The sequence below is a fragment of the Anomalospiza imberbis genome, chromosome 4 (genome assembly GCF_031753505.1).
Source record: "Anomalospiza imberbis isolate Cuckoo-Finch-1a 21T00152 chromosome 4, ASM3175350v1, whole genome shotgun sequence".
Lineage (NCBI taxonomy): Eukaryota > Metazoa > Chordata > Aves > Passeriformes > Viduidae > Anomalospiza > Anomalospiza imberbis.
Window position 1 is genome coordinate 3450308 of NC_089684.1, and position 144179 is coordinate 3594486.

General features: G+C 39.5%; 2 protein-coding genes across 9 annotated transcripts; one reads left to right on the forward strand and one right to left on the reverse strand.

The window, feature by feature from the left end:
• Positions 1–3555: 3555 nt before the first annotated feature.
• Positions 3556–23800, forward strand: PDGFRL (platelet derived growth factor receptor like). Of its 2 annotated transcripts, none has more exons than XM_068186827.1 (6): positions 3556–3675; positions 11509–11803; positions 18010–18161; positions 19431–19724; positions 20015–20154; positions 23474–23800. In XM_068186827.1, the coding sequence occupies exons 1-6, from the start codon at positions 3621–3623 to the stop codon at positions 23660–23662; spliced, it is 1125 nt and encodes a 374-aa protein (XP_068042928.1). In that variant the 5' UTR covers positions 3556–3620; the 3' UTR covers positions 23663–23800. The 2 variants fall into 2 exon arrangements, with proteins under 2 accessions (XP_068042928.1, XP_068042929.1); XM_068186828.1 differs by lacking the exon at positions 23474–23800 and adding an exon at positions 22246–22378.
• Positions 23801–27474: 3674 nt separating this feature from the next.
• MTUS1 (microtubule associated scaffold protein 1) lies at positions 27475–117265 on the reverse strand. Of its 7 annotated transcripts, XM_068186829.1 has the most exons (16): positions 117178–117265; positions 110843–112993; positions 108489–108684; positions 96709–96891; positions 92831–92962; positions 90825–90914; positions 89543–89590; positions 56893–57110; positions 44279–44345; positions 36325–36539; positions 35694–35799; positions 34628–34701; positions 34427–34522; positions 31796–31912; positions 30495–30592; positions 27475–29688 (listed from the first exon to the last, which is right to left on the reverse strand). In XM_068186829.1, the coding sequence occupies exons 2-16, from the start codon at positions 112808–112810 to the stop codon at positions 29472–29474; spliced, it is 3825 nt and encodes a 1274-aa protein (XP_068042930.1). In that variant the 5' UTR covers positions 112811–112993; positions 117178–117265; the 3' UTR covers positions 27475–29471. The 7 variants fall into 7 exon arrangements, with proteins under 7 accessions (XP_068042930.1, XP_068042931.1, XP_068042934.1 ...); XM_068186830.1 differs by lacking the exons at positions 96709–96891; positions 117178–117265 and having other exon boundaries at positions 110843–110972; XM_068186833.1 differs by lacking the exons at positions 96709–96891; positions 108489–108684; positions 110843–112993; positions 117178–117265 and adding exons at positions 95164–95259; positions 95408–95429.
• Positions 117266–144179: the final 26914 nt, after the last annotated feature.

Sequence of the window (144179 nt, forward strand, 5' to 3'; positions counted from 1 at the left end):
ATCTTTAAAAACAGTTATGTGTGAATCATTTTAAAAAACATTAGCATTCATACCCATCTTTTCTTTTTGTTTGTATGTACATTTTAGTCATTATTTCTGTATCGTGTGCTGCTGAGCATTCAAAGTGTAGATAGTATGATTATGATGCAATTTAAACTGCCAATTTGTATTTTTGAAGTGCTCTACCAGAATGAAAAGTCTTGAATTTTTATGAATGTAAAATTGCTTGTATTTAAGAATATGGTGCTTTTTTCCCACTTTACAACAGAATTGTTACCAGTGACATTTTTAGTTACCTTAGTTCCAAATTCTAATGGAAATTACATTGCTCTTCATTTACTGTAAAACATGCTTTGTGGGATAACAATAGTGCATTTGTTCCATATTTTTAAATAAAGTTGAATATCACTTGTATGTCCTTCATACAGCAGCTGTAACTTTAACCACTACAATAGCTTTAGTTAACACTAAAATAATATAGTAACTTAACATCATGAGTATGCCAGATATCTAATGTCATGACATTACACAAATCATAATACATTTAAAATAAATAACATGATAATATTTTATGCACTGTATAGAGGGAACAGAGAATAACAGCCTTTGATTTGGGCATTTTGTGTTACACTGCCAAACCAGAGATGATATTAGGTTTGATTTCCAGAGTGGGTGAGTAGCCCTCAGCTTCAAGCACCAAGCCTTGTCCTGGTATTCACCCAACCACAGAGTTGGATGAATAAACTCATTGTTGTCTCCTTGTTCCCTTTTTGTGAAAAAAAAACCCAAACCAAATCAACTAACCACAACACTAACAACAACCACCCCATCCCAATCCTACAAAAACTCCCTCCAAACCCCTAAAAGACCCCAAACAAACCAACCCCAAAACCTTCCTCAATTTTGAATAGTACTGTGAGTGTAGCAAGAGAATAAAAGCCTGTATCTAGGCAATGGATGCCAATAGTCTGGACACAGAACCCAAATGACAGAGCAAGATGATCATCTGGCGCTGTTTGCAAAGACATTTGAGTAATCATCTTTTTTCACAGACTTAAAAGTGGCTATGACAGTATTTTTTCCTGAGGTAAATTCTTTCTAAGGAATTTATAATAGTATTCAAGTTAGTAATAATCACCTTACTGTACATACAGATACACTAAGACTGGTCTTGAAAATCTTGGTCCCATGAAGCAGTGGAATAGGGCCCCTGATTTAAATGAGGACAAGTCATCCTGCAAGCATGTCATCACATTTAAAATATTACTTGAAAAGATGTATTTAATCTGTCAGCTTACTCATGTGGAGGACTGGGGTCCTCACATGAAGGTTTATATTAGGTTTTTCTGATGGCTATAAATGAAAATATCTTTCATGCATATCCATTGTAAAGTAGGACATGCAAAATTCATAAAATAACATTCTTCATCGTACACATTGTACACATAGGAAAAAAGAATATGTTAGTTTAAATAGGTCTTAAAATTAATGCAGTTTGAGTGTTACTTCCATGTGCTATTACCATCTTTTCCATAATACACTAATACTTGAAGCTCAGACACCATTAGATCATTGACCTACTCTGTGTGTGAAAGCAAAAGGGACATTTCACCTAGGAAGGCACTTAAGGATTGCAGCCAGTAGTTTTGCAGATGACAGGAGGAAAAAAAGCCCACTCTTCATCATAAGCAGGAGTTGTGAGTATTTCCACTGCAAATTTGCAGTTTATACTCTACAACTTTTCTGAGTTCTGAGATTTCATTTACCTTGAACCGAAGACTGATAACCTTTTGAGATATACTTGGTATTCTAATTGTTTCAAGGGGGAAACACTTTTTAAATATCTTGTAGCAACAAAAATATCGGTTTTTAAAAATTTGTTACAGGTAATGGATGACATGTTTGTGATACACTGATAATAGTATAAAAGAGATCATGAAATTTCATCATCCTACTCCACTCCTGGGCCCTACTGGTTTCTTTATGCTAACCAGGTGCCCCTGGGTGAAGTCTCAGAGCAGGGTCAGGCAAGCAAGTCTCCAAACTCTGCATGTGCGTGTATTTATGACCGTGGGGGAGCATTGTGCATGGACCTTCTAACTTTTTGTGTGGATGAGATGAAGCCCAGGCTTCCTTTAAATAATCTGTAAATACTCTGCTCTCATATCTGCTGTGGCCTTGGAGCTGTCGTCAGGGACACAATTTTTATTTATTTTCATTCCCATCGGACTGCGGTTGTGTCTGCTTTGGGGTCTGCCTTTGATGGGACAGCCATTACTTCCCCCCCAGTTCAAGTCCAACCTTGCCTTGCACCCACCTTTGTGGCCCCTCCAGCCATACAAGGAAACCGTACAAGGGTTTCTCCCGTGTTATAAACGCCAATCACTTGGTTTTTTTTAAATTTTAAAAGTTTAATAATAATAAAATGGTTATAAAAATAGTAATACAATTAAAGTAATGAAAATTTAGAGTTAGGACAATTACAAGACAATGAAAAGCAAAGAATTACGGACGTCCGGATGCTCTCGGGCACTTAAGCCCGATAAGCATGCCTTGTGAACAAAGGAATAATCTTTAAAAGCAGTAGCCTGTTGCATATTCATACATCTCATACATGATGCATAAATTCCTTGCAAATTAAGAACTTTTCTGGTTTTTGTCAACTTCTTCCCCTTAATGCTGGTGGTTCCATAAAGACGGAGAGAAGGTGGAAGAATGTTTGTCTTTTCCGATAAGGAGGCAGTAATTCTTTATGGGCTCCCATCATTGTCATCTCTGTGTGAAGAGTTTCTTCATTATCTCATCTCTTGCTTGAGCTAGTAAAAAAAAAACCCACATACATAGGTTCTATTTTAACTACAAAACTACATTTACCATACTATTAAAATGTTAATACAGCACTTCTAATCAATATAACATAACACATATAGTATTCAATTTAATATTTGCGAAAAGCCAATCGTAAAATATGCATTTTTCACATCCCGCAAGGAAACGCTCAGATTTCAAGGAATGGCTTTTCACAGCTCACTGTGAGCAGAACCACACACGGCGGCAGACATCAAGTTTGCCGTCTTCGTCTCTCTGCGAGCAGCAGAGACACGTGCGCCGTCTCAGCGTGCTTCCCCCGCGTCCAGAGAGGGACTGCCTCTCTCTCCCACTGTGAGCCAGCTTTCGGTGTGGCACGCCGGTACGAGCGCAGCACTTTGACGCGAAAAAGATGCTTTTGCTGTCAGCGGCCAGCGCTGCTCAGTGCCCTACCCCCGGGGGCACCGGCGATACAGCCCGTGCGGCTCCCGCTGCTCCGCCGAGCAACAAACAGCCGGGCGGCTGCAGAGCCCCGTACGCCGCGGGGCAGCTGGCAGCGACCAGCTGCTCCAACAACAGCCGTCCCCGAGCGTACTGCGGCAGCAGCTCCGCTCCGCACACGCGGTCTCCAGCGAGGAAGGGCGGGCGCTGGCGGGAGCGCCCCGGCCCCGGCCCCGGCCCCGGCCCCGGCCCCGGCCCCGGCCCCGGCCCCGGCCCCTCCCCGCCGAGGCGCCCCGGGGCCGGCCCGCGCCGCGCCCGCCCCGCCGCCGCCGCCGCCGCCGCGCCCGGGCCGCTCCCGGGCCTGTCCCGCCATGCGGCTCTGGGTGCTCCTCAGCCTGCTGCTGCTGCAGGAAGCGCTGCCTCACGGTGAGCCGCCGCCCCGACGGGCCCCCCCGCTTCGCGAGGCGCCGCCGGCAAAGCCGCCGCCGGCTTCCCTCTTCCCAGCCGTACCCGCCAGCCCGACCGTGCCCGGGACGGGAGCGGGAACCATCACGGGAGGGGGCGGCGGCGGTGGGGCTCCCGTCCCGCCGGGCAGAGGCGAAGGCGAGGCGGGTTGCTGGCGTCGTGTGCGGCCAGCCGGTCGCCGAAGCCTTCAGGCGAAAAGGTGGTTCGGGTTCTGGGGAGAGGCGTTCGCGGCGGCCCCGGCGGCTCCTGCCCCCGCTCTCCCGGGGTAGAACGCTTCAGTCCGCGTCCGGTCCCACGTGGCGCCCGAGGAGGTGGCACTGCTGGACGTAGCACAGCATTGGACGTGGCGCCCGGATTTAGAAAACAGCCAAAAAAAAATTTAGTATTTCTGCATCGTTGTTTGATTGAGAGCATCGAACTTTACTCGTAACTTGAGTAAAGTCATGAGAAAAGTTCTCGTGACTTTTTTCTCACAGCCGCTTCAGGCTGTGAGAAAGTCGTGGTGGGGAAGGGACATTGGTAACTAATTCTTGACTTAAGTGGACTTTTAACTAAGAGGGAGGCTCTTTCCCATTGCAAAATGTCAATTAACTTATTAATACTTCTTCGGAAGAAACAACAAAAAAGTAATTCCATTGTTTTTCACCGTGGACAGGCTTGGGAATCAAGGCCTGTATAGCCCATGGGAGGGTTTGTAAAGAAATAGGAGGCGGGCTCTTAGGTGAGAGGCAGTTACCACAAGTACTTCAGTAGGTCATAAGGAAAACATTCTCATAAGAACCTAAAAAATCCTCCACCCTAAGAGCTGTTAAACATAGAGCGAATTTGTAGAGGAGGCTCTAGAGTCTCCAGCCTCTGGGAAAGTCAGAGCTCAACTGGACATGGCTCAGAGCAGCTGAACAGAGATGGGAAAGGAATTGCAGAAGCCTTTTCCAGCCTAGTTTTTCTCACAGCTACATGCAGAGGAATTGCACTTTGGATCAGAGTGGTGTGGGAAAGGATTTCTACTGAAAGATCTGGTCTGTGGGTATGCCACATCAAGAAAAGCGTTTTCTATTTGAGAGGCAGACAATAAAAACACAGAATAAGAAATGAGTTCCAGCTCTGCCATCCAGAAGCTTAGCAATGGGAGAAAGTAATGGGAGAAAGTAATAAAAGCTTCTTGTCTAAAGCTAAATGTAGAAATCCTAATGTAGGAATTGTAATTTCAAAATAGTCTTCCTAATTTATCTTGTATTAATTTATGAACTAATGAAATATGTCCCTCCAGATTGGCTCTGTGTTTGGATGATTAACTTTCTGTTCGAACTATCACAAATGATGAGATGCGCCCAACTTGTTCTGCTACATTACTTGTAATCACTTAAGACTCTTTCCTCATATAGTAATCCTGCTGGTTAATTATACTTTATGTTAATCTCACACTTGAATTATTTTTTATTTGTATTTTTTAATTTATTTTTTAAATGTATGGTAACCTCACACTTAATTTATTTCCACCTCAAGGAAGAATTAATCAGTATAAATTGAGAGAGTTTTCGGTCTCTGATGGTACCAAGATGTAGCATGGGGGCTGCCTTGTTGGATGGGTGTGTCAGGTGGACAGGCAGCATGACTCCTTTGTGCTTGTGGGCGACCAGGCTCACACACTGCTTCCCAGGTTCCCCAGGCTGACGCTTGGAGACAGGGGCCTTCTGGAGTCATCGCCTGCGCAGCTGTGCGATCAGTGGAATGCGCATGTGCATATACGCGGCTGCTCTTTACTTTTGTCTGCCCCGGTCAGCTCCCGAATGCCCGGCTTGGGCTTCTCAGCTTTTCGTCGGGGCCGGTGCTCGCCGCAGTTTCCGGGCGCTTTTGCTGTCGCGCTCCGGGGTGGGCTGTTGGCCGCGCTTTGCCGTCGGCGCGAGGGAAGAAACAAAGAGGCAGGGAATTCGTCCAAATCCGTCCGCGTGGCGGCTGGATGCTTTATTGGCTGCGAGAGCTGCGATGGAAAGGCTGCAGCCGCTCCCAGCTTCGCACGGACACAAATGGCCTCGAGCATGCCGAGGAGTGGGATCAAATAGGGAAGGGACAGGGCGGACGGGGAGCCCTCCCGCCCAGTGGGTACAGACATCGCGGTGATGACGTGTACTACAGCGACCAGTGGGAACACGGCAGGGGCGGACACGAGACTTTGGGGTGAGTGGGACCGCGAGAACGGGGAGACGGGCACGGAAACCACAGGAGTAGGGGAAAACCCGGGGGATGGACGAGGGTACAAAGAACTGGAAAACTAACAAAGAAAAAACCTATTATGTGAACCCAAACCTGGGATGCAACACATATAGGTGGTGTTTCAAATAAAAAGCAAATGCTGTTTAGGATTATATAACTAACACCCATTTTGAAATTGTGTGTCTGACATTTGTGAGAACAAGGGGCAGACATTAAAGGATGGGGGAAGACAAATACTGTGAACCAAGACCGAAAGGGCTGCATGATATATTTCTGTGGCGTAGGGATGCGTAGTCTCCTACTTTGGCATGATGAGTTACTGGGGACCCCGAATGTACTGTTGCAACTGAAATTAGTGCAGTGCCTCTTAGAACTGACTTTAGGAGCTGATTAGTGATAGGAATGAGGCATTTTCTCAATTAATATTTTTCTAAGTCTTAATTTTATTATATTTTTATATATAATAAGAAATGCCGTTGCACTAAAGCAGTGCAACATTAGGCAGTGCAATGTTATTAAAACAGTGAGGGCTCAGTGCATAATTCTAGTGAGACAGTGAAATATCCCAAACGTGGCATATTCATGTGCTTACATAAATGGGCTAGTTGACGTTGATCCCTTTCTTGGAAAAGTCTTGCAGATTGAGTAAGGAAATGGAGGATTTTGGTGATGGTTTCTGTGTTCCTGGAGGGATTTGACTGTGTGTCCTCTTTACCTTGGGTGGTACTGTAGCAGTTAATTTCCTTACCTGGCATAGAAAGACTTAATTCAGCTAAGACAGGAGACAGGATTGTGAGGTGCAGAAGTGGTGCTGTCAGTAGATAATCTGGGCAGACTCACAAGGAAGTGTTGGGAAGGAGCATGGACACAGCTTGCTTGGAAACTCACCTTTCTGAGGTGCAGCAGAGGCAGAGCCAGGTTTTCAGTGCAGGAAGATAAAAGCTCATCTGATGTGTTTCCTGAAATGCCCCTGCTGTCACCTGCAGGGAAATACAAGGTCAGGCAGACAAGGCTCTCACTGAGCAGCTGGGAGCGTGGTGTAGGAGGAAAGTGTTCAGACTCGCTGAGCTGCAGAAACATGAAACAGAGGGAGCTTGTGTGGAGAGAAGAAACTTAATCTTGAGAAAATCAAAACCAGGCTTCTGGCACTTAAAATTGAAAAGCTTTCATAGTGGAGTCTGTAACAGTTTCTTAAAGGCAGAGTCTCAGATGTGGCAGAGCACACAGTGTGGGATGAAGCATTTCCTAGGGGTGAGGTTGCAGGGTCCACGTGCCTTTGAAATAATGTCAGGATCAAGATTGGCAAAAAGTAGAGGAAATGTCAAAGAGTAGTTTGAACAAATTTCAGTAGGGTTTGATGGGGGGGGAAAAAAAAAGAAAAAGGATGACGGAACCCAAACTTGTGTGCTGCTACAGAGTAATCTGGAAAGTTCAACACGGAACTGGAATGGCCAATTTGAAATGGGAATGCTTATTCAAAAGGCATGTGAGGCCTGTCAGAGGAACCTCCCCGAACTAGGGCACAGTAGTGTGACGGAATTCCACTAAGATGGAATAGCTTACCCAAGGGCGAAGTGGCGGTATGTGTTGAAGAAAGCTTCAGTGTTAAATCTGTTCCCTGGTGGGTTTTGATGGTAAAAGTCATCGGGACTGAAATACCAGCCCTGTGGAGAAGAACCAACCCGGTAACTGACCACCCAATGTGTAATAACTGCTCTGCTACGGAAAATCAGAGGGGCAGCAAGGACTGGATAGAAAAGCAAAAGGAAGAGTAACTTCCTCTCACATGGGCTGGGTCGCACACATTGAGGTGTGGTGCAGAATGCAATTGTTTAGATGCCACAAATAATGACTTAGAGCTGCTATGCAGAGAGCCCCTCAGAAAAGCAGCAATTCTTGACTCGCTCTGGAGCAGTACTCAAGTAATTGGATTCAGATGTTGTTGTGGAAGGGCCAGACTGTAGTTCTGATATTCTTGCTGGAATACTAAAAGACAAAGAAACCACTGATGTGTTTTATTTTGGAAGGGGGAATTACATAAGAGAAGGAGGCTCCTAATTCACATGTGGGTTAAATATAAAAACCAGAATAAAGCAGACAAAAAGAGTTTGAGAAACAGCTTACAAAAGGATAAAATCAGCCATCAATCCTTTTACTTCTTCTGATGTAAGTGGTGATGATGGTGCCATGATGGGGCGGGGAGACGTGGCTGCAGAATTTTTATGGCTGGTAGGAATGGGGGATAAGAAAGAGTATCTATAGAAAGTGAAATAGAAAAATTTATCTGTAAACACCCATGTTCACTGTGGAGCTGCTTAGAGAGGTTTTAATAGCAAATGGTGACATGCTAAGCATAGAAGAAACTTAGAGTGCAGTATCCTACGAAGCACTGAAAGAGCAGACTCTGAGTTTTTCTCTATGCGGAGAATCATTAGAGGACGTCTCATTAAAATGCCAGAAGAATCAGTGAGAGAGAAAATTAGCAACAGAAACTGTTTAAGTGCCAAGATTTTATGATATACACCTGAGGTGTAAAAGAAATTTGAATCTGAAATTGGTGAAGCCTTAACCTAGGTGCATAACTTGTCATAACTTTACATCTTCTTCCAGGGAAGGGCAATGAAGCTGGTGAAGGGTCTGGAGGGTAGGTCCTATGAGGAGTGGCTGAGGGAGCTGGGGTTGTTTAGCCTGGAGAAAAGGAGGCTCAGTGATGACTTTGTCACTCTCTACAACTACCTGAAAAAAAGCGGTAGCAAGGTGGAGTTTGGCGTGTTCTCCCAGACAGCAAGTGACAGGACGAGAGGACAGAGCCTCAGACTGGGCCAAGGGAGGTTCGGGTTGGACATCAGGAGAAACTTCTTCACAGCAGATGTGATTAGACACTGGGATGAACTGCCAGTGGAGGTGATGGAATCACTGTCCCTGAAGGTGTTTAAGGACATTCTGGATGGCATTTAGTGCCATGGCCTAATAGACATTGTGGGTTTTGGTCAGAGGTTGGACTCAATGATCTCAGAGGTCTTTTCCAACTGAATTGATTGTGATATCACTACATATCACTATATCAGATCATATAACTATACCTTTCCAGGGAAATGGAATATCCCAGTATGTTACAATATTTGGAGGAGGTAGAGGCACAAGCCAGATGTCTGTGTTCTGTAAACGGAACTAATTAATTGCTGAAAAGTCAGTACGGCTTTGGCATTAATTTTTTTTTTTTTCCATGAGAAGTTTTGTTTTTCAGATCTGCTGAGGTTCTCTGAGGACGTTTTGTAAGACTGGCCATGGATGAATTGGTTGATGTACTTGGATTCCCAAAGGCTTTTATTAAGCCTGTTGTAAAAGATTCCTTGGGAACTGATGTGCTGTGAGACAAGGGAAGACCTCTCATGGAACAATAACTAGTAGGAGATAAAAAGTAGGAATTAGTCTTTTTGCCGTATGGATAGAATTGCTTTTATCCAGTTGAATTTAACAGGGATCTTGTAAGGCACATGCTTTTCAGCATGTTTAAGTATCTGTTAAAAGAAAAGAAAACTGTCAGTAAAGAGTTGTAGAATGATCTTTCAATTTTGAAAGACTGGGCAGGGAAAATAGGACTTCAGATTTCATGTTGGTGGCTGCTAAATAACACAAACTGTTCGAATTTCATGTATGCCTTGTTGGGTTTCTACTTACGAATTTTTAACCAGTAGTTCTTAGGAAAGTGATCTTGGAATTACACTTGATTATTTTTAAAAAAAGTCAGCTCCTAATATTGCTATCTTGAAAAGTAATGAAGGAAAGAAGATATCATTAATATTTACAACTAGATCTGAGCATACCTTGAACCTGGTGTACAGTCTGCTTTTGTGTTCTTGCCATCAAACGAATGTGGTGTAGCTGAACTGTTCTAAGAGGCATATTCTTTACAGGAACAATTAGAGTAGGACTTGTCAGTCTGGAAAGAAAATGAGTCAAAAATGCTCAAGTTTTGTAAAAGTATATGTGTTGGAGAAACATGGATATTTATTTATTTAATACAAAAACTAGAAGATGTCTGGTATTTATGTGTAATTTGTGTAATTTTCAAAACGGACCAGACAAATCAGTGAAGGAAAACATCCAAGGACAATATAATTTAAAAAGCCCCAAAGAGCCCCAGGACCAAACAAAAACAAAACTAGCCAAGCACAATAAAATGATGATAACTGTGGTTCACAGGCTTCTTGAGCTAAAGGTTCTTGGAAGCTTAGGAGAGTAGTATCAAAGGAGCAGAGATGGTTGCCTGCTTCCCTGACTGGCATCTGACATTAGGTGGTGTCAGTGCAAATTATTTTGGTCTGACCCACTGTAGCCTTTTTAATGTAATGCAAGGAAAAAATGCTACAAATTTGTTTTTTTAAATTTGTGCTCACAAGGCACTGTGTTGTTGAAAAGAAATGTGTTGTACATCAGCCTGGGCTTGGAGAAGTCACAGCTGACGCAGTGCAAGGTGTCCAGCTGGGGTTTGAGGAGTGTCACAGGAGCCATCCGTGGCAGGAATCTGGAAGTCCTGCTGTTTGAACTGGCAGCTTGTACCAGTTTTAATTATGCTGAGTATATGTGCATGCTGAGTTTTTCATTGCAGAGGGAGCTTGTTGATTGATTTGTACAATGAAATACCCGAGCGTTTCCATGTGGAAAACAAGAATTAGCTGTCAGGTGCAGTTAGTGGTGTTTCTGGTGTCTGGCAAAAGTAGTTTTAGGTTTGTTTCACAAAAGGACTGTGCTTCCTGATGTCAGTTAAAGTTGTAATGTTTTATTTTATTTTTCAATATTTGAGACACCTCACTTTTTCTTTCTGTTTCCTTTGTTTGTTAAGGCAACTGGGCATCCCCGTTGTCTCTAGGAGGTAATGAAATCTCTTATTTTTTGTCTCTAAATAAGATTCTGTCCTCATCTGGACTGTCAAAATAAATGGTTGTTATGGACAAGTGACAACTTAAGGAAGTCACCTTCAAGTGACTGAAGTATCACTTGCATTTCAATAATTACCATAAACTAAGAAACCTGCATCACCATTAGTATTTTACGAATTGTCATGAAGTTCTACACTTGTGAGTTTTTCATGTGTCCCTTATGGAAGTGTGGTGTGAGAAGAGGTCATGCAGAAGTGATGGGCACATGACATGAACGTGGAGAGCTTTTGTAGCATTCAGTGCTGCATGGCAGTGCCAGGAGGTGGAAATGACAAAAGTGGCTGCAGATAGAAGTGCTGTATTTCTTTCCCTTATCATTTGTAATGTTTTCATACCTTGCATACCTCTGTTTATGTAAGTATAGATTTTCTGTGTGTTTTGGAAATCTCTTTGGTTTTTTTGGTGGTTTTTTTTTTTTTTTTGTTGTTTTTTGTTTTGTTTTGTTTTGTTTTGTTTTTCCCCAGGAAAATGGGCCGTGGCAGACTTCAGAAACTTAAGGAAATTAACTCTTACTAAGTTTTATGCATCTTTTCTAGGAAGAACAAAACTTCAGTTATTCTCTGGGATAATAAAGAAGATTTCCCCCCCCCAAAAAGACTATATAAAGGCAGTAACATTGCCTTCTTTATTTTACCAGTTATTGGACAGCCTGCGAAAAGTAAGCGTCCCAAAGAACCTGGAGAAAACAAAATTAAGCCTGTTAACAAGAAAGTGAAACCTAAGAATCCCAAAATGAAGGAGAGAGAGTCTGTGGATTCCTCTTTGAAGTCCCAGTCCATACTGACACAGGTGATGGATAAAGGACACTTTCAGAAACTAGCTGCCACCTTAAGCCTGGCTGCAGGACAAAGCCTAGAGCTGCGATGTAAGGGGAGTAATGTTACTTGGAGCTATCCTTCTTATTTAGACACCTTTAAAGACTCCAGACTCAGGTAAGCTATTTTTCATTTTTTACAGGAAAAATCCAGAACTGTTTTTTCTGTGTTCAGCACCGCTGGTGTTTTTGTTTGTTTACATTTTTACGGTCACGATGTTCTATCTAACAGTTTTTAGTGTCTGCAAAAAAGATGAGAAACTTCTAGTCATCAGCAGTTACTGACTGGTGATGTGCACTGTGGGATAGTCTTACAGCATGTGAGCTCTTTTTCCTTCAGACGAATGTAAAATGAAGATGATGTTCACCATTGTGCTCCAGCCACAAACAGGGAACCATGTTAGGGTTGGTCCAAAATAAAACTCTCAAAATATGTGTGTGGATGTCAGGTGCTCACTACCAACTCTGTTGCTCTGAGAGCTTAAGGATGGCATTCTGAGGAGTGTTTGTTTTCACCGGCTGTTTTATGGAGACCATGAAGCACTGTGAGTGATACTCAAAGAAAGAACTGTTAGGAGCTTTTCTTGGATTATTAGATGAGAAGGGCACGGAGGTAGGAGTCAAGATGTCAGCTCTTGTGCTATTGTTCCTAAATTAAGTACAAGTGTGTGTGCTCTCTCTGAGTAACTCAGGTTATCTGAATCTCAGTGATCTATTCACTTATTTACAGGTGTGCTGTTACCTTAAAATCACTCCCAGTTTATTAGTTTGGCAGATACATTCTTCTTCTTTCCACTTCTCTTTTCCAAGGGGAGTCTTGATGAGTGGCAGTTACCCACTGGGATCTCTTGCACATCCTCCAGTAATTCATGAGCCAGTTCTCTGTGCACTGATTTGCTTGTCCCTTGCTGGCTGAGGGGCTCAAGGATGACCCTGAGAGCGAAGCTTCTGCCACAGTAAGTTACAGCAGTGAGCTGGTTCCTGCTGTGGGCTTATCACAGCAGTATCTGTGGCCTCTTTAACCTGCTACTGCTCATTCTTTTTCAAGGAATGCTGTTCTACCCAGCTTGCTTTCAGCAGGTGGCGTTTATATGCTGCAGTACAGACCTGGCCTCCCAGCAAGCCAGAGCTGAATGAGCAAACCAACAGGGAGAGTGTCTTTATGTGGTGGTGGTGGTGGTCATTCTCGAGTCTATCTTAATGTTTTGTGCATTTGCAAATCGGTTGCTGGTGTGGTTTGGTCCTGTAGAGTGTCAGAATCTGGCATTGAAGAGGGCAGGGCAAGCAGTCAGGGTTTTTGTAGAGGAATTTGAATACTTCTTAATTGGTTGTTTGGCAGTCTATTCCTCTCGTGCAAAACTAGGTGTTCTCTGTTGATGCATGCGGGGCAAAATACAAGAAATTGAGATAGTTTGGGAAAACATAAAAAAGATATGTATGTCATGATTGTGTAATTTTCTGTTTTACTGTTTGAAGTAGTTTGGGATCCTGTTGCCTCAGCAATTTACATTTCTGTACTCGGTCAAGTTCACAGTAGTAATTTAACCATACAACAAAAGTTAGTTACGCCACACAAAATAAGTGCTTTAAAACATTTTGACTGGCTGGATGTAACTTGCCTAAGTATTTATTTTCTTTTAGATGTATGTAAGGCATATACTTAAGGATCTGTATTAAAAAATAATGGTCATTGCTTTTGAAATTAGTTGTTCAAGCAGTGAGGTTGTGTTTGACTAAATCATCAGTTTTGAATGCAAGCAGAAGATCCTCAAATTAAATAGAGAAATTGAAAACATAGATTGGAAGCAGATTTCAGTCACAGACTAGTAATAATTTATGGAGACATTGACCACAGAATCCTGTGCAGTTACATTTTCATCAAGTTTTTAGCATGGCTTTGGTAATTATCTCAAGGTCTTTGCTGTAGTGCTAATAGGTGCCTATGAAACAAAGTCTTCTCTGTAGAATGTGCAATTAGAAATTTGTGCTGTGTGGTTTCAGAAAGGTTGGCTGGAGTTTGCCTGGAAGTACCATAGAGGTGCCATGTTACTTAGCTCAGCTGGCACCAGAAAAGGTCAGCAAAGCTATGATCTTTCAAGAGGTGCTTAGATCTTCCTCATGGCATATGCAAGACCATGCACCAAGCATCAACTGCAACAGGCAATTTAAAAATTTTTGTTAATACATTACCTTCATTGTTTTAAAACAAAATGATGAATGTAGGGCAGAGGGAGGAGATTCAGAAAAAATTATTAGCAATTAATAGCCTACAGCAGAAATTGTTTAATCATCTAGGTAGATATATGTCCAGTATCTTCTAACATTTTTTGAGTACTTAAAGACCAAGAATAAGATAAGCCCCTCATTACCAGTTAGTGAGGTGTGGGGCAAAACCCAAGCTAATTAACTGAGCTGGGCCTTTTTTACTTTAGATTTCCATGTGGGTCTTGCTGGAGTTTGGGGCACATGCAGAATTGATGGCAGCAGCAGGGGCACGTGATGGGGCCCAGAGGAGGTAATGGAAAATGGAGTGGGTTGGTATGCCAGAGGAAAAGTGAAAAGGAAGAGAGACACTGGTGATGAGATCCCTGCAGTTGCTGGGCACTAATGACTACAGTTTTTCTGTTCATAGCAACAGATGCTCAGGCATCCAGTTCTTTTCCCTTAAATAATAGAATGTGCAAATTCAACTACTCTGGCATTTTGGCTTGCAACTAGTTAAATTTAGCATCAATGTCATGCATTTTCTAGGGGTGGTTGCAAAAAGAAGTAGACATAAAAACCAGATGTTTTACCTCCATGCTATGCTTACTGCATTTTTAACTCACCCATATGGTAAGGAAGGAGAATGCAGTAACCTGAGGGACAATGTGCCTTTTCTAAAGAGGAAGATTTTAATTAGGAAAGCCATTTCTGTAGTATTAGTGGCTGTGATTTTATTGAATTTGTCCTTGTAGTTGTACTCTACAACCTGGTAAATAAAATAGTTTACTTGCTGTCCTAGAGAGTCTGGGTTTTTAATAGGTCTGGGGCTGTTACGTGTGCTAAAATTATCATATCTGAGAGAGTGAGAGATGCCGAGTGAAAGGAGGAGGAGGAGGACTCTTTGGCTGCTTCTTGCTGAGATGGAACAGAAATTCTGCCTTTCCACTGCTCTAAATGGAGTACACAACAGTGCACACTGAAACAATTCAGTTCTCTTTAGAGACTGTCATACACTGACAGAAAGCTCAAATCATGCAAACGTGGTTCCCAGCTTAAGGACACACAAGCTTGCTTCAGGACTAGCCTGTTGTCTGCAATGCTCTCTTGCTTTGTGCAGCACTTAAATGCTTTTTGTCTGAAAATTTTGTGCTCTGGCCAACTGGACAAAAACATTGGTGGTGTTAACAGTCAGAGGAGTATGGAAGGGCTGGAATGCTGTTTTGTAAGACTGTGAATAACAAATTAATGACTGGAGGCTCACCCAGAAACTGGATCTACAGCATAAGAGAGGGATGAAAATAAAAATAAGGGCAGGTGCATTTTCCCTTTACTAAAGCTTTATAGCAGAAACTGCTCTGACTTCACACAGTGTCTGTGCTGCCTGGGAGCGTGGGTCTCCCCTGCTGAAGACTAGCTGCATTTGACTTCATCTGATAAGTAAAGTGACATGAAATGGGGCTGCTCTGATGGAAGAAGCTGGGGCAAACAGCTGGACATGCATCATGTGTACATTTGTGTGAGAGGAGGGTGTCTGGACAGGAGCACTCTCAAATATTGAGGAAACTGGGTGTGGTGGGGGCCAGAATTAGACTGAAATTAGACTGCTTTCACTGAACGCAGTGATTGCATCCCGCAGGCTTAGTGGGATGTCAGTTGTGCTCATGTGTATCACTGAATTTGACTTTGCTGCTTGTGCTTTGAAGTTTGAAAGCTAAGGGGTTTTTTCTTGTGTAAAACAGCGAGATGTTATGTTCCTGTCCTAGTGAGTGTGTATTTGAGATAAGCTGTCTTTTGTCCGTATGAATGCAGCTACTTGAGAGGAGTTTGGTAGGTGCTCTTTGAGTGATGCTATTTACATTCTCTTTATATATTTTTCTTTATATAAATATATATTTTAGCTTCTAAATGTGGCATAATTTTCTGGCAAAAATCTTCTGAACTTTAAATAAAGTTTAATAAGATGAATGTATGGAATAAGATTTTGGGCTAAGTTTCTAGTTTCTTTAAACAGTCTGGTAATGTTTGTATATACAACATTTTTACTTTGTGACGTCTACAATACAACAGAGTTTTGGCTTCTGGGTCAGATTTTCCAGCATCTAAAATACTAATGAAACACTAATGAAATTGTAAGTTACCCTGGAAATATTGGTTAGCTGCAGGATTTACCATTTATACTTTATTTTATATGGCTGGTTTTGTCTGCTTAATATGGTCATGTCTCAAGTTTCACCACTTGCACTCTCAGATGCCAGGTTTTGTTATTGCATGTTTGTGGATGACTACCTTGCTAGGTTATTACTGAATAGCTTGTTCACAGTTAAGAACACACTGTGCAATAATTAATTAACTCTGACCTTATTTTGCTATCTGTTGGGATTTCAAGCTATAGCTCAGTGTCTGCATGAATGATTGGAGGCCAAAGAATTCTGGCATAATGATTTCTCTGTATTGTAGACATTTAGTACTTGTCTCTGTTTGAGGTGTGGTTTGGTGTGCTTTTCATCTCTAAGCTGCTGGCCTGGCTGGATATTGGGTTGTGTGAACTGCTGCTTGTGACTGCTGGCAATTGTGCAAACTGCTAGCAGAGCATCTGGGGAGCCAGAACTTCTGGGAAGCACATGCAGCTGAAGTGGTGGCCTCTGTTTAAACAGTTCTTCTGCCTGCAATGGAGAGTTAAGCAAAACTCTTAAAAAAGGATAAAAATTTCTTCAAATATGCTAATCCCAGAAAGAAATTATTCAGTCGGGTATGTGCCTTACAGAATAACTGCCACATTAGTAAAAATTAGGAGGGTAATGAATATTAAAAAAACCCATGGTTGAATGAGTATGAGAGCTGTTCAGACTTCATGCAACCTGTGTATTTGTCCAAATCCCTTTTAAAACAGTAGAAAGAAATTCATTATCAAATACCTGAACTTGGAAAAATCATTCCTGACTTGACTTGTAACTCAGTGTCTTGCAAAGGAAAGAGGGAATCTTTCATGACCTAGATCCACTGCCATGAGAGGCAGCAAGTTGAAAAGAAGATTTTAAAGGTCTGGAGCAGCAGCAGAGTCATGTGGCTCTGCTAACAGGATTCCCTGAGAACTGGTACTTTTGGGCCATTGCTTTTGCAATCCATCAAAAGTCAACCCAGCAGACTGCCAACCATACCACCATCTGTCTGCCAGAAAGAGCCAGGAAAATAAGCCTTAAAATATATTAAAAAAGAACAAGATGAGACTGTAGCTTCTGTATTTCATAAGGCAGGACCTTTGCCTCTTAGAATAATTGTATCTATGTACATGTGTACATATTTATAAATACTTGCATATTTACAAATGTCAATCTACTGAGAGAGATGCCTGGGAAATTCAGGAGAAGGAAAAAAATAAAAGCACATCAAGTCTGAAATAATCACACAGGCTGAATTTTGTGTAGTTATGTGATGGCACTGCCAGTACATCTCCAGTAGTTCTCAGGGTCGTGCTCTAAAATAGCCAAGGCATGTGGAAGAAACTCCAGTGAGGTGACTTAGACCACAGGAGAAGCTGATGGAAAATGACTTCAATTGCAGGACATATGCAAGCTGAGGCAGCAGCTCTTTGCAAGTGGAAACTTGGACCGGTATGTTAAAAATTGGTAAAGCATTCACACTGAAAGAGGCAGAAATTATTAAACAAACTCTCAGTAGAATACCTGCTACTAACTTCTTGTCAATCAGTTATATTTGTTAGATTTTATTGAAGCAGTGGTACAGTATTGAAAAAGGACTGAGATGCATGTGGGTTGACTTGTAGAATGAAGGAAAGAGCGATACTTGGACAAACTAGGACAAAACATAGATGAACATATGGCCTAGAACAGTCACAGCCCAGTTTCAAAACGGAGACTTGAAGGAATCCAGCAATGAGCTGTACAAGACAAAAGCTTGCAAGCTCTTGTATGTAGTTAAAATCAGTAAAAGTGCTCATGTAAACAGTCTCTGCTGGAGCAAAAGGTGAAGTTACAACAGAGGTCAGAAAGTAAAATTTCAGAGGAGGAATAAAAAAATCAAAAGTGGAAATGAGCTGACAGAAATATACAAGGAAATACATCTGTGCTTGTCTTTGTCTTTTGTTTTTATTTTGTACAGCATAAAGCAGCTTGACAGGTATAGTCAGCTGGTCCTCGCAAACTCCACTGCAGCAGACACAGGTGAATACAGCTGCTGGCTTCAGCTGTGCAGTGGTAACAAATGCAGGAAGGATGAGACTAAAACAGGGTCAACATACATCTTTTTCACAGGTAATTAACGCACTGGGGGATTATTAATGGAAATGTATTTGCTGGTAAGACTGGAATAAAGCTAAATCAGTAATTTCACTGTTGAGATTTTACTGCCACAAGTTTTCATTTATTTTTAGTGGATGTTAAGGAAGACTGTGCTGGTGAGCAGAAAATTACTTGCTTAGTGTGATTTTTGAGTCCATTTTCCTTATAGATTATGCAAAATACCCAAAGAAATGGATAATGCATTATCCAAAAGCACATACCTTACAACACACTTTCTGAGGATTTTCTACAAAATGAATAAAAAATGTTTTCATTCTTAAAAATGTGTCTTGATAAAGAAAATAAATCTGTGTAGAAGATTCATTTTGTCATGGCATTCAGATGACCCCATGGACTCTCCCCCTCTGCCACTTTATTCCAGTTTCTTGCACTGCCTTAAAAAACTCAGTAAGGCCACAGTTTCTCTGAGGAGTCATTATAGCATCTTGAGAGGCAAAACTCTTCAAGTGCATGTGATGTCCCCCAGAGCCTGTGCACAGTTTACGGCTGCTTGGTGCAACAGAGCTGAAATCAAGTTCATTTTTTCTTCTGGAAACCGTTCTGAACAGTAAAACAACCTTTGATGCTTCATTAGAGCTAAAGCATTCATAGCTAGAAAATGTTTAAGTACAGAATGTTAAGATAGGATTGTTTGCAATACATTTTGGAGTTAAATTGGACCATGAGAAAGAAGAGCTTAATGTTTTTAGGATACATTCCTTAGAAAGGCTGGAATAAACTTTTCAGTCAAATTATTATGTAAATGCTTGTGTTGCTAGAAAGAGGAGTTTCAGATTTAGATTTCCAAGAAGCATGCCAGTTATGGAAATACTCCTTAACTGTGATTCTGAGGGCACTAAATATTTCTTCTACTTAGGTCAGTAAATAAAACATATTGACTAGAAGCATAGATATAAAAAGTCTGTAGCTTCAAAAAGTATCTTTTTCTAGTAGTCCTTATCTTACCAGTAGTGAGGGGATCCAGATAAGTATTTGGAAGCTTACTAAAAGACATTCCAAAGATTTTCTAAAGATTAAAAAAATACTTCATTTTTTATTTTCAATTTAATGTTTTTTAATGTAAGCAATGTTCTTTTTTCTTTTGTGTGTGCATATTAAAATTAAGCCAAAGTTTTTTGTTTTAAATGTTGCTTACAGCTATTTTCTCTTTTCCAATGTACTTTTCTTTCTGTTAAACAAAGATGTAATTATTTCTGTAATTATGTCAACTCTTCTGCACAGACAAAGAGGAACTTTTTGTACCTACTCCCAGTTATTTTGAGATTGTCTACCTGAACCCAGATAAACCTGCAGTCATCCCATGCCGTGTTACTACTCCTTCAGCAAAAGTGACTCTTCACAGGGAATTTCCAGCAGAAGAAATTGAAACAGATGGAACTGATATTATTTATGATGCAAAGAAGGGTTTTGTCTTCCCGCACCCTACTTCTGATCATAAAGGTATTGTCTACTGCAAAGCAGAGTCACAGGGAGCACCTCAGATTTCCATCAAATATCACCTACTATATGTGGAAGGTACAGTGCAGTTTTCTCTGTGCTTAAAATGACTCTTCTGCTGACACTAAGAAAGTAATTTCTAGAAAGTAAAAGAAGTAGTGTAATGAGAGTTTTAAAATCTTGATCAAAAGTATATGTGATAAAACATTTATCAGGTTTAAGTTCTAGCAAGTTTCCTAGTTTGGAGGGGAAAGTTGCAGGTGTAAAACACCTGTTGTATTAAGCAAACTGGGTCAAAAACTGACTTTCAGTTTTATCAGTGTCTTTAAGTTTAGCAGCTAATTTTCCGTTTCTAAACACTGTCTCAGTTCCCAAGGGCCCACCCTCAACCACAATGGCAGTGTCATCCAGTCGAGCCAGCCTCGGTGACAGAGTTCGTGTGGTCTGCGCAGTCCTCGGGGAGCCAGATGTGGAAGTGAACTTCAGGTGGCAGTATCCAGGGCAAGAGGTAGGAGGGGTATGCCCTGCCTGGAACGGGTTGCTCTTCACGAAGGCAGCGTTCTGAATGCTCTTGCCACTTCAGGCATGCTGGCAGGAGGAGGCAGCGTATCCCCTTTCAACTTCAGCCTGTCTTTCCCTGAGAATCTCCCTGAGAAGTCACACAGGGATGAAGCTGGAGAGCCCTGTTAGTAAAAATCAAATTGAGCAAAGCTCACTCCTCCTTCAGATTTCTATTCCAGAGATACTTGGCCTCTGGCAGCATTTCCAAAGAAAGCCTCAGACGGTGTCAAAGCCAACCAGCATCAGGAGGCTGTTCTAGGGCAAGCCACAAGGCCCACTCATGCCTCTGCATTTGATATCCCTTCTTTCTCCATGGCTTGGGTGCATGAATTATCCCAGCACAGAATTTTTAAGTTTGCTCATCCTGAAGCGGAATCTGCTTCTGCCCAGCCTCATTTGAAAGAATCCACAGGAAACACAATGTGAATCTCTGGTCTCTTTTCTTGCACAAAATAAGATGTATCTGATTAGCATCACCGAAGGTCCCCTCTCTTTTCCCTCGAACCACCCTCAGGAGCTCATTTCTTAATCATTCTAGACCCAGACTGGCTTTCCAAAACCGTGTCTGGTTAGTTATCTAGTTTTGCATCTTTCCCAGGCTGCCCCCAGCCCGTTTTTTTGGCTGTTACTGGCCCAGCTGCTCCCAGTGGTTTTACTGCACCTGATGCATGCTGGCATGTGCATGTTTACACCTCTCTAGAGATTGAATGTGAACAGCTAAAGCATGCAGGTTATTTCCCCTGTTTGCTATGAATACTGGACCTGCAGCACAGGGCACACGGACTGTCAACAGAGGACTACACCCTCTCACTGCCCCCACCTCGGGGGTGAGAGAGGCTTTGGCCTGTGGCCTGCCTCGGTGCTTATCCACTAGGGTAAACCATCTCAGCTCCAGCTGTGCCTGGGGGTAGGGAGGGGAGAGCTGTGTTTGGGTTTCTGCCCCAGCAAAAGGATCGAGTAAATGTCAGAGTAGAAGCACTGCATGCTTGTTGGAGACTTACCATTTATTGGGAATGTTCACATATTGCAAAGCAAAAAGGTGTGATGGGAGGAGAAGAGACAGGACCATCAGTGTTGCTGCTCATATAGACCTTTTATGCAAGAAAAAGGACTGATGTTGTCTTAAGACTCACTGGATGTTTCCATTCATGCTTCTGCTTTCAGAGCTGGGAGCTCAGTGATGGTTTTGTAGCAGCCCACAGCACCCAGCAGCTGGGCTCTCACCTGCTGCCCAATTCCTGAGCAGAAACATTCAGCGCTGGGAGCTCAGTGATGGTTTTGTAGCAGCCCACACCAGCCAGCAGCTGGGCTCTCACCTGCTGCCCAATTCCTGAGCAGAAACATTCAGTGCTGGGAGCTCAGTGATGGTTTTGTAGCAGCCCACACCAGCCAGCAGCTGGGCTCTCACCTGCTGCCCAATTCCTGAGCAGAAACATTCAGTGCTGGGAGCTCAGTGATGGTTTTGTAGCAGCCCACACCACCCAGCAGCTGGGTCTCACCTGCTGCCCAATTCCTGAGCAGAAACAGCACAGCAATCCCTGCTTGTCCCTAGGTATGGTGCATTGTGGGGACCTTCCTTTTATCTCTGTAGTCACTACCCCTCCCTCTGCTTCTTTTTCCACTCAGTTTTTTTTTCTTGTTTCCCCTTGCCACTCCCTGACAATTGCATTTGCTCATTCACCTGCTGTGAATGCATACGGATCCACCCTTAATCTGATTCTGTGCAACAGGCTTCAAAGCAGGCAGTTAGTTTGAGGAAAAATGGACAAGCAAGAGCCTAACCAGGCAAACAGGGTCCACCTTGCACAGCTTTTACCTTCACTTTCTGTAGGATCAAGGAAGTTCCACTTGCTATATTTGAGAAGCAACTTAGACTTGAATTAAGTGTGCAGTATTACTGGATTGTAGATTGTAGGTAGCACTTAATTTTCAGGCTTGGAAAAGGAGGTAGTGCTTTGCTAAGTGGCTTAACTACTTTTAAAGGTTTAAGAATTTCTATTACATTTGTAACTGCCAGGATTTTTTTTTTTTCCTAAAGCTGGTAATGCCTACAACTTCCTAGACATTCCCTGACTGCACTGTGACTCATCTCTAAGTTTCAGGAAGACTGGGAGTTGCCTTGGTACTGGTCATTTTGTGGATGTGAGATTGTAGCTCTGACTCTGCATAAGTGTCTAACATCGCTACATTTAGCTTAAGCCTTGTAGCATTCATATTGGTAAATGGTTAATCCATTAATTAATGAGGCAGGGGAAGATGGTTTCCACACAGAAACCTCTCTTGAATTTTTATCCCAGTTATTGGTATAGCAGAAACCAGTGTGCTTAAAGCTGCTGACCAGCAGCTGCTGGATTTTGGAAGAGAATAGACTGCCTTAGTCTATTACTGGGCCAGTTTCTCTTATCCAGTATTTTGTGACCTCCTGAGGTGCCAGGCGGTGTGACCTCATAACCAGCCCATTAGAGAACTCCTTTATAGAATTTAAAATAAAAAAAAAAAACTTTTATTTAATAACTAAAACAAAACAAAGCAAAAACCCAAACAAAACAAACAAACAAAAAAACCAACAAAAAATCCACCCCAAAACAACAAAAAAACCCCACGAAAAGCATTTTTTACATAAACGTGGGGAAGTTGTATTTTTGGCTTTGAAGTTACATACACATTTTGGAAAGCAGAGTGTAAAGATTAACTCAGAAGTATTTGAGAATTGTTATTGTTTGTTTTTATGTTACCTGATGTAGTGTTTTCTAAAACTAGAGGAGGAATTAATTTTCAACACGTGACTTACAGCTATTCACTGTGCTAAAAGAGAATGAAAACTCAGTCAGCTACCTCATGCCACTGCTGCCCTCTTTTTGAGACATACTTGAAGTCTGAAAATGAGCTCACACATCTATATTGACACCTCCCCCAGGACACCTCACCTATTTGATCAAGTACCCAAATGCAGCTTTAGGAAGTGGCCTGAAACTGAGCTCAGGCACAGGCTCCAGGCAGAGCTTTGGCAAGCCCAGTACCTGTTCTTGGAGTGGAAGAGGCATTGCATTATCCTTATTTGGCATAGCTTATTGGTACATCACTATTTAGTGCAGCAATGTTGCTGCTGCTGCCAGACACCTTCAGTTCTCTCACTTAGCGCTGACTTCTGGATACAGGCTTGTACTCTCCAGCCTCTTGCTTCAAGGTGATGGGGTGGTGTCACTAAATACACTCAGTGGAATCACCTGTTTTATGTGGGTGGGTTGTTTTTGTTTTGTTAACAGTCCGAGAGGCCTGTGATTATTCAAAACTTCTGGAGACTGATAAACAGAGGAATTGGCCATACTACAAGAATCTCAAAGAGTGTTCTTCTTGTGGAGGATTTTGAAGACACAGATGTGGGAAACTATGTTTGTATAGCTCAGAACCTACAAGGAGAAACAGCAGTAGCTACCAAAGTTGAACTAAAGTGATAGAAAAGACTTTTGGTTGTGGACTGACCTGTACGTTATTTGACATTATAGCCATTCATTTTCTTTAATGATGTTTAAATGTAGCTTCTCTCTCACTGTTTCTTTTATATGTCAATGCATTTTATTTTGACCAGCTCGACAGGCATAACAGAGTTCACTCTGTCCAGCCGTAGCGAGTTGTGAGTTAATGAAACTACGATGAAGCATTAAAGTGTAAGTCTGAACATGCGTAGGGCGTGGGCATATTTAGAAACAGGTGCTCTCTGGGCTCTCCTTTGCATATGGTCTTTCCCTCAGACTCTTGCATGAGGTCAACCCACCTTGTGGAACATGCAATTTTAACATTAAGAGTACTGTACGTGTTTAAAACAACAGCAACAAAAAAGCAGACTAAAAAAACCTTGTAACAAAGTTAGCCAATAGCAGTTGTTTATTTTGCAAGAATAATTAAATTTCTGAACATTATGAAAACATAAATGTGTGTGTGCTCATTTTCATATGTGTGTAAAGACAAACACAACCTTTTCTCCCCTGGTGAAGATTAATACCCTCTAGGACCTTAATATATATTTAATATGTCCAGAGACTTGTAAGCAGTTGGGCATGCTGGATTTTCCTTATGTTGTTACATTCTTACAGCCTTACAATATGTAGCTTACTTAACAGTTCACTCCTCTTTAGATGTCGGGTGTTATGTTTAGTAAATTTTTGTAGCAAATTATGGTTGCTAAAAGCAAAACTTACATTTATTTATATATTAACATTTACAGAACAAAAAAAAAAAGGCAAAAAAGCAAACATTAGAATAATGTTCAGTTTTACAGCAGAATTTCTTCTTAGGTTAATAACAAGTTCAACTTCATTGTATTAATTTACTTAGGAGAAAAGGAAAGATATTTTCATTTACACAGAACTATACCTGGATAAAAAAGCCACTGCTTCTCTCACCCTGGGTTCAGTTACCAGTACAAAGAAAGAAGTTGCCAGAGGAGAAGGTAAGAACTTGATAACGACATTGTTGGACATTTTGGCAGTGTTTCGGGTTTTTTTCTTAGTCTCAAGCACCAACTTTATGTAGGCTAGAACTTTAAATACAAATCTACTCCTTAGTAGTGAAATGACAAAAAAAAAAAAAAGAATGCAAGCGATTTTATTTACAAGGCAGGTGAAAATCAGCTTATTCTGAACACACAAGGAAGCAAAGCAGGAACTGGTCCCTTGGTTGCACACTTCCCTCTGTTTCAGCGTGCATTTGACTGGGATTCCTAAAACTTCTGCTGAAGGCCTGAGGTAGCCCTGTGCTCCCGCTAGTTCAGACCTTTAGCAGATGTGTACAGCCCTGTTTGCAACAGTGACAGCTCTAAGTGCTGACGTAAAAATGGCAGCTTCCCAATGAAATCAGTGATCTGATCAGTAGTGTAGCTAATGAAAACATTAAAGAAGCTTGCTGAATGCTTTTTCTTCAGCATGCAGGAACCTAAAGCAATTTAACTGATAAGAGAAATGCCCGTGGTAAAGACTGAAATGGTTCCATGCAGGTCTCATGTAATAGGCTACATGGAGAGCATCCCCCAGGAACTTTTTTCATCTCTGGCCTTTGAAAATAAGATATCTAAAAGAAAATTTAAAACAGTAGAACTAACTTTGAAGGAGTAAAAGGCAAGGTTAATCTGTTAAAACGTATCAAGAACATTACATTGTAATCCAAAGGACTAAGCAGATTATATAATTTCATAGTAATACCTAAAAAAAGGTCTTTGGACCATTTTTTTTAGGGAAAAAATGTCCTTGTATCATGTGTTTTTTGTTTTTATTCTGACCAAATTAACTTTAACAATCCTTGAGCTTCTAGATGAGGCTGTGCAATGTGATAATTCCTTTTTAGCATTTTCATTCCTCACAACAATATCTTTCCCTTTGAACTAAAGGAGTTGTTCCAGCTTTTTGAATTTCAAAGTGCATTTTAGCCTGCAATTCAACATTTTTTTTCCTTCTTAAAGTATCTGGGAAGTGGGAGATCATGTCACCTACCCACCCTTGTTCAACAGCACAGTGGAGGCATCATTTCCTTGATGACAGTTTGGCGGGAGAGGAAGAGATGGTGTAAATCCATTGCTTGAGTATTCCCCTGGGGTGTAATGATTATGCGTAACCATCGCTTGCAGGTCTCAAGACTGATACAGAAGCAGTGCCTCTAAGGAAGAGTTTTGGTGGGTGTCACGTCCTGTCCATCCTTTTTGTCCTTGTCCTCCCATCAAGCATCAAAATGATTCTTTCAATTGAAAACTATGAGAATTCTTGTACTGTGTATTTTACAGTTTTTATTTTAGCAAAAGCCTCTTGGGCAGAGCTGATGCTATGTTGATGCAGTTAATTGCACATTTCCACCTAAATGAACAGTGACAGGGTAAGAGAATGAAGCCCGGGAAATGAAATTTAAGTGACTTGTCAAAGTTACATGCCTAAAGCTGCCAGTGCTGTTATTTCCATTTCCATACCTGTGTCATTGCTCTTCTAAGGCAAGGCAGCAACAGTGGTCAGAAGGTATTTTTTTCTTTAGGGTTCAGTGGTTATCCCAACTTTTGATGACCTTTTTAGCTGCAGCTCAGCCCTAAATGATTTCCTGGCTGTTGGACAAGATCAGTGGTTGGTTACTGTCTAGAAGGAATTTCGTGCATGAATTGCATGCTTCCACTTTACATGGAAATGTCTTTGGTGTTAGTAATGAGAAACATCAAGTCTTTAGTTAGCTCAAGGAAATGATTCACCTCAAATTCTATAAAAAATACAGTGCAACTCATACAATGACCTTTAGAGAAAAGCATTGAAGGTGAACCATACTATGAATAGTTTGAATGGCAACAAACCAGATGGTACAGCTGTTAAATGTCACTGTAGCATCCTCTAAAACTTATCATTAGAGTTGGAACTGAGAGTAAAGTTGAGTATCGGAAGAAAATCACTTGTTCAATTGCTTGACCTTTGGCTTATGATGATGAGGAGGTTTCTAGCTTTTCCTGAGGGAAACCTTATGCTAAAAAACCCAAAATATGTAAAAGTTACTGGTTTGAACAGTCTTTACTAACACATGGTACTTAAGTTAAAGCTTGAAATACTAAGAGAAAAACATTGGAACAGTATTTACAGATTAGCAGAATTATTTAATTCCTTGAGACCAACAGGACAAACACTAAACAGGTATTTCTGTAATCTGATCTCTACATACAAGCAGTCTTCATTTCTTCATAAAAGCATTAAAGACTCTACTTGCAAGCAGTTTAGACATGAAGAGTCACCTGTACTGCGGAGGTAAATTTTCAACAAATTAACGGTCTTTGTCTTATCTACTATACCATACTTACTTTTCTGTACAGTAGCCTGGAAAAGCTTTCTCTGCTCTTGCTACAGGAAGGGCTATGCCATATTTAACCTTCTAACATTTGTGTGCACTCTGCTTGCATGTTTTATTCGAGGCATTACACTGTAACTAAAGTAATAAAGTTCTTACCGGTGGCTAGGTAAGTGTCTTGTGACAGGACTTGTTACACTGCTAACCTCTAACTGGGGCTTTTCTCACATGCAGAATGTTCTGAAGAATCACAAGCAAGCTCCATCTATCTTCTACCTACAAGTGGAGTAACAAGGGGAAAATTTTCTAAGGAGTAGCTGAACACTAATAATTTGTGCCGTGAAGCTTCACCATTGCTGTTTTGCTGTGCTGAGGAGATACCAAGAGTTTTTAGTAACTGGAAAAATGTTCCTCCTTAGATTAAAGATCCTTTGACTAACACAAGCAGAAGAAAAATCCTTCAGTCGGTAAAAAATATTTATTGTAAAGCATTCAGCTCAAATACATGCAATCAAATCTCTTTGACCATAGAAAGTGAGAATGTTCTGAGACGTACTTAAAGCCAAGTTGTAGCCAACATAGGATTTTCATAGTTAAATTTGAACCTCCTAGTAAACATTTTAAGTACTGACACCACTAGTAAGTGGTATGTACAGTGCCCTAAAAAGGATTAAAAGAAAGCATAATGTTCCATAGAAATGGCCCCCTTAACTCGTACATTATGAGAGGTTTAAGTAAATTTAATGATGAAACAGTCAATCACAAGTTTAAATATATTACAAATTTACTTATTGTATGAGCACTGTTAACAGTGTTGTTTCTATGTCTGTGTTCCTCATTACTAGCCAAGATTTTGCAAGTCTTAGGTAAAATACTTTGAAGTGGTTCTCCAGTTGAGTTCCCTAAATGCTTTCCCATGCCCTTGATTCCTGTCCCCAAGCTACTGAAAAAGACAGGGAAACCCAGCCAGCTACCAGCATTAGCTAACCAGCAGTGTAACAACATCCTGGCCCTACTGTGAAGCCCAAACTACTATAAGCATTAGTAGTGTTTTCTAAGAGTAATCTGAAGCTGAACCTGTTTTAGTAGGTACAGAGCAGTCATCTCAAACAGGTCTGATCAAGGGTGGAGCAAGGCTATCCAATTACCCTGTTGAAGCCGAAACTCGGCACGTGATATTTCCAGAAATGCTGACATCCTCATCCTCCAGTTCCAGCAGCCAGGACACCTTTTTCCCCTACTCTACAGAATCTCTTGTACAGATTTTTCACCTGATGAACTGTCAAAACACCAATATCCTGCAGTCTAAGAGGGAAAGTATGGCAGAATTAGCAAGATAAAATACCACCTCATCCTCAGGTGAATTTAGCCAACCCTGAGGAAAGTTAATACAAATGCTAATGCTTAAAAAGGCAAAATGTGTCACCAGCTACGTTGGAATTCACAAATTACTTAGTCTTCTTGAGAACTGAATTAAGAATGCACCTAGTTACAATTATTGCATTTCTCTTTGGCTTTCAAATCTACATCTTGTTTATCCTCAGGAACAGACATGCTGTTTTGGGGAAATCAGTGCTTCCTTTTCAGCAAGTAGGATGCTAGGTCCAGGCTTCTAAACTTACAACTCAGCTAAGAACTTCTGACTTTGAGGGCTACTGGGGTTCTGACTACAACCCTATTGACTTGAAATCCAAAACCCACTGCACCCTGCAAAAAAAGTTCTCCTCATAAATGGCAGAGTTGTGCAAGGACATAAAACCAAGCACCCATGCAAAATATGGCTGCAATTCAATTGGTTTTTAAAATTAATTCAAAGTTGCATACTCAGGTTGGCCAAGACAATAATGAGTCAGTTGACAAAGTTCTTCATGCCATTTTTTTTACCACCCAGAACGATGAAGGAAACTCTCCTACAGTACCAGTGGCAGTTTTTCCTCATTCCCAGGCAAGGGCACTCTGTTAAGCATGCATACTGAGAGCAGTATCAAGGAAATACATGTCAATGTATAGTCTTCAGCTTTTATCCTTTATTACATACACAGCAAAGAAGGCAGCATTAGACACACGCACAGTGTGTTACACCCATTCCATCCACGGCACACGCACACACACAGCCTTAAAAAAGTGTCGGTGATAAGGAACATATTATAAAGGTTGTGTTCTTTATCTCTAAGCCCCTGAGCTTCTTCTTATGGTTAGGTGAAAAGGCAACAAACAAGTCTTTTCTTGCTCTATAAGTGCTTTGTGCAACGATGTCCATAGAGGTCATAAGTCTTTTTGGGAGGAGTGAAGGTCTTACTCCCATATTCACAGTCTCCTATCGCTGTTTTGCACCAAATGGTTTCCAGTTATGTTTAGTTGTCATAGGCGGCTAATATAGCTCTTGCTCCTGTGATTAAAGTTAGGAAAGGTTCTGCAGATCAGAAATGAAATGCAGGCCCCTCTTTCTCTCAAGAGATGTCATCTCGGTGACACTGCAGGACTAGAGAAGTTACCAGAATTTCGTGGGGACTGAAGAGGCACAGATGAAGAACTGGGAGACAGTTTTCGTGGGCTGCATAGGTCACCATTGTGCAACTTCCACAAAAGTTCTTCATTTTCCATTGACAGGCGTTTGTTTACTTTTGATTCTTTTTCTAGCGACTCCTGTAAAACAGCTTGCTCTGTAGAAAGTTGCCTGCAAATGGAAGATTTACATCAGAACACGTAACTCAACTTGGAGGCTGCAGTATTAAAGACAGGTTTGAAAGTGCATAAACCTTTGCTTGGCTCACAACTGAATTCCAGCTCTAATAGGAGGTCTGAGCATGTTCTCATCCTAGCCATATTTAAACTGGTAGCTTGCAGAAAGCAAGAGGAAGTCTCAGTAAGAAACATCCCTAAGGACCAGAAAAAGCATCTGAAAAGTGAGGCTTGTCCTGCTTAAAACAACACACACTTTTAAATGGCTGCAATGGAGCCTTTGGGTCTTGTTGCAGGCTCAGCTCAACATAGAAGCTACAGATTCCTTCACACTGGAAGAGTCTGGCCATCCATTTAAGCAACCGTTAGGAGGAGCTCAGACTGGTTTTATTCATGTTAAATATTACCGTTATTGCTAAATAAACCACATTAATCTAAACTGGGGACAAATCACACACTGAAGTGGTTATAAGTATGACCCAAGTCTACCTTACAAGCCAGCAGTACTTAAAAAAGGACAATCTTTGCATGATGGTATTTCTGAGTTGCTGTTTCTTCCCTAAAATACTGGATTACTGAAGAACACATGAAACCTTTATCCTCTTTCGAAATATTCCTGCTTTTTAACTGTATAAAGGAATGCACATTTTATAGAGATACAAGTGGGGAAGAAATGGATGTGTTCTTTCACAGAGCACTAAAAAATTGCATTCACCAATACTTCAAGAGAATTTACTTTCCTGTCGCAGGAACCCATTCCCCTTGATTAAGGGCATCTAAATGTCCAGAGATATTTTTCACCTTGAAAGCTCCATGTGTTTGTCCATCCGAGCTTTTAATTCTTCATTTTCTTGCTGAACCTTCTTTAATTTATCCATTAAGATTGTGTTGTTCTCCACCTTGGAAAGAAGGTCACAATTTGAAATAAAACCCTTACATGCACTCATCAAGATTCTGACTCAGCTATACAGACATTGGCAATCTGGAGTTTGCAGAGCTTGTAAGAGTACCTACAAAAACACCCTATTTACCTTATCCTTGCATAACACTGCCACTTGGCCACTTGTGCTGATTAGATGCCAACAAGGAGGACTGGGTAAGGGATCTACTGTTTACCAGCACATTCCAGTAATTTCTGTCAGTGATGGACAGCAGTTTTAGACACTGTAGCACCTTTCTAGACAGAAGACTGTCTAGAAATAACAACAAATTCAAGAGTTCCCCTGAGTAAACAGCTTTTCCTATTGCTCTTCTGATTCCACATCATTGCTGGAGGACTTTGTCAAAAATAAAAGTGATTAACCATGCTCCAAGACCTTCTACACTGTGGCCAAAGTCTGTTGGAAAATATGCAGGTTTGCTAGCAAATTGCTAGTAATTGTAGACTAGGGTAACACACAGTGCTGCACAATACTGAACAGCTGACATCAATGTGTTCCTTTGTATCCAAACCTCTTTCTATACATCCTCATTGAAGTCTTGCTAAAACAAGTATTACAACAGTGCTCAAAGGCCCCACCCAGGAGAAGGACCCTGTCCTGTCACAAATAAAAAGCATCTAAGTGATTACAAGTTCTGCTTCCAAAACTGACTTTTCATGTGGAATCACACACGGGTCAGGAAGACAGCCATGCAGCTGAACAAAGAAGCTTAGCAGCTAAAATGATTGGCCTAAGCTAATCAACGCTTAATCCATTTCAAATGTGATCCCTTCTGGTTAAATTAGGATCATTTCCTTGTTAATGGTTTCCTGACACTGCAATCTATCTTCCATACCACTTGAGCAATGTAGCAGGTAAGGATTTTGTTCTTTAGGGGAAGAGGCTCCCAGATAATCTGTACTAACAGAGCAATAGTTTATGCACACCAGTAGTTGTCTTAAGATGTTAAAAGGTCATTTAGAGCGTCGGGTCATTCTTTTCACCTGTTGACAGGTATCTCAAAGCTGTACCTGCAGTGTGAGCATGTCCCATCATGAATTCCTGTTTCCTTTTAAACAAAAAAGATTAATTCTTGCACATAAGTCCGTCCAGCCCAAGTTCGTTACAGGAACACAAGTCAGAGACACAGCCCCAGCCTGCCAGACCCCAAGGAATGCTCACCAGCTTTTCCATCTTCATTAGCTTAATATCCTGCTGATGGAGTTTCTCATTCTTGATCTCCAGCACTGCTTTCAAACTTTCCAGCTCCTGTTCCAGGTACATAATCTGTGGGTTTTTCTGAAAGATTGCCAGACAGTTTGCTTAGTACCCTGAATTTCAGGAATAATTCAGACATTTCTCTGTTATTTAGAAAAAAATAAGGAAATAATTGCAGTAATGAGTTACTTGTTCTAAGTGAAATCCAGTCAAACACTAGAATAAATAACAAGATCAGATAACACTTTCTCCCCCTTGGTTTTTGTTTGTCCTTCAGCATAGGTGGACAGTTGCAGTTGCTTCATTAGAAGTTGTTCAGAAAACACTTAATGCACAGACATGAAAAACTCCAGTGAATCAAAGGAAGGCATGAATATGCTGTCACAGCAAAACTTGTTTCGCAGGAGTGCCCAAAGGCCTTAAGGCTAGGAGTTCCAAAATTTATTTCCTATTACTCATAACCCATCCCAAGAGATAATTAAACATTTGAAGAGTTTCCAGGCACTGGAATAGTTCAAGAAAGCACCAGAAATTTAAGTTCTGAACTTGACTGTAGCTTATCTTCCCTGGTTTGAGTCTGAAGGTAGCTGGCTCATAATCAGAAATTGAAAGTTCTTCTGAAGCCTGAAAATGCAATTATACATACAAATCTTGCACTGGTGCACATCCATAACTTATTTACAATATAGCAAGTTAGGACTTTTTTATTTTTCCTCTCTGTATTGTTTTCTGGGAGGTGGAAGGGAGAGCAGGAGGAGGCCGGAGCAGGGTAAGTAAGATGTGGTTGCCTCAAGGACCTGTTTTCCAGAGTAAAAAACCATTGAAACACTGCAGAGTAAAACACATTGTCTGCATTTCAAGGCAGTCACAGCCAAAAAAAGGGAAAATAAAGCAAGTCTTAGTCCATTTCCAGGTAGTGAGAATGGAACATGAGCTGAACTCAATCAATGATTAAGCATATTGTGTAACAAAATTTATCTTCAAAATCAAACAAAACTTGTTTTAGTGCATTTGGGTAAGAACACAGGTGCACCGCACTGAGAACAGCTTCACTGCCACACCAGGAACCTCGGACAGGAGGGCAATGCCTGCAGTCTTGGGTGTGGCCCCACTAGGACAAAGCCAGGACATGTCACAAGAAATAGGGGCTTCATCACCTACACAGTTCATTCTCCTGCTTGTTTTTAAGGCCTGTTACAGTAGTGGTTCTTATTTAATTTCTTTTGAGAAGTCTGTGCGAGGGTGAAGCATGCTGTGCTGCCTCAGTGAAGGCAGCAGATGATCTGTTCCTGTTTTGTGACTTTAACATGGAATCTAGGAGCTAACAAGAAAAGCAATCCTGAAAAGCTTAAATGTTATGGTATGATCAATATTCAATTTATTTTCTTTCCCTCCTCAAGTCCAGTGGTCTTAAAATGTGCTTTTAAAGTTAAGTCTGAGCCCCCACATTAGCTACTCCGAGGAGAACACACAGACAAATAAAAAGACTGAAAGGCCTACATAAGTTTTTAGCAAAAAACCTGGGAATATCGAGTGATGCTATCTAAATTATACCAGAGAGGTGGAAATACCTCTCTATTCAATTCTCTCTAATTTCTCTATTCAAAGGGCTATTGGGAATTCTGATACTGCAGAATTTGTGTTTAGCACAGAAGAGTATGCTGAGTCAAACTGATGCTTTTCCAAAGAGAAGTCTCGAGCTTATCATGCATCTTATGCTGCCAGGAAAGCACAAAGCGCATCTGCAGCTATGTAAAGGCACTTGACTATTGCTCCTTTAATTTAAGCAACATCTGAGCGTGCCTGTGGAATTACAATTCAAACTCCCACTGCCACAGCAAAATTTTGTGGTTGCAGCTTCTTCTTGTGGGAGCTGTGTCCTGCCACTAGAATAAGCAATAAGAGAAAACAAAACAGAACAAATTCCAGTGAAAACTAAGGCAACTTCCACTAGAGGCATCCTAAGTGAGTCTTTAAGCATGGAATTTCTCTTTGTGGAATAAACAATACTGTTGGTATTCCACTTACTTCTGGGTAACCAGGAAGATAAACATGTTTGTGTCTAACCCCCCCACCACCTGATGCATAAATAAACCCTCTCTCAGAACACATTTCTATCCCAGGAGCATCACAGGCAACAGCAGCCTTGGGAGGAAAGGCAGGACAAAATAAAAGTTTCTTTGAAGGATAAATCAGCAAAAAGTATGAGTCAACGTTTGAATAAATGCATTAGAAATGAGCTTTGCGAGTAGTGATGCAAGCCCACACTGATCATAGCACCAGTACAACAGTTACCGACTGTCCAGAAAAATGCTGTGGTACAACTCCTGTGCACACATGGCTCTTCAGTGTAGCTGAGGCCATTATTTACACCCCTGACTTAGATACTCAACAGCTTTATAGAATTATAATGGTAAAGTTAATACACAGCATCACCGAGCTTGCAAAAACTTCTGGCAGATGAGCCATTTACAAAAAAATATTACTAAGTATGAGACCCCTATCAAGCTTCATTGCAATTTTTTTGCATTATGCAATAAAATAAACTCAGGCAAGATCTGTTCATCCACATTACTTTGGAAGATCAAGACTTACAAGATTGGCTTTTTCTTTGGCTATTTGTTTTTGTTCTTCTAATTTCAGCTTCTCACTCAGAGAGTTGTTTTCACTTTTTAGTTCATCGATTTTTTTCTGAAATGTAAATATATTGTATCATTAGGCCAAGAATTCAGTGCACATCTCCAAAATGCTTTTCAAGTTTTAAACTGTTGCAATGAACCCAGCCCTTTAACAAACCTCTAGCAACTCCTGCTTCTCTTTAAAGGAATCTTCAAGTGACTTCCTTTCAGATTCATGGGTACTCTTGAGCTCTAAAACAAATTATTTTTGCAGATTTTTAATACCATATAAGACATGAAAATTCTTTTTGAAAATAAACAGCCTGAAGAGCCAGCCTGCAAATATTGCATAGATACAGTTGATGGCAACACAGAGCATTTATCATTAACTGATGCAAAGAATTTATGAAGTATCAGATTTATTCCCACTTCAGATTTGCTGACTGTACCCTCCCATATCCATTTCATTAGTGGACAGCCTGTGAGTTTTGAGAGCATTCATCTGCATGCAACAAATGGACTTACTAAGCATAGGTCACATCTGACAAAAGTTGAGTTTGTGGAAGGAAACATAGCAAAAATTAAAATTGTGTCTTCCACAAACTTCCTAAAAAACATTTATTTTCCTACTTCAGATGCCATGCAGAGGAGTTTGCTCTTTGAAAGCAATGGAAGCATGACCAGTCTTCAAGACAAAAAAGTATCACTGCAAACTTAGCTATCAAGTGGAGCTGGAAGGAGGATGGAAATCATCATCCCTTAAATCAATGAGATGCAATGTCATTTAAACCTAAGTGTCACCACCCCGTCCCTGAAAAACACCTCTGCCACAGTGTACAGTACACAGTGTATAGTATTTCTTAAAATTTCCATGTCATTATGGAAAACACACGACCCTACTTATCCTCATTTTCAGTTTTGATGTGCTCCTTACAGAACTAGGGGGTGGGAGGAATTATTCAGTCACTTGAGATTTTGAGGGCAATTCAGGTGTCTTTTACTGCAAGAAAAAGTCACTTTCACTCAAACTGTTTATAAAGCTTCATTCAGCTACAATGAGATCATGGTTTTTGCTGTTATGTAAAATAAGACTTGTCAGTTCCAAAGAAAGGAATTCAGCCAATGTTTTTAAAGATAGCTTGCCACAAAGAACAGTGAAGTGGACAGAATGATCAAAAAGCCTGAATATTATTGTTTGTGACTAGCATTACTACAGCATACATATTTAAATACAAAATACTTGCCTGAAAAAGAGGATTCATACTCCTTTTTCAGCTCCTCTACTTTTTCTGAGTGTCTGTTTTCGAGTTCCAGCTTAAAGCTTTCATGTGTGGTATTTAAATTGTCCACCTGCAATATGACAACATGATATTTCTCCGCTTACGTGTATCAACTTAACCCTTGTTTAAAGCAATTTTTTAAACAAAGCTTCATGCACTATGTCAAGTACATTTAAAATGGTCTAGCAGGATTGAAAAGTAGAAGCTAAGCCATGTACAAGACTTAATAAATGAGAATGATGCCTTACAGTTTACCACTACCAACAGCAAAATGTGTGCATCTCTCACACACGTGGAGCTGCAAAGCAAGGTCAGAGGGCTGGTGTGTTTCTAGAAATCTTAAAACTCAAGCTGGCTCAAATATCCCATGGAGCTCTAGAAATAATTTAAGCTGGCAGAACACAACCAATCTCCACCACATTTAAACATAAGCCTAACATCTGTACAGCTAAGTGTGGAAGTATTTTTTTATTGCTGCAATGAAGTGGAATTTCACATTAAATAGCTGTTATTAGCAAACCCCAGGATTCTCTGAAGGCTCATTTGTAGCAGAAAGCGGTTGCTAGAGAACTTTTCTACTTTGAGTGTTACAAACCTGCTCCTGGAGTTGGGCTTTGTACTTTTCAGCTTCCTCAATGCAGATACTTCGGAGTTTCTCACATTCCGCAGTGTAAAACTGTTTAAGCTTCTCCTCCACCTCAGCTAAGTCATCATTATGTTTCTGGTTTAACTTCTGCAAATACCCTTCATAAGCAACTTGCAGTTCATTCCTGTCTCTTTCCAATTTCTCGCAAGCTGCAGAAGTGGTTACTGAAGATGGCAAAAGAAAACAAAAAAAGAAAAACTGGATCAAGTTCAATACAAAAGCCACATCTTCATTTACAGGTATGAAAAACAGTGAACACATTACACAGGAACATGGTTATATACCAAGACAAATATGATTTATCCATTAAATTTATGCCTCTAAGGGCACATGAAAATATCTTCACAAAAATATCAACTTCCATGTTTCTTAGGCTGAGAATTAATTGAACCCAGTTAAGCCAGGAGCCCACATAAAAAGCACAAATGTGACAGATTGACATGACATGGAAGGAGGAATGTCTCGTGAGAGACACTGAAGAGCTCCAAGAAAAAAAATAACTGCATTTGCTACTTTATTTCATTTGATCCCATTCAGTAGAATGTTTGTCAGACTACTTCACTTTTTGACATATAAACCACTTAGCTAGATTTGAAAGTCTTTTTTTCCTGAAAACTATGTTTAATGACACCCACACTCAGATATACAGCAAAGAAGCAATTCTAGCCTGACACGGACCTGATACAGATCTGCCAATCTGAAAGGTACTCTCATGTGTTTATGCCTGAGATATTTAAATATGCAAGACAGAGAATGGTTTTAGGCAAAAAGTGCAGAGTATTAAGAAAACAGAAATGCTGTGCAATTCTCTTTACATCTGCATTAACACAGGTCTGCTAGGAAGGCTGCCTAGGTTTGTCTCTCCATATTTGCAACTGCTTGAAAGGCAAAACAGAAGTTAGCAACTTGCATTTTTGAGTTTGAAATTTAGCATTCCCAAGTCCAGCCAGCCAGGCCTGAATAGGAGGGGTCATGCTGCTACTGTTAATATGACTGCAGCAAATGCCTTATGCAGTTCCAGCTGCACCCAAAGCCTGGAAGCAAGGTGAAACAGCATCTCTAACGCAAGTGTGTGGTCACTGACCTTGTGCAAAACTGGTTCTATACAGACTCTAGTACTGTGGTTTAAAATAAATCAGTCAGACAAGTGGCTGTTTAAAAGAAAAATCAACTAAAATGTTAACTTGATCTTCAAAGGCAGGAGAAGTCATGCATGCATGCACTTCCCAGCAGACTGGCACACTGCCCAAACAGTGTAAATATAAACTCTATGTAAAAGCATGGGAAGAGGCAAGGATTTCTGTACAGGCAGTACAGGAAATTCTTACCACAACAGTGTTTGAGCCTTAAGATAAATAAATTACAGTATCCTCAAGGACTGTTTCCCAAAGTAGTAATGGGTCAGCTGAAGGGAAAGCAGCCTGCCCCAGCAGAGTGCCTCAAGTTACACGTGTCTTACTCTTCTTTGCTCATTAAAAGCATGTGAGTAACTTGATGGATGATACTTCCACCCTCTTTTAAGGGAACTATAAAGACTCCTGGCCCTGCTACTATCACTTGGAACCTGTGGTGGAACTAGAAAGTGTTAAGAGAGCAAGTTGTACTGCATGGAAATCAATCTACATGTGTGTCTACCTGAATTAGGCTTAACAGCAAGCTTAGCTATGCCGGGTCTGTGCAAAAGATGTGCTGATCTGGACAGATTTAGGCCAAGCTCTTCATTCTCTGACTGGAAATGATGCAACAGAGGCTCAACTGAAACCTACCACAACATTCTCTGCAACTCAAGCAGATTTCACAGTTTTTGCTAATTTCTGCAGCAGCACCAAAAGAAGTTTTTGCTCCCCTATCTTTATTTGTTTCACAAACTTCTCTTAAAACTGCTCCCTTAGGGAAAGGGAAAAAAAAAAAAAGAGCTTTCACACTTCTACCACATCGCAGGGGCATGAAGTTAGTGAATATATATATATTTTATATATATATATGTATATATATATAAAAATAGATATATACCCTGCATTGCCACGTTTTTGGAGAAGAGGTAACATGATTGTTAGGGGACATTATATTACAATGCCAAGAACTAGGCAGCAAGCCAAATGGAGGTATTACACAGCCAACCACATGCAGATGGAGCTGACCTTCTATAGCAGAGTAAGGGCATAGCTGAGAGGCAGGTGACTTGCATGGCTTAGTTGAGGTAACTGCAGCAAAATGCTTCAAATGACCCACTTCATTTAAAACTAACAGAGGAAGAAGCATCAAATTCCTTATTTGCAAGGCCAGAGCTATTCATTTGCCTCCAGTTAGCCAGAAGAATGCGCTGCCTATCGTTGCCTTATCTTTAAATGTCAGCACGCAGAACTTCAGATGATGCAAAGCACTTCAGAAAAAAAAGCAAATAGCAAACCACGCCTTTGTCAAAGAAAACAGACCCATCACTTCCCCTTCAGGCACTCTGCAATTCAGATTTATGAGAAGACTAACGTTACAAAGGCAAACAAAACACTTTTGAAACTTGCACTAGCTGTTGAAGTTGTTATCGTAAAGGTAACTCTGGCCTCCACAAAGCTGGAGGCTGCAGTGCTTCCTTGCACATCACAAGCCTGACTTACATCCCTGCCATCCAAACAAGAAGCAGAATTACTACACAACCAGTGAGCTCCCAGTATCATGGTGGTGCAAGAAACTGACCGTGGTTTTTCCTGACTTCAGGAAAAACACTAACTAAAGAATTGTAAATCTGAAATGAGATGTCCCATAAACCAATGTTTGTCTAAATACTTGAAAATGTAATGTGTGCAGCAAGTATTTTCTATAGTCCTATCCATCTGCAGACTGAATCATGTATTTTACAATGGCTCAGCTTTTTTTAAAAAAAGTTGCCTTTTGCATAATTTGCCCCAAATTCCTTAATTTGGTCATTTAGCCACTGACTAGCCAAACTTGATGGCTGCTCAAGTGAAGAGTATTCTCACTGAACTCATGCTAAACTTCAAAAAAAAAAAAAACTTTTAGCTGGAACATGTGCTCTTCCGGTAGCAAACACACAAATCTATTTCAACTTCTCATCCACTCCAGTGATACCTGAAGTGCATACTTCAGAGTTTTTGTACACTACTACTCTGCTTCCTTTCCCTTCTTGAAGCACTTTGCTCCACAATTCCACATCTTTAGACCACAAATCTTGAGCAAAAAAAAAAAAAACAAAAAAAAAAACAAAAAAAAAACCAAGAGGAAACAAATGAAACAGGATTTCAGGGAAAAATCAAGCCACAGAGATGAAAAAATGCACTATTTGTTTGTCTGCCTCGTGTTACATTTTACCTGTAACGCTAAACAGTTTTAAGGATAGTGTATATGGAATGCTATACTTGGCAGCCAGAAGCCATCTTTACTTCTTTATTCATATAGTAGAGCCACTAATATATTTTTTTCCTCCAAATATTAATATTTTCCCTACACTTGGTTGTCCCAGCCTCTCTTCCCAATCATACAGCTGTCTCTCCCTGTATCAGTACAGCATGAAGCAAGATTAATCTGTGGTTTTAGGCTTCTTAACACCTTTAATTATAAATTAAGAGCCCAGTTCTTTTGGGCCCGACAAAAGAAATCATGGAAAGTTTCTGAGATTTGGTAACAGCAAATCTTCAGAGCAGAAATGCTGGTTTTGACATGATAAATTACCCCTTATTTGTAGTAGTTAACATCACCAACTTGTATCTTGGGTATTTCACTACAAAGCTTTTCAAGTACTAAAATCATAAAACAAATGCCTGCAAGAGCACCATGGAGAACCAGGCACATGGCAACTCCCTTCATAATGCCAACAGCAGCACATCCAAACCACAGCAACAGTTGCTGCAGCTGAAGGAGAGGACTACAAAAGCTGCCTTTGTATCTCCAAGAAAGCTATTTTGTATTTTCACTAAAAGTAGCCAAGAGATAAGACCTTACATTTGTGCAGCATCTCCTTTCACTTTTTCTTGTTCTAACCATCATCCAAATTCAGCCCTTATGGCTAAACTGCTTAGATGAAACATTTTTCAAATTACATTCCCCTAAAAGGTACCATAACCATAGCTCTAAGAAAAATGCAATGGATTTTTTGGAACCCTGAATTAAATGGTTTGCAAACAGTAGTTATTATCTTCATAAAATTGTCCAAGTCACTCACTGGCCTAGTTATGATTTATGAAAAGGCATTAGACTGTCTGAAATACTAAACCAGAGTTCACTAGGACAGTAAACTGTCAGGATTTAAACAGGTGTGGGGAATGTGAAATGGGGATAATTACCACAAAAAAAAGCTCAAGTATTTAGTACTACATGATACTACACTAACATTGAATTGCACACTGCAAGCTGTATGTTCACTTGACCAGTAAGTTTGCTATTGACAGGCTCATTTCCTTCTCTATACAACACATATTTTTATATCTAGATAGTAATTAATTCATGGTATTGGCAGATTCTCAATATTGAAAATTCTTCTACCCAAACATGCTTTCAAGTTTATGACCAGGTTTCTCTTGGTGTTACTTCCATAATGAGACTAATTGTACAGGACATTAAACCACATCTCATATTTTTGTTCTTGGACAAGTCAGACAAGGCAGGTAGCCAAAAAAGCCTGCTTTAAGCAACATTTAAGCAGGTATGATTGAATAAATAACATGAAGCACTCAATTCTCTTCTGGGAAGTAAATTCACATCCCCTATGCTGCAAACACTACAAGTGACAGACTGTTCAAGCAGGCAGACAAAGTCTATGAAGTGTGGCAAGTCAGGCCCTATCTCAAATAAGTGAAAGAAACATCTACCTATTACTAAGTATTTTTAAGGATCACCTTAACCTGAAAACCAAATCACACACATTCACTGTAAAACACAACGGTCTCTTCTATCTGAACTTCCAAAGCATCTTGAAGATAATTTAGTAATAAAAACGAACATGAAGGTATTCTGAAGGAAATACAGTTTTTCAATTGCCATGCAGCAGCTGGAGGTGAGAGAGAGGGGTTTGGCATTTGGCTGCCTGTCCAGGGTACACACAGGCCTCTCCAAGCCACTGAGAAGGGCTCATGAATGGAAATGTTCAAAGGGCCAAGGTTGAGTCAACTTTGCACCTGGTATTTTGTAGCAGCACTCAGCTGGATCACATCCAGCATGGTTGCAAGGAGGCTCTGAAACAAGCTGGAGTGCAACTGATTTAGAGGAATACTTTCACACCTCTCAAGAAATATGCAGCCCTTGCAATTTCTACTTACATAATTAAACAAGTAACTAGAAGTTTACGCACTAGCTTGCATTTTAAGAAGAGAAACAGTTGACAAGCAGAACATCCTTAGCTGTTCCAGGCTCCCAGAACTATGGTGTTTTCATTCAAACCAGTATTTGTAGCTGGAGATTTTAAGGAAGTCCAAGTTCAGAACCCAACTGTTCCTGAATTTGAACTCCCTTTGGAAAAGCCCATCCCCAAACACTTATCACTGATAATCCTTGCACGTGTTTCCAGTTACTGAGAGCAGAAAGCATTGTCTGGTAACCATCACCCCCCTGGCTGGTGCAGACACATTCTGGGACAGAAATGCATATATAAAATTAAACAAAAAGGTATTTTGGTAGAAATGGTAACACACAATAATCCAGCAAAACAGACCATCTGACAGCAAGTCAATTTGGTCTTGCAAGGTAAATCAAGGAGCCTGGGAATGTGCACAGTTAAACTTCAGAGCAAGAAACTGAGAAGTCTAAACTGTATAAGCTTCAGGAGACTCTCAAACTCAGCAGTATGCAGGGAACAGACTCCACTGGGCTGTGCACACCCAGTTCCTCTTCTCAGACTGCCTGTCCCCAAACTACAAACCAACAGTCATTAAAAACATGGCAGCTGTGACTCCACAAAACATCTACATGGCCAAATAAGACTCAAATTGCACTTAATTTTCCCAGCAAACATATGCTTAGATTGTACTGTGAATGAAAATCCACAGTACTTACGTCAGAACAGTCTATGGAAATCTTAAGTTCACCTCTATCCATTTAACAGTGTCAATAGAAAGCTGATTAGCAGGTATGTATTTAAGCAGATTATTTTCAGCTAAAGCTACTGTTTTACGAATGCCTTTCTCACACCTTGTCAACAAATTATTAATTTAACTTCAAAAAAAACCCAAACCAAGTTATTTTTAAAGCTAGATAGAATTGAAGACCTGGATAGTTTTTCATTTCTGTAATTAAATCCACTCCCTTTACATGCTGAGGAGAGCAGTGCAGACAGGCTAGACGTGTGACGTGGTTAGGACAAAGGAGCTGCATGAAGATAAATAAATGCTTCATGAAACCATGGTCTGGAAACCTTACAAAGGGAAGTGAGCCCCAGGCTGCCACTCAGATACTCCTGCAGAACTAAGCCAGGAAGGTTAGCTCCATGAGGGGAACAGCTGACGATGTCATCCAGCAGCACATCAGCCAGCATCCCTGTCTGAGAGCTCTGGGCACTCGGGTGTCACAGATCCATCAGGCACAGCTGCATTTGAAGTTTTTTCTAGTTATCAACCTACTGAATGGCACATGCTTGCAATGGGAGTCTCATTTATGAGCTCAGCAGGCTGCTAATCAAAGCAAGAAGATAACAAGTTTATGGAAAGCTCATTTAAGCATGAGGCATCCTTACAAAGAGCTAAGCATTAAAAAAAAACTCGAACCCCACCAAAACCCTCAAATGTGGAAATGGGCAAAAGTGTTGGCCAGCTTTTGGTCTACCCATCTAAGCAGAATTTTTCCTTTCTAGATATGTGATAAACATAGTACCTAGGTTGATAAAGGAAAAATAATATTAAAGATGCAAGCCTAGAGAAGGAAAGAGACTTTTTTGCTCTGACAGCAATCCTTCTGAAGTCATTTTCTTGAGATAAGCAAATGGGGTTGCTCAGAGAATCACATTAAGTACATAAAATAAAAAGAAATCTGGTTTATAACACAACTTTTTAGTGATGCAAGAAGGCCATTTCCACATTAAAACTCTAGTCCTGTTGTCACTTTAGGGTAATAGAAACATCAGTTGCACCTGATGGGGGACACGACCCTGTACCCTGCAACTCCTTCCGCATTCTCCGCTCCAGTCCCAGTGTTCCTTCAGTCACATACTGAAGTCAGGCCAGGCAGCTTTGGCAAAACAGCACTACCAGCCAATAGTTCCAGCTGGTTTACTGCATCAGTGGGGGCATGGCTGCCCCTGCAGCAATGCTGGCACAAGGAGGACAGAGGGATGCAAAGGCAGGGGAAGGCCAGGCTCTTTCAAAGCCAGCCCGGAACATCTGCTAAGTTCAAATACATTAAATGGAGCTACCACTAGATGCAGTTACATCAAGCTTCAAAGTTGGCAAAATCAGCCCCTGCACATAATAGCTCAATTTCATGTTATAGCCATCCACTAAGATGAGTTCAAAGATTTAATGTCATCAGCCTGAAAGCATTTCCTTCTGTTAATTTTACACTCATTCACCTACAGGTCACTAAGGCAAAAATGCAGATTTTGCACAGCGTGTTTTACAGGTTTATGAATTTTTTGCCAGCCAATCTCTAAAAGACAGCATACAAATGAATTAGGGATCAAAAGTATATATGCTGTCAGCCATCCTCCCATTTTCTAGAAGTGAGTGCTTTGGTCATCAGACACATGTTTTGTAAGGAGGCCCCGCAAGGCGCAGTCAGATCAGTGCCAGGAATTCGGTGAACCTGGGGTCACGCTGTCAGGGCTCCACAGCGCTTAAAGCATCTGAGCAGAATTCAGTCAGGGAATTAAATGACTGCCATTACAGTACCAGGGCATCTGTCTTCTGCAGATCTGCTTTGCTGCATTTCGGTTCTCATGATGAATACAAAAATAAATTCTTACCTAGTTCTCCTCGAAGGTTAACTAGTTCTTGAGATAACTCTTTCCGCTGCTTCAGTGCTTCCTCCCTCTGCAGAGAAAAGAACAAAAAACCCCAAACGTTTGGTTACTAGTGGTCCGAGCAGGGCACCTTCCGATAATTAACTTCCATGTGTTCTGTAGGAAAAACAAGAGGTGGGAGCAAGAAGCCAAGATATGACTCATTTAGGAAAACAGCTCAGCTGTCACAATATACACAGATGTTCTTCTGTTGTTAAGGAAGTTATACCTTAAAACAAAGAACAGCTTTTTCCAGGACAGCTCTGCAATTAAAATACTACTTTGCAGCAATTAATTACATATTTTATGGTGGGTGTAGCAACATAAGCCTCCAGAACAAATCAAGTGGTAGATGTCAAGGGCACAGAAGTATGGTGTATATGCGAAAGAGGCATGCATTAAATATTTATCTTAAGCTTACTCAAACAGAAAACCAACAACTTTGCTAAATGCTTAGTCTTCCAAGCAGAAAAGGCACAGCCCTGTTCAAAGTTGAATAGAACCCACCCTGCCGCGCGCAGTTCCTAATGTTAAGAGAGATGGTGTTCCTTACGGAGAGAATCGCAAGGAATGTGTGAAGAGATCCTAACAAAGCAGAAGCGCCCGTCTCCCCGCTTTCCCCGGGAGCCGTGTCCCGGCCCGGAGGAGGAGGCGGCCGGCCGGGCCGCGGTGCCGGCCCAGCGGGGGCAGAGCGGCTCCGCGGCCCGGCGGTCACCGCCGCTCTCCAGGCGCGGAGGTGACACGGACCGCGCTCCCGGCTGGCAGGGCGCTGCACCGCGCTGCCCGCCGGCTCCCTGCGAAACAAACACTCATTACCCTTGCTGCAGCGCACTGAGAATAGAGGCACAGCTTGCTGCTAGAGCAGCCCATCTTCCAGCGCCGGCGGCCCCCCGCTCGGCCCCCCGGCCCTCATCGGCGACGCGCGGCTGGCGGCGGCAGCAGCGAGCCGGGCAGCTCCGGCCGGGGCCGAGCGTCAAGGCTGGACCGTGCCTCCGCAGGTTATCTGCGTCCGCGCCCAGCGCTCCCGACAGCGGCAGACACTGCAGCTTCTGCAATTGGCACCAGCAGCCAGCGAGCACTTAAAGCCACAGCCCTTCTTTTATGAAAGGCGAGCCCAGACATTAGATCGATCGATCTCCACTCGCTCCGACGGCAGTCGGCATCACTGAGGGAATACTGCCCTTCTCTGCAGATAACCGAGCTTATTTTTAGCTGTTTCGAGCTTGCTGTACGCTGCTTTCACACTTAATTTGTTAATGCAAAAATAAGCCACAGGAGGCCGAAACCGAATGGGAGAGCCACAGATAGAGCAGCTTTGCTGCTCTCAATGCCCAGGCTTATGTTCAACAGCCCCGGTGCAGCTCGAAACTCACTCTGCATGCTTTTCCTTTAGTGAGGATACATTAGGGAAAAAAAAAACCAAAAAAAACACTAGTCCAAAAAAATCCACTAGTCCAAAAATCCAGAGACTTGTCCACAACTGAGTACAGTAGATGAATTTGCAGACTGGTCGAGCCACACCTACAGCTGGTTCTCCCCCTGGAAAACCTCACGTTTACAGCAAACGCCCCCTTTGCCTTTGGTCACTCTCACTGCAGCCTGACCACAGGCTTACATCTTAAGAGCACCCCAGTCCTGGAGGCACGGAATATTCACTGCATGCCTGCAGAACAAATAAAGCAGTAAAATACACCATTCTTTAGAAAAACTAGAAAGAATAAGCACCCAAAACCCAGTCATGTATTAAGGTCTGACACAAGACTAATCAGAATGAGTAATTTTTATGCTACACACTCATTTGCAAGTTACAGGAAATTATCACGCAGCTGTAAAGGCTGGTTAGAAGAAACTGCCAGCCCTTTACTATAAATATTTGTATTTTTGACCTTGTATGAGAAAGATTCCCTCTTTAATCACCCAATTTAAGCAGTCTTACTAATTCTTCGGACACTTTACACTTTGATAGGTCTATTAAGGAGCTGTGTTGCAGTTTTATATTAAGCACTTAGAGGCTTTTTACAGTGTCAGTGGGCTAAGATTGAAAACCACGCCTCACCTCCACATTAAATTCTCAGGAGAACAGAGAGCTCAGTTATTGAAAGGACTTGCCCTGCTCTACCCAGCTTCTCTGCTCAGAAGGGAGAGATGAGTCATCTCACTCCGGTTCAACGCCAGTGCTCCCACTACGGACACTGCATCTGATGATGAAAATGGGAATGCTACAGTGAGTTATTTGAGCTGCATCCTTGCACACTGGGACACAACCTGCTTTTTTCCAGCCCACTCTGTCAGTAAAAGATTTCAAATTCTCCCTAGTGGCTGTACCATGATGCAGACCCTTTGTACATGCTAATATTTTTGTTTAGTGTTTCCAGACGGGCTTCTTCACGGTCTACACATTTTGTATTTGCTTTCAGTTAAAGAAATTTGATGCAAAAAGGGCATGTGTGATCAGCATATACTAGACTAACTAGAGACTAAGAATCCAAAACAAAATCACATAACAGTGCCTTTGTAATCTTCTTCATGTTTCTTGCTGCTCCTAAGCCCTGTCGCTTTTTACTGGTGTTGTTTGACCTGTTGCCTCAGTTCAGCTTGCTCGTTCATAGTTTAACAAATCCAAGAAATCCAGAGGGATTTGTATCATCGCCTCCTGCTCATGAATACCTTCAGAAAAACCTGCCAGCCTAAGATGAGAAGACCAAATTGCTCATATGGATAAGCAGCCACCTAAAGTAGTAGGACTGACTAGCAGTTAACTTACTACACTTTTATCTAAGTTCTGAGAGAACTGAAGCTGCAGGTATGGGGATTTTCCCAAGAAAACTGTGAAGTTTCTGAAATCTGAAATCTAAATGCAGTAAAACACCAAAAGCACTTGAACAATCCAGTAAGGACCTATCTTCAGTATTTAATTTAAAGTCAGGCATGAATATGCTTTGGGCTGGAATATCCAGCAACCCTCCAGCTTATGCTTAACAAGATTCTAGTTGAAAAATCAGTACCAGAAAATGGAAGAGCAGAACCAAGTTGGAGCATACAGGATTGAGCAATTTTGGCATTGTTATCCAAATAAATCCAGCAATAAGGATCATCCTCATTTAGTTGTCTGAGACTCATTAAGGATCTTCATACCCCTTTACAATTTCTTGTGGTACAATTTATGAATTTATGTGGAGATCGGGTAGATTATTTGGTATTTATTATTTTCTTTTTTACAAAGAATCTATTGTAGGTTGCACTTTAACTAAAACATCCCCCCCCATCCACCATAAACATGGAAGCTACAGGAAAGAATGAGAACAGACTTTAGGGATAAAAGGTTTGCCACAGGCAATATTAGAACGGTGCTCCTCTGCCTTTGAATGCTACAAAAAAGTTCTCAGGATAACAAGAGAGACTTGGACATTTCTTGTTCTGAGAAAGATTAGCCAGTTAAAAAATCTTTCACATTTTGAAAATTTGACAAGTTCAGGTAGACATATGCCCCACAGCCAAGACACTTGGGAAGGTGAGGCCCAAGGTAGAAGGTAAAAGAACACAACAGCTTCAAGAGGACAAAAACTACCAAGTCAGGAATGGAATAAATTACAAAGTTTGTCATCCGTGTTTGTTCTGTTGGCAGTTATGCAGCCCAATTACAGGCTTAAGAGTATTTTTCCTAGCAACTAGCTGTTTTTGCTACAGCTTGAGATTCAAACAGACCAGCCTAGGGTCATTTTAGATACAAACAAGGGTGAGGACATATCGGTGTCTGAACAGTTTCTATTGCTCTGCTTTGAAAGCAGGAAGCTCTACAAAAGTCCACATTCCAGAATGAGCAAGAGGGATACTTGTACCAAGCACACAAACAAACAGCCTTCCTGGCTGCATACCTATACCAAATCTTCACGTAAGACAGACCCAAGTTACCTCCAAGACATCAGGTTCTGAGCAGTTCTCAACTAGAATAGGTCAGCATTCCTCGAGTATGCCACAGCAACTTTGCAGACCACAAATACAAGAGCATGAAGTTTTACAGCAAACTGGCAACTTTGTATTTCCTTGAGAGGATGTGCAACTAGCCAGACTAACCATTCCAGGTTTCCTAGCACACTCCTGCTCCTGGGCCAGGTGGGGTGATGTTGGTGTGGGAGCTCCATGCTCTGTCTGCAAATCAAGGCTTTGAGAGCCACAGATAGGCTGTGCCTGGTCAAAAAGTCCTAATCACCTTGTTAAGTTTTTTCTCCATGTTAAGAGCTGCAAGTCCTTCAACAGTTACTCAATATAAAAAAGCAAATCATGGCAGAAAACAGGTTTTGAGTATGCGTGTCCAAATAAGCTAACATTGCCCAATCTGGTAGTAATTATCCAAACATCACAGTTCACATTTTAAACAAGCACGTTCCTTTGGGAAACAAAATATGTACTCTTTTGGAGCTGTACTAAAGAAAGAAAAATTTACAAGAACCAATAATGAAAAGTTCACATTTGCATACCAAAATATAGTAATTATTTGCCGTTTTAATTTCAAGTAGCTTATATCACATTGATATCTATGTGATAAGCCACCTGCCACAGTTGCCTAGTCTACCTCAGTAACAGATTCAGAGGAAGCATTATAAATTGCTGCAACCAAAAACTGCAAAGCATTGGTACATTGCAAAGGAAGAGACACAACTCACTTTGAGGCCATGAAATACCCCAGGGAATCCCGCTGTGTTGTGGGAATTTTCCCATGACACAACTGGAGCAGCCATCCTGGAATGTTCATCTCAGTGCTGGGACGCAACACGGTCCCTGCCCAGGGAAGGTGGAGAAGGGCTCTGACAATGGCAGTACGAAGCCCCCTGCGGTGTGCAGACAGGACGGGCAGCTCTGAGTCTCAGGCAAAGTGCAGCAACTGAACCTCTCACTGCTGTCACTGGTGGGTGGGAACACCTCTGACTGGGAACGTTGTAATCGGCCTTCTAGTTTCCACCAGCAATACACCTCGCAAACAACTAATTTAAAGACTCAGAACTTAAAGGAGTAGAAAATTAAGTGTTAAATGTAAAAGCATCACAATGCTTTTTTCAAAAAGCATTGTATTATAACAGACTAAATAAAATTTGTTCAGAGTGCATAAAACAAATTCATCGATGCAAAGAACGGAAGCACTTAAATGTGTTTTACCACATACACAGGGCCAAATTAATTCTATTCTTGGAAAGAAGAATCTGGTTTTTGTAAGCCATTTACTGTCAAACCAAACCACAAGCACTTACTTCTAAAATTTAACTTAGAGAGAAATGCTGAGCATTTTAAAAATTGAATAAATTAGTCTTAATAAATTAGTAAATTTGCAAGCACTTCTGTAATATGTATGGCTACACCCTACTGGAGATGTGCTGAGGTTGTATGGAAAAAACCATCATAATTTAAATATTTTTTAATACTGGTACAGTCTCAGTTGTCAACAGGATGTCTTTCTCATCCAAGAAGATATTCCTCTTGGGTACAAAGCATTAGATATTTATGTCTACTCCATCCTCGTGCTGCTCCAGTCATAAAAAAGTGATCATCATCATCATTGGCTGTAGTGTAGAAATTGAGTCACATCTTTGCATAAACTCCAGTCACTTGTGTGTCATCAGCTACAGCCTGGAGGCAGGAAGGGACAACAAAAGGGCCATTCATATCCGCTTTGAAGTATGATATTTGACTTGAGGATTTTGGTCCTTATATCACAGAATTTCTACCTATCCCTGTTCCTTCTTTCCTAGCAAAATCCAGATCTCTAAATAAGTCTTCTGATTAGATATTAGCCATTTTAGAAATTGATTTCTTATAAACTCACCTACTCCATACCTCACTTCACACCCCCTTGCAATGTCAGTTCCTCTGCACCACTCAATGCAAAGGCAAGCTAAAGACATGAGCCAAGGAAGCAGTGCAACAAACAGGATTTACACTCTGCTCCATGCATATTTTTGAAAGGAGCAGCAGACTATTACTGTGATAAAATAAAAATGTCATTAACCATCTCAAATCAATATACAGTGAAATTAATACTTCTAATTTACTCTTGGCCTCATTTGTGTTAGGCTCTGCTTCTCACCACATGAAATATGCCATCAGTTTTCACCTTGACATACTTCAAGCAGAATTAAGACTCAGAATACAGCATTTACATGATTAGCTGATAGAGATTTACTGCAATTTCTAATATTTTACTTCTTTTATCTACTAGGTACATCTATGGAGAATCAGATGGTTTTTTTCCCTGTTTAGTATATGAAACACTAAAGCAGAAAACACTTAAGCAGAGAACCAGCCAAACAGGATTCCTATGAGTCACTATGTACTTAACACATTTACTTGTGAGCTATTTATGCTTTTGCAAGCTTTACATAGGATCTTAGGCTCACAGGGATCTTTGTTTTCCAATTTAGAAGTCATGCCCACCTTCATGCAGTAGCCCTGCAAAGACAGGTCCAGATGTAATAATATGGGCTATTTAATTTTACTTCTCTGTAACAGCCTGCTTGCTACTTTACAGCATTTCTGACTTCTTACACAGAATGACTCCTTCTTTCCCTGTAGAAACTCCAATCTCATAAAAGCTAATCCTCATCTAAGCAACTACTTATTTCTCAGTATTTTGTTAAAGCTTCCTGTCTCAGTCCAACTCATTTGAATATGACACAGTAGCCACCAGATACCATATAACTTTGACCAGTTATACCATCACTATTTTTCTCATGTCTATAAAACTGTTATTACTATTATAAAGTTATTCAAAATGTTGTAATAAGAGCCTGTGCTTGAGCATAATATTACACTAGTAATTTCATTTTTAAGACTGTTTAGAATTTCACCTGAAAAAGTAGTAAAAATCAAGAAGGAAACAAGATTGAAACAGATTTCTTTCTTCTACTAACTGCTCCCTTAAATTTTGCAATAGATGCCTCTATTTTGCTCCTGTCATTAATTCTGCAGCTTCTTGAAAAAAAATTAATTACAAGAAATAACAAGGTAGTCATGAAAATCAGGTTCTTTGTGGAAAGCAGCACTGGTTGCCTGAAACACCAAGTTTGTTTCAGTAAAATGTGTCTTTTTCCAGACACCTTTTGCTAGAAGTAGCTATAGGGTAGGACTCCCAATTCTCCTCAGCTGTAACCCATTCTGAATACCTAGGTGTACCATTTAAATTGCTTAACTGACACACCTTCTAAAAAGTTATTTCCATCAGACCCTAGTTTCATAGTAATTAATGGATTAAATTGTTTTTCTGGATGTTAGAGCTCACAAATTTTCAATCTGTTGCCAAAACATTCTTGTTCATTCATACCACGTTTTATAGAGACATTGAAAATCATCTGAAACTTCCTTGCTTTCCAACTGCTACCCATCAGACACAGGCCTAGGTTTTCCCTACAGGGGGAAACTACTGTGGTAATATTCAAATATTCTCTGTTACAAAACAGAAAACATTTGCATTCCTCAAAATCGGGATATTACATTTTGAGTCCTAACTGATTTTTCTTTTTTTTTTTTTTTAAGTAAGCACAAAAATTATCTCAATTAAATATCCTTATTCTCTCTCATAAACAGTTACGTCCATATCTCGGGAAGTCAGATACGTTTGTGAAAATTCTAATGACAACTGGCCAAGTTCAATGATAAGTTTTAGAAAATCAAAACTAAAAGTTTTACTCAAAGACAGCTGCTCTAAACAACAGGACTTATAGGTCAAAAGATATGACTGTTCCAAAACTCTTGGGGTTTAGTGATGCAATGTGTACTTCTGCCCCTTAACCTAGATATGCATTTCTCATCTGATAAATATAAACATTTTCTGCTGAACTTCCATGAAGGCCAGGACAAACATTTCAAATAGATGTGTTCTTGTATTCTGAAATGGAAAAAAAAAAAAAAAAAAAAAAAAAAAAAAAAAAAACAAAAAAAAAAACACCCAAACCATTTTAAACTGCTAAGTTCCCAAGGAAACTAGTATCTTGACTCTTACAGTCATGCACATGTCAGGAAATGCCAGTTACAGCAGGTCACATACTAATGGTTAATTTCTATTTCCACCTAGAAATGCTGAAGCCTGCTCAGTCACACAATTTCTAGCACATTCCTCATGTTGTTTCCTGTATCATATCCACAATTAGGGTTACCCACACATTACTGTCAAGGCTCTATACCCTCTCAAATGGCCTTTTCCTCTACTAAGGAAACTTCTTAAAGATGGCACCACAACATTCCTAAGTCTGACCAGTAAATAGCAGCATTCCCATGACCATACCTAGAAAAGCACAACAGTAAAACTGAGTTTCTTTTCATCTCTATAGTACACTGTTTCACAGATATATATATTTGAAGCCCATTTCTATATCAGAATCTGTAGAGAATTACTGAGATGCTTAATTGGATTAATTTATTAAACTAGAAAAACAAAAATGGATATTCATAACTAAACATTTTACCATCGAATTTTTTTTAAACAGCTTAGGTAGTAGTTCTGAATGTAGCAATTTATGCACTAAAATGAGAAGAGGAAATATCTATCAATTCATACTTTGAACAGCTACAAAGCCATTCTAACTACACATTACCCTTTCCTTTGACAGCTAAATCTGCCTTAGACAGACAGCTTTAAAACCAAGCTAATAACACATTGCTAAAACAATCGCCCTCCATTCCCAAAGATGGAAGGGTTTTTTACACAGCAGTGAGCTGGAGGTTAGAACAGCCCAGCTGCAGGGCTCTCACAGCCTTGGGGAGCAGCCCGGAGGCAGGGAAAGGGGCTCAACACCTCTCAGGAGGCAAGAAGCAGAGGCTCAGGCAGGAGCTGCCATAGCCTCAGCCTCATCAGCTGGTGACGTACTGGGGTTTTTTGCTTCCCAATGGAGCAGCTGGCTCCTAGCCACAGCTGCAGACCTCTCAGGCACACATCCCCACCCCAGCCCAGCACTGGCAGTTCTTCACTTCCACTCCTTCTCACTGTGAACCACTGCATGGGGACATGCCCAAAACACTTTCGACATGGACAGACCTGTAAAACTAGACCCACAGTCATTTTTTTCACTTGTTTCCCAAAGAAGCCCAGGCATATACTAGGGCTAGGCAAGAGAGGGGAGATCTGCAAGAGCGGCATCCCCAACCTGACTTATCACAGACATGCTAACCGCATATTTAAAGCATCTGTGAACATATCTCTTACTAAAGGGACAAAACATTCAAAATGAATACTAGTGGAAGTTAAAAGATCAACTCAAATCCAGTAGCGCAAATTTCAGAGCTCAGTGCAGTTAAGGTTAATGGAAAACTGCTTTCCTTGGCACTTCATGCGCTTATTGTAAATGGCCAATTTCACCATTTCCTCTGTACTGCCACTTTTCGTTTCTTGTTTGAACTTAAAAAACAGGAAAGTAGTCATGAAGTAACGGGAATTACCAGGGGATCAGAGGAAGCCCAGTACTCTAGAAAGACTCAACTTGCTTTTGTGATTAGTGTGCAGTTTAACATGTGTTCCTATCACTGCCAGCACACACACGGCTGTCCAACAATGGAAAAACTCCGTGTTCTCATCAGCCACACCGTTCATTGCCATCAAATATTCTGGATGCCAAGAGGTTTTCCATCTAGCATTAACCCAGTGCAACAATAGCTCCTGCGAGGCAGAAATCAGACTTTTAGGATTTTTTAACTCAGAAGGGTTTTGGTAAAGGTAGGTAAGCACAGACACTCTCCCCACCCCCCCTAAAGAAACACCAACAGATCAAGTGGGAAGGTTTTATCAGAAGCAGCTGTTAATATTGACAGCTCCAAGGTAACTCTTGCAACAAACAGGTTTGAGCTCAGGGTTTTTTGAGATTCCTGCTCAGCTAGAAACATCAGAGCAGCATTGCTCAATCCCATTTAACCCTTTGACAGCAGCCTCTCAACCTCACTCCGGATGGGCTAGCTGCAGTTTTGACAGAGTCATTGCCAGCAAATCCTGATTCTGTTCACAGCTAAATTCCACTTCAAATGAACTCTTAAGAAACAACTTTAATCTTTTGTGCAGAAGAACATTGGGAACTCTTGAGGGGAAAAAAGAAAAAAACAACATGACAGTAAAACCAAATAAATCTAACAGCCAAATCATATCCCAGTCACTTCAGCTTTGGAGGTAAAGCAGGAGAGGCTGCAGCAGATTTTGCCAACAGGCTCAGGCTGGGATGCCCAGCCTTGAAGTGACCCAAATGCTCACTCCAGTACTTTACTTCATTTGGCCAGGCAGCCTGTCCTTCACCCCATCTCACCCTCACACTGGCTTAATCCACGTCACCACCTGGCAAAGAAATGCTCCTTGGCTGGTTGAGCTTTCTGGTAGTGGCAGGCTGAATTGGCTTTCTGTAGGGACAGAGCAGCACCAGAGGAGTCCAGAGCAGGCTCTCCCTCTGGTTCCAGCAAGCTGTTTCTTAGGCTGCATCATGTCACTTCACACTTGCTCCAGTGGGAAGAATGGAAGCACAGCTTTGTTCCTCATGTAATCAGCTAAGTATGGTTTTTGATTTTTTATTTTTATTGACAGAGAAGCTGAGGCTACTTTCACTTGGCTCTGCAGTAGTTAAGCTATGAAAAGCTACCTCATGAGTTAAAGCCTAACTTGAAGTTTTCCCCTGAGTTTATCCAGAGTTTGAAAACTACATCAAAGGGTTCCCCAAGTGATACTTCAGACAAATAATCATATGGGCAGCCAAGACTGCTAGCTATACCAGACTCCACCCCTCACCCTAAAGGAAAAAACTCAAACGAAACTAAAACTACTGTTCACAGTGTTCCCTTGAACAGTGAGATCCTTCAGGATGTTTCCCACAGCTAACTAACAAGTAGTGTTTATTCCTTATAGCACCAGAGCAGAGTCCTTCTCATCCCTACGGTGCTTCCACAAGAATAAGGCAGTAAGTTTTCAGCAAGTATTTGTCTTTCCCCAGGAAAGGAGAGAGCAACCTCAAGATCAATAACTGGTATGAGAATACATCAGTGTGTCATATTTAGCTCAATTTCACGTGCTCAAACTTAACTGTCCAAGATTACTGATTTTATATAATTTGACAGAGATATTTTTTCTTTCCATCTGCAAAAGACTAACAAAGAGGAATAAGGAGCAAAATCATCATTCTTCCAAGCAGTTCTCTCCTCCATCCTTCCGAATCACTTTTTCCTTAATTAAACTCCTGAATACTCTTAAGAAACCCCCACATTTAGGCTCGAGCAACCTGTAAAATAGCCTAGAAGAAGCAAATTAGTATGAGGGGCTTCTTCTTACTAAACATGACATTTATAAAGTATTTGCAAGTTTTAAAATGTTGCAATAAAAATATTGGAGAGAAGAAACTAGGCCAAGACATTTAATTGTAAGAGTTACTGAAAAAAGCAGTGTGCTTATTCCACCGTAATTAGAAGATTGCACAGAAGTTTAGCGGTGAGAATTTCACTTAAAATTTCACAATATCATGTTAGATGACAGGCATCAAAAATCCTGTATCAAATTGCTTTGAAGATCTCAAACTAGTTCCTTAGGCAGAGAAAGGTGTTTCAACTAAGAGTTTAAAAAAACCCAACCAAACCAATCCCAGAAAAATGGCTAAAAGCCACTGCTCTTAGAGTTGAACCAGACTAAGAGAAACATGCAGTATTTTTAGATTAAATGAAAGCAAGCAGAAATTATCCCATGAAAATGTTACATTTCTGCCAGAATACTTAGACAATTTAGTGGTTTTTTGTATACCAGACTATAAAATCACCACATAGCAGAAGAGTTAAAATGAAATTGATACCAATCTTAAAACTTTAGTTATAAATGCAAGGCAAATGGCTATTAAAGCCTGCATCAGCTGTGCAGTATAAACTCGTAACTGTTATTATTTCCTTGACTTCACATTTTTTTCTCATAAGTTTTCAAAGCAGACCAACAGTTTCTAGTGTAGTACCAAACTGATTAAGTCATTACATACTTCAAACAGATTAGAAAAATTAAGCCAAATCTGATTCATTCCACTCCATAATTCCAGATGCATTTCTGTATTTTTATTAGCAATTTTAAGACACCATCAATAATGCAGGATTCAATAAATAAAACTGTAAGAACTCAGACTTTCTTCTGAGTAGCTCAAAAACATACCCACCCCTTAAATGCTCTTCCATCCAATGTCAGATAACAAAGCCAGGCCATGTAGATGATCCATTGAAACTAGTCTTTCCTACAAGGGCAGAACTTGAAGTACATACTTGGAAAGCTACTCAGCCCTGAAGGACTCCCTGACCAGAAACATTTAAAAACTCTTTTAAAGAGCATGTGAAGCATGCAGAGGCTACAAAACCCAGTGTCATCATGCGTTTGATTCTTTACCTAGCTAACTGATGCTAGAAGTATATATATATATATATATATATATATATATATATATATATATATATGTATATATAAAAGTATATACAGGAAAACATAAACCACTGGAAAGGAAACAAAATTTAGTATCAGTATATTAATATTTTCTAAAGCCCTTGATGAGAAGAGTTCAAGCAATTAAAGCCAAAATTGATGAGCTGTGAGTTTTTACCTCAGACTGCAGGTGCTGGATGACAACTGTTAATGCTTCAAACTTCTGGTTACTGGACGTCAGGAATTTTTTCAGCTGCAGGATGATTCCACTTTGGGTCTCACATTTTGTTTTGTACTGTATCAACTCGGCTGCTTTTGTACCAGGTGAACGTGCATCTGTGGAAGCTTGAGTCCGTATGCATGAGCTCTTGGGATTCCGCTGCTTGCCCTTGTCAACTAAGAAAACAACAACAACGAATCAATATGCATTTCATGCTGAAATTTCACCAAAATGTAAAGGACGGGTGCAAAATAAAGGAGTTATAAATTCCTATAAACACTTGCTGAAATTTTAACTAGGAGAAAGGGTTATTTCAGTAGCATTGCAGAGCAGGTACTATCAATTTGTTAATTCCTAACACCATAACCTTGGATACAGTGTTTTGTACTTCGTCCTCACTTTCATGTGTTCTGTGGCATAATTTTCAGCATACTCTTCACACTGGGCTTTGAAAAAATACGTTTATAAAATGCAAGATCTTTGTCCTCCCATCTATTCAGTAACTTATTTCTAATACAAGAGTGTGCAACATGGAATTTATATTTCCTGCACTCTAAAGTACTGCTGAATACAAAACCATTTTCTCTACATTTCCTTTGTTATTTTTCTTCCTTTTAAAATTTTAATTGTAAAAACTCCCTTCTCTGCAGCTGAGGCCTGAGCTTTATTAACTAGAAGTCTTTCAGCATTTCTTAGTGCTAGCAATTTTCAGTCACGAGGATAAGACTTTAAGAAAGCTCTAAAATGTAATATATTTCAATATATATTCACAGTCCTGAAATTACATTATTGATTTAATATTCTTAGTTTGGTGGCAACCTCAATGCTTTCACAGTACACAATCACCTCATGTCAAGAGGAAACCAGATTATATAAATCAGCACTTGACTCATAAACATTGTATTTTCAGGTTTCTCTGCTGCCTTCCGACTGGAAAGGGAGTACAGTACTGCTCTGCAGATAAGGCCAATCTTCCCCCCTTTATCACAAAGGGAAAGAGCAAACAATTTTGCAATAAAAGGCTGATGCAATAGATAAATATCCCTTGGCAATTTAATGAAGACATCTAAGCAGATTACTTTGTACAGTTTCAATTTAACAAGATTTCTTCACGATAGAGTGAAAAAACCTGAGAGGTGAGATCTGGATAAAAGAAAGATAGGAACATGCAGAAAAAAGACAGGGGACAAACTAAGCAACAAGACTCAATCTTTTCTGAATCCCAAGCACCTGGTTTGAAGGTTGTCAAATGACTCTAGAATCATCCCAGCAGTGTAAGGTTCAATCTCACAACTGGAGAAAGTATTAAGAACAAAAGCTTTGATTCTTAGTTAATGTTAGTCCGACTGACATATCAGCTATTGTATTAATACATCAGTCTTCCACAGCCTGCGTTTGTTTTTAAAGTCTTTGAAAATAGTTTTCCTGTTCAAAATACTAACATCCTCTATGCCTTCCTTACTGAGCTTGGTATAAAGTACTTCCCAAGCCTATTAATTTTCCAGATAAATCTGGGCAAGATTTTTTCTGCTGGTTAGAAAATTGTCAGCATATCGTGCTTTGTAATATTCAAATGCTCTTGTATTCTTGGAGATTTTCCTACACTTCTGCTCAGAGATGCAGACTGTTAAAGACTATTAAAATTAGAAACATACCATTGTGCAGCTTAATATTAGAGCTATCAAAAGGTGTATCAACCCAAATCAAAATACAAATTTGTAGGACAAAAGCATGGAGCTTGGCTGCCAGTCCTAGTTATTTTTACCACTATTTGACTAACATGACCACTTCTTTTCTCACTGTGTAACAAAGTCTTTTGAGTAGACACTTTTACACAAATGCCAGTTCACATCTGAGAGCAACCGTGTCAAATTTCCAGCAATCTTATGGACAATACTGTGTGTGGGAAACTACTGGTTACCTTCTGAAGCTCCTTCAAAAATCACAACAAATGATAATCAAGAAGAGAGGGGGAAAAAGAGCAAGGACTAGCAAATAAACATGTACAGTCAGTTCTTCCCTTCCCTACTGCCTTACATACTCCTACTCTCTCATATATTCCACCTCCCTTCCTGAATGCTCCACTTATGACAAATAGAGAACTAGAGCATTGTTCTTGATGTAAGAGTATTGGGTAAATTCACTGATACAGATACTAGTGTCGTAATTTAATTAAATATTTGAAATTAGTTTTACAACCATCTCTAGGACACTGACAGAGCTGTGTTAAATCTGAATGACTGCAGACAATTTTTATGCTGGGGAAAAAATTAGATTACACAGTTAGTTACCAAATAAAGAAGTTTCATTTAAATACAGTGATACAACAGCTAACCACAAATGACAAAAGGCTCCAAATATCCATTGTTGCCATAGTTCAGCCAGCCCTTATCACTTTGTCAGTTTCATACCACTGCTTTTATCCTGCTGCCCAGACCACCAAGTATTTTCCAAGAAGCTCAGTCAAGCATCCAACCAAGCCAGCCCTTGATACTATACTAAAAAAAGCTGAACAAAAAACCATGCATGAAGTGAAACTCAGTGACATTCCTGTTGGCAATTTTATCATAGACATGTGCTATACACAGCCACTCCAAATGCTGAAAAGCATGAGCCCTCTGTAGCATGAACTGCCTCTACAGATTAACACCACTGACACTAAGATGTTTATTTATGGCCTATGTACCTCTGGGCAATGACAGATCGTTTCCAGATTTGTAGAGAAGGCATGCTGTGGTGTCAAAACAAAAGCCATGCTTTCATTAAGACAAAAGCATCATGAGTCTGATTACTGATACCACCACATCAATGACAGAGTCTAATTTAAAGACAGTATTGGTAAACAGCCCAAGTCCTTGTCACTTGGGCCTGTTCACCTGCCACCTCTATACAGTCAGACTTGCAACGCAGAACAATTGTCACCTTTAAATCAGGTTCTGGACTCCTCTCCAGCAGGCTCAAAACCACGTTACCCAATGTAGTTGGAAAGCTTGGTTTTGGAAGACAGAAAATCAGATTTTCAAGTACTGCATGTAATACAGTAACTGGACAGAATCACCATCTTAAGTCCTATCCTTCTTCACACCAGTAAAGAAAAAAAAAATAGCAGTGATTTTGCAAAGACTAAGCCTTTTGATCACTGAATCATTCACAGAAAATTTGATTTGGATCTTTGAAAAGGTCCACCAATCCTCTCACTCCTCCCACAGCCATTATACGGATGGCAGAGCAGCTGACTCCAGTTCACTGGGGAGAGCATTAGATCCACTCCAAGCTTCTCTGTGAGGCAAACTGTTTCTCATGCATAGCTTCTCTAGTTAATAGCTGTTCAGAAGCAAGAAATACACCACTGTCAGTACACAGGGTGTGTTCCATAAAGTTACATTTAGATGCTGGGGTTCTGCCCAGTACTTGACACAGTATTTGTCTGCCTGGCTACCTCAGAGCTTGCATTGTGCTACTGGTTTCCTGAGCCTCCCTATCTTGTGCATTGCTGCTGGATTACCAGAAAAATTTCTGACATTTTTGATTTGCAGAACCAAATCAAAGCTTCCTTTGCATATCATGTACTAGGAAGGTATGTGTAGTAGTATCTACACTAACTAGAAATTATTTTAAGCAAGACATTCAATTTCTAAAAACAATTACATTTCTTAAAAGCATTCAAAATAGACTAAATAAATTTCTTGACAAGCACAAATAGAAACAACCTCACTTCTCTCCCCACACTTACAGTCACAATTGTCTTACCCCCAAGCACCTTCTTTTCACATTCATCATCCAAACTGTTAGCTTCCACAGGACTTTCAAAACCCACGTGCGTCTGGTGTAAGCATTTTTCAAAGAAAAATCCTTGCTCAACATTTTCTCTTGTGGGAAGATGCAAGCTAGTAAAAACTTTCTGCCTCTCCTCCATTTTCTGGAAAGCCTTGTCTACACATGTTAAATTGGTGCTCACTTCTTTGATCAGTAAGACCAGATCAGCCTGAGTATTTAATCGAGCTTCCATTTCTTCTCTTACTCGCTGGATTTCCTCAAGCACAGTTCTTATATCCAAGTGACTGGACTTCACCTCTGCTTTGAGATCTTCTTTCACCTGTTGCTGGCTCCTCTGCAATGCTAACACCGTTCTGATTTCCTTCTGAGATGTTTCCACATCATGCTTTAGTGCCTTCTGCCCAGCCTGCATTGCCTCCTGGCTAGCTTTCACTTCTGCCAACAGAGCAGCGATGCACTCCATCCTGATCCCACGGGAGTCGCAGGACCTCTTCCAGTATCACAGCTTCCACACGTTCAGGGACATCTGTGAGACAGTATCAGATTTCCCCTGATGGCAAGCGAGCCAGCACACAGCCCTTGGGATGGTATCCTACCACAATTTACAGCACCCTGCAGTGAAGGCACTTGGTGAAGGTCTCGTACAAGGTGAGCCAAAGGCACTACATGAAAGACTTCAACAAGCAGAGCTGTAGTCAGAGCTCCTTCTCAGGACTCAGCCAGAGCAGTAATCAGTTTAATTGGCAGATTATGCCACACCTGAATTTTTTAAAATCTTTTGCTGACATCATTGTACGTGGGATGTCACCCCAAAAGCCACTCCCAACAGTCATTTGATCTGTGCATCAACCAAAGTATGCCTGGGCATCAGTAACCAGCTTTGTTGCAACGCAGCCAAACACTCTGCGAGAACGCAGCGGCCCTTCCTTTACGACACAAAGGCTCAAAGGAAGCCTGAATCGCCTGCAGGAGCTGAAAGCCAAACAGTTCAACAGTGTGTAGTTATCTCAATTGTATATTCAACAAGGTGATTATGCACCTGTCCTGCTAATATGAGGTTCAGGTATACATCTGTGAACACATTTGATAATGCCCCAGTCTCACTGAGTGCTCTCTTTATTCACACAGAAAGCAATACCCTTCTGGCAATCTCTGGAAGAACACAGTTCCTGAGGAAACCCTCTAATCCACAAACAATGAAGACTTATCACAGCAATATGGGAAAAATTACTAATGAGATATTTTTGCCATGTTAAGGAGGCCAAGCTAGCCTGGTTTAGCTACGAGGTCTGAGTGCTAACTCTTCTCTGGAAAAGCTCAGGCTTCTTATTTTTAAGCACAGAACTCTTCATAGGTCTAGGCTCCATGTGAATACAGGTAGATTAATGGCACCAGGCTGTTAGCTGTTATGCTATACAGCACTTTAGTTATGCAGTCCCTGGATTCAGTTAGGAAAAAATGACCACTATGCAGCGGCCCTTCCTTTATGACACAGAGGCTCAAAGGAAGCCTGAATCGCCTGCAGGAGCTGAAAGCCAAACAATTCAACAGTGTGTAGTTATTTCAATTGTATATTCAACCTTGGTCTACAGAATGTGTCAGTCTCTGCTTTCAAAGAGGTGAGCAAGTACTCAGCACAACACCCAGCAGAACAGGACTCAGACCACACAAGATGGAGCTCAGGAGAACTTATACACCACACCTTTGGCCCTGTCATGACTCCAGGATGCTTTCAGAGGCAGTGATGATCCCAGAGCAGAAACCCATGCTATCTGTCCATAACTGCAATAACTCCCATCAGCACTGTTTTGGGATGGGAAGCATCACTAGGAATACCAATAGCCCACTCATGCAGAGATCCACAATTTCCAAATCACCACAGTGCTGCTGGCCAAAAGGCCAACCTGGGGACTCCTGCCTTCAGTGAAAGTTTACTGCTGGTTTGCCAGTGCTCCTTCTGCACTAGTCCAGGCACACGAATGGGACCAGGAAGGTAACAAAGATGCACCCTCCCCATAGAGCACCTCATGGCTTGCAGGTATTCCCCAACTCTTTTGCTATCACAGCCCCTGGCAAACACAAAGTTGATGCTGGAAGTTTTTTCCAAGTCTCTGTATCACCTGCCAGAGGCCAAACATGGACTTTCTGATGGGATTTCCCACCACAGCTACAGGTCATAGGTATAATATCTTCGCCTCTCAGCTCCCTGCTCCATTCCTAGTTGAATAGATATCCCAAGAGCTCCTAAACATTATTATTCACATAGTCACCACTAAAGACTAGCACATGGGTTACAGAAGATCAATCTGAAGTTCTGAATCCAGGTAACATGTTTGACAAAAGGTTTAGGTAGGTGAAGAGAGCCAGGTAAGAGCAGTAGCAGTACTTCTGTATCCCTTGACCATCAGCTGCAGTAATTCAGCTGAGCAGTGTACGTTTTCACTCCTCTCTTCACCATACCTTAGCGGTTCCTAAAAATCTCACTTGGTGAACCATTTGCAAAGACCTTGTCAGACAGCAAAATTCATCTTAAATTACTTCCACTGGTTCTGTTGTGATACAGCTGGAAAACAGGTGAAAGAGAGGGTAATTCCCAGACTCACGGATGTAACCTCCAATTTCAAAATCTTCCTAGTAACTTAAGGCAGCTAACGTGAATCCTGTGTTTATACTAAGATAAACAGCTCAAGTGCCATCCTGCATAATTCTACTTTCTGATGATTTTAAAGGTATAGTTACAGAACAAGTGATTCCATGAAGCAGTGCAGTTAACAAAAAACAAAACCAAAAAAACAAAACCAAACCAAAACACCCACACCAAAAAAAATGTTTGGGTTAAAAAAAAGTCTCCAACTGATACCCCTTTGGTCCCTCTTGTAGTGGAACAGGTTTCTGCAGATACTGACTTAGAGCAGAATCCTAACATTATTGTAACATCAATGAGTGCTTGAGGGAAGCCTTTCTCTACATAAGCTGTATTAAAAGCCTGGCTGACAAAGCTCAGGTGACTAAATTAGGGGCTGTAATTGTCATTGCTGTCCAACATCACCAAATGCAAAAGCTGCAGCCTCCTTTCTACAAGCGTGTGCACCCATCCTAATTGCCAAGTGTTCTTTGCTATAATGTAATACACTGAAGAAAACCTGTCCTTGGAAGCTGGACTCTTGCTCTATATGAATACATTAATTCTATCCAGAATGCACTCAATGTGTTTGGTATCTTTCTCACTTAAACTAAGATGGGCTGATTGATCTTAAGAATACTTTGTCAATTTGTAAAGATCACCCTCTTGACAAAGATTTCAGACAGATTTCTTTTACTTTTCTCCACTCTGGAAGACACTCTTTAAAGTCTTATCTAAAATTAAATTTATAGGTTAACATTACAATGCAAATTTTAAGTCCACAGAAGTTGCTGCTACTCTGAATTTTACAACCTGTCTCTCAACAAGAATACTTGATAGCTAATGACAGATGGAGAACATTTTATCAATGCCCAAGTTTCCGAACCTAGAATCCACTGTCTCAGAATTACCCACTTCACCTGCTGTACATCACCTTCTGCTCCAGCTAAGATGTCTCTATCCTTGATGCATCTCAAGTGTACTAACAGTTTTTCCTGTTTAGGAAAAAAACTCCTGATTTCACAGACTAACATGGATCAACCACTGTTGAGGATTTCCTCTCAAAAGAACATTAAAGGTTAGGGCAGAACAAAAAAAGGACTTATTTTACTCAAATAAAATCTGATCTTTTTTGTGTGAGATACGTTTGTGCAATTTTTGGGTGTGTCTTTTGTTTTGTTTTTGAGGTATTTCTTTCACATTACAGAAACATAAAAATTTTTTAGGCAATTACCAACCAGCAAACACAAAACACCTACAAGCTCTAATTATGTCTTCCCCACATCACAATGCGTAGAAGTTATTTGAGCAATGCAACAGGAAGACTGATCAGCCATTTAATCTCATGGCTGTAATTTTAAAGTTTGCCTTGTGACAAGCTATGCCCACTAGGAGAGGACAATTTAAGAACATCCATGCAAATAAGGAAGCTGCTGGGTTTAATCTGCAGTAGTACATATATCATGTTTGAGAGGACTTGGAAATTCAGCTAGCTGTAAATCACCACCTTAAATTCTTCCAAAACTCCTGCTCTGGGCTATAATATAACCCAGGTTGGACAAATACACAGGGATAGCAGTCACAAAACCAAATTAATGGTGTCTGCTGAGGGCCTGGCAAGGCTGGACTTGGATGGAAGTCTTCAAACCCTCCCCAGGCCCTCCACCGTTTGGTCAACTGTAATTTTTGCCTGCATCCACCTTGCAAGTGGTGAACACACACCTTCCTCCTGTGCCTCTGACAGTTCAGGCTGGTGACTGTACAAACACAGACTCCTGAAGAAGTGATATTTTGTTTCTAAGCTCTGCCTCAGGCCTGTCTGTATAAACTGGTGCAGACAGTCCCAACTTGCTCTGTTCATACTTCAAGCATGCCAGTCAGAAGCCAGTTCTAGTTCACAGCAAAGAGACTTCTTTCTTTAGAGTTGTACCTGGATCATCTGCTCAACCGAAATACTTAAGATGCTGTACCTCAGAAACTTCTTTATCTGTGGTCCTGTCTCAAAGCAAATTGATGAAGAGTAACAGCACTTCTCATCTTGCATCTCCCCCTGCATCAGTGAAGCCCAAGCTGACAAATAAATGCTTCCTAAAGCAGTAGAGCAGCTCTCCCTTTCCTCTACTCTTACTGTAACCTCTTGAGTTTCTCTTCTTTAATCTCTAGTACTAGCCCATGTCCAGGAACACCAGCTTATTTCAGCTGTCATCAAATCCTTTTCAAGTTGTTCTGAAGAAACCAATCAACCACCACAGAGGCTTTTAAGAAAGATGCAAGAACCGAACAAAATTTAACTGCAGGCAGGTGAAACCTGACCTAGATGCTTAAACTGACTCAGCAGGAGTAAAACACATGGCAGAAATCTCTCTGCTTTTTTTTTTTTTTTCAGGGGTACAAAGGTTCTTCAGCATGTGCTTTTTAAATGCTGTACAGCCTAGAGGGGAGTGCAGAGTCATCATACATTATTCCAGGCATTCAGTTTGAAGTAGTGTTCCTGAAGTCTCTGTCTATCCTCACCCATTGACTTTATTACAGCACTCACTTGTAGCCTCAGTGCAACATTTTAAATCCATCCCTTTTCATTCCCCATTTCTAGCCAGAACTGGATATTATCTTTATACACATAATAATGAAAAGGAAAGGGAAATCTCAGAAATATTTATGTTCTTCTAAAATCTCACTATGATTCCCATAACATCTTTTACTTTATGTACCACAGGTGTGTTTTACAGAAACAGTAGCTGGGCCTTGAACACCTACTATACAGTGATTTTGCCTCTGCATTCACAATATATTTTGCCAAGTTTACAGGAACTGTAATATGTAGAACTGAATTAAGTCTTCATATCTCAGTTGGTTAGAGCATGGTTCTAATGATAGTGTTGTGGGTTCAAACCTCCTATGGCCATTCACTTGGGAGCTGCACTCAATGACCCTTGTGGGTCCTTTCCACCTCAGAATATTCCGCATGTCTGTGTGTGATCTAGCTAGTAAACAGCAAGCACGAATATGAGTCACATGTCTACTACAAAGATAAAAATATTAATAATCTCACCATACATTCAGAGATGACCACAAACAAAACAAACAAATTCGGAAACGCAATGCAATTCACAGAAAACATTCACCAGATAGACTACCAGTGCATCAGGGTTGTCCTGGTTATTTTCCAAACAACCAAGGGTGATATTGATGCTTGACTTTTTTTTTTTTTTTTTTTAGCTTGTTCTGAACTAGGACAAAGGCTAACACATGTTAGTTACCCATACAGTGCTACATACCACTGTCTAGGGGTGGGGGGGAAAGGAAGTTGGTAGAACTAGTTTATTGTACTAGAAAGCCTAGAGCATGGGTGGTTTGGTATGAGAGGGATTGACCATATCTACATTAATGAAACTACTTCATCCACCTTAAAAAAAAAAAAAAAACCACTGTCCTCCACTTTTAATGAAAAAAGATGACAACAAGATGGAAAGTAATTGCATGAGGATATTATCAGTGCACTGATGCTTTGGCCAATGAGGACTGAATTAAAGACTGAAATACATCTCAATGTATTATCCTCAGTTTAGGTATCTGAACTCTGCTATATCAGTTCATCATATACATTACAAGCAACCTTAAATCTTTGAATTTCCTAACTTTAAAATATACAATATACTGGAAGCTATACTTATTTTACATAAGGGGTTTATGTTTCAATAAGTTTCTAGTCCAGGTATTTATCTGATTAGGCAAAGAAACATGTGAAGCAGTTCTTCTTCTTATAGTTGCAGCTGTGCCTTGTAATTGATGAAGTACACATCTTCCCAAAAAAACCAAGCCCAAGCATGGAGTGATGTTGAAGACTGGTGTTTCTCCCTTCTGCTCCTATTTCCTCCAAGTCTGTTCTCTCCCTAAGTCCTGTACAAAAAGTTGCTCCTTACTGTCTGGTGCCCTCTACTGCTTCATTGCAGGTACAGGATATGCCACATTTTTGCCCTTCGTTCTGCAGCCTCTGTCCACAAAATCAGGACCCAGAGTCGTTTGGGACAGGGATCTCACCATGATTAGTTCATACTATTGGCAAACCCTTCCCAGATCCAATGAATTGTCTCCGCAGTACAAATCCTGATCCCTTTGTTTGTCCGTATCTTCCTTGGGTACACTCAGAGCGTGTGTTACACACACTCATGTGTAGAAAACCCTTACACAAGACCCAAGAGCAGGATGATGCCAATACAGGTTTCTTCCTGTTCGAGCCTTTGCAAAGATCCCAGCCTCACACATTACCATGGCTGAAACACAGCCAGAAAGGAGGAAGCCATTTAAGCTGCAACACTTGAATGTGATTCTTCTTTAATACTACAGTCCACCCCACCTTGCTCAACATCAAGAATATAGGGCTGGAAAAAGCCTCCTGAAACCATTTACATCACTCCTTGTTGAAGCAAGGCAATCACTACCTAGATACAAAAGGCATTTCACCAGACTGCTCAATTGTTTCACTGCAAATTTTACCTCAAGTGTTATCACAAAGGCTTGCTGCATTTTTTTCATTGTATGTTTTCTTCCACATGAAACCCAGCTTGATTTCACATAGAAGAAATCACTGACTTGAGTTTTTCTTCATGCCACATTTCACACAGGTACTAAAAGGCCAGCCCAATTTTCTCTTCTGCTCTCACACAAGCAGAGCAGTCTCCTATGTTCTGAAAATTCAGATGTGAGAACAGCTTAATTGTTTTTCAACTACTTTTTAATATGCTTCCTTCCAAAAGAGCTGGCAAGCATTGTAAATTATGCTAGGGATAAACAAAGTAACTGGGAGAGACACTGTTACTTCCAAATCCAAGTAAGATAAATTCACAGACTTAATTTTTTGCATCATAAATTAAATCTGTATCTACATACAAAACTTGGCTTCAACAACCCAAGAAAGGACTAGGAAGAACTCCAAACAGGACTCTTATAGCATATACAATTAAGATTTTAAATTTGCAAACTACTTTCTGCTGCTCTACTGCAGAGGTCTACTTTGTTGCAGTAAAGACAAAGAAAACCAACAAACCAATTAACCCAGAATGAATTTGAAATTTTGACTGAATCACTGAGCTTCACTTTGTCAGTTGTGCCTGCTTCTAATGCAACATGGTAATTCTTTCTTCACAACCAACATATTAGCTAATGGTCAGAAGATATATTAGCTCAGCCTAACATTGGATTCAAGAACTTGATTTTTTTTCCTCAGCTACCCAAAGTCCTTCAGAGAAGAGCATATGTTAGACTTAGTAATTTGCAAGGAACCATAATCTTCCCTTGAAAACAAATGTACAAAGAAGAGACTTGAAAAATACATTTTTGACTACAAGACTAGTACATTAATAGGCAACATTTTTCCTTGTGCAGTATCTGCAGCTATCTTGGATAGAGAGGACAGAATGGCTTTTAATTTGAACTCAGAAGCTATTTATCTGATCACACTGGTGTGAGCTGATGTTATATGACTCTAACAAATGTCACTGACTTAACTATGGCATTGAAATCCTGCCCAAAGGATATTACGGAAGAAAAAGTAGGGCAGACAGTGGGAATTTAGAGAGCCTCCAAAGCCTTGCCTGCATTATTGCCTTTGAACCGAAAGCCTTTCTGAAGCTGAAACACATCTTCCTGTGTTCATGAAACTCTACAGCCATTTAAAAGAAAATTCAGATTAAAAATCAAATTCACTGATAATGTTCTTTAAAAAGCAAGGTGACAACACTCCTAAGCATGTAGGAAGCACTATAATCAGTGCTAAGTTATCCAATATAATAATATTTTATCTACCAAAAGATCACTAAGAAGTTCAATTCTAACATTTTCCTCAAAAAACTGATGGCCCTAGTTTGCAATATCAAGTTACAAAACTAATATTTAGCATCCAAATTCTTTTTTTTTGGTACATACAGATTTACTTTGTAAGAGCAGTCTGAGTATAAAATAGAGTATAAACCAATTCAGAGACAAAGCTAGTACGTTTTTTTCCCAAGGATTAACAAAAGAAAAAAATCAGTGATGATATGGGCATGACTAAGCTTATAGGCTGGAAATTAGCTAAGAAAAGTAAAGTTTACAGTAACTGATCACATTCCCAAATCCCTTCAAGAATCATTCTTAGCACTCTTAGGGGCTATGCAGAAAACACTGATGAAGTGGTTTCAACATTGTTGACTATGGTATCACTCAGTGACTTTGCTCCAATCATTACCTTGATTAGTTTTAATCACAGCCCAAAATGGTACCCCAGCAGGCTGCTCCACCCCAGCTGCACTGACTTCATTTGACAAGTTCAGGATCAGTCCCAGATTTAGTGTTTTCCCATGACTAAAAAATAACCAAGCAATTACTTTACAAAAAAGTGTTAATTTGTACTGTCATTTCCACACAACAGGGCAGAGACATACCATTACCCTCTTGGCAGATGACTACCTTGGCATGACAAGATCAGGTAAGGGAAGTTGCAATAAACTCCGCTGTGTCTAAGTAAAGGGTTATCTATTTCTACATTGTTCCACAGCTCAGTTAAGACTCTGAGTTACTCTATATCAGTACTGATTTTCTAAAGCACTAAAAATGTTTTTTGCACAGAATCACCCCCACTGGGCTGGCTCACACAAGTGAAAGTCGTTTTTCTAATTTGAAGTTTAAGCACTTGTGCTTTTCATCTTTTTGATTACACATATCAGCACAATTAACATTAAGTCCCTGAAGAATAAAAGAAAATTTAAGCTATCAAAATTGAACTCAAAACTTTAGGAAAATGTATTTAAGGAGACAGCAGCATAGCATGTTTTAAGGAACATCAACATAGATGAACATGTGCCTAAAACTAAATTTGAAATGCTACTTTAAAGCTACCCTAGCAGTGAAAAACCATTTGCTGGTCAACAGAATAGAACAGCATCTTAATAGAAGCACTTCAGTTGCTGCTGGTTAAAATCATTCATGTGAACTCAATCTTCCATGCTTCACTGCAAGTTCAAGACAGAAAATATTGCATCGCAAGTGCCTCATACCAGCTCTAAGTGCTGCTGGAACTCCACATTTCCAAAAGACACACAAAATGCGCTTATATAGATCTTGGCCATCACCACATCAAGGACCTATTTGTGTCTTTCCTGTCACGTTAAGCAGTTTTCCTGCTATTAAACAGCAAAGATATCTCCCCAGAGATGTGCCTGGGACATTGCACACCATTGTTTCAGGAAAAACCTAAGTGCAACATATTGGAACCTATTTGAAAACATCTTGCCAAGCTGAAAACAAAACAAAGAATGGGACAGCATCCAGCACTTTCATTAACTAAAAATATGTCTCCACCCTTTGAGAGGCACAAAGTCCTTCTGCTGCTTGCTGAGCAGTTAAGGGACTTCTCTTTCCGGCCACTCCTAACCAAGCTGCACGACTGACAACCATTTTGGCAAACGTTGCCTGACAGCTACAAGCGCTTCCCTCAAGGAGAGACGGCTTGTCATGCCTGCTGTGGAGACCAAGCAGTTCCTGTGGGGAAGGTTTAAAACGTTCAGCCTATCATTCCTTGCCCTTAATTTCCCTGAGTCTCTTCTGTTCAAGCTAGCAAACTACAAAGATGGCAGACAGATTTTTGCTTAACTGGGTGGTGGGCTGGGAGAGAGGGAGGGAGGGAAAGAAGACAACAGAAATCTTCTTGAGGAGCTGACACCTCAGGTAAGTGTGGTGCTCACTGGGGCATACCCACAACTTACCACAAGGACCAAAATCCATATGTGAGGTTAATCCTCAATAAAAATCTCCAAATATGAGCACCTTTACTTGTGCCACTAACAAAGGCAGCAAGAAAAATATTCACTGCACATTACAAACACATCTTGCTTTCCTTTACCTTAAATCCTAAGTGAGGTCCCTCCTGAAATAAAGAAATACAGGTTTAATAGGGTTATGTGACTCATTTCATATCAGGACCTTTTATCTTCTTAATTGGCAAAATGTCTTAACTTGTTAAGTGAGTTAAGCAGATGGCAGATTGTACAGTAATATTTGGGGAAATAAGCAAGCCTTATTATATTCGTTACACAACACAGCCATGTTTAAGTCTAAGAAAAGCAATATTTTCTAGTCTTCTGTTTTATTTGGAGTAGAATAATTGCAACTGGCTTTCTAAGAAAGTTCACTTATTCTTTTGCAGAAAAAATTTCCAGTGATCCTGTTTTATGAATTAAAATAGCTGAAAAGGCTTAGCACAAAGTCTATTCTTGTAATAAATACAAACATAACATTTTTTTATAATTTAGATGCTTCTGATATAAGCAGTATCTGAGAGTCTAAAATGATTATTACAGAAGTTAAGCAATAAATGAGTACCATTTGTAATACTGTGACTTTTCTACTGAAGGACTGCTAGCTCTTTTTGAGAAAACGTTGAGCTTTCATTAAAAGAATTTCACCACAGATGTTTCCAGCTGTTCTATTTCCTGCCTAAATAGAAATATTTCCATAACATCACATACAAACTGTTTACACAAGGATCCTAAGGAAGATCTTTTACTTGCTGTAAGTATACAAGCTGCACACTATCATGACAAGAAGTAGTAAATATAAATTTAATCAAGAGATGCACACAGGACTCCAGGTTATTTAATGCCCTTGCTACAATTACTACACATCAGTAAAGATGATACCAATGAAATGCTTGTAAATAGCAACTGTAAAGCAACAGTTGGAAGTTGGTTTGTTCATTTGTTTTTACACTATTTTAAGATGTAAGTAACACTGTCAATACTTTCATTTTTCAGCAGATCAAATACTATTTTGTTGTCCCTGCAGGAGACAGAACAGAAACAATACTCCATGACCTGTTGGTGGACATGGTCAGAAAGATGCTGGTGATAGTGCTAACTTTTTTGTTGTTAACAATAACAACTTTTAACTTGTTACTGTTTAACTGTAACAACACTATTCCAGCTAGACTGCTTCACCAGTGGAGCCTTCACAGAACGTTTTTTGAAAAGACAAGCCAGAAAAGATAGGGTCTGCTTGCAAATAATTTTCCAAGTAAGTTAGGTTTTGGCATGATATTGGGCAAAACAGTCAAGAGCTGATTGGAACACCACAACTTCCCTAAAGACATCAAATCCATCACCTCTGGTTATTCCTATGCATTGCAATACTGAGAGATTACAAATTTTTTAAATAATAAAAATACTAGCAATGCTGCTTCACTATATGCTATTAAATGAATGCACATCTCTATAAAGAGAAATCAACATTTCTTGCCATTCATGGCAGTGAGAGTGGTAACTGTGGTCCCAGTCTACACATTACTTAACATAAAATGAAACTAACTTGAAATGGAAAAAACTCCTTCACTCCTTTGTGCCAGCAAAGAAAGAAGGGTAACACAAGACAGTGAGACAATTGGCTGAAAACACTCAAAATGTTGCATTCTACCACGGAAATTTCATGGTATGTTCCTCAAAAAAAAGCTACTGCTGTATGTTTTCGAAAGTTCAGATTAGAAGGGCTGACTAAGTAGTAATACTTCATTTGTCTGAATGCTGCAAGCCATTTCTATTATGGTAATAGATTCACTTGCACAAACTGCAAAACTGGAAGAGGCAGATTTTACAAGTGTAAGCCTTGTTTTACCACAATGGAAATCCTCTGAACTAATTTAAAAGCTATTCAAGTTTTTAAGTATAAGTGTAGCTGTCTGTCATTTTCAAACCCGAACCTACTTCAGAGCAATAGAACTTGCAGCCAGACCCTTTTCACCTAATAGATATGTCAAGTGGGAAAAAATGCACACTTAGATTACACAGTGGTACTAGTAGAGATTATTTGTTATGTCTTTTATGTTTACTCTCCAATTAACTCCAACAATTATATTTACTCTCCAAGTTTTTTTCTCTGAGGTAGAGCTTGAAGAAACAATTCTATTTATTTCATACTGGCAAATACTTGGGGTATCCCTCACATATAATTAATCTATTTAAGTGAAGGAATAACAAAATCCATCATCACTTGCTACAGTGGAGTAGAATGTAAGTTGCTACGCATCTGTTTTTCAGTAGCATACCAGTTGTTCTTTCTCAGATTTTTTGGGGCAAAGCTCCCCATTTCAATTCTTTTCCATAGTTTATTAAATATATGCACAGGTTAAATGTTAACATCACATCTAAGTTACTCTGTTTTGACTCTGGCATGTTTTTTGTTGGGTTGGGGAGTTTCTTTTGTTGTTGGGGGGGCGGGGTTTTCGGTGGGTTTGGCAGATCCTTTCTGCTACTGAGGCTACCTTTTAAATTACTAGTGCTATCTTTATTTTATAGCTATTGCAAACACTTCCATTGGATGAGACTTGAAAAGAGTACAAACTGTACTTACAAACCCCAAAATACAGAGCCGTGACACCCGAAGAGAAGAATCTCCGTTTAGTTATCATGCACATGCCTATTGAAGCTGTGACCTGTTAAGACTGAAATCAGGCACATCAGGCAGGTCATTTAGTACCCAGTCTTGAATAGATTAAGTCAGGAGCAGAATGTCATTGACTTAAACAGGAACATGATTAAATTCAAAGTCCCCTATGACGAATGGTTTCCAGCAATTCAACTTCTTTTGCTCTGAACAGATAAGCTGGCTTTACTTCTGAACTGGTTTTTTTCCTTGGTGGGTGACACATATATTTAACATACTTTTCCTGTTTAAAATTTCTCCAGCAGACCTCTGGATTTAGAATACTTAATAGGATTCAGTGTGTTGGGTATCTTTCTATGGTGCTGTATTAAACTGTAGTGCCAGACATTTAACCAGTACTTCAATTATTGTTCAGGGGGAGGGGAAAAAAGTGATGTGAACAGTTAAGCAACTCACGACATCTCAGGCTTTCAGAATCCTTTTTTAAGAGCCCTGCTTTGCAACACACAGAAGTAATTTTATACTTCTCAATGTGACCAAAGAAGAACTTTGGGAAGAAGTCATTGAAAAAGGATATCAGCTGCCCAAGTAAACACATTTATGATGTTTGCTTGTTATTAGCAAGGGAGTTTTTAAAACTGGTATTGCTGAAAAGACATGTTTAGTAAGCAAAGGAAGTCACCAGCAAGACAAGAGCACCAAGTACAGTTTGCTTAAGGGAAGAAAGAAAGAGGAAAAGCAGCAAGAAGGGCTGGATGAAAACATTTTGAGATAAAACAGTATAGAAATATTGACAAATTCTTAACAAAAAGCACAAGAGCTTTGACCTCCATTTGCAAAGCTAGTTTCTTGTCTGGACTTTTATCTTTATACAACAGAAAACATAAGCAACTCAAAACTACTATTTTGAATCATTCATAAAAGAATGTCTTTCTCTCACAGTTCTCTCCCAACAAAAAACATGCCAGAGTCAAAACAGAGTAACTTAGATGTGATGTTAACATTTAACCTGTGCATATATTTAATAAACTATGCAAAAGAATTGAAATGGGGAGCTTTGCCCCAAAAAATCTGAGAAAGAACAACTGGTATGCTACTGAAAAACAGATGCGTAGCAACTTACATTCTACTCCACTGTAGCAAGTGATGATGGATTTTGTTATTCCTTCACTTAATTAGATTAATTATTTGTGAAGGATACCCCAAGTATTTGCCAGTATGAAATAAATAGAATTGTTTCTTCAAGCTCTACCTCAGAGAAAAAAAAACTGGAGAGTAAATGTAATTGTTGGAGTTAATTGGAGAGTAAACATAAAAGACATAACAAATAATCTCTACTAGTACCACTGTTTATACAGAACTGATGATCTACACAGAGATGATGATTTACTCTGTCACACCACTGAAGCATGAAGAACGTAAGAGCACTTTATAGTCACTGTGGTAAAAATCCTAAATGGTTCAATAAAGGAAGCAAATATACTATTTCATCACTGAAAGACAGTGGTCCCCACTCTCCTCTGCCATGTTTATGCAGTCCTGAAGTGTTTAGATTTTTTGCAGTTACTTGCTACAAGTAAGTTTTATAAGTCACAGGATGGGAAAATAAATTATTTCCTTAAGGTTTCAGGCTTTTGTTTTGCTGAAGAGGGCACTCATTATATACAGCAAACAATGCAGATATTTGTACTTCCAGTTGCTGCAAAAAATGATACTTTGATGTCTTCCTGCATTTGAGGAGAGAGAAGAAACTTCTGGTATCTTGACCTTGAAGCAATACACAGCACAGTCATGGAAGTTAGACACAAGGCTGAAAGACCTTTAAAAACACTTTAAATATTACATTAAATTTTACCTGGATTTATTCCCTTCCTAGTGGAAAAACATCTGATTTTATTTGACTTCTCCTGAACAGACTGCATGGTTATGCTCTAACATATCTGAATTACTCTAGGTACTTTGACACCTGCACATGAATGACAATACAAATAGTGCAAAGATATCCAGCCCAAGGATCCTTTTAATGCTAAATTGCAATGACTAGCCTAGAATAACATAACACCTGTGTAAAAAACTGTGTGTCTCCCACACGCTCCATGTGAAGAAACTGCATCAGGCTGCTGCGAACTAACCTCAAGTCAGACTGAAAACCTAAGAAAAAGTTCCTTCTTCTTCCTCCCAACAGTGCTCCCATTCTAACTTCACCAAGTTACTGCACTGCAGTTGTCAAGCATGGGGGAAGGGGGGGTGGGGGGTGATATGACAACAGAAGAATCCAACCTGACCTGTGCTCTAGATTACTTTAAAATTCTACATTTCAACAATTGCTGTAAGCATCTCAAGGATGGTCTACATTAATAAAGGCAGTGATCTGTGCTGTGATCAAAGGGAGCAAAGAATGAAATCCATTTTAATGCTTCTTAGATGTGCGATCTACATCAAAACTGGTACTCAGTGTTGTTTATGTAACACTCATACATATTCATGCTCCTAGATGGACCCTGAAATTCCTTCTGGCAGTTACCCCTTCCCTTATTTATTGACACACTCTCTACTGCTTATTGTGCCTACTGCTCATGTGACCTTGGAAAGAAGCCACATGTCATTTTAATCAAATTAAACCACTACAAGAAAAGACAGTCATATTGGTGCTGTAAAAGTAAATATGGCTCCTCCTGGCATTTAACAACAACAGAAAATAACCTTTTATGCTTGTGATATACACAGTCATTGCCTCATGTACTGTTTCTGAGTTTTATGAAGCTGAAATAATCACTAACAAGCTTCAATGCATTCCGCTGTTTCAAAAACCGCAGTATTATCTATACATACTTGCATTTTCCACTACAGACTATGACCTGGTTTTCACATGCCCTACTTTTTTGGTATACTCAGGTCTAGCTAACCACTGGTCAGCTTTCTGCTAACATAATAACTTCCTACAAGGACAACAAAGCAGAAGGGGGAAAGCAGGCAAAAACCTCTGAAGCTTCAGTGCTGTGCTATTAGTCTGTACATACTGTACATAGAGAAAACACACTGAAGGTCTGTTCAGCACTTCTTAATGTAGTGCTTCTTAACTAGAACACAGGGCTTGCAATCTATTTTACATGTTGTATTTCACAGAGACCTTCAGGCAGGTTTTGCTTTCACATCCACTCAAAATAAATTAAACCAAAAGCTGATTCTTATAACTGTAAAATTCTCTTGATACATGCAGCACTGCATGAACATTTGGGAGACTGAACCTCACCTTCTTCTTTAAGATCTCCTCTCACCTTCTCCTTTAGGATTTTTGGTCCTGGAGTATGTGTTATGTTATGTAGAAATTTCACATTATTTAGATAGTTATATGCACAAAGACACTCTTTACAGAAGAGTTTTTGACATCAAGGTATTTAAATCCTAGTTTAATGCCAACACAAGCAACCTGCAAACAGAAGCCTATATTGTACAGTTGGCCTGTATTATGTTCATAAATGCATTTATCGTCCCAGGATAATTTTGAAGCTGGATTTACTTTGGCAAGGATAAGAAATGACAAGGCAAATGGTTAAAGCTGCCGTGTGAAAAGACGGGACAGTAAGGAAAGCTGACTGATAGCACTCAACTGCAAGAAAATAAAAGCAGAAAAGGTGGTATTCAAGTGAGAGAGGAAATTCTTGAGTGAAGAGCTTCTGCAAAACTAGCTTATATAGCTGCTTGCTCCCCTCTAAGTAAAATGAAAGAAAATTGTAAATAGCGCAGTGGAGAAAAATACTTATGCAAGATGCTCTCGGTATCTCTAGATGTCACATAGCTCAGCTCAAACAAAAATACAACTTCCACCCCTGACCCCCAAAATGACACATAGTATGTGCTGGCATAAAGCCCACCTTCCATAATCTTGCTTTGCTTTGCCTGACACTGAAAATAAAAATCAGGTCAGATGCAGATGAGAATTTTGTAATTTTTTTTTGTTTCTTGTGCTCTGTGTGTGTGTGAATTAAACACACACACACACTTGTCTTCAGTGTCTCAAAACATTGTACCTTTTAGGTTTTTCTTGAAACAAGAAGCACAAAAGGTTGTTTCTTCCACTTGCAAGTAATATGTATTTAGCACAACAACTGTGGTAATAGATATCTACAGGTAAGTATTCAAGTATTTCCCACAGACAGAAAGTCACACCATGACAGCCTGTATTCATTCCACTTCCCTCCCTGTTTCCCCCTCTGCACCCAATCAAGATACAGAAAAGAGAGTGCTCCCAGCAGATAACCATTAAAATTATTAGATAAATATTTAACAGCACAGACTTCCTGACACTATTTTTGGATTTGTGCAAGGAAAGAGCAAATCCCAATTTGCATTTCATAAACAGAATAACTATCTTCCAAACAAACAGCTCAGCACACATGCAGAGGCTTAGAATATGAAACTACTTTGCTTAAAAGTCACACTTCTGTCTGAAATTCAAAAACTCTCATGCCCAGTACAGTTCTTACTTGCTAAAAATAAGAAGCTGTTGAAGTAAACAAGACACACACTCAATGCATGCTCTGATCATCATATTAAAAACACACAAACCTGTATGAAATATAACAGTGCTTTTCTTGTAGCCAGAAGGCAGACGAATGTTTCGAAGCAATCCCTTTGCTGTCAGCCTTACGCGCATGTTGGATAAGGAAAATTTCGGGGACCATAACATGTCTTCAGTGCAATTGGAAGACAAACAAGCAAGAAATAGCCTCCATGTACTGTCACATACTAAGGTTTTAAATCACTACTGCCAGAAGTGAACAATTCTTGCTAAAGAAAACAGGCTTGAAGAAATAATCAGGTCTCCATTCCTTTGCTGTTACTCCTTATGCACAGACAAGCAAAAAATCAGTAAAAGCAGATATCCACAATGTAAATGCTGCTGGCAGCTTCGCCTCACCAGATGTTCTGAAAACAAAGCTTGTCCTCAGAATAAAACCGACTTAGTGATTTCGAAAACCAACAGCCTCTGAATTGCATCACAGCACGGATGCTCAATCTGCTATGGGACTCCGTGGGCTGGGAACTGGAAAAGGAGAAATGGGAGGAGGAGGATGAGGAGGGAGGAGGAGGAGGAAGTGGGTGGTCTCACCAGCTGAATATATCATCCAGCAATGTCACAGTCCATGCAATTTTAATTTGGACACTGTAAGGAACATTATTTGAATATTCCTGGAGGCACAGTTCAGCTTCGCTCTCCAAAAATCTTTTCAGGGTGTACTTTTTAAAACTGTTTCCTTCAATCAAATATGATGTCCACGTTTAAAGTGTTAACAAATCCAAAGACACATCTATTCTCTAAGAACAATTCAGTATTTGAGAGCTGCTTAAGGGAAATTCTGCTTAGCTTGGCAGCTCAACACTGCAGATGCTTCCATTTATCATCAGAGGAGAAGGACTCGGGCATCAATTCACATTAAAACAGTTCTCTGCCAGCTGGGTTTTGAAGGCACCCAAACACTGAGGCAAATAAGCAGTGTTGGAGGAATTCTTACAAAATAGATGTTTTTTCCACATTTGATTAGCCCTCATAGAAAAAGTTTTCTCTTACTATTTGATGAGCTGAAAAGTTTTGCATATACTTTGTTGAAGTCCACTGCCATTAGCAAAAGTTAAATTAAAAATAAATTTAGAAAAGAAAGGAGTAACTGTTTTACAGAGTAGAAAATGTTACATTTTTTACCTGTGACCTAAGACTGTACATTCGTGCACTGGCCAGCTTCCTGTGCAAAAAGAAACATTTCACTACTTTTCCTGAGGGCAGCAGCTGCCTTACCAGGCAGCCGCTGCAGCTGGGACCACCCAAGTACTCTCAGTCAGTGTTGGAGACAAGACAGTGGCAGCTCACACTTCTTTGGGGTTGTTCGAAGAGCTGGCCTCCACAGACTTTGTCACTCTTAAGAGACAACAAAATTAAGTGCTTTTCCATTGATTCTGTACTTCTGCCATTTCAGCAAACCCCGGCCAATTTTCTCTATCTATACCTTGGAACAGTTTTTCCACTTGCAGAAACAATTAACTCAACTTAGTCTGAAGCAGGTTAAGCTAAATCAAATACCACGGTGACAGGTCTCATTTCAGCAGTGCCTTACCTGTCCTCTCTTTACCTCCACAAATCTAACTTCCATATTTTAACAGCATATCTTACTTGCCCAAGATGCACTTCAAATTCATAGAGCTTATTTTCCACATCAGCTAGAACTAAAAATAGCATGTTGTTGCTGTATCCGGGTATGTCTAAGATCATGCAGAGCCTGGTGCTGTGACAGTGAGGTAGATACTCACTGTATGTAGAGCAGAAGAGCTGCAGGGCAGCACCGAGACAGACCCATCAAGGCAACCTCCACAACAGACAGCCTGAAAATACCCTGGCATGTTTTCAAAGCAGGTACCAAAATATTTATTTCCTAGCACACTGATGAAACACCAACTCTGAAGTACTATAATATATCTTTGGTCCACACAAAACCATTCAAAGTAAGTACAAAGACAGTAAATTAGGTTTTTTTGTTTGGTTCCCAGGGCAGCCTCTGCACACAGCAGGGCATGCATGTCATTACTGCTATAAAACTTCATCTATTACTTCAAGTCTCAAGAGCTTTGGCACAAGCAATGTGTGTTCATCTATCTTTCCAAGAGCCTACAGTTCCAGACTCTTTCCTAGTTCAATACTATTATAAAAGACATTGCCCCTTTCTGGGCTGCATTATTTTGATGCTTGAAAACCACACTGAGCAGTACACCAGAAGGCTTGTTACAGCATAGTTCAGTGGACTTGTGTATTCACACATGCACAGTTTCATTAGCACATCTCATCAAATACTAGATCATTATTGTCAAATCCTTTCTTAATTAAGGCATTTTGAGATTTTTACTGGGCATACAGCCAGTCTTCAAACATCATTTAGCACCCAGCTACATCACATTTCACCCTTTTGCCAGAGCACCCCCAGAAGAACTCCCTTTTGTTTACCTCCTGTTCCCACATTTCTCCAAAGGAGAAGCTTATGTAGTAAATATTCTCTCACCTTCCCAATTTGACTCTCTCAAAAAGGTGGAAACAATCCAATCAGGCAAAAAAAAAAACCAAAAAACCCAAACCACTACAAACCAACAAAACACATCCAAAAAACAACCCACCACTTCTCCCCATCCTTGCAACAGTGCTTAGGAGAAAGGTAAAGAACTCCTCATTGGCTGTTAAACCAGGGAAGAAGGAACACCCTGCTGAAACCTCCTCAAAACAGGAGCTAGAACAAAGAATCTCTACAGGAAAAACATGATGTAATGAACCAGTTTGGAAACTGCAGAAGGAATGAATCACCATACAAAATATGAGCAGACAAAAGCTCTATATGGACATCAAAATCCTTGTAGGAAAGACCTTTTACTGCCTCTTCTTTCCTGCTCTTTGTTTGGGTGAAAATAAGCCATGAAGAAACAGATACATCATATTGTAAAAAAACTTTTAATTTGACAAAAATGCCTTTCCAGCCTCTTGAGTTTTAATTCTATTAAACCCCAGGAACCTGAAACAGGTCTGTGTTATTCAGAAGCAGACCTGACAGCACAAATAAAGAGCAATGGATGCGTGTCTCATCGAGTGCCATCTAGTACCCAGTGCTCAGAGCGCTCTGACAGCAGCCAGCAAGAGGACTGCCCATGCCAGTCTGAACAGCTCCCAGGTGAGAGTTAACCTGCAGAGAGGTTCCTCCAGTAATCTTTCCAGAGCTCAGCGTCACACCACAGTATACCCCCACTGTGGTGGCCCTGCATGTGCTAGCATGGTTTCCTTGGCTCAGGAAAACAGCACCTTCCACTCCTGTCTGTACTCCCACGACAGTCATCTAGGGCCTCGTGCTACCAGACTACAAAGCCAGGATGTAATCCATGGGATCATTAACAGAGCATGCCAGGAGCATGCACTGTCTACACTGCTTGCATAACATGGGGATCACACACAGGTCTTTCACTTTCTTGACATTAGAGAAGGGTGACAGAAAACAGTACCAGAAAAGAGCAGAATAAAATAAGGAAGCAATATACAAAGGACAAAATGACAAGACAGGTTTTATTTGCTAGCATCTTACTGATGACTTCCCTCTGATTCCAAAGGCAGAACTTGCGATCAGCATGGAGAAAGGGGTTCCATCCTGTTCGACCATGGAATTCAGTGTGGGTTGCTAAATGCAACAGTACCTGATGACACCATCAGATTGATGGAGGGGCCAGACCTATTTTAACCCCAGCAGATTTAGTATATCTGCCACTCCTGGGAACATTAGCAACGTGACAAAAAAGGAGCAAAGTGCACTGGCATCTGTAGGCTCTCAATTCAGCCTCACGAGGCCAATCCACAGTGTCTGCATTTCTACTGTCCCTTTCCCTCTCTCCTCATCCAACATCTCTAAGAATGCCATTGGAACACAGTTAAGTGTCTCACTGTATAAAGGTCTAAATCAGGAGCTAGATATTTAAATCCAACAAGTCCATGTAAAGGACACTTGGCTCTGTGTCACAAGACAGCAAGAGCAGTGCAGAGCAGATGGATTTTACTGGCATGCTTTACTTCAGGAAGAACTGAAGGGTGGTTGCTTATGCAAAGAGAGATGCAAGAAACAGGAACCTACTAAAAGCCAAAGGGTCATCTGTGTCCTCATTTTTATTTCTGGAAAATGACTGCTCCCACGCCACCTTCCTGTGATCTCCTTGCTCTAGCCAGTGCTCTACTTTGAAAAGCTAATTGTCCTGTAGGCAACAGTACTCGCTGCCACAATGAATGCAAACTGCAGCTTCAAGACTGATTTTAAGTTCCAATCCTCTCCTGAAGAAAAAAGGAATCATCTTTCTTCCTCAGAGAAGAACAAAAATCCTAAATAATTTATGTTTCTTCTTTCTGTACACAGAAGCTTTTAACCATTATAAATTCAGCAGCCTGTCAAACTGAAGGTGACGCTGAAGTGGATTCCCAGGCAAACTGATACAGGAATCAGGCTGATCTGTGTCTCCCACACACAACAGTGGTATTTACATTATCTTCACTCTTTTACAGTTGAGAATAGCCACAAAACACTGCAAGAATAATTTCATTTTTAACTTCTGATTTAAGGGAAGTGCATTTGCAGGATGTCCCTTTCAAAATGGCATTTTGGTTACACTTCCTCAGTCAAAATCCTACAGAGCTACTACTCTACAACACTGTACAATATGACTAATGTTAGGGTAAAATGCCCTAAGATTTGAAGCTTCCATGATCTGGCCAGATATGAAAAAAACTCAAAACCACCTCTTTGCTGCCATTCAGAAACAGGGTAGGTGTATGCTTAAGTTCTTGTGAGCTCAAACTTCAAGCAACAGAGGAAAAATAAATGCCTAAACTAGAGCCACAGCCAACAGATCTATTAATTATTTATTTACACAATACTGATTTATATTCACCGTGCATGTGTATTTCATCCATGGCCTCACAAGAATACCCAGAGAGCCTCTAATAAAGAGCAATAGTGCAAATAAAGTCATTTTGGCAAGTATATGCCCTAAGACATGCTAGTGGTTTATCTGGAGAGCACAAAGCACATTTAAGATAACTCATTGTCTTTTGCATACCTGTGTGGGCTTTGTACACTCTCCCTTACCCCAGACATGCAGAAAAAAAGGCATCTTTGACACAAGACCATGAGTTTCACATTTCTGTGACAGCTCAATGATCTTCCAAGTATTATGTCCACTTAAGCCCCTAACAGGGTCCAACGAACTCCAGCTCCCAACATGGGAATTTTCTCTATCACTTGGACTGAGTTGATGCAATCTGTAGATATCCCTTTCAGCTACCCTCTCTACTCACACAGTGGCTGGCCTATCCAATATTTAGACAAGTGTGAGAAAACCAAAGCTCCTGTGTGGCTTGTTACTGTGAAACATCAAAATAAATATCAGGGAAGAGAACCACAGACATTCCTCCCCACAACAGAAGAAATACCATTGAAACAAACTACAAACATTCCTGCTGTAGAAAGCCTGCATAATTCTGCATCACCACTTATTTGGAGTATGGATGTGTGGAGCTGGAGAGCAAGGTTCTCACAGAAGTTTGGAACTAAATAATGACAAAGAATTCTGAAATATCTAACTTGCAATCCAAAAAACAGGTCCTTACTTAAAAGCATTAGCAGAAGAAACAGACCTTGTAGTTTGAAAACAATTTTGGTTGGGCTACAAAAGACCTTAATCAATGATCGTCTGTCAGGATAGTAAAACTGATAAAACCTCTACAAAGTCCTCATTGCTGGGATTTTAAATATAATCCCAACATTTGCAGTCCATCAATCTGACAAACTGCTCCCCTAATTCAAGTCGTAGTAGAATACTACTACCACCTGAATTAGATGGCTCATATGTTACTCCATAGCAAGCCCTGAGGCTTTGGAATTCCTTGTTTTTTGTAAAAATATCTGTTGAAGGCACAGGGAACAGTGTTGATTGTTAGCACAGAACAACAGACAACCTTCCCAAATGGTTAAATTTCAGAAGATCAAGTTTGAGAAGAACACAAGGAACATGAATGCAAATACACTGATGGAATTAGCTGAAGGGATCAAATCTGGAATACATTGAGACTGTGTTGTCATGTACCTCTTTTTTGCATCCTACGGCCTATTCTAACATACTACATCAGGAAAACACCATGTGTTTAAAAAAAAAAATCAAACCAAAAAGCCCCACTCAAAACAGATTACTTCAGAGTTTAGAGTGGCATTCTCTGAATATCAAAACCAGCCATTCTACTTTGAAGATTTCTGGAGCATTCTAGTTCTCACCCAAGAAATTAAATCCTTAGATCCAGTTGTTGAACTATATTTTATTTAGTAACAGTGTAAAAATCTGGCCAAGAAGGCAACAGCTTTTCTTTTTCAAATATTATTTCAGGCTTATAGATTTTCCCTTAACTCTTCAAAATAAATATCATTATATTTCCCCAAGGAATACAATTATTAAGGAACTCCAATACATACATTTAGATTATATGCATTTATTTATATAGAAATGGCAAAACAAATGCCAGCTTTCATAGCTAGTTCACATGCAGTAGCTACTCTACATAGCTTTGCTGTCTGTTTATAAGAGCATTAGCCTGAAGGTATTCTAAGGTTAGATCACGAGACAACTGAGTCATTCAGATTGTCCTCATAGCTCACATGAATGAAAAAAACATCTAAAAAAATACTATAGCCAGTGTTTTATTGCAGCTAGAAAGGCAACAAAATAGTCCAGCCACAGTAAAATATCTGCAAAAGAGGTTTAAGCCTGATGTCTGTTGCTTTTCAAGGGATAAAGTAAAAATAATAATTTATGTTGTTCAACTCCCAGAATCTCCAGTGTGCAAAACATTAACTGCATTAAATGAATACAGAATCTACTCTTGTACTAATCTGTGTCACCCTAGAACAGGCAAAACTGTTCCAAGTTCTTCTGCAGGATTTCCTGGCTTTTCTTTTGGAGATAGGGACAGAGACGGAAAAACTGATTAACCCAACTTATTTACAAATGCTGAAGCTCTTAACACCAGAGACTGAAAATCCAGTCTATCCAATACATCTGTATTGTAATTCCCAGTGAGAGCTAGTCAGGAGTCCCACTTCTGCAATCTGGAAGACCCGGATCTCTTCGCTGCCAGGGCGCGTATATTCAGATACATATCAAGGCCTTTTCAAGTCTCCAAGCAACACCATTGCCTTCAGAGTTTCTTCTACACTTGCAAAAACGTCTGCAAGCAAATACACACCACTCCCCAATCAATAACAAACCCTTAAAGATCTTCTAATCAGGTACAAAAGAAGAAACAGAGCCCTAATGAGTTACTTGAGCAGATATCCCTCATCAGCTGGGGTAATTTGCCATACATTGCTGAATGCTGCAGTCAGCTGAAGACCTAAGTATTTGGCACTCATAACAATGTGCATCACATCTCAGAATAGTCTTCCCAATTTTTTTTAAAATACACATTTTGACACAGCATAACACATAATTTTAAAACATAAGTCTTCTTTGTTGTTGTCAAAACACAATCAGAGTATGATAAACACTAATCCTTGTTTTGCAGATGTGGAAAGTGCACGTATTTTGAGAGTAACCTATGCTATCAAAGAATCTACAACATAAGAACAGTTTCCTCTCAAGTTTCAACAGGGATGACTAAGAGCATGAAAGAAAAGGGTGTAAACTGAATCTTAAAGTATGCCTCCAACTTTTGCCTGAGCCAGAGTATTTTGTTAGCAAAAGCATCTTATCCCAGTATAAGGTTTGAGTGAAGAGCCAGACCCCATCTTTAACAACCTGTTCCAAGGGACAACTTCTTGGACTGTTATATTTGTACCTTATTTTTCCATTTGAGCTTGATCAGCACTATTACTCACTCTTGCAATAAGCCCCCTGACTGAATTTCTTCCCTCTCCCAGTGTTATATTTTCTCACAAATGGCTGAACTAAAACAAACATCCTTTCTTTATGAGAATAAGAAAACAGAACACGATGATAGAGCATGTACCATTTTTTGATAAAGCTTCTTTGGTTTTCATGGCTTCTGCAGCCTTTAGTAACCAATTCTATGCTGCATCACAGTGCTAATAAATACAACATATATCACACTGTTCATACTTGTAACACTTTGCAGGTGTATCCATGAGTTGTCCTTGCTGTTGTCCTGACAATGGTCTTATGTCGCATATGTAAGTGTAACTTGCTATCCATAATACATCACAGATCCCTTTCAGGGTCATGGAAAAACTGGACAAGCCAAGTATTCACATGCTTTATTCCCAAAGTGATTGCTTTACCTTTGGAACTGCCAAACAGGATATTTACTTTTGCTTAGCTTATGTAGGTTCAGAGATTATGTGTTGTAACTTAACTTCTGGTCAGTAACAGAGACCTGAGATGTGAAAACCCACTGCATCCACACACACTGCACTGTAATATACTACAGAGGGATTAGACACAGCCCATGTTTTTCTACAGGGAAGTTGAAGAAAAAAGGAAACAGCACTTTATGCACTTTTAGAGGTAGTTTTGCATAGAGTTCAAAATTCTGTCTCATAAGAGGCAACACTTTTATTCATTATTTACATTAAGATATTACAGTAAGTTCACATAAACATCCTTACTTGAAGTTAGCAAGTTAAGAAGTATAATAAAACATTCCCAAGAACTTTAAAGCCTTAGCTTTAAAGCCAGTGCTGAAGAAATATACCACAGAACTTGTAGAATTTATTTGATGCACTGAACATCACCCTTGAAAAATACAGAATTCAGAAAAAGAAGCCTTGTGAATGTTTTAACACAAACAAGAAATTAACAGCTGCAAACAGGCAAGTCTGTCCAGTTTTACAGGCACACTAACAGTAAGTTGTGGCTTGCTTCATCAAGCAGATTCTGGCTGTGCATCATTGCTGTAAATGAATGGAGAATGGAGAAACAGCACCAAGATTAAGGGAACAGAAGTGTATCTAGAAAAGCCTGCTATTTTTTCATCCTTGAAGAAATGTGAAAGGCAGCACGAACAACTGAGGTAGACACTTAGTTAATACTTTAATACTGCATCAATTATCAGAGTTCTGCTGCAACAAATTAGTCCTGGGCATATGGGTGAGAAATAGAAGTGAGGTTGGAACTTCTGACTGGATAAGACTAAAAACTGTAGACTTAACTATGGCACTGAAATAAAAGAACAAAAGCTTTATACTAGCTGCAGTCATTCAAACAAAGCTTCACTATAATATCAAAGCCAAAAGGAAAAGGGAAAAAAAAAAAAGAAGATAGTGGGCCTCATTCTACATGGTACTGGCTGGCATTATTTCAGTTCATTTCAAAAAAGATCATTTGTCTTTTCTTAAAATGCAAGACATTGTACTGCAGAATATCCAAGCAGTCACACAGTATTTTTATTCTGTAAGAACTATCTGCAACTGTAAGGATGGAAAAAAAACTTCTTAAAAATGCAAAATACTCCACCAGAAAGCTCTGCATTCATAAATGGGAAATTACACTAATTCTCTGTACAAATTAGAAATGTATTAAGTTGAATGTCTAACATCTCCAGTTTTGGAAGCTGACTCAGTACAGTAAGCAGTTCAGGTTTGTTAAAACAAACACTGAAATACAGCCATTTTATTGGCAAAAGTATGAGTAAAGAGCATTTACTAAAATATTGCTAAATATTACAGTGGAGTTTATGGCTGTGTTTTTCAAATCCAACACTTCAAAGTTATGTAGCTACATGTTCTTTTAGGTCAGAAAAGATGAATCATAAGCAAAAGTCTACTAAACCAGTAAAAAGGGGAGAGAACACTACTTTTCTGGAAAGTAGAGAGAATGTGCATACTAAATTTTCAGGGAAATAAAGTTTTATTTTGAGACTACTGTAAGCAAGCGTAAGAGAATTTTCTTTTTTAGTTTCTAGTCCAGACATGGATTTTATTTCTTATTAGGAGTTTCCTCAATTGAGCTGATCAAGACACTGTTGCTAGCTGAATCATCCCCTACATGATTATACAATAGACTAGGTTTGAGCTCTTGAAACTCAGTGTTAGGCTTTACCTAAACTAACATTAGTTCAGCTAAGTATCAATAAAAGCAACAAACAGAACAAGCACTTTGGGCTAAGTCTGACAGAAGCCCTGACTCTTAACAGAAGATATCAAATACTCAGCCACAATTAATATGTAGACATTTGACACCCAAGAGAGTAAAAGACAAAAGCATTAAATGCATGTTATGACTACAGGAAATGTAAAAAATACTGCCACAGAAAGAGTAACAGGTCAGAACTGATTTGCCCATTAACTTCAGACTCAAATTTACAAAATCTGCTTGGCTAAATCACCTCTTTCAGAAAAAGACATCTGCTATTCACTCAGGAGACACAGGGCCTTCCAGTGATCTTCAGTATCTTTCAAAAAGGGCTTTTCAATGAGTAATTAATTACAAGTAGCTTTTAATTCAACAAATACACACTGCTTCTCAGGAAACTAATTTAGACTGCCAACTCTCTTGAAAAGACCTGGAAACTGCTGCAAGTAAAAGCATCATCTGAAGACTTTTCAGTCTCTTGGCAGATAGCAATTAGCACCAGGTGTCCTGACTGGCACAAACACCAAAAACAAACCCAATATGAAGTCCTTAAAACTCTGCCAGATTTTGAAACGCCATCTGCCACTTAATCAGCTGCGATTTCTCCCTCTGCCATATGAGCAGACACACACATCAACATGCTCCGATAACTTCAACTTCTTACACAAGCATAGTCTACATTGATGCACACAGACAGCTCACACCGCCAGGTAATCTACAATGAACGTTCCAGAAAAGGAAGGCTATGCGGGATTCTTCCATTTGTTTGGTTTTGGCCTTTTTTAATGCTGCAAAACATGAGTTCATTCATTACTTACTTTGGCTAAAAAGTAAGAATTACACCCAAATTCCACTTCCTTTTTTTTTTTTTTTTTTTTTTGCATACAGTTTAAACCTCCTTAGGTTTCACTGGAAACAGAAGAACAGACCAGATTGCATAGCTTAAGATGGGTAGCAAGAAGACAGGAAGTAGACAAAACCCAGGAAAATAGGTTTTTTTCCATATTCCTTGAAACTAGAGTCAGTGATAGTTTACAGAATTATCCATTGTGCATCTATTCTTCCCAGAAAAGAATAAACATACTAATATAATGTATAAACTTAATTTGAGTTGCAACCACAGAAAATATAAAATGCACTCAGAAAACTCACCAGGACCCAAACAAGATAGGCTTTGGTGTACATTTCTTCCAGGAGTACCTTCAGAAAGGAAAGAAACAAACAAATTATACTTCAAGCCAGTAAGGGGCAGTAGGACTACCTTTTTTTAAGATTCAAAATCCTTTCCACACAAGCTCCTCAAACTTTGCAATTTCAGCTTCTTTATTCTGATGGCCGACAGCATGATCTAAAGCAAGATTTAGCATTACAAGAAACTGTTTGGAAAATGCAGGATGCATTCCCAGTTACAATTATCCCATTACAATTACTATATTTCATTTAAGTCAGGTAGCACTGTTTCACTTTATTCATTCAAAGAGGACCACAGACAATGAAAAACTAGCATCTATACTGGCATTATATAATTTTTTTTCTTTCTGTATGCTACAGTTATTTTATTTGCATAGAGGAGCAATAAATTAACATTCTCAAATGTGCTAACATCAAGTTAGATATAAATGACAGCACTGAGAAAATTAACCCACCCTTATTGTATTACTTACAAGTTATGTGAAAATGACCTAAAAACTTTATTATTTTGAAGGACATTGAATGAAAACAATCTTTTGGACTGCTGGGTGGAAGTACAAAAGTCATGAGCAGAAGTTCATAAAAGGTCTTTTGACAACCCCTTTCTGCAGGCTTTAGGAATAGTGTGGATCCTATGGCACAGGTTTCCTCAGGAAGCAAGTTGCTTTGTATCTCCACTGTATTTGTTTCCCCCTGCCTCAGCCTTGCAAATAGAGCTTTGCTCCCAAAGTGAAAATTTGGTCGTACAAAGCTTCTCCAAAGGTTTGCATTTGTTCTTTTGATTCACTCTGGTGGAAAGGACCAATTTTAATTCAAAGTTAAAGATAAAACAAATATCTGATACAAACATCTGAGAGTGGAGTAAATATCTTCAACAGACAGAGCTAATCAGCATGCTCTCAAAAGAATCTTGCTTAAATTAAACACAAACTTGGCAAAATCTAGTCTACGCTCTGTCTTGCAAGCATACAAACTTATAAGCATTTGACAGAACATCATTTAACAGACAGGTTAATTACTCTGTATTTTTAGTCCTTATGGAACGCAAGTTTCAAGCAAACAATGGACATCCCTAAAGCAAACAGGTAAAGAACAGAACCTTGCCGAGCCAGTGTCCAATTTGGCGAGCTGCAAAGAAAATGAGCCAACTATTTCAATTATTCTGAAATCATAAAGCATAGCTGCTCTCAAGACAGAGAGATCCAAGAAAAATTGAAAACCTGACTACCCAACAGCTGATTACCTCTAGTCTCACTGACTTTCCTTGCTAAGTGTAGAGGCCCCGGTGATTTTGGTGTGCACTGGTTCAGTGAAGCAGACCTGGTCTTGGCTCCTAAAAGTAAAAGCTTAGATGAACTTTAAAGTAGAACTATTTAAAGTTTTAAAGTAATTAAAGACATATCTTACATTTTTACATTTAAGTACAAGATCCACAAATCTATTCAAACACAAAAAGAGAAACCTTCTAGAATGTTTAAGCTGTATTCAAACTTAGCTCTGCTTCTCCAGAACCCACCTTGGAAGAAATAAAAAGATAATTTTAAAAGCCTTCTAAGCAGGAGAAAACATTAGTAAAGATTTCATTTTAGCACTAACAGCAAGTTACTTAAGTCTCAAAACTGCAGCAAATAAAATGCAGCTAAGGAAACACTGGCTGAAAGAAACCTCCAGGGGCCATATATCAACACTCCCATTCAGAGCAGGGTCACCACTGAGACGAGATCAGCTGACCACGTTTTTGTCTAGATGGGCCTCACAAACCTCCAGGAAGGGTCGTTCTACAGCACCACCGGGCAAAGATGCATCCCCCACTTTACAATTTGCAAGCACTTCTGATTGCTACATGATCTGGTGCTAATGAGAAGAGTTTGGCACCATGAGCTTTATAGCTGTCCTTTTTCAAGTTACTGACTGCGTCAGCTCAACTCCCTCAACCTCTTCTCACTGGACAGAGACCCCAAACATCTTCTTAAGTCTCCACTGGATCTTCCCAGTTTCAAAACAACCCTCTTGGTCTGGGAAGGACCCAAAACACAACACCACAGGCCCGGTAACACTGATCTGAAGGGGAATACCAGCTTCCTTTGGCCACACTGCTCCTGCAGGTGCTCGAGGCACACTGCCAGGTCACTGAAGACGATGAGCTATGCATAGTTGTGCTGCATGTGTTGGACCTCGACAGAAAGCATCAGCTTGTCAGAAAGCCATATGATTCGTGTTTGTTTCAAAGCGACTTGTAATTTGTGGCAAATTGTGTTTCTTTTCACTGTTTACTCTTTTAAAGCATGTCATTACTGTGAGACATTTGGCAGGCATCTCTTATTTATTCTCCATTATGTCAGATACCAGCTTAAATTTTAAGTCTAATGCAGGAGTACAGCATTTAATTAGGCTTATCCAACTACAATAACCAGTTCACCACAAAGATGGTCAGAAGCAAGCTGATTACAGCTAGGACTTAGGAAAGAGACAGAGCAAGCTTATTTATCTGCTCCCATTATGCCTTTAATTTTGGTCAGAGAATGACTTGTCAACTGGTGTTTGTGGGTTGAGTGGAAGACACACTGTTGGCCAATCAAGAGTTCCTAGCTCGAACCAAAATAGGAACCTGAACAATGTTTAATACAAAGTCAGGAAGTACATTTATTGTTTATTTTAGTACAAGATGATAAAACACAATTAATTGTCTTGTCTCCATTAAAGCTTCTAATTCAACCCCAGTAGAATACCAAGAAAAAGCAACATGAGAAGCTAAGTTTCTGTGACTCTTCCCTCTGAAAGATGGGACGATGTCATTGTTCTACAGAAGAAGATACATTCTAACAATATCTTATTCAAAACTATATCCCCATCCTCCAAGGTCCTTTTGGTCTTGAAAAGGGTGAAGATAATAATACAAAGTCTGCATAAAGACAACAACAACAATACACTCAGGATAAATTCAGGTATGTCTGTTCTGCAGATTACCAGCAGTGATAAAGTCTGTGCCCTGAATTTTTCCAAGGAAAAGAACTCTTTTTAAAACAATGCAAACCCCACGTGATGAAACCTGCTATGTAGCAAGGTGCATTTAGTCCTGTACCATGCAAACCTGAGCTGTACCACAGCATAGACCTCTCCATTTCCCTGAAATACCTCCATCAATTACGGCAATACAAAGAGTACTTTAGCCTTCCCACGAAGTCTTACAACACTTGAAGCACCACTGATTTGATTTTACCTCCTCTGTCTACAAACAGACTCATATACCTTTTGGAGTTGACCTCAACGAGTGCAATCTAGGTCTTGGTAGTGCTTTCAAAGGGGCAGACCCCAAAGTGCCATTCTGGCAGGCTGGTTTTGAAGGCCATTCTCCATTCCTGATGACTGTGGTATTTGCAGCTGCAAAACAGAATCACAAAAGAATTTGCTCTAGGCATATATAGTTTAGAGAAAATTGAATCATAAGACGAGTCAGTTTTACCAGAGACTAAACAACCTTGAAAGAGGTTTGAGTTTATGGTCACAATAGAAATTTTTACTTGAAAAATAAAAAAACTGAAATTTAGGAAAACATTGTTTCTGTTGTCCAGAAAAAATACGAAAATTATTTCTAAAGTAAGTACAGATTGAGTAGACTTTGTTTTGGGAACTAAAAAATTATGTATACTAACACGTTAAAGCATAGGAATTCACATGGCATTTACTAGAGACAAGAAAAAATTAAGTCACTCTGGAATTGTTTGTCACAGTGCTTCTTTTCTCTCTAGTCATTGAAAAAAAAAAGGTGGGGAAGGGGGAATTTTTTGTCATTATACTACCAGGTTTGCCTCAGATAAGTGTTTTAATGAGACTGGCTTTTTTAAGGCAATGTGAATTTGAGATTATTTTATTGTCTTTAAACAGACTAGCATAAATCATGTAAGTTAACTACTTCAAAACTTTGATTTTTGGCCACTAAATATTTTCTACCACAGAAAGAGGATTTCCCTTTAACAAACACATGCAACTGAAGCCATCATCTTTTTTTAAAAAAAGGAAGTCAGAGCCTCTCTAAACACAAAAGCTAAATATTGGCCAAAAAACTCAATACACGAGGAGCAATTTGCATAACACATCAAGAACACAGTTATTCTGTAACAGTCCGACTCTGATCAACATTAGATAATTAAAACAATTCATTTTAGTAAAGCACAAGGCAAGAAACAATCCTTAACTTTTCTTGTACATCACTAAATTAAGGATGTTTGCTCAGAATTCACTGCAAGCAGTTAACAATTGCCTGCAAACTAGCGTGCTGCTTCCTCTTCTAAATCAGCAGCACACCATGGAAATAACACTTTGGGTGAGTGAGCAGCCTTCTGGTGCAGAGCTAGTTAGGGAACTGTTCTGCCCTATTAAAAACTCTGGAGTCAGATAACCAGGCTGTGTGCAGGAATCAAAAAAAAAAAAAATAATCTAAAATGACCACATGAAAACCTCCCAGGTTTACAGTGTTTGATCTTTTTTGGATTCAAATTCAGAGCAGCTACTGCAATCCTGAATAAAGATGGACAGGTATGAAGTGATCTCAGCCCAGTAAAGATCTGGAAACTCAACTCATTAGAAGAATTTTAATGACATATTGGCTGTACAAAAATGCAGTTGCAGGTCAACTGCTAGGATCAGCTTTTTAACTTTTGAAGCACTATTTACTATATATGTAATTATTCTAATGCAATTAAAATCTGGAATCTTTTTTCTTAACCTCAGAGTTAATCACTTTGGTATGTTCAAATGATAGCATTTTTAGCTCAACACTAAAACTGAGATTACTGTTAAAAAAATCTGTTTTTCAATGCTCAAACTGACTGCATACAAAATATGCTTTTAGTAACAACAGCATTTCAAACCTCATGATTTTTGAGCTTCTCAAATAAGAAGTCATTTTAGAGAAAAGAATCACAAAGTTCAAGTGCTCATTAGACAAAATTAAAAAAAAAAAAAAACAAAAAAAAAACCCCAAGCCCTAATGCTACCACATGGAATTACCAATCCAAGGACATCCCATAACAAAGGGCTGAGCTGACAAAGCAGCAGAAATGCTCCCTTGTCATTTTTTTTTCTCTGCTAACAGAAGACAAACTCCAAACAAGTCAAGTGCCTTTTTGATTTAATATTGTTGACAGGATCACAGTAGTTTGTCATACATTTCATGACACACACAGCATAAGCCTCCCATTCTGATCTTTTGTGTCCCACCAATCTAATAAAAACACTTTAGCTTCACAATTTTTTCTGAAATTATTACATAGTAGACTAAACGCAAGAATAAAAAACAAGAACAGCACTGTACTTAGCATTAGAATACAAAGAAAATTCCTTAGTTCTTTTCTATTTGATTCAGTCAAAAATTTCATTAACGTATGAATTACACATAATCTTAGTCATTATACTCACAAATCCTTACTATTAGATATAAATAATTCTCATCAAGTGTAAAAAATTCCCTAAAGGAAAATAATATCACAGAAAATCAGCAGACCAAAACATTGCATATATTTACCAACCTCCACAAAACAAAATACATGCTTTAGAATAGAAATAAAAGGAATACAACCTACTTCTCTTCCCAGTAAACGTGGCTAACAAAGGAACAATACAAAAGCTGTAAGACCCCACTACCAGCAGTGTCAGTAAGGTAATATCATAGTGGCTTCCTGAGTCAGTCGGTGGTGTTAGTGTAGAATTGAAGAAAATAATAGGAGAAAAATTAGTTTCTGTGCAACTGCGGAGTCCTCCTGGTATAGTCATTTAAAAAAAGATCTAAGCAGGCTTAAAGTCTACGAGACTGCAGCCATGTTCAACCTCTCATATTGCTCTTGCTTGGTCTTCGTGAATCGGAGTGGAAAAAATTGTAAGCTTGAAGGCAGTGGACAAAACAGATTACAGCAGCTAGCAAATCAGGCTAAATAAGGAGTCATCTGTTTGGATACTTAATCTGAATACACTCCTTTGTTATGAAGCGATGACCCCTTCCTTTGTTACATGAGGGAGCAAAATGAAAAGAGGACAAAGCTGCTTAGCAGCTCCAGACACAGTCCTAAACCTGAACAGCAAAAGTCAACATGGCTGTCACAGTAACAGAACCGATCTCATTACAGAGCAAGACGCACATGCATATTTTATTACACATACTCTTATTCATTTGAGGACTATGTTAGCTTTTAGTTTAATGAAGGCAGTACGAGGCAGGGGGAGAAGAATATGAGGAAATGTAGTTACGTGTGCATGCATATGCGCATATATAAACCAGAGACGTATGTTAAATCACAGCTCTCTTTTTCAGTCCACTGAAGACAGATTTAAGTGACATCTGGCACAAATGAAAGGTCTTTGCCCAGGCTTCAAGATATAACAGGTGATATAATAGTAGCAGAATATTTGAATGTACTTATTTGAATATGCATAGCTGGGAATACTAACATGTTTGATAGTCAGCTGTATGTTATTTCCTTCATACTTTTCCCCCTCAGAACTCCCAAGAACTGCCGTAGAACTTCAAAACAAAGCAAGTCCTGGTATTATTCTCACTAATTTTAATCAAGATTGATTTGGTTAGGTCATACACAAATGTTTACAGCTACCTTAGAAATTACAGAAGTCTACCCATACAAAGATTTATCTTCTAAAACAAGTTTCACTTATGTGCCTGTAATTTGATCTGCATATTTTGGCCCAAAACTCTGAAAGCAGATATAAACTGGTTCAAAAAAAATTTAGCATCAAAAACCTGTAACACACTGTTCCAAATATTATGACAAGTAAACCATTCTGTCCAGACATATCACACTACATGTAAACATTAGGAAACTCTTGCTTCAAAAGACATGCTGATTATGTAGCGTTTCAGGATGGAAGAGAAGCTGTACCAAAATCTCTACTCATCAACCCAAAATCCAGGGCTCGAAGCTCTTTCAGACAGTATGTCTCAAAAAGGAAAGTTCCAAGTAAAGAGGCAAAAAGATTAAGACCTAGAACCAATAAGCAGTACAATCAGAATTAACACAGGTACTTGTCAGACAGGACTCCCTTTCAAGAGGATTTTTACCAACAAGCAATTGATAGCTATCAATCAGTTAAAACCCGTAACCCTCACATATACTTACAATTGGTGCTGAAAAGACTTTGCTCACTCTGAGCGCTGCTCACTGATGAGAGGCTAGGTGTCCTCTCAAGCACTGATCTTTTGACAGGCACTTTGGATTTGGCAAGGGATTTACCAAAGCTAGTCCACAAGGCTGGGGAATTTTTCACTGAGGCATGCCTCTCTTCTAGCAAAGATCCTACAGCTGTCAATTAGGGGAGAAAGAGGAGAGAGAAATAAGAATAAAAAGGAGTAGGAAAGAACGTTAAATGATTGTTTCTTTCACACGTATGCCTACAAATAAAAATATTTACACAGTAAAAATCCATATAAAATGGCTTAATCTACTTCCTATTGACATGGTAAAAAGTGCTGTAAATGCAGAAAAACAGTTCCAAGGACTTAAAGCCTTAGAAACAGGTCAAGAGCTCAATAGCTTTGCCTTCAGTGCAGATATCTGCACATATTAAAAAAGTCTTTCTTTGTATTTTCCTGCCTCACATTATGGTTCGCTGTACTGGCAATCCCACAAAAATATAACCTCCATTTCAAAGACAATCTAAGAAAGGATTCTTCTGTTTGTCCTTCCCCAAAACAGATCTACAACCCCACTCCCCTCTGACAGAACACTCTAAAAGATAATATCCTTTCAAGGAATAAGACAGCATGAGAGTATCAAATTGCTTTGTACTCATATAACAAGTATCCTGAAAACTGAGTAGTTCTACCTAACTAGTTTAACAGCACTTCCAAAACCAAGTTCTTAATGGCCAGCTGGTGCAGAAACATTTTTGTATTAAGTCCAGTTTTCATTTGAGCTTGTTGAATATGAACACCCAATAGCTAAGTTAATCAAACAGGAAAAGCACCTGTACAAGAGATAGGTGTAGGAGGAAATCACTCTGGAACCACTAACAAAGAAAATACACTTTCCAAAAGAAAACCTGAGTTTAGACAAATTAAGCTTCTAGTTTATTTCCTGAAAAGTGTGCACCCAGACTAAAATTTCAATGGCCCAGAGAAGTTATACAAACACAGACTTCTCTCGCCTGCTCTGAGTTTAATCCTGCCAGCCCCAGTATTATGAAGATCTTAGTATCAGCTTTCTGCATATGGATAATAGGTTTTCATTTTTGTACAAAAACAGAGAAGACAGACTTTTATTTTTTTAGAAAATATTTTGTTATTTATTATAAGAAAAACTATCTAAAATATGTTGATTTCTTAGGTCACTGCCATTTTCAAGGCTGACAGTTAAAGGAAAAGAAGCAACTACAGTGTCTCAGACTTGACATAGAACAATCAAATTTCTATTTAAAGGGAATACCCTTCCCTTTCTTCTTGTCACTATAAACAACATTTCAACTTTGCTTAAGCTAGAAAACTGCTGAAATATGACAAAATTAGCTAGTCATTTCACCTTAAGCAACACTAGTTTTACTATAGGCTTTCTACTCCTAAATACTAATGACCAAGAAACCTTCAATTTGCACTAAACCCAGGAAATCATGACATTAAGGGGATTGCATTAAATTTTAGAAAAGAAAAACATGCCCAGTGTCTGCCTTTCAACAGTAGGTGGTGTGACAGGATTAGGTAACTTATCTCAAGACGTCCTGTATCAAGTAGACAAAACCAGGAACAGGACTGGTAAATGAAGGTATGTCCAAGCTACTTCCCTCAGTTCAGATCAATTCAGAAACAAAAGAGAAGCCTCACAATATATACTGAACCTGCATTAGCATATTACATACTCCTGGTCACAGAATATAACACACAAGCTTCAATGTGCAATTAAACAAGCTTTGCATCAGATGTCTCTTCACAGGGGCACTTTTACTACCTGCCATCACTATGCAGAACTCTGACTCTGTACATAGCTCTACTGTAGCCTGGTATTAAACCTCTGAAACAAAAATTATCAGCCGTATTTTAGAATTTTTTGAAAGTTACTGAAAGGGACAATTGAATATATGGAACATGCTAAAGAGCATACAAGCTTTGTTGTGCTGAGAACACCAAAAACCACAAATTCACGCTTTTTAAAAACACCTCTGAAACAGCACTCCAGACAACGTAACAGAAATAAATTTATGTGTTTGGCCAAAAAAGTTTCTGTCCCATATGCATGTCATAGAACAAACCTGACAGCTTTATAAAACTTTCCACAATGTTTTCTGAATTTTTCGTTCATGGGTCAACATACCAGGAAAAAAAACTAATCCAAACCAGTCAGAATTCCTTTTGTAAATAGCCTCCCAGCAAAACAAGGTACAAATCCAAACAACTTCCCCAAAAAACAAACAGAAAAAGGTGTCACTGTACAAACACTGTGTTAAGTTTGTATGACTTAGTGAGCTAAAGTTCTACATTATGAAAGGGAGCTAGAGAACAAATGGATTTTATCAGCCGTATTTGATTACTTAAAGGTGACGGTAACACGTTTGATTCCTACTGTGCTGGACTCGTTCATCCAGTCCAAAACATACAGGAACAAAATCCTGTTTTCTTCACAGTGATTTTCCCTCAAGAGGGGTCAAAGTAAGCATGTGAACATCTCAGACCTGTCTAATACAGCATGCTCTCTATACATGACCTGCAGCAAGCCCAACTTCTCTGCAGAGGCTGGAGTGTGGCAGTGCTCTGAATTCAAACCCATCCAGTGAGCAAAGCACTCTCCAGGATGGCCAGTTTCAAAAGCATGTCAAACCTTTTCTAAGGTTTTTCTCTTAGTTTTTCTGCTGCTTGGTACTTGCCTATAATGCTTCTATTAAAGTAATTACTCAAGCACTCAAATGCATCTTTTAAAAGCCCAGCTCAAGGGAGAATTTAAGTCATGACACAAGATGATTAAGCAACTACTCTAGGTATTACTTCAACAAATGGTTTTAGAGGTTTTTTCATAAATACCATTCCCTAATAGTTACACAGAATTAAATGCAAAGGTTTTGAAGACAGAAGCAGGAAGATATGGAATACAAACAAAAGTATTGGAAATGAGCATAAAAGCAGGATATTTTGTCAACCATTATTATAAACAAAACAAGCAGTAGCATCAAAGTAACAGGCTTTCATCAGTTATTTAATCTAGTCACTGAAGTGGGATACCAGAAATACTATATTCCTCTACAGTGAACTAATGAGTTGGCAATTCTTTAGAAAAAAGTCTCCATGCAACAACCATGTTACTTGAACTACGTTAAAGTCTCTCTTGTATCGGAATGGAAATAAGCAAAGAACAAAGCTCATTCTTCAAGAAGCTCTGAAGTCAGCTTTCATATCCTTACTCAAATAATCATCCTTTCATATCAATCCATCATAGGTGGTTATTGTCAAGAAAAAGTTAAGGCTTCCTTTAAACAGCACTGGAGCCTAAAAAACCACACGCTGACAGAATGTTGACATGAGGCAGACTGTAAAGCCAAATATGTATTCACAAATTCTGAAATTTCATGTCTACCAATTCAATACTCATCAACACATTTTACATATCGAGCTGAACACTGAGCAACTGGCTTTCACTGAGCTACATGGCACCTGGAAATGAGTGTTTGGAAGCCTTTTCCAAACACAAATTTTGGGCACACTAAGTGCAAAAGGAGTTTTTTGAAGGATACTGTTTCTTGTTGCTGCTTGTGTTTAAACCTAAGGCTAACACTAATAATTGTTCTGCCCTTCAATGCCTAATCTCTTGAAAATGTTGAATTTTGGATTTTTGCTTAATGCATTTCTGTTTTTCCCTACGAGTTTAAAAATCCAGAGGGTTCTGTTTTAAAAATGCTATACTTCCTAGCTGGTGAAAAAGCCCTGTCTATTGGCATCTATTGAAAAGTGCAAGTAAATAATGGAAAAACAAACTGGACTTTGGTATTGTTTCCAGCAGACCAATCTTGACATACGTGTAAGAGTGCTCATGGCTGCCATTTTAAACAGTGTAAAGCAGTAGCAATACTAAGAGTTTTCTGATGGCCGCAAGCTCCCCAGTTTGCCTGATTAGCCACCCAGCATTATTAACTATACTATCTATTATGCTATACATGTATCAGTGTTCCTTCAGGGAAGGAAGACTGGTTACAGTATGTTTAGTAATTCTAAGGTAATGTCTTTCTAATTCTATCTCCCTTTTAAAGTCTCAAATTACTACCAAAATTACCAAAAAGGCAGGACACAATTACATTATGTTGCTATGAATGCTCAAATGTTCAACATAAACATGGACAAAACCAGGGAATTTCAAGATATTTCTGGGTCTTGAAATATTTATAGGAGAGAAATTTACTTGTTTAGCAGGTAACTAATAAGAGAATAGTTTATATACTAAGGCAAGATTCAATTCCCATTGATACAGACTTTGACAGCAATCTTCCCATTCCCCTGTAATCCTCAGACAGGTAGCAAGGAACCAGCAGTAAGCTAGTGCCAAAAATCTAACTAGGGTAGCCATGCAGGTAGTGTTCACATGTTCCTCCCGTCTCAGCTAAATATTCTTGGACTAAAACTGGAGGATGGACCATCACTACTACAGAGCATTTAATAAGCAGTTACCAACAACCAAATCAACCTTTTTTCTTCCCTCAAATGATCCTACCATCAGAAGAGTGACTGGGGTGTTTTCACTTAGAGGAAGAGAGGAAAAGTACTGTCTCATGCATGCCTACTGTTCGATTTCACTTTTGCTCCTCCCTGGGTCCACATTTTGAAATGTGACGGATTTCCTACCAGTTAAACCCTTCCACAATCAGAGACTTCTCCCTTCCTCATCTTCTTTTCTACACCTTGCCTTATGACCTCTCCAGCACCTGGAGACAGCCCTTCTCTACCCTGGCCTCAAGTTTGAGCTCACACGTGCTCTCTCACCTCGTCTCTGGCCACAATGATACCTGCTGGATTTAGTCCATTTTTGGTTTTTCCTTTTGAAGACTGAACTAGAGCAGCCCCATGAGAGACCATGTCTGCACAGTCATGCTGCCAACCTCCTATGACCCCAAGGAAAGCCTGTCTCTGGACAGCAGATAGTTTTACACCAGCTTCCCAGGCACAGTAGTGGCCAAGCCTGCCCACTCTGGTTTTGACAGGAGACTCTCGTAGGCTGCATGCTGACTTAAACAACCCAATCCCAACCCCTAGTTTTAACACAGCTATGGTAAAGCTCAGTCTGTTTAGGAGTACTGGGAAAAAGAAGTCAAATCAACGTACTATCAGTACTGCAAGGTAAGTTGAGGCAAAAGAAAATCACCAACCCCATCCAATCATGCTTTTCATTATTGTCCAGCTCTCCATATCACACACCCTTCATGTTAAGCACTGAATTTTGTTTGACTTAGACTGCAGCTTTAAAACTCACATTATCTACAAATCTTGTAAGTTTTCTGAAGCGGGACTTCATGCGTTCCTTGAATGAAAGAGGAAGCTTGCTGCAGCAAAACAAATACACATTTCTTCTGGAAGACAATTATGCGTACTTCCCTCCTCCTTTACACCTACCCTGAGAGAATTCAGAACTAAGCAGTACAGGTGAAGATTTACTTGAAGACACACCAGCATGTCCATGCAAGTAAATGACTAGGCACTAAGAAATTCCCCTGCAGGGAAATAGTGCACACCTCTCTCCTAAAGGAGAATATTCTTATAGATACATCCACATTTCTGACAGTGCCAATGTGCTGACTGTTAGAATCAGTCTCTGCAAGTACGATCATGCTTCTTGGTACAGGTACAACATACTAAAACTTCAATGGGGCTAGTCACAAAATTGCCTGTAAAAAGTCTGGGAACATATGTAAAAAAATTATTTCCCTAACCATGGTCACTGACAGCACCTTAAACAAAGCTGACAGGATGAAATGCCCCCCTTTGAAAGCTGTATTATCTGAATTACGCATAAACTCAAGTATTTCCAACTCCCTCTGCCTCTTCTCCCCCATCCCTTCAAAACTCAGAGAACCACATCCAAATTATACAGAGATTAATAAATCAGCCTGCCTTGAAATCATTCACAGCAACAGATCCCATACTACCTCACAAACAAAAACCCTTTCACTTTTACTTGCTTCTCACGGTCAACTTGACTTCCAAAGCCAAATTGGAAGTATTTTATTCCAAAATACATTTTTACGATGAACCCTATGAAAGGCTTGCAAAAACACAAGCTGAACCTATCCCACAGGAAGAGTTCCTTGTTAATGAAAAGTAACAAAAGAAAATAGCTGTCAAAGTTATGGTAAACTTTTTCTGATAGTGTATGTAGTCAAGGCTAAAAGCAAATTGACAAAGCTACATTCAGATTACATAATTTTATGGCTCCTTTCTGGCTTCATATTGTGAATTGACCATTTTGTAGCTGAATGATCAACACCTGGGGCAGAAATTTAATGGTTAGTACTCAGCACAAGTAAATATATTGCTCCAGGCAGCTTCCACCAAACCATTCCTGTTGAGTATGTCCAGGAAGTAAGGGCAAAGTAGACTGGAAACATTACCAGGCAAATCCAACTCAAGTGACTGGAGAAACAGTAAGCAGCAAGGCTCTCAGGCCCTCAAAATTAACACCATCTTCTGAACTCTCACACGCTCATCAACTGGACAACAGTCCTTTTGGATACACCGAAAAAGTTCTTCCCCAGTTTAGAGAACTGGTTACGAGATACAGAATCACAATGCAGAGGAGATGCCTGGATTATGATGACCAAAGAAGGAGTATGACACAAGCTTTGTGTCATTCTATGGACTACAGATCTTATGTTCTGTGGAGACCCATGTATTAGTTTCCTCCTTCCTATACCTCTGAAGGGAAACATGCACGTTTTAAGCTCACTTTTAACACAGGCTTTAATAAGTACAGATATATTAATGAAAAGGAGACTCAAACCCACTAATCTGGACTAAGAAGGACAAATCATCTTGGGTAAGCTAGTGTATGAAGAACCTACTTTTAGGATCCATAAAAGAAGCTGGCTGCTCTGTAAAAGAAAAGCATAAAAAGACTGGCTGAAATGAAATTTTAAGCTTTATTTGTAGACCCTGGTGCATTCCAGACTTGTTTATGAGAAAATATATGAACACTTTTACAAGTGACTGTCTATTCTAGGATTTCAAGTAAAGTCACGACTGTTTCAATGCAGAAAACCTGGAAGTTATGTTTGTCTTTTTAAATACTTTGTTTCCTCTTGGCAGTATGTCAATCCAGCTATAAAGAGTCACATGGTAGATAACAGGAATGATACAAGCTGAAAAATTATTTTCAGTAACTATATTTGGGTTGGCTCCTAGTTCAGTGTCAGAACAAAGACCCAAGGACTGTGGGAATGCTTAGTGCAACTAAATTGTTCTGCTCCTGCTTCACTAGTATTGTGAAAGGCTGTACCAAGAAGTCCTTAATTACCGAGTTTATGTATGCCTCCAGCTTTATGAAAACTGACTGAAATAATTTGAATTTTCCATCTGAGAAGTCTGTGCAATAAACAGCAATAGCACTCAACAACAAATCGAGTCTTAATCTATCACTGCTTGCTCTGTTTAACTATAGAAGCTTCTCTCAATCACCCATTTAATGTATGATCAAGCCAAAATTCAGCTGCAGGAATTTTTATGAAATAAAAAGAAAATCAGTATTTCAAAGTATCACTAAACCTGCATATACCTATTTTCTATACTATTTGGGGAATTATTTTTCCTATGCTTCTGGTAGTTGCAGAACACAGGAAAAGTCCTGCAGTATGATCGTAAGTGATAGGTCTTACTTGTTCAAAAATATCTTTAAGGAAACACAGAATTCATACTTTAAAGCTTCTCTGTATCCAAGCTTCCATTGGTCTTGTTAAATGCTATGAAAATATCCTCAAGAGAAAAAGGGAGTGACCACTGGATTAGATTCATGGAAATTAGAAGTAAAGCACAGGGTCACTATACTGCTGAAGAAATACCAGTGACTTAAATCAGAGACAAAAGGGTACCTGAAATGTCAAAACAGACCCCACCAGATAGCAAGAGACATTTTTGTTACACAGATGATTTACATGGTTTCCATTTATTTCTGCAAGTATTTTATCAGAAAGCTGAAGAATAGTATTACTGATACTTTCAGATTCCCAAAGAGTTTCAATTACATAGAAAGCTTGACAGGGCTCTCATCTTGACAGAGCTAAGACACCAACAAGAATGTGAAGTTTCTTACAATGAGAAATAATGTAAAGTAATGGAGTAATTTTAAGGCAGAAGTGGAGATGAAGTTATAGCATATCAGAAGTCTTACTTGCAAGTAAAGCTCCTCTCCTTTACATAGTTTCAGGTAGGTTGTAGTCAGCAAAAGAAGGTAAAAAAGGCATTGGTGGGCATCTACATTTTTAGATTTACTGTAAATAATTTAGCTTCCTATTTGATGCTGTTAAAATAATTTCCTGTGGCTCAAACTGCCACAGTGCTTTTGTTAACTGCATAGGTGATAATATACAGTTGTCGGGGCAGGTGTGATAGCAGAAAATCTTGGAGTGATGTTCCATGGGAACACCAAAGCTCCTTAGCTTCTCTAATGCCCTTAAACTCCTCCTTTCAAGTAAGGCAAAGACATGACTCTTCACAAACCACAACACCTCAAGTGTTATCAGCCTATTACTCCTCCACACTGACTATGATACATCCAAATCAGAAGGCTCTGTGTGTTTCATGGGAACAGAAACAACAGTTGCTTCAATTCTGAAATTCATTCAAAGTCTTCTACCAGGGCTCTGAAATTATATCCCTTCCAGTAAAAATGGGTAAGTCAAACACGCTATTCTGTGTCTTAAATTCTAATAAATGTTTTCATTGACAGAAAACAAACTGCAAAAGACATACAGCCTGCCAGCCCATACTACAGAAACCTACACACACCACTATGGAAAAGTTACCTGTGGAGAATTAAGATTTTTGTCTTAGAGTGAGTGTGTCATCCCCTCTTATGAAGAAAGAGATAAATAGTTACAGAAATAATTTTGAGGCATCTAGCTTGCAGCAAATCTGGAAATCTGGTCACAGTTGCAGAAATGGAGCTTCATCATCTCCCAAATCACTTTGGTACACTGGATCAAGGTGGGCTTGTCTTTTAGAGAACCTATTTCTAATTCAGCAAAAACTTCAAATTCCAGCTAAGATACACCAATATTGGTGAATAATGCTCAGCAACCATTTTGAAATAAACAAACCCAGTTATTTCTAGCCTAATACGCTTTGCAAATAACCTCACAAAAATACAGTGTTTGGGATATGAGTTCTTCTGTCCCTCTGCTGTCTTCTGTTCAGGTGAGAATCAGGAAATTTCCTGAGAAGAAATGCTTTCTATTGGGTTAGTATGTTACCACTAAGTACTTAAGTTTTACAAGTGGAAAAAAAATATTATCAAAATCTCAACTCCTAACAAGTTCCAAGGATCTTATAACTGGTGTTTTACACATGGCAATTTTTTCTTTCATTTCTTGAACAGCCGTTTTATGAACACAACCCTCACAAGCCCTTGATTATTCTAGGAATAATACACACACTAGTGCATTTTGGACAGATGCACCACTTCTATCCCTATCCATATACATTTGAGAGTTGACATAGAGCTATACTATCATTTGTCTTGTTCAGAGTGTTTAATGGATTCAACTACACAAACTTCGCTTGTTGCCCAGTGATCCAAACACTATCAGTAACTGGATAAGAAATAGCTGCACATATGTTAGTACCTCAGGAAGAAACAAGTTCATTAGGATTCAGACATTTTTAAAACTCAACCTGACAAACGACTGAACAGCCTAGTCCAAATTCAGTAATGACCCAGTTACAGGCAGCAGGGGCTGGACTAGGCAACCTTCAGAAGTCCTTTCCTTTCTGGATTTAGCTAGTCTGTCTGTAGTCTGACAAAATCCTGACAGCAAACAACTGTACAGCTACTGAATGATTTATCTGTGGGCTGGAGTTTAATACCAAAGCGTTCAAATGACTCCACTGGAAAAAGCAGTTATTCCTTTCAGGAATGCTTTAGCCTAAAGAGGTAACTGGGTTTGGTTTACTAACTGCCACTTCATCACAGAAAATGTATGTACAGTTTTACTTCAAAAATGTTAAAAACAGAAGGGGTAAGCAGCAGTAGATATGGTTTTACCTGAATGGTGTGGTCACATAATACTGTGGGGGTTTAGCAGCAATCCCAAATAACTCCTACTGTGCCCCATATCCCACCCAATAATCCTATCCTCTGATTTGCATCAGTACAAGGACCCATGTTTAAAAACTCCCTTTGTAAGGGATGGGGAAGTTAACCTGATACAGTTGAATGCATCAAACCCTACTTTGTAGCACTAAACCACTGCATAAGCAAGATGAAGGGTAATATGTGCTAGGACCAGTGAACTAAGAACAGGGGACCAGGGAAAGGGCATGGAGAAAATAAATTTCTTCTCATGTGCAGCATTAAAGTTCCAGTCTTACCAGATCACACCACAAGTTTGAAATGTTAAAGTGCTGCTTTGTGCTTTTACTTTAAGCAGCCTTTTTCCAATACAAAAAATTTGGAAAATATTCTACTGACTACAGTAATTTCAACATACATCAATTGGCTAAAGAGTGACAAGTTTATTAAAAAAAAAATAAAAATCTGGGGAGTAAATGTTTTTATTTTCAACAGCAAATGACTTCTGTTTCTTCTGAAAGTAATTTTTTTTTTCTGAAGGGAAGAAGTTAGTCCTATAACTCACCTATGTTTACATTTCTCTCTAGTGACAGTATCATAAATCTTATCTGGATTAATAACCTAAAGGAAAACTCTATATCTATATTCATCTCTCTTCTTCTAAGGCCATAATTACAGACAGGAAAGCTCTGGGTTGGTATTTAGAGGGGTGATGAGTTCTCCAAGAAATTGGCAGCCTACAGGTTAATGCCTGGTTCACTGAGCAAGTGCCTCACATGAACAAGCCTCAAGTGGGAGAATAGCCTATACCCACTTTCTTTGAGGGACTCATGCCATGAAGGAATACATGTACAGATTTTATCACACCTGTATATAATCATGAGGACTTTTTTTTTTTTTTTTTTACTGTTTTATAATCTTAGATTGAGTGGGTTAGAAAAAGAAGAAAAAAAAAAAAAGAACAGGTTTTACTGGGTATAGCTGGGTGTGTACTTTCCTAATTACAGTGCATTGTAGTGTAGTCATTCAGAGACAGGCTACCTTTGCAACTAGTTAGATTGCCACACTTGGTTGAAAAAACCCAGCACATAACCTACCAGAGAAGCTCTATAATACAGTTATAGAATGTAGTTTCTAGTCATGAGATTTGAGCAGCAGCCTACAGACTAGATGAGAGATTCATCCCTGCCCTTGCTATTAATCAGTCTGAGTTTAATTAGCAGCTCAAGCAGTAGTCTCACCTTCAATTATGTTCTCCCCCTTCTAGAAACTACAGAGCTCTACTAAATTTAGGTTGAACAAAATATGTTATGTCCTGAAATAAGGACTCATTCCCATTGGGATGCATGCAGTTGCTTATCACAAGAGCATTGTACCTGAGCACACTATTTTTTCCCTCTTTCAAGTAATTTTAGTTTTAATTTCACAAAATACTACAATATAACTAAATACAAATAATATTTAATATTGATTTTTCTAATAGCACCACACTCTGTATTAGCACTTTACAATTTAGACCGTATTGTATTTAACACAGACATACAGCTCTGTACCACTGTAGAAGTTGTGTCAGAAAGTATATTAAGTATGATAAGTAAGAAAATTTTAAGAAACTGGTTAAGTAGTAATATTCCAGTGAAAAATTCTCTTACCAGAGCTTGATGACATAAGAGCTTCTTTGTGAGAAGGTGTTTTAATACTGCTGATAGCTTTATTTTCACATCCTCTCTTCAAGGTTGACACAGATGGCACCATTTTAACCTTGGGAGTTAATACACTTCGTGGGGTAATTTGGTCTTTCTTTGGTATGTTTTTCCCTTGTGTTGCCCCATCTTTCACAGAAGGCATCTGTTTTAAGAAAAAAACAGAAACCAAAAAGCCACACACCACCACTGTGCGAAACTAAAGATCTCCCTCTGCAGCATCTGTAATGAAATACTGACCACCCAAGTAGGAAACATGCTTAGTCTTTATCCCATTGTCCACATCTGCAGTTCAGATCCTCAAGAACAATCTCCTGAATGGCCTTCAGCAATGCAAACCTATTAGTTTGAAGCTAATCACTAGTAATGACCAACACACTAAAAAAAGGTTACAGAGGTCATTTAACGTCAGAATTTCTTCCTCTTCCTTCCCAAACTCTAATTAAACCATTCAATTACATGACTACACCTACTCTCAAGATCTTAACCAACAAACTACACATGTCAAGGCCCTGAACAGTTAGTGGTCCTGTACTACCTGAAATTTCACAGTCCTTGTGATTAATTTCCTGGTCTAGGTCTTATGTCAACAGCTTAAAATCCTTCACACTGAGGTGCCATAGATAAAACATAAGTGCAGGACTAGATCCAGGACAGGTATAAAATAACTGGTTTATATGGGTAAAACGTCTATGTTTCACACAGAATTCTTGCTCCAGTTTATACAGCCTTTAGTTCACGGCCACCCCTGTCAAGCCTATAAAGACACACTTTACAGTTCAGCTCTTCACGTGCTTTTCTGTGACTCAAGCTGACAACCCTCATCTTCATTTTCAGATGTTAATTTGTACTTTTCCACTTAAGAAGACCACTTCTTAAATTTAATCCAGCTGATTTTTCTACTGTGCATTTCATAGAAATTTCTCTACTGCTTCTCCAGGCACAAGCAGAACAATTAAAATCATAAAGTTTTCCATCTTGATAATGGAATTAATTAAACACATTGTCTCCAAGTCTTCATACCAAAAGCAAGAACTGACAAAGAATGCAAACTCTTAGACTGTAGAATTAACAAAGACCATCCTTGCTTTCATGCTTAGGTTTTCAAGTTAAAATATTAGTCAAATAATAGTACTTATTACTTTCTTGTGCAATGTTTCAAAAATGTTCTAAGTAGCTTCCCCCATACACTGAGCTTCACTGGAATTTTTCTGGAAAATTAGTAAGGCCTGTCAAAAATTCAGATGACAGTTTAATTAGCAGTTGTAAAAACTGCTGCCTCCATTTCACCAATTTAATGTAAGATATTGAATCCACAAGCCAGCAACAGGAGAGATTCCAAAAAGCACCAAGACTCCAATTCTGTGTCCCTACTAACACCTCCTGAAATCCTTGTCAACCCAACGCCAACACTCTTCCCTTCTTTCCCCTTCTCCTTTTCTTTTAACCTTCTTTCAGTGCATTTGAAAGCACGTTTCTCCTGACAGGCAGCTGACTCATCCCAAAATATTTCCCAACCAACCAGCGCATGCATACCTCCCGGCCAGGAAGTTTGCACCTTCCAGCTGGCTGACTGCCTAAAACCAGGTATATGCCCTCTGCATAAGAAATATTTCCTGACTACTCCCAACTGTTCTAATGAGTCCCAGCTCTACTTCAAACAAATAAGCTCCCAAATAATACAAAGGAGACAATGAAATTAAGATGTTAAAAATAAAATGTTTCACCAGCTTACTGGTCTCTGGGTTTTGTGTGACTTAGTGTTACTGTTAATATATGCACAACATTTACACAACTGATTTAAAAGTCTACTTTAGTTGCAAAGCACATTTTGAAAGAAAAGAAAATTCCAAACCCACCAATTTATCTCTAATGCCTATTTGAAGTTACAGCATCACTAGAATAATCTTGAAAAAAATGTACATTAAAAGCTGTATTTGGAAAACATCACCAAGTTATGCTAGGCAATTTTACAAGGTTGACTAAATTAAGACTTGTTTGCTTTTATTAGACATCTTACAAACTATATTGTCTTAAAAAAGGACTTTACTAAAAAAATTGTGTTATGGAACAAGACGAAAGTGGAGACACTAAATTGCAATTGAAGCCAACTGCAACTAATTTGTAAAACAATACTTCTTCACTGTCTTTACTAGGGAAAGACTTCATGTAGAAATCAACACTACATTTACACTTGTAGACACCAAACCCATTCCACAATTTTCACACTGTACAACACTTAATTTTCTTTTTTGCAAATGTACAAAAACATACAAGTAAGTATGAAAGCAAAAAAAACTTACCAAAGGAACAGAGTGCACTTCAAATGTTTCATTTGCTGTATCTTTTACCAATGTTGCTTCCAGAAGCACTCCCATGTCGCTGAATTGCTCTTTTTCACCTTTGGTCATGTCAATGCTTTGAGTACAAGGCGTCATTAAGGAGTTTGAACTTTCCATTTTATCGTTTAGCATCTCTTTTGAGTTCTCTCCAGATGCTGGAAGCACTGCAGAAGCCAAGGAGCACACCGGAAGGGTAGCGCTTGCTTTGTCAATGTCTTGCAGACTTAACTTTAACACAGGTGTTTTTGAAACTTTATGGGAAGCGTTTCTGGGATGTGCTGTGGCATGACTGACTTGGCTAGTGAAAAGGTGTTTGTTAACATGTAGCTTATGGGGCCTATTTACAGGCACTTCCACCTTAGTATCTTTAGCTGGATCTACTGTTTTTTTCAGCACTTTTATAGAGGAGGACAATTGCCTTGGGGAACCAACCCTTGAAGGTGAGGAGGCAGATGATAGTTGACGGGACTGGGGAGACTGTTTTAATGCTGCACTGTCTCTTGGCTGTGGCACAGGTCTAGACACAACCTTTGGCTTAACATTTTTAAAATTAGGTTTGGGAAAACTAACTATCTCTGATTTCTTTGCTTTGGTTATTGTTGATGCAATAGGAGACCTTCCCATTGGTTTTCTTGCAGCTTGATCTGAACTAGCTTTAACTCCAGACCTGTTATGCCTTCCAAGTGCTTCACTTTGTCTTAGTCTAGAAGACTTGTCTCCAAATTCTTCCAAAGCTGAAACAGAAAAAATCCTATTTTTCGATCGTTCTTTAGGAGTTGAAGTATATAGAGATGAATTGCTTTCACCAGCTGTTGGACTGAAGACCACAAAAGTTGCTTCGCATTTCAGCTCAGGCATAACCGACTTCTTTAATTTTGGAACACTGCAAGATACAGAAGGAATGCTGTGCATATTCTGAAGAGCAGCATTTCCAGAGATACGCTGTTCTTTGGTTAAAGGTTCACTAGTGTTGTTTGATACTTGCTCTCCATCCATTTGATCTACTGGGAGAAGGTGCACACTATTTACATCACTATCCATGCATGTTTCAGCACTGGAATTCCCAGTTTCATCATGGAAAGGAGTAATTTGCAAGGATTTCACTTGGTCAGCCTCATTAATATTAATGAATGGTGATAATACATCTTGCTTACAAGGATCTATACATCCAGCAGGTAGTTCTACAGCCTGTGCTTCATTATCATTCTTGATAGTGTTTTTTTGATAGTGTTCAACACCTGCAGAGGTGAAATTAGGTGTTCTTTCTGAGTTGGTTCTATCAAATTTCTCTCTGACACATACTTCAGAAGAGATCAATGTTTCCCCCAGATGCATGTCATCATTTAGATCAGTTCTCAGATTCTCACCTGTAACATTAGTAATACCCAATGTACTCAGCTGGCAGCATGCCCTGTCATTTTTCAGGGACTGCATGTTCTGCTCTGAAGCGGGAAGAGTTAGTACAGACTTAGAGTCAGTCTGACTGTAAGGCACTGAGTGTTTGATACACTGATTTTGCATTTTTGCCACAGCAAAATCACCTTTCACTAAGCTTGCTGTTGCTTCCAAGCCAGAGTTCAAAGGACGCAGAGAAGTCTGTTCAGTCACAGAAGACTTGCATGCAGCATCTGTATCTCCCAGTGGAGCTCCTGTGCAGCTGTATTTACCAGGTGTCTTCTGCAGATCAAGTACTTCAATACACTGCTGTTTTAAAAGACTTCTGAAGTCACCCTTATTTTCAAAAACAGTATCACCTTCATGCTCAGCCACTATATTTTGTGCAGTTGAATTACCATGTATCTTGGGGGCACAATTCTCTGAGGAAGGTGTACCTCTGTCACATGCATAGCTATTTCCATTTTCATCCCTTATAAGCAAGGAAGACTTCAAGCCATTCTTTGCTTTGTCATCAGACTTCTCAATATTCATTTTGAAAGGTAAATTTTAAACCGTTTTCATTTTATAATTCTTTAAAATCTCAGAGAATGCAGATTCTTCTGAACTTCACAGAAAAAAACCCCAACTGCTGTTCCCTGGAATGTGTCAATTGTCCTGAAAGATATTTAAAAAGCAGTTCTTTGTTTTCATGTTTCCCAAGAAGATTCAAATGTTCTGGAATTAAAAAGAAATTTTAAAAAGTTAGCCAAACCAGGATTTTAAGACAATAAGTATTCCTAAGTTTCTAGTCTTCAGACATCAGAGCAGCAACACAGAAGCAACACTAAGAATCCCAGTGAAGAAAGACTTCAGTCCTCATCCCTTGATGCAGAGCAGTAACAGACCTAGCTGACTGTAACAGACAGACTGTTGTTTCTCTGCACTGAAGGCCTTTTTCCTGCCCTTCGAGGCAGGAATGCATAGCAGAGGCAGCTGAAGATTTTGAAAGGGTTATTTAAGGCAACTGAATTGAAATAAAGAGAGGAAAGGGAGGTTTGTGATCAGCTCTGGGGCTACAGCAGTACACTGTCCCCATGCTGGTGGGGCAGCCAACTGCAGACGCATGTGGAGCCCCTTCAGAGTCACTGGAAAGCAATTCCATACCAGTTAACTGCCTCCATCTTCCAGATGACACGAAATTAGCCAAATGACAAAACAGTTCCAATGTCCTCTCCAGCAGAGCAGAGCCATGTAACCCAAAACCCAATGGAAAGGTGAAGGGGCAGGATTGACATAGACAGACGATGGAGGACAACTGACCACACATGGGGTGGAGAGTCACAAACAAAAAACAGCACAGAGCCCTTGCAACATACAGTGCCAAGATCCTTACAAGCACTAAGACTGCACCCAAGTACCAAAACCACAAGGATGTGAATGAGAGAGAAGATCAAACTGTCCAAAGCAGCTGGATGACCTCTGCAGCACTCCATATGAAAGGCTCCTAGTACCAGTAATGAGACCAGAGGCAGGAAGAACTTCAGATTTATAACATATGGTTGCAGGGGGTGGGGAATCTGTGAGGAGGAGGCTTTTCAGAGCAGTTAAAACCTGAATGGGTGGGACAAAGTTCACCGGATCTGACAAGGCAATCTGGCTGAAGATGCATTCATGGACAAAGGTCAGCTTCCCAACTGAAGAAAATGAACATCTGTTGAACACCTTTACCTGTCTGGAATGACAGATTATATTCTCCAGTCAAAGAGCAAGAAGGGGGACACTTGTCACCAAAAACAATGAGCAAACAAGTCTCTGGTGTTTAAACAAAAATGGAGACATCAGAGTGTGGTCTCCTCAAACAAGGATACTGATACAATGACATATTTGAAACTTGGTGCAGCAGGACATGTACATCTGGATTAAGTATGGACAGTGGGCAGAATAACTTATAATTCACATAAGAATTATATTAAAGTCAAAAATTATTTCACTATTTCAACTATGGTGACAAAACTGGATGCAATACAAGACAGTTGCAACAAGATCAGAAAAGATGATGATAATAATAATACTAATATTAGATTTCTTGTATAGCAATGTTGATTAGGTACATTGAGGAATAATTCTGTAATCATATTTTTGTAGAGGAATCAAAGACTTCTTTGGGAAACAAGTTTGTTCAGAGAAGCAACTCTTGATTTTTTCTTTAACAAGTAAGTATAAATCCTCACAGAAATCATGTAAGGCATTCTGGAAACCACAGCAGGGGAAAGAAAACAAACTCACATGCACAAATACTTTGGAAAGCGTAGAATGAAGCCAGCACACTAAGTAGGGAAAGGTAGGCTACTTCTTGCATTATTCAAAATTCACTTTTTTTCCTTAAACCTTACTTTCTTCAGCTGAAAACACAGCTTGAGTGACTACATTCAAAATAAAGCCTTTATCATACTAATGAAAAGTATAAAACTGCAGGGCCCATAAACAGTTCTGAGTACAAAACAGCAGCACCCAAAGACTACTATAGAACCTCAAGAATTTGTTCACTATGAACCAAACACAGAGTGGCTTCTGGCCCACAACCTTGTCTTTACATGGTATTTGAACATCTGACTCAGATTGAAGGCACAAAACCATGAAACAAGGAAACAAAAGCTACTGAGATCAGACAGCACACCTTCCTCTGCCCCCCTCCCATCCCCAAGATGAAATTACTTGTCTAGCTAAAACATCTCCTGGTTCTTCAAGGCTGATCTAGATCTTTTGCTTACTGACTATTATTCAATCCCTAAAGAAGCATAAACAACTGTAGTACCCTCACTTTCACCTTTAATTAGGAAAATTAAGGCAGATTGAAGAGTTCTTCAAAAAAAGTCTTCCCTGAAGGCAGGGCAAGAATCTGTTCTGAATAATTTTCCATTAGTGTAAGTCAATCACAGAATCAACTGCTGAAAAATATTTGCAAACTTTGCTTTCACTGTTGTTTTGACACATTGAAACTTGTTTCCACTTGTCTGGATACCAGCCCTCAACACAGCTTGCTCACCTAGTCATGCAACAAAAGTTAATATTCCATTTTGACTCAGCAGTAGCTCAGATCAAACCAGAAGTCTTACCTCTTTCAAGAGCTTTCATTCTGCAGAAAATAGGCAACTTCAAGACTTAGCAAGAATAAAATCCCAAGAATTTAAAGAATGGTGCATTACCTTACAGTAGCTACTGTACAGCTACTATATGTACCTAATCATGCCAAAATTTGAAACAACACAGGTAGCTAAATAAAGTTTGATTGAACTGAAGAAGCTCCAAAAAAAAAATAAAAGTAGATTTGATACTGAGTAGAGAAATAATCAAGCATATTAAAGTTTCACATACCAAGGTGGACATATACATATATAAGTCTGTTACTCAGTGCGCTGGACTTTCACATAGCCAGAGCACCTGCAGAAATAAATTACTAATTCAACTATTTTTAAAGCAAATTTTTACTATAGTAATCAATACTTTCATGAACAAGTAGACCAGCTTAAAATACAGCTTCACATCCACATTTAGAGTCCTGAAAGCATCCTGCATAAAAAGAGAGGTATTCCTAAAGGATCAGCTATGGCATTTAAAAATCTGTAACCTAGATGAACATTATTCTTTATCGAACTGACATTCCATAACTTTCCATATAACAAAGAAATTCATTAGTTTTAGATTTGCCATAGCAAGCTGAATGAAAAATTACCCTCAGCCCAGCATCTCCTCCATGGTGGGAGGGGGGATCAGTAGCAGACGCACAGACACAACAGTTGCCCTCGCTGAGAACACACTGTTCCTGGCAACTAGTGACTTGAGGAATTCTCTAAACTAAATACTAATAAATTTGCTTTGACTTGGTCTTACATCAAGCATTATGAATGCCTGGCCTCCACAACACACTACAGTTCAGTGCAAAACAGTTCAGCTGGTTTTGCCTTCGGTAAAGCTCAGCTTACGAAATTTCAGTTGCGTACCTCAAGTGCTTACACACTGCAGAAAAAGTTTGCACTACCTGAGCTCTAAGTTTTCCCCTTCCTCAACTGAAATAAGAGCTTGGGATAACAGCAGTACCACTTGGAAAACAAAAATAAAACAAAACAAAACCAAAAGAAAAACCCCAAAAACCAAAACAAACAAAAAAGCCCCCCCGCCCCAAAAAAAAAACCCAAAAAAACAAACCACAACAAAAGAAGCTTGGCAAGTAGACTCTCCTAAAATGAGGAGGGATTGGCTCCCAACAGCCCCACATGCAGGAGAAATACACTAAATACACTACAACATAAAGAACAGGGCTTAGAGCAAGATCTTGTCACTTCTACTAATCAACAAGAGATGTCCAGGGGTGTGCTGTTAAAGGGCGGGGGGACAGTCACTTGTTCAGTGTGAGGTAAACAGGAATCAAAGCCAGATAATTACAATACGCAATTCAACTCACAGGTTGACAAATGACTACAAGAATTCAAGTTAGTTTGTGTTAGTGTCACAATGCAGACAGTAATAATTCTTCACCTTTCCTGGTACTCCATCTGGAACTTGACTCTTTCAAGCAAATCATCAGAGAGTATTTACTCAAACCCATCAGCTGTTTGCGAAGCCTGTATGAAGGGGGACATGGAGTGGGGAATAAATCTGAAAGGAGAGGATGTGCCCAGACCTGCAGGGAGGCAGTCTATAGTGCTCTAATTAACTGAACATGCTTTGATACCAGGCAAAATGCAGCACCAGCATTCCCACAGAAAATTGTATTACATGGTCATGATTACCACTAACCCTGAAATTAAAAACCATCGAAAGCATTTCATATATTAATGCATTACACTACAACCAGTTTACCTGACCATGTCCTGGAACACAGCACAATCACAGAAGTATGACTTTTTCAGCATGTACACCTGAAAGCAGAGATGGCATCATCCATAGCAACCAGGCATCCCTCCCAACATGCTGTTCAGTGTTCCTTGAATATGCCCCATAAGAAAGCACTAGGAAAACACGAAATGGTTCAGGTAATGCTGCATTTACACAAAATTGCAGATTTCAGAGCTCTCTCTGCTGCCTCAGTAATGTCACATTTTAATGTAAACTAGCCTGTTACCAAGCTAATTCAAACTATTCTGGAGAGGATTAAGGTGAGCTCCCGTAACAACTTCACACAAACATTTATAGCATTACAAGTACAATCTACTCCTGAAAGTGCATTACATTAAGTTCTCATATGTTCATAGCATTGCTTGCTTCAGAATACACAGTATCACCAGTGAGTGTACTGTGAAGATGTTTATAAAAGAACAAAAAACCCCAACAAACTACCAAACCAAAACCAAACCCACTCCACAGGGTAGCTAAGCAATATTTGTATGCTTTAGTCAAAGACATTTTAGAAGTCAGAAACCATGTTAGACACTTGATACAGGAAGCAGAAATAGTGTGCAAGATACGTTTGCAAGCAATCATGCAGGCATTTTTGATTGAAGGAATACTACCACTTCCAAAGATATAAGCCATCAGGTTTTGCCCTCTACTGGGCTATTTGCTAGACTGTTTTAAGACTGAAGCAGCAGCAGAATATAAAAGTTACAGTAATCAAGGAGCATTAATTTTAATCAGTTACATCTTGGCTCTAAGATATGGAAGAAGTAAGTAGAACAGCAGTTCCTCTGCATGAACTGGACATCCTGAAGTTGTGCAAGAGGTTTTGACTTCCCGTAAGATGTTCAAACCATGACACTACCATCAGACTACCCCAAAACGTGACAGCTGATCCTGAAAAGTACACTGACCCTTGTAGTTTGTCCTAGTAGTGAGTAAATGTTTGCTTGAGACAGCAGTGCTAGCACTTTCCCCAAACTCTCAGCTTCAAGTGATTCACTCCTCAGAGTGTTGGTTCAATGGAAAGTTTCAACGGCTTTCAAACCCTTCTTTTCCTTGCCCATAGCCATTGCTTTGCTCAGATGAAAAATCCTTATCTATTTAATTACTTATGAACTCTGGCCATCCTTGTTGTCTCGTCTTTAAGGGCATTGTGTTGTTCTCTGCATCTTCAATTTCAGACTATTTGTAAGCACAACACACAGAGGTACTCAAACACATTTATATAGTGTCTTGATAACACAGTTCTTCCTTTTATAATTGACAACTTTTGAATTTTATTGTTAGGTAAGTTTGAGGAGAACTCTGTATTCAGTAGTGGAACACTGGTCCAGTAATTTTTTTTTTAAAAGAACAAAGCCCTTCTTCTACTTAGATAACCAAGGTACTTAGCATTGTCTAGAAACGGCATTCAGTATTCTAGGGATTTGGAGGTACATGCAACCTCCTAGACAGAGTGTTCTGCAAATGCATATGTCTTTTCCCCCACTCTGTTTTACAGCAACCACCAGGATGAAACACATGTAAGTAAGAGCTAAGCAAACACCAACCAGTGACAAACACCAGCTACTAACACACTGCAAGTAAGGAAGTGTACTTTACTGTCTGAGATTAAGGGCATGATCAAACAAAACCAAAGCTACATATCTGAATGTGCAAATGAGAATAACAATATGCCCCTTGCTTCAATAGTCCAGCACACTCTCATAACATAATCAGACTCTCATTTGTAGCTTCATTACGACAGCATTCATTGCTAAAAGTGTCAGGCTACTCACAAGTTTTTCAACTCCACACATAATCAGTTACACACTTAGTTACAATCTGCTTATCCAGTGCCATCATGAACAAAGCCTGTGCGTGGTTTTCCATGAGATCAATACTTAGTCTTTTCCTCTTTAGGAACTTGCAAGAATGCCATTAAGTTCTTTGTTAATGGTAAATTAGACATTACCTTTTCAGAGAGAGACTTTGGGGATTTTTTTATTTTATTTTTTTTGCTATTTTATCACAACTAAATTATTTAGCAAAAGCATATGTTATTGTACAAGGAAGGATAAACTTTCAGGTCAAAATAAAAGTAGGGAGCTGGAACTTGAAAAAACAAACAGTACATTTATTACGGCACTTGCTTACAAGGTCAAGTTTCAGGTACTTCTTTTTGAAAGACTTGATTGAATAGGTAAGTACAAACAAGGCTGTGACTGTCAGAGCTCAGTGTTCAACAATCCTCAGCAGTGTTCAAGTAATTTGACTAGATAGGGATTACAAATCCAATCACCTTCTCTGTTTCCTGGAATTCTGCTAAACTGGTTTTGTCCACTGCTACCATTTAAAGGGTGTATTCATACATTTTGGTATCTTGAAGCTATGAAACAGTGGGCCAGGATTATTCACAGGAATTTTCCCTCTGATTGAAATAATAATCCTGCCTGATGGAAATATTATCAGTATAGGAAGAAAGGCAGTAATGTATTATGCAGAACAAAAATACCTTGTCAACTCCTGCTAGGTCTGTCTGTTCACATAGACCAAATAAGGTTTGTGCTCTTCAAGAGTGTCCTCGAGCTTCAAGCTAGTCTTCAGATGTCCAGCCATTTTCCTGACGCCTCTCATCATACATTCTCGATCATAATTTCTCATTCTCTGACAAAATTCCATCCATCAGCACCCCTGCTGCCCATTTTCCTTTAAATCAACTTCAAACAGTCAAAAATAGAAGCTGTTCCAAAGTAACAAGTCATTCCTCCCACCAACCTTTCTAACCTGCATTATATGTTTCTCTTCCTTTACAGACCTGTCAATCCCCTTAACTTGCCCCATGTTCTTCTGCTCTCATTCTAGCTAAGTCAAATCTAGTAGAGAAGCAGGTACACAGGGAAGCAGGAATAGTCATAACACCTTGGATTCTCAAGGCAAGGTGATTTTGCTGGTGGCTTTAGGGTGGTTTGGTTTTTTTTGTTTGTTTGCATGTGATTTTTTTTTAATTTGGGTTTTAAATATCCTGATTATTTAATAAATAATATTTAAGTGAAGACTGTCTGCTGCTAATCTCCTCTTGTCTGACAAGTACAAAGCTGTCACAAAACAGAAGCATATCCAGCAGAAATACTCTGCAGAAGCAGCATAACATTGCAAGAGTGATGGCTAAAATGCCAGTTGTACCTTTGGAGGAAAAAAAAAAAAAAAAAAAAAAAAGGTGGTCATTTCCTAAGAATGAGCCACAACTGGGCAGGTCAGAGTAGAAATGGCTTCAACCATTACCACAATGTGCCAGGCAGCATACACTGAGAGTTCTTAAGGTTATGTGCTAACTTGAAGCTTTTCATGTCCCTGAACTTTTTATGAAGCATCAGTGCCCAGAGCCCCAGTGTGAGTACTATACAACGTGGAGCTGACATTAGCAGTACTCTCTGTATGGACTGCATCAATGGAATTGGACAGTTAAAGACATAGAAAGATTCATCTGCTCTCATGCATTGCATGTCCTTCAGATCTTCACCTACAACTGAGAAGCCTTTCAGCATTTGGCTATATTTAGCACAGACATACGATATGAACTAGTTTATAGAGCATTTAGCTTCAACCTGTGGTGAAGCAAGACACTAAGTACAGCAGTATTGTTTAGTTCTAGTGGAATATTCTGTGCAATATATCTACAAATTGATTAATTTCTATGAAAAAGCAGACCAAATTGGTAACTAATGACTGACAGAGCAGCACCTTTGCCATGATATTGCTTTGCAGTAGAAATTTAAGAATTAATCAATATGCTTAGGATTTCTCACATTAACCAAGTCAGAAATTTAATCATCTTGCAGTTTTTGCAGACTCAAAAGTTGTTTGCTGTGCAGAAGTGGTCATTTATTCAGTAAAGACTACAGCCAGCCAAGAACAGTTTCCACTGACACATCAAGTTCTACCACTGAGTTAGGACTGCACTTTTGCACAGCAATATCATCACAGCAGAATTTAATTCTGAAGATGCTGCATTTGCCAATTAAAAAACAGTGCTTTTAGACTTAAAAACTACTTAGGCTATTGATTCTATATAGTGGAAAAAAAAATCTAACAAAACTGCAATAAACTGGTTACAGGAAATAATAGTTTGGTAGCCAAATAGGAAGCAGCACCAACCCAATGATTAAAAGTCCTAAAGGCATAATGGTTGTTGAGGATTTTCAGTAAGTATTGCTGGATAGTAGTTTAAATCCCAACAGTTTTACCAGTATTTCACCTGCAGTGTTGCACAGCTGGGATCTGGAGCAAGGGGGCAATTCCCAACCACTGTTTCAAATGTCAAAGTCTTAGGCAAAAATAACCCAAATAAAACACATTTGGTTTACATTCAAAAGAAAATCTTGTTATTTTTCCTACAAAGGAAACTGTTTCTCACAGTCAGATCAGTCCTGATACAAGAGTTGTATACCTTCTACATGTTTTGGTTGTTTCCCTTTGGACCCAGGAAACTAAAGTCCCCAAATCCAAGAGGGACCAGCTCTGCAAAGCTACACACAGCACTGCACCTCTGAAACACAAATGGCAAGAAACATGCTGTGGCAGTTTTGCAGAGCTGGTTTAAAAAGTAAAAAAAAAAAGGCAACAGTTTGATTTATGCAATGCTTTTGGGTAGCAGGCTGCAGTCGATGCTCTCTGGAAAGCACAAGCTCACCGTGCTGCTTGACACAGCTGACGACAGGCTGCTTGCAGCTCCACAAGGGCTGAAATTCCACCAGACCTTGAGGGTGAAGGACTGGAGAGAAGGGCAAGCTGGGCACATGTTGCTTGAAAGGTTGCCAGGGCAAGGTTACCCAAGGGATCCCCTGGGAGGGATCCAGACATGCAGGCTTGCTGGTTGTGCCCTGCAGTTTCTCCTTGGCTCATGGGATAGGGCTCCATTTGAGCCCTGAGCAGCAACACTCCCACAAAGGGAGTGCATCTGCAGGGCAACAGCAGGACTCAGAGCTTCTGTACAGAAATAATCCTATCTGAGAGCCCAAAAGAATGCTGTAGTCTAGCAAAGAATTATAAATTTCTTCCTTAAAACTCAAGTGGTACAAATAAATTTTTAAATATTTTTCCTTTAATCAATTTGCTTGAAGTCAAGCATAAAATTCAAATGGTGCTTGTTATAGACTACATATTGTTTTACAGTATAGCCAAGCCTCTTCTAAAACTTTATGCAGAGAGCTGGATGTTATCACTTCAAATATAAACTCCTCAAATAGTTCTGCCCATTCAACTAATAGCTGACTTGACAACTTCCCACAAGAGTAAAATGTACATACATCATCACGTTATGGCAGATTCCCTGGAACTACAGTCATATGTTATATGGGAACATTAGCTTTGATTTCAACTCAAAACTGACTACAATAAATGCCACAGGCAGTGACAGAAGTGTTACATACCCAGTGCCACATCCATACTTGATGTTCCCCAGTGAGTTTAAGCTTCTGTACAGACTTCCATCAGATAAGAGATATGCACAGCTAGAGGAGATTGCACACTGGCACTGTCTCTAACTAACAGTGACAAGTGTTTCACTGTTTCATTTGTTTTTCACTAACAAGTGAAAAAGTAACTGATTTTACAATAATTAGATCATAACCCTTGAATAGCTGACAACCCGAGTCTCATGATTAACAGGCAAAAACTGCCTCTCTTCCTCTGGCTGTTTTTTTCAGAGTTAGCTTTGTCTTTTTTGCAAGGACTGATCACACATTAACTTATGCCATACAGCACCCTCAGTCAGGCAATTCACTTATATACATGGATTGGTCCTCTGCAGTCTTTAGGACTTGGTCACCTCATGTATAACCCTTTTGGCTTTCACTTCACCCGCTTTATAAGCCTGATGGAGTGAAATTGCATACAGGCAGTGACAGCAGCAGGATGATTTAGAAGTCATCACTGATCTGGTACATTTTCAAGTAGTCATTCTACAACCAGATGTCCAGTCTTCTTAGCAGCAACCTACACAATACCATCTACTAGGCTAAAACACATTTAAGACGTGCAAATCTGCAGCAGTAAACAACTGGAAGTACACATATAAAGGAGCTTCTCACTAGTACTATCTAAAAAATGTCTTAGGAGGAAAAAAATTACTGCAACTTCTATAGATTCTGCATAGGGACAGGCAAAGATTCTATTTAAATGATACCTTTATATTCTTACACTCAAAATTCAAAGCTTCCCTGGCTCAAAACTGTAGAGAACTCCAGGGTTTAAAGCATCACTGTGCACTAGCTGTGCTTTGCAGGCTGTTCATCCAAGGACATCATACATCTCCATCATTAACTGAGACAGAATATTACTTTTCAGATTTACATGGGTCATAAGGCCTTCATTATTTAGTTCTGCTAAGTACCAACACCAAATGGCAGCTTCTGGGCCAAGAGTCACTTAAATCTACAGAACTGCCATCCGTATCAAAGGCAAGCCACAAACACTTTGATAAGGCAAGTATTTCACCACTCTGCAGTGCAGGTGGAAAGCTCTTACACAAGGCTAACACAAAGAAGCATATTTGAATAACTTCATACAGCTGACAATAGTTTGGAACACAGATAAGAAATTCCTGCATTTCCACTTAAAGAAGCAATAAAACAATTCTCACACATAGCCATGTATTTGGGCTGCACATTGCATTGGGGGGGCATTAGGGGATGAGGAAGAAACACTGTTGGAAAAAAAATAATAAAACGATGTTCAGGTACCTAGTAAAAGTTAATTAACCTTGCACAACCAAACATTGTCCTGTGAAGGGTAACCAACTTCCTTTTGAAAGGAGTCTCAGTTCATTTAAGTTTGCATGACAGAATTACTTCCTCTACCAGCATCAAGTTCAACAAAGCTTGTCAATAAGGCTGCAGTTTCTAAATTTTCATCTAGAAATCCACCAATTCACAGTGCACAAACAAGGATCCTTATGTCCTGCCCAATCAGGACTCTACATACACAGCTTGTTGATACAACTCTGGTAAATGAAATCCCAGAATGCTGCAGCAGGCTGAATATAGAAGGGGTGCCTACGTAGGCACAGGGGGAAAAAAGCCCCCAACAAAATAAAAAAAATCCAAACCACAACACACACCTAGTGCTGAGTAATCTTAGAAAATAAATAGGGGGGAAGTCATTAAGCTTCTCCTGCTAGGAAAATACATATCCCTAACTGCCAAAAGCTGAGTGAAAAAAAAAAAAGTTGAGCTGAGTAGAACATCCAGGAGAATCCACAAGATCCACTGGATCTCTCATTTCTGTTTCTCTAATTTTACGGACTATTCAAGAGTACTTTCTCCCTCCTTCATCAGGTATTGCAGGATTATTCCTGGAAGAGGAAGCTGTTTCTATCTTGATGTTTTTCCTTCAAATCCACCACTGGGGTTCTGCTCTCTGTGCCATATTAAACATACCAGAGAGGTGTTTTCACAAGCCATTTGGGCAGTATACTGCTCACAAGTGTCAACTGCAAGCCATTAACACTGCACTAGGAACTTTCTTCAGAGGAAATTGCCTCACAAGAGCCAGGGGTATAAAGGATTGGCACATGGAAACCACTTGCCTCTGTCCTCTGAAAAGTCCAGCTACAGAAAAGCCTTCAGGATTGCAAAGCAATATTTGGTAGTTAGACTTAAAACTGTTCAGAAGTTTGCTGAAAGAAGTAACAAGGAACAGTAGTCTGCAAAATAGTTCTAGGAATAAGATGGTGACAATCAAGTTTCTTGGGCTGAATTTCTTCCATCTACAAGGAAGTTCTTAATCAAAACAAGGTATGCCAGAAGTCAGAAGGAAGGACAGCACCCAGGAACTGGAACAATTACCATGCAGGAGGCCAAGGTTCAATCTGTGGGCAAGTACTAAGCACTCAAGTTAGTCCTGCTCTTCTGACCTTGCACATGACAGCCTGACTGGTGCAATGAGTACTTCATTTCAGACCATTGATAAGGGTTTAAAAAAATAAGATTTTTTTTAATTAAAAAGGAGAAAAATGTGTATTCTTAAATGATCCCATGACAGGTAAACAACCTCTACTGTGGCATACATATTGGTCTCAAAATCAAGTTCTGTCAGACAATCAAGCCTTCCATGGCAGAAGTTGATAGACTGAGTCATTTGACCATTTTCTTCACAAATCATCACAATACAGAGAATGGTGGGTGTGAGAGGTAGCAAAAGCAACTGTTTTCATAATAGTAAACTGTACTAAAGTCTTCTGAACTGTTTCACAAAATCTTCCTCTCCCCATCCACGGCAGAAGCAAGAGCAACTGCCTGCTTAAACTTCTGGTTTCTAAAAGTCCTACCAGTTTACCACCTGCCTCTGTCTTAGTAGTCACACCAAAAGTGGTGTGTTTCTCCCCACTGCGTCCTTGAATTCCAAGTTTACATAAGATTGAGAAATTGGGGTTTTCAATTATTGTCATGCACATTTCAAATTAAAAGTTGCCTACTAACATATTTAAGCACTGGGGACAAGCTACGTTCATTCCTAAAAATTATTTAGGTATTCAAACCTGAAATTCCATGTATTACAAAGAAACTGCAATATCACACAGCAGATCATAATACATACTAAATCCAAGCCAATCACATGCTACGGTAGAGAGGCTGGAAACTATGAGAATGCTTTCTGTATCCAATATACTTGAGGTATTCACACAGACTCCACTGAAAGAGCCAAGAGCCTTACACACAGAGAATAAACTGGCAATTACATACCAACAAGCCAGAGACCATGTTTTGGTTTAAGCAGAGTAATCTTTACAAACAAAAGAACACTGCTGCCATCAGTGCCTTCTCCTGTTCAGTTCTGTGCTCCAGCTTAGCAGTTAATTTTTACATCTTCATCCTACTACATGGTTAAGTTATTTTGCATAGAATGGACAGAACACAAGAAACACCACCATTACACTGCGCTTACTTCAAAAAGCTTGCTCAGCATTAGATTCCACATGCAGAAATAAAATGAAATAAACCTCAGTATTCTGGTTTATTTGTATTGTCAGTACCTGTATGTTTCCTTATATGACCACACAATGGAAAAATACATCTTAAAAGCTATTTGACAAAACATCCACAAGTCTTATCACAAACACTGATTCAGTGCAATAGTACACTGGAGCTTGCAGTTAGGTTAACCTGATTAATCAGATGCCTATCTCTACCTTACTCTTTGATATGAAGAGTAACTCATTTATAGTGTACAAGGACAAAATACAATTCTAGGATTTAGCTAGAAAAAATATGCTCACCCTTTAAACAACACAAAATAGATTTACTAAGATCCCTGTTAAATTTTCAACATCAAATATATATGCAAATCAATAGATCAGCAAATAATTTGGATTCCAAATAAACCACAGGTGAATTGATTCTATTCTGAACCAAACTATGTAATAACAAAGCCAAAGTCAGGCTCTGCTGACTGAAATTACAGCACCAGAACCATGAGCAGAAGTTGGCATTTGCACAGACTCACCCCATGGCCTGGGCAGAGCCATCTTGCATGTACCTAGAAGGTCACTACATTCAAAACGTTAACTATGGAAGGAAAAACCAAGTACCAACTTAGACAACATTCCTGCGGTCTCACCACCAGACTTCTTTCAAATTGATGCTGCCAAATTCCATGTCTCTCATATTACATGAACTACCCAAGTCTGGCAGCCCTGGCATGACATCCACCTCTTTGCCAAGATGCACAGAGCCAGCTGAGGTCCAGGAAAGAGGACAGCTTCTCCAGCACAAGGAGAACCACCTAAGCATATTTAGCAACCAAACAGATGCAGCTGCAGCAATCACAACTGCACTCTCACTTCAAGAGTAACAACTACAAAGAGTATCAGCAGGACAATGGGACACCCCAATACCAGACTCTCCTGACTGCAGGCTGCCACATCTTCCTCACAATTAGAATAAACCCTAACAAGTTCACACACTCCAGGTGCTTGGGAAAAAACCAAAAGTTCTAGCCAAAGTAGGAAGAAAAGTAAAGGCCCTTTTTGGAAAAGGGTGTCTGAATAAAAGTCTCCACTCAGACCAGAATGGCAAAGCTGGTTTCAGACTACTGACTTGGGGAGGGGAAGAGTTAGAGGTAAGTCAGAGTCACAAGAATACATTTTGCTTAATAACCTACCATATTCAGAAAGAAACAAGATACCAGTATTGTCACGCTTACTTAGAAAGAATATATACAGAGAAATACTAGTCAGCAGCTGCTTCTGACAGAAGGTACTTGCAGACTTTCAGGTACTGGTTAAGTGCTTTAATGGCAACAGTATATTTCTTACACAGAACAAATTCAGCCACTATACTTACACCAATACAAATAATCTACTTTTACTAACTAAAGCCTCATGGGGAAATCAGAGTCAAGGTGAAAGCTGGAAGCCAGGAGGCTTCACTTGCCAGACAGGTGGGCACACCTCTTTACAAGCACATGAATGGTGATTGACAGCCTCGTGTACGGCAGAGTGACCGGGAACAGGACAAGATGTACAAGAATCATACAATTCTGGCCAACAATTGGTACTGAGCAACAACCTCAGATCCCACACTCCCTCAGATCATAGTAAGGGAAACAAAGTTTGTGGAGCCCACCACTGTCTCCAAAGCCTGCACTCCCTTTCATTCCATCTGCTGAGGAAATTATCAGTTTTAGAGAGAAATGAAAAGCAGCACATTAGTGAACTGTGACAATGGTTTCCCTTTCTCAGTTTGAAAAATATATCTGTGCTTACAGATATATTACACAGAATGAGGTACAGGTCCAAGTCCACAGCAGTTTTGTTAAACATTTAAGCAGATTCTACTTAATGCACTTTTCCAGACCTTTTGGCTGGAGATGTTAGCCCACTGTGCTACAGGTGAAATCTGCCTGGCTGTGAAAGACACCTTGATATCAAGCACCAGCTTCCACTTTGAGTGTGTAAGTGTTTAAGATGCTATTCCTCACATGCACACACTCTGCTGCATGCACTCTTCACCTTTCAGCATCAATAATCAAAGACATTTTATTAAGAAAAATCTTGAGCTTTTTGGAAAAAAAACATTGCTACCAGTCCTACTCAATGACAACAGAAAGCCACAGTGAAGATGTGAGGTATAGAAATGCAGGCACAAACTAATTCCTCCTCTACCATTTCAAGGTTAGAATGTTAGAATGGCAGAATGCTGAAAATGGATACTATTCTTAAAAGGTTGTTAAATAACCTAAAAATAAGAATCATAAATTTAAAATATTGTCACTGCAGTACAATCCTTCAAAAGCTACTTCCAGGATTTCTTTAGAAATAATTACTACTTTTATCTAACAGAGACCCATATGCAGACTGCTGCACGCAGCATTTCCTCCTGCACAGTTTGGGGTACTTTACCTTTTTTCCTGAAACAATCACAGTGGAGCTAAAAGTTAAGGTGAAGCTGTGGCTACTTGCTTGTTTGGAAAAACCCCTGAATCACCAAAAGATTGAGGCAGCAAGAGTCAGCCCAATATCACTCAAACTATGAATTTTTACACAGTCACTGATTTGCTTGCCCCTGGTGTGAACTCTGCTTGAGCACAGAATTGTGCTTGTTTGTAGGTCAAGTTAGTCCTGCCTACAAACAGAGTATTTATTACAATTCAATAATACATTCAAGTCAGCAACTGTGTTGGTTTGAATACATTTTGCAATAGTAATTTCCTCTTTTTTTTCCTCATTCTAGTTTTAGGTTTTCCCCCCTTCCATAAAGAGAAACAAATTACATTTCCTTTATCACCTTTAAAGGTTTGATTTGTATTTCCTTCTAATTTAGAAATCAAATACTGGCAGATCCTGTTTCAGTATTTTAGCTTAGCTAAAGATAGCAGGATCAGAAAAGATCAGACACAGAAAAGCAACACCTTAGCATGCAAAGATCAATGATCAAAGACCACTTCAAATACTGAGAATAGCAAAAAACCCACTAAGTAGAGGCCCTTTATCATCTCCAACCCTCCATTTTAAGAACCAGAGCTTGACAGTCCTTTCTAAACTTCTAATAGAAAATGGCATTTTATACTAGTTTTGCCAACACATCGACCCGTCTTCCAGGAAATAGTGTGTCAGCAACATATGGAAACTACGTGAAGGAGGTTTTTTGGCATTTGTCTCTCAGCCTGGTATGTGTTTAGCCTTAACTGTGGAAGCCACTAACACTTCTGTTTTAGCTGCAAAATTTAAAACACAGGGAACATGAAATCAATGACAGTACATGTTTATAATTCAATACAAGCCACCAAACCTCACTCACAATTACTACTACCTTCTATGTAATTTTTACAACTAAAGGATTTACTTTGAACTACTTTTAAGCAAAAAACTTGAGAAAATGCTAATAATCTTCTCAACCTCTAAAGTAAAGAATAAACTGCAAGCATCACATATGAAAGCATGTTTCTATGTTTATGGAACAGACAACTTCAAGTAATAAATCTGGAAAGTTATTTGGTGTATACAGCAACTTACACTAGGGCACAGCAGAAAGAAATATACCCCACAAACTACTTACTTAGCACAAGCACTACTTAAAAAGCACAAGCCTTTCAAAAGAGACAAGTTGAGGCTGAGTTAGATTAGTCATCAAAAGCTCTCCGCAGTGCCATACAGCAGAGTACAGCGATCAGTGGGAGTAAGGGAAGAAGAACTAAAACAAAACAAAACCAGAGAAGCCAGATTAGAGAGAGTCCTCTCTTGATATTTCAACTTTCAAAGATCAGCTCAGCCACGCAGCAATAAAAGACTCAGGCTGAGGAATTTTCCTTAGACGCTCTGCCAGCACTGCATCAAAAACTCCCTGCATGCTACCAACACATTCAACAGGTTTGACAAGGACTTCACAAGTTTGACAAATGCTATTTGTAGAGAGGTCTCTTCTGTAACACTTCAGATCACGTTCACACTGAGGGACAAAACCTCTAGCTAACAAAATAAGCACACCTTTGCCTGGCCAGGGCTGAAGTAAGAGGAGGACGGACTTACTCAACTCACTTTTTTTTGCAACTGAGGAACTCAGAAGACTTTAAAACCACAAAAGCTGTTTTTGTAAAGCTGTGGGCTACCACAACTCAAATACAGTCAGGCTACAAAGTTACTTCAGAGCAATTGCTGTGCCCAGGAGCTCCTGCAGCCTAGCGCCATTAATGCTGTTGGCACAACGCTCCACAAGGTGCTGGGTGCTGAGAGCATAAAGGTGGGCCCATGGGAAAACATTGACCCACTGCTCCAGGTCACAGAGAAATACACACACACAAGCAGGTGTTTCCCCCATGGTCACGGTCCTTCTCCTGTGCATAACAAATTACAACATACAGTTCCCTGGAACAGAATTTTATACCGAAAAGTCTGCAGAGCAGCTTGGATAAATGTAATCTTAGCCTACCTTCAGACAGCCTGAGAAAAGAACAGTTGTTTGGAAAAGTCATATTGCAACATGTCAAACAATTATTCATTTTGCCTTATGGAACTAACAGTTCTCCCCCACCTTTTTTAAGTGACATAAACGACAGTCTCTTAACTCCTGTCTGCTACAGGCAAGTAAAGGTGAAAATAGTGCTTCCAAAAAAGTGAAAACTTTCCTTTACTAAATTAATTTAGCCATATCACAGAATTAATCTGGAACTGTATAACTGCTGCTAAACCTATTTACTCTAGGCTTCTAAATTAATTCAGCATTGAAGGAAAAGTGGGAAGAGATAAAAAAAGAAAACTAGAATACATTAGTTATATGAAACAGTGTTAAATTTACTTTCACCCTCTGAAAATATTTCTTTCCTTAGGGTATAAAAGAGCTGCAATAAATACAAACAAGTACATTTTCACAAAGTCAATTTAAATGTGAAATTATCATAGTTATATTAAACTTCGTTGTAACATATTCATAATTTAAATTAAGCCATTTGGGTGCTATGTGCTCACTGACACTTTTAAACCCAGACAAACCACTACTTTTGGGTACACAAATTTATAGTTGAAGAGTTAAACATTTCAGAATAATTTCTCTTTTTCAGTGAGAAGTTTCTCCACATTCATTTAATTTATTCAGTTCAATGTCTGGGTTTTCAAGCTATAAGGAATGAAGCTAACTGAAATCTCTTAAAAGATCACAAAATTAAACACCTTATTTTTAAAGCAACAACCTCCAATATTTCAGAAACAAAGTTATGAATCTAAGGTGTCCAGTGGATAATGTGCATCCAGTTGGTGATACAGAAGTATTACAAGAAATGATGCAGTTATCTTTAATATAAAGTGAGAATTGATAATGCATCGCTATGGAAGAAGGCACAGAGCATCAACTCAGTCTTCTGCCTATAGAGAAATAAGTGACAGCTGTTACATTACTAAGACATCCTTTTAGCAATAGAGGCTAAATGAATAAAATGACTGCTCTCTGAAGAGGAAACAACTCTTTCAGCTATCTCATGTTCTTGGATGACAACCTCTCTATACCAATGAGCTTTTTAGCATTTAAGTTCTTCAAGGTGGCAAACTAATTTGGCAAATCCAAGTTTCTTTCTGCCTTGCAAAACTTAAGTGGATGGCAATAGGCTTTGAACTCCATTTAACAGACAGCATACTACCGCTCCATAGAGTTACCAGTGGAAGAATAATATACTGGAAGAGCCAAGACTTAGGCACTACACAGTTTGTCATTGAGATCCCATCTCACAGCCTCATATACTGACTACCAGGTCATTGTATTTACCATCAGAAAAACACTGTGTCAGAAATTTAATAGAAAAGTAGAGAGTTGACCATCTGCAGAATAGGAATAGCTGTCTCCAGGCCATAATCATCAAGGCTGAGAGAACTGGGATTATTCAGCCTGGAAAAGAGACTTCAGGGTGACCTAATTGCAGCTTTCCATTACCTGAAGGAAGCCTACCAGAAATACGGAAACTATTTACAAGAGCATGTAGTGACAGGCCAAGGGGGAATGGTTACAAACTGAAAGACAGTAGGTTAGATTACACATTAGGAAGAAATTATCTACTGTGAGGGTGGTGGTGCACCGAACAGGTTGAACAGAGATGTTGTGGACACCTCATCCCTGGAAGTGTTTAAGGCCAGGTTGAGGTGAGGCTTTGAGAAACCTGATCTAATTGAACATATCCCTGCTCATGCCAGGGGGGTTAGAACTGGATGACGTTTAAGGCCCCTTCCAACCCAGGCCATACCATGATTCTGTGATCTCTGAGAGAAAAACAAAAACAACATGCAAAGATGCAGAAATCAGAAGGAACTAAAGCATTAAGTACATAGCTACTGACTGGGAGGATACTCAGGCTGAAGAACCTCACTCTCAGCACCACAAGCATCCTGCATTCAGAATCACTGGGTGGTGAATCCTGCTGCTGCTCAGCTGGCGCAAAGGACAAGACAGGGTATGTTAACCATAGCCATCTAACAGCCACGTGCTAACACCACCCCCAAAATAAAAGCAACACCAGCGGAAGCTTGCACACACAGGCCCTTCTTCCCCTGCTGGGCCAAGCCCGCCCCACCTCATCATCACCTGACTTTCCTTGGTCCCTAGTTGAACTTGTTATGGCTTGATTATGACTTCAAGAATTTCTTAAAAGCTGCTCTTTAAGGCTAGTCAATACTGAGCTCTGGACTGATGTTTCTACTTCATTACTCCCCATTTTGCCCATAACAGTTTCTCTCACGGAGATTAACATTCTTTCACTCTATTTAAATACAGCACAAATATCTCCCTGTAAAAAAAAGTGATCACCAACCATCTGCTCTCCTTCTCTTCTCCTTCAGAACAGATTCTTTATTATCTTCTCTTTGACCTATCCATTAATATTTTGTAAACTGATCAAATCTGCAATCTGTGTGATTTCCTGAATAGGTTTTTCTAATTTCTTGCCTACCGCTTTTGACCGCTAGATTCTTTTCCCTAAGGAAAAGTTTTCCTACACTAAGGATGCTAAAGAGTACTGCAGGAGCAAGCTGACTACACATGGCAGCACCAGGCACAGATCCCTGTAATCTTCTGAGAGTTAAGCTGATAGTTTGAACATATTGTTCTCCTTCATCTAATTTAACACGTAAGAGGTAAAAAAGAGCCTTTTTCTTCAGAAGTAAGATTTGAAAATTTCCTATTAAAAGCTCCTACTGCAAGTTTTCTAACTGAGGTATTTAATGTGTTATTTCTTGAATGAAACACAGATTGTCCTTTTTATACCCTTCTATAAAGCACTCAAAAGTAAACTTTTCTTTGTCTTGATCTTCCATTTACCGCTGAACCACCACCAAAAATAGGCTGGTCTATGAAAAGCAGTTTGTCTGTTCTCCCTTCTTGAAATGGCCCGTGAAACAGTTACTTAAGTAGAAATTTATTTTTCATTTATAAGGAAATCACCAAATACATTAAACTGTGATAAAATTGTCTCCAACTACTGACATAGATAACGTAGAAGAGTAAGTCGTTCATACCAGTTTTAGAGTTGTAGCACTCATGTGGAGGATGCTTTTTGGTACTGTGCAGATTTCCTAACCATTTATGAGGGAACCCCCCCTTTGGTTCACATAAATCACATCACAGTACGTGATATATGAATTCTGTGCTGGACATTTGTAGTATCATTCCTTTCCCTATGATGCAAACATGAGCTCAAGCAAATATCTAATACTGGCCCAGACAATTTCACTTCTGTGCTGTAGTACAAACACCACACAATGCAGTCACCAGTGCAGAATGTGAAGAAAATGAGAAAATCCTTGTGATACTTGGCAGAAAACCTGGGTTTGCATCATTTGGCATGAGAGGCAGGAAACGCCCCCCTGAGTGGGATGCTTTTAGCAAATTTCTTAGTAAACTTGATGTCAGAATCTGACTGGATTACAGATGCAGTCTCAAGGCCAAAGCTCCCACCTCTCTTCCAGGCACCTGCAAACCAGTTCTCTGCATTAAGGGAGAGAGCCCTAGAGATGTGAAGAATGCCAGGTGCACTTGCTCTTGCCTTTCCTCTTTAACTTTGTCCATTTCAAGTCGTAAGTATCAAGACTACCAAACTAAGCTTTACACACATCAACCTTTGTTTAACCCTTATGTTCCAACCCAAAGAAAAAGAACTAAAAATAAAATAATCCAAATTTAGCAAGTTACCCAGTTTTCAACAAGTTTAAAATTACTTCATGCAGAACTACCCTCCACTAGAGCTTGTTTATACTGGACTTTGATCCACAGATGAGTGCTACCGCTTAGCCTAAGAACTTCTGTAAAAAGTTCCAATAACAACTGTAAAAATTGCCCTCAACTAAATAGAAAAAAATCAGTCAGATATTCCTCCTTTGGGATAACCCTGTTCAGGATTAGGGTTAAACTATAATCTTTCAATTTACCAGATCACTGCACTATTGAGTAATTTATTTATTTTTTTTCGCTACCGAGGGAACTGTTTGAGTTTCAGGTCAAGCACATTCTGTTCCACTTAAATGGCAACATGCCAAATCCATTTAAATATTTAAACATTAACCTCAAAGTCACTGGTTTGTAGAAAGGCAGCCGTTAGTCCAGAGGGATTAAATTTTTCTCTAGGCAGTATCACTGAGTACAAAGGCCATTCTGCCTCCTTCTGCAAGCGATTTCTGGAAGAGCTGAAAAGCATGGAAAAGATACTACAGCACTCATAATCGCTTCAATGACAGACTTCGCAAGAGTGGACAGACACATGTTATTTGACATTTTCCCTTTTCAACACTACAGACTCACCTTCTGCGTTTAAAAATGCTACTCTTTTTTCTGAATGAAAAAATACAGGGTTGCTACAGTTATTCTTAATAGTTTTATATTGTATGGTTATCCAGTTAGTCAATGTTACTTTGAGGCACAAAGTAAGATGAATTTGCCATCTAAGACTTCTCTACAACAAAAACAGAAAACAAAACATATACACTGAAAGACTATTAACTGTTAAGAGACCCAAGGACCTGCCTGTTTGTACACTGTTCCAAGTGTTCACTCATAACTAAACAGAGATGGGATGGACATGAATACTGCATTTTTAAATGGTTTGGGTTTTTTCAAACCATCATCGCAGGAAGTTCAGGGAAGGAGCCAGCCCACCACTTTGCAACTGTCTTGTAAGCCACCTTCTGCTACCTGCAGACCATGATTAGTCCTGGAGACTGAGAAACTTAATTCTCTATAGCATCTAACTGTATTCACATTTGACAACCACAAACATACTTTTATATGAAGCCACTGGTTAGCAAAACAAAATACCAGCAACTAGCCATCAAGTACACACTGCAACTGATTTTTTTTTCCTATAAACCTCTTCCCCCAGATTTTTTTAAGAACAAAATTCTAGGCTGCCCCTCTATGGGAAGCTTGCATTCTCTGTGTTTATAAATAAGTAAGCAGTTTGTAACAGCAGCTTTATTCTGGCACCAATCAGAAAAAAACATGCACTAAATATAACTTACGTAGATACTATGGAATGACCTCTACAGAACCAGACATCTTTTATCAATAATATGCACCCCAGTACAGATTAGAGAACAGAAATATTGATCTCAAGGTTTGCCACAGTTTCTACATGGCCTTCAACAAGAAAGCTAAACAACTGGAAACATCTGAAAGCCTTTGAAGGAGTGACCTTGTAGAACACAATGCTCTCCTGCTTATTTTACACTGAAAATAGCCCATTGCAGGGGAAAAAACACCCCCACCACACAGGCTTACTATATTTAGGTGACACCTTACCAACAGGGTAACCCCTAGGAGAGTAAAGGCTGGAAGCATGCCCACATGCCAAGCTACACCACTGAAGTGTCATATGTTCTGCTGGGAGAGCTGCTCCAACCACCGCAGTTTCTTACCTTCACTCTTAGTTTTGAGTACATTACAGTTGTTCATTTCAAGGCTCCACAGTGCTCATTTTGTCTAAAAAGTGCATTTTTTACATATGTGTGTTTGTGACTACACGTTGTTGTAGAGTAAGGCTTGCACACCAGCACAACAGTGCTGTGACCTGTGTGAAGGCAGCAGTTCAGCTTACTGCAATAAAGATAGCTGGGCACCAAGGGGAAGAATTACAGTCCTGATTGCCACTAGGCTGGGACAGGAGGAAAAAGCTGAATGCTGAAAACCACTCAGAGACCCCAACTAACACAGCATGCACCACCACCTCATGCTTGAAGCACTTGGCCAACAGTCACCTGGGCAAGCAGGGAAGCTAGTCCAACACAACGACAGCAAAAAACATGCTCAATACTTTTCTTGTTGAAGTAATAGCTAAAGCTGCAATATATCTTTCAGTAGAGGCAGCTTTTAGTAACACTTCAGAAGGTCTAATGATACAGCCTCTGCACGTAGGAAACTGAAGATAACTCCCATTCAATTATCACCTTGCAATTAAGGTATTAAATGAACTACCGGCTCAAGCTGGCTGAAATTTGGAGCCAGACTTACTAACTTCTTCAGTGTTGAGATACAGGTTGATTAAATCAGAGATGCATAAATAAATACTAGTTATACCCAATACAACTATTATGAAACCAATAACACAGAAGACTGGCTTTGTGGTATTTGACTTTGGAGCCCACTTGCTGAGCAGCAGGACACTTTATTACACAAAATCTATGGCACACAAATCCAAACAAGTTCAAGGCAAGGAAAGAAAGGTAAAGAAGAGTCCTAACCACATACAGAAACTGCTCAGATATCTTGATCTGTGTGCTTGTGCAATAAAGCAGAAGCAAGCTCTTACCACAAGCAGTATACATAATGAAGTGGTTGTCCAAAAGCATGTCCGATCTCCTGAGAAAACTGCCAAACTCACAAGGTTTGTATTATCTGCTCTTCGAATATCAAGGATCTACAGAGCACAAATAATCCTTAGATGAAGCAGTAGTCTGCACAACTCCAAATCATAAGCTATTCATTACACAAGAGAAGAGCAAGAACATTCATTCTGTTACTACACATTCAAGCACACTAAAGTAGGTGACCTTCCCAGCTGCTTGAAAAGCCTCTGCCGTCCTTCCAGGCAGATACTGAGAGTGCAAACACCTAAAGGCATCCAACTGCCCAAGGCCACCAACCTATGCTGATTACAGAACCAGCCTTTATTATCTCCTAGCATCAAGGTTCTGGCTGATTATAATCATGTGTCAGGAGACAACACCCAGACAGTTCAGTTCCATAATATTCAACTGCAACAATTCCTCAACAGGTCATATGAATTGTTTATGACAATGAAACAAAGCAGAGGAAACACAGATGCACTACAAGGAACATCTGTAGTTTTGAGATGCTTCTATACCAAGACAGAAGTAAGGATGCAAAGAGAGCAAGATACCCAAGGAATTCCTTTCATTTAGGGAAAGCTTGCAAAGGAACAACTCCAGCAATCCACCTGCAGATACAAAAATTTCATCACCTGAAACTCAGCAACAAATAAAATTACTCTTACAAAATCAAAAAAAGCATCAAAAAAGTACACAGTAAGTAAGTAATCTACTATGTGATATAAAAAATTCTCAGACAATTCTGACAACAAATTCATTGCATCAAGTCACATGTTATAATACATATGAACTACAAATCATACCAACAGATTTTATTTCAGCACCTTCAGGCTGCTGATGGCAGCTGCTGCTAACAGAGACCTGAAAAGGATGAAATTTCACAGACAACAAAAACAGTTCATGTTCCTTCCACACTCCTTGAAACATAAAGGAGCATGAATAAAGTTCTGTATATTTGGCTTGTAACATTAAATGAGGAGCAAATAAAGCATACAAAATAACATTATCTTTGGTGGAAATCTGCAGTAGACTTCACCTGCAAACTTACACCTGTAGTATTACTGAGATGATACAGCACCATATAGGCTGCCCACTTAAAAGTATCTGGTAGAGAGCACACCTGAAACAGGGAGTTGTTCAGATAGTAGTAACACAAACAGGCACCAAATTTCTGCAAATTTTTGTAGATGCCTTCTAGGTATCTACAATGTAATAAAATGGTCAAGTCAGCATGGACGGCATCTTGCAGAGGTGAAACTGGCAGACAAGCCATGCAATTAGGTAAGACTGCAACAGTGGAACAGCAATCAATAGCCTTCCCAAGATTAGATAGCAGCCACAGAGTAATGGCTTTAAGACCCTTGACGACTGATGGGAGAAAAGCAATAACCAGTGCACATCAGATGAGAGCGCACTGCAACAGACAGAGCCTGCTTACACTGCCAAGAACTGCTAGGCCAGTACCTCCAGAAATGGTGTGCATCACAAAGCCATCAACCAGCAGCATCCAAGGTGAGCTGTCCTGCAATTCAACATGGACACAGTGGAGGCAGCATCAGTGCTTTACACGCTTAGACAGCATCAACAAAGAAGCCACATGACCATTAAGAGCTTCAGCCAGGAGTCAGAAATAATCACATACACGGCAGAACTGAAAGATTAATGTCCAAAAGGTGGAAAGGAACATTTCAACACAAGCATTCCTTTTCTTTTTTTTTCTTCTCAAAGGAATAACCAGAAAGAAGTGGGGAGTCAAAAAGAGCCACACAATAATTCAGTAATTGTTTGAACACCAGCACATTTGCAAAACTAAAAGATGTCAAGCCTCTCAGAGGAAATCACAAAGTCCACATGCAATGATGGACAAAGCACTGTCTAGTTTCAACCAATGCTTTTACAGAAAAAAACTCAAACCAAAACAACAAAAAAGCAGGACAGGATCACCTGCAGCAAACTGCACTGAGCCTTACATGGAGAACCTGTACACAGCATCAAAGAAAACAGAGGAGGCTTTCTCAAGCAACTTTCTCAAGTTGTCCAATCTCCAGAGAAAATTTTCTAATGAGCCAGGTTAGATGTCTGAAGATGTGCCAAAAAACAGTATGAGAAGACAGTTTCAGTGCTAATTTCAGAGAAGAGCTAAACAAGCTACTCCTTCAGTCCAAAATGTTGAGCATAATGTATACTCCCTGGAATTAAGACAGATGATCACTAATAGAAGTTAGTTTTTACATTCCACAAAGTGACAACCTTAATACTGCATACACCTTTCTGCAAGAATTATTTCTTCTAACAACCCATCCTTTCACTCTAGTGGGTTTTGGGTTTATGTAAGCTTTAACGTGTTTAGTTGTCAGCTCCTTCACCAACAAACGTCAGCTTTCAGACAAATGTGGGCAGTAAATCAAGATACAACAGTTCACTTTTTATTACATTTAATTCTCCTGTTTCTGGGAAAGTTATACACTGATTTAATGATGGGACTGTATTTTCTGAAAACCGTGACATTTAGGTTTGCTAACCTCAAAGAGCACAATTTAAGTATGAACAAAACCAATGTAAATCCACAGAAGGTTTAACAAATGTTTAAATACAGCCTAGTAATGAAGATGTTAGGGAAGTTCAGGCTTTGCAACAGGTAAAAACTCCATCAATAGAATACCAGAAGAGTTTAATCTCCAAGTGACATCATTGCAGATGACATGACAGTCCAGAAAGCACTGCCTGCGGCAGAGAGGAGTGTTAAAAGCCTTTCAAACTAAATTTCAAGTTATTCTTCAGTTTTTTCCCAAAAGAACAACACAAAGATTCAAGAGGACAGCATCCTGACACTATTAAAGTTTTATGCTGCTTTGTAAGTTAAATGGTGAATTAATATTGATATAAATAATCCTAATATTTGGATGCATGCTGCATATTTGTTTTCTGTACCAACCAGTATCTCCCAAAATGAACACCTACCCAGGTTATTTCCAAATGTTCATGGTGAATGTCTTTGCCATGAGCTGTATTTTTAACTGAGCAACTTTAAGGCCAAGATAGACACAAGAAAACTACCTGTATGAAATACTGCCACTACAGAGAACGGACATTAAACAACACAGAATTCAAGACATCAAATGTAATAAAATAAGCAGGAGAAGAAAATAACCAAAGTAACTCAGAGTGAAAAATAGATTCAATTTTGACAATTTCCAATCAAACAACCCTTTATCAGTCTCTAAAACTGCACACCCAGTTTAAAAGTAACAACAGCTGTGTATTTTCCTCCATAGAGACGTTGCTTTTGCTCCATAGAGTAGAAGTTGTACTGACCACTGCAGAGCACAGGTTACCAGAACTCCAAAAATTTTAAATAAAATTTGCAAAGACAGACTTCCAGTTTTATATACTGTATATATGCCACTTTTCTAGAGAATAATTTTTATCAAGCTATGACTTCTATCCACTAAGCAGTCTTCCAATTATTCACCATTTACCAATATACCACTAAAAATAGTCAAATTTAATGCTAATTTCACCCAGTAAACTTGGAGATTTTTCCCCCCTCAAACGAAAAGCAATACTAAGGATATCTGACGCATCAGAACTTCATACAGGTGGATGAAATGACAGGCTCACAGGGGAGCATATGAGACTTTCTTACAGCAAGAGGCAGCATTCAGAAAACTGCAGAACTATAATCTTCTTGCAACTCAGAACTGCAACAAAGAGCTATGGATCTGCTCAGGGACAGAATTAAGCACCTGATCAGAACCATTTCAGAGGCAAGGGCCACCAACAGCTCACTTCAGATCAACTTCTTTGAAGATCTCAGTGTTTCATCTGAAAGAGTTCAGTACCAAAACCAGGTACAACTGCCAACTAACTTCTATAACAACACTTGCCTATAATCCTGTAAATGGCTCACCAACCATCCTACTTCAAGTTATTTATTTCTACAAATGAAGTTATTTGCTAGATTACCCAAAACAGGTTACAGAACCTTCAGCTACAGATCTGCAAGAGTCAGCTGTATCCTGCCATGTCTGACCTGATCTAGCACAGGCTGTAGTCCTACTTCAGTTTGGACGTTGGAAAAAGGTACTTCCCAGGCAAATTGTAATTCTGTAAATTAGAACATTTTTTAAAGAAAAATACAAACCTGAGGAAAATATTAGGAAAGTACTACCTGATATCCCTTTTAAAGTCACATCACTGGTATTTCAAATACCTCTAATAATCATAGCAAAAAAAAAAAAATTCACTGCCACTAAAACATTTGAATCAGATATTAAGAGCAAGCAACTCAGACTCTGCCCAAGAACTGATGATTCTTGTAGACTATGCATTAAGAGGATGTGCACCGTGCATAAGCCAGCACAGCAGCATCTTCCATTTATACCTCCAATTTAAAAATGGTCTCACACCATGGTCTTGAAACAGTCCAACAGTCTTACCTTTTAGCATCCTCAGGTAAGAGTAATCCTATTTGACTCACTAGAAGCATACAGGTAAAGCACCAATAAGAAAGGCAGATCCACATTAATTGTGAGAATGGGCACACAAACCATAGCTAATGGACAAGTCATAGTTGTCCTTGTTTAACAGCAGTTTATTCACCAGCCCATAGTCTTTACCACAATGCTCTCAGACTGCCCAATGGCATACAGATCCTTAGTTTCCAAACCCTCCTGAAATGATGGTGCAGCAAAATCCTCCTATTTTTTGAATTCTTCAGTTCAGATTATTCAGTCTGCTACAATTCAACACTAGAGGCATGACAAGGCAGCAGCCTCAGCTACAACTCCAACAGGGGATGAACAGAGGCAAAACACAGTCTCTAACATTTTCAGCACCAACTACTCACACTTATCCAAGAGTACAGTTACACTCTTTCATAACCCAGTGATGTTAATAATTTCTTTTTTGGCCAGTAGCATAGGTTTACAGCTGATCTCAGAAAGAAAAAAGGGGTACCATTTCATATATCACTCCATCCAGACCTCACTGGTGTCAGCTAACGCTAACAAATTGAACTAACAAGCCCCAGAACACACTTTATGGACCTCATACATTGACAGAAAATCAGGGGAAAAAAACATATAATGTATCTACAACCATATTTTTGATAGTAATTACTATTATATATTATTATATATAGTAATGACTATGGTTTTGCTTGAAGAAGGCTTGTCCATTTCTTCACTGACATGAATAAAGCAAACACAGCAGGGAAACTGACTCCGGAAGAAAGCTTGTCCTATTTCTTCCTGTTAGACACAGTAGGGAGAACAGAGTAAAAGATATTAGTAGAATGAAGTGCTACACCACACAGGTTCCCACTGTTTTACTCCACCTCAGGGACGGATGTACAGCTGATGACCACTGTCACTCTGAGCACACAGACAACCTCTGTATGCACACTCACAGGGGTCTGCACTAGAACTACTGTAGGTTACAATATCCCAACTCCCAGTGCCTTGAGTGCACTAGTTTCATTTCTCTCCACAATTACCATATTGCAATCTTTAAATCCATATTTATATTAAATGCAAAAAATGAGCTAGTTTTCATTTTTTTAAATAGTTATCTAAGATCGCAAAAGAAAAAAAAAGTGAAATGTTTAAGTGTTTAAAGATTGCTGAGAGCACGTTGGCAACTTAGCCAAGTTGGAAGGGCTCAAATAAATTCTATGGCAAAGCCAAACAAAATGACAGACACTAAGGGAACCATCTAAAGAGGAATGACAACAGACACTGGGGAGTTGATACAAGGGGCAATTCACAGATCACATCAAAGTCATCCACTAAGAGCAGCTTCAGTTTTTCCTGATGCAAAAACTAAACAGAGTAGTAACTAAAGCAGTTTGAGTTAACTTAAGAGGATTAATGCAATTCATGCAAGGGAAGGAGAAGTCCATGAAATAAAACTGAAGTTAATATAGGTGCTAGGGATAGGGAAAAAGGAAATTTCCCACTGACATTACTTTTTGGCACTGAAAAAGCCCACTCATGTAGAAAACTACGACTCATAATTAATACTATTTTTTTAGTTGGAGGACACAAAATTATCAGCTAGCACTGACTTGTTTGATAATAAAGCATATCTATGCATAGCATACCCTGTGGAATCATCTCCGCAACAACAGAGAAAATAGGAAAGCCGAAAACAATTCTTCCCATGCCTCCATCAGAGAAACTACTGAGTCTAAAAACATCTTTGTATGTAAATCAGGAAAAGCAAAAAACTCCACAGTGCAAGCATTGCCTTAAAAAGAAGTAGGCTGTTATCATTCTCACTTTAATGTTTGCATAGAGCAAACACAGTACAACAGCCAGTTCCACGGCACAAACACTGAAGAAGCATTAATTCTTGCAATCAAGTCAAGCAGAATAAAGAGCATCAACTTTTCCAGCCTTAACTCCAAACTACTCCATAGAATGAGCATTTCACAAACTCACCAGGTAATCCTCTATATTAAAGGGATAAAGGCAACTAAAAAGGCTTGATTTTCCCAATTAAACAGTAAGTCAGGATACTTCGTGAAATTGAATGAATAGAACAAAGTGACTTGAACAGAAACAGGAACTTAAGGCAGGCAATCACTTCAGCAGCTTCTGTTGAACCATATGAACCACATGTGGCACTTCTGACCACATAATCTGATCTCTCATCATCAAACAATCAAAATACAGCAGTGATACATTTTCACATCTTATATGACTATGTAATATGCCACATTTCTATACAAAACATATACATTTGTACATGTACATGGCACATACCTATGTATAAAACCATAAGTGTGTTTTTATTTCTGTAGTTAAAAAAAGTCTCACACTATCAGCTGGCTAATCTGCGTTCCACAGTTCCTATTACAAATCTTACCAATTATTTGCTAGATTGCTGAGACCATTAGTTACCCGACATGTTAAATCTCAGCTCAATAGCAAATCCTACAAGATTAAAAAAAAAGAAAAATGCCTCCTTAGAGCTGACATTTTTGTCCAAGAATCTTGGTTCTGCCTAAAAAAGAAACCCACTTCTAACATATGTGGTTGCAGACATAGGTTTGAAACCACAAAATGCAAGAGTTAGAAAGAGAAGATCCAAATGCATTTAAAGTGTCATTACTCTGTCAAACCTTGACTCTTTCAAGGCCTTGACACTGCACTTCTGCAGCTAGTCAATTCTCAGATATTGATTTCAGCTGTAAGTAAAACACACGAGACTAAGGAACAACTATGCATC

Coding starts and splice junctions, on each gene's coding strand:
- MTUS1 (XM_068186829.1), bottom strand. CDS start 112,810: ATGAATATTGAGAAGTCTGATGACAAAGCAAAGAATGGCTTGAAGTCT. Junction 90,915..92,830: donor GTTGAGGTCAACTCCAAAAG/GTATATGAGTCT, acceptor TTTTACTTTTAG/GAGCCAAGACCAGGTCTGCT. Junction 34,523..34,627: donor AGAAGCAGGAGTTGCTAGAG/GTTTGTTAAAGG, acceptor TTTACATTTCAG/AAAAAAATCGATGAACTAAA.
- PDGFRL (XM_068186827.1), top strand. CDS start 3,621: ATGCGGCTCTGGGTGCTCCTCAGCCTGCTGCTGCTGCAGGAAGCGCTG. Junction 3,676..11,508: donor GCAGGAAGCGCTGCCTCACG/GTGAGCCGCCGC, acceptor TTATTTTACCAG/TTATTGGACAGCCTGCGAAA. Junction 19,725..20,014: donor TCACCTACTATATGTGGAAG/GTACAGTGCAGT, acceptor ACACTGTCTCAG/TTCCCAAGGGCCCACCCTCA.